The sequence below is a fragment of the Lynx canadensis genome, chromosome A2 (assembly GCF_007474595.2).
Source record: "Lynx canadensis isolate LIC74 chromosome A2, mLynCan4.pri.v2, whole genome shotgun sequence".
Classification (NCBI taxonomy): domain Eukaryota; kingdom Metazoa; phylum Chordata; class Mammalia; order Carnivora; family Felidae; genus Lynx; species Lynx canadensis.
This window is the reverse complement of record NC_044304.2, coordinates 16,033,175-16,153,833: the sequence shown is the minus strand read 5'-3', so window position 1 is coordinate 16,153,833 and position 120,659 is coordinate 16,033,175. Positions and strand designations below refer to the sequence as shown.

The window sequence follows — 120,659 nt, the reverse complement described above, 5'->3', positions numbered from 1 at the left end:
CCGTTTTACGCTAGTCCCAGCAACAAAGGAGAGTTCAGGTTGGTCCACATCTTCATCCGTCCTCGGTGTTTTTATTTGCCCAATTCTAATGGGTATGAAGTGGTATCTCATTGGGGTTTTAATTTGTGTTTCCCTGTAACTAATGATACTGAGCACCTTTTCATGTGCTATTGGTTGTCTGCGTATCTTCTTTTGTGAAGTATGTTTTCAATTCTTTTGCCCATTTTTAATTAGGATGCTTATTATTTTTTTTTATTGCTCATTTATAAGTAGTCTTCTTGTGTTCTGAATAGAATCCTAAGTCTGTCACTTGCTTTTTTCACTTTTTAGCTGGGGGCTGTGAAGATTTTTCTTCTATTTTTTTCTTCCCTAAGCTTTATACTTTTAGCTTTTACATTTATGTTTGTGCTCTACAAATTCATTTGGGGGCATGGTATGGGATAAGGATCCAAGTATATTTTTCCATATCTTTAATGTTTATCCACTTCCAGTACCATTTGTTGAAAATACATTTATTTTCACATTGATTTGCATTGGTACTTCACCAAAAATTAATTGACAGTGTATATGTGCATCTATTTATGGATTCTCTATTCAGTTCCTTATCTATTTGTTTATTCTTTTTTAAATTTATAAAAAAATTTTTATTTCGAGAGAGAGAGAGAGTGTGTGTGTGTGCGTGTGCAGGGGAGGGGCAGAGGAGAAGGGAGAGAGAGAGAGAGTCCCAGTCAGCCTCTGCACTGTCAGCATGGAGCCCTACTCAGGGCTGATCTCCTTGTGATCATGACCTGAGCTGAAATCAAGAGTCGGATGCTTAACCAACTGAAGCATCCAGGTACCCCCTTTTTGTGATTTGTATATTCTTTCCCCAACTTTTCAGTGTTCTAATTACTGTAGCTTTTATAGGTAGTCATGAAATTTGGTAGCATTACACCTCCTAATTTGTTCACGTTTTTCAAGGTGGAGCTTTGTGTAGAAATTGACAAGCTGGTTCTAATCGGCGTATGGAAAAGTAAAGGATGTAGAGTAACCAAAACAAAGAGCTACTGTACTTTAAGACTTACTATAAAAGTGTAATAATCAAGACAGTGTGGCATTGGCATGAGGGGGCAGACATATAAATCAGTGGAGCAGGATAGAGTCTAGAAATAGATCTCTGCATATATGGCCACTCGATTTCAACAAAACTGCCAAGGCAATTCACTGTAGGAAAGATAGTCTTTTTAGTAAGTGATACGGGAAAAATAGGACATTCCTATTGAAGGAAAAAAAAAAGCCTCAATCCTAACTTTGCATTATATGTAAAAATTAACTGAAAATGGATTATAGAACTAAATGTAAAACCTACATCTAGAGAAACTTCTAGAGAAAACTTAGAAGAAAAGTCTTTGTGACCTTTGAGTTGGCAAAGATTCTTTATATAGGACACAAAAAGCATGCACTATACAAGAAAATCAATGATTGGATTTCATCAAAATGATTATATTCTGCTCTTTGAAAGACACTGAAAGACACCATTAAGAAAGTGAAAATAGAAGCCACAGAAAGAAAATAGGAAGAAAATAGAAAATAGGAGGAAAATAGCAGAAAGTCCACTCAAAGACTTACATATGAATGTTCATAGCATCTTTTATTGATAATAGCCAGAATCTGGAAACAATTCAAGTGTCTATCAACAGATGAATGCTAATCAATGAAATACTGCTTGGCAATCAAAAAGAATAAACTGCTGATAGACCCAAGAACATGGATGGAAATTCAAAAACATTATGTTGAGTGAAAGAAGCCAGACCCAACGAATAGAGTTTTGATTCCATTTATATGAAGACCAAACAGGCACAACAGGTGATCGGTGGTTGCTTATGATGGACTTGAAGAGGGCCCAAGTGCACCTTCTGGGGTTTTGAAATCGTATACAGCTTGATTGAGGTGGTAGTTATATGGATCTGTATATTTATTAAAACATTAGTTTGTGCACTTAAGGTCTACGTATTTCACCATATGCAGATTTTTCCTCAGTTAAAAAATAGGTTAATGTGACACATTCTAGTTTGGCTCCGACGTCCATTCTCTTCCTCTTCCATAATACATGTCTTAACGCAATGGCCTGATGTCTTAGGTCATTCTGGTGTTGTGCCTGCAAATATTTAACAAGCAGCTCTGTAGGGGGGAAAACCCTGATGTATAACATTTGCAGATATCCACGGTGTAAATGCTTCCACCATGGCTGATTTCGAGACACCAACATGACATTACTGAATCTGGAGTTGGGAAGAGATGTCCACCGTTATAAAGGAGTTCTACCGTAACAGCTACAGTAGACCTAACCTCAAGAGCACAGGTAATAATAAAACACAGGAAAATAACTAGGAAGTAATGAATTTTGAGTATTTACTACCTCTGTTTTGAGTGTAGTTTCTTTAATGACAGCTTTTATAATTAAAATTTTAATAATGACCGTGTTTGACAGCCAGCTCATAAAGTTCCCGACGATTTGCAATCGGCTTTCGTGAGCCAGCTCCAGCATTCGCTGGGTCGTTTCTCCACGAGCAGATTCCGGGACAGGGATCCATGTTCAAGTAACCTATTAAGAGAGTTATTTTCAGGAAGAACCTGTATGGACGTGAGGGAAGCCAGATAGGAAAGGCAAAGGAGTTTAATAAGAATGTGATTAGAGGTGAAGTCTAGGCTCAGCATGATCCTGGAGTCTGCATACATTACAGAATCCATCCAGACCTAAGGCAAGGGAGACTGGGCTTTTGTGCCCTGCAACACCATGTCATTGGCCACAGGCTGACCGGAGGGATGGGAGGTAGGGAGGTAGGGAGGTAAGAATGCAACTCCTCGTCACCTTTTGTAATGTGGCTCCATGTGCTCAAGGGCAAGCCTCCTAAGAAGCTCCTATGAATTTCTAGCAGCAGTGCCCAGAGTAGCTGGGAGATAGGTACACCAAACAGGTAAAATGGATCCCAGGCAATCTGGGTTGATACCCACTTAAAAAGTGCCTTTCTCGGCTTCCCTTGAAGCTTAGGGTGCCCATGTACTTAAGTTATGTTCCATTAGATGTAAGTAGTAGTGTGCTGTTGGGGATGGCCTTCAAAGGGACACGGGTATGCATTTTGGCCCTGTCCCTTTCTAAAGGGAAGATAGAAAGGTGGAGGTGCCATCTTGGACTCAGAGATATGAGCCCATGTTAAGGGTGGCAGACCTCGATCAGGGCTCGATTTGGACTATTAAGTAAGAAATAAACTTTTTTTTTGAGATAGCTCTGTTAACACACTTTAGCCTGTACCCAAACGAATACAGTGAGTAAAGAAATAAGTAATTGGGGCGCCTGCATGGCTCAGTCGGTGGAGCGTCCGACTTCGGCTCAGGTCATGATCTCGCGGTTTGTGAGGTTGAGCCCCACGTCGGGCTCTGTGCTGACAGCTCAGAGCCTGGAGCCTGCTTCAGATTCTGTGTCTCCTCCTCTCTCTGCCCCTCCCCTGCTCATGCTCCGTCTCTCTGTCTCTCAATAATAAATAAACGTTAAAAAAAAATTTAAATGGAAAATAAATGAAATTGAATTCCTACCTCACACTACGGATTTAAAAAAACGTGGATACAAGATGAAACATGAAAAACAAAACTTTAAAATCTTAGGGGAAAATAAAGGATGATGCCTTTAAGACCTCAGGATAGGGAAGGCTTTTTAAAACCAGACACAAAAAACATACATGATAAAGGAAAAGATTGCTCTTTCTGACTACGTTAAAATTAAGAAGTTTTGCTCTTCAAAAGATGTAATAAAAAAAGATGTGATAAAGTGAAAAGACAAATCATGATGGATGATATTTGGAACACACATTACCCACAAAGGAGAACACGTAAAAAAAAAAAAAAAAAAGCTAAATGAGAAATACTTCAAAAGCAACCCAAATATAAAATTGGGTAGACGTGACAAACATTTTATAGAAAGAAGGCACAAATGGCCAGAAAAGATATGAGAATATACTCCAGGGAAATGCAAATGAAAACCATAACAAGGTATAATTTTATGCCCGCCATGTGGGAAAAGACAACTGTGGCAGTAAGTGTCGTGTAGAGTAACAGGAAGAGCCATAAACTGATGGTAGGAGTGTAGGTTGGTGAAATGAGTTTGAGAACTCGCGTTATGAACCAAGAAATAAAAATGAATACATTTCCACACGAATCATTGACATCCAAGGTCATTACTCATTCTGGTGACACAGCTCATTCAAAAGACACACAATGAAGCAGAGTTACTCGTCATCAAAAGTGAAAATATGCCAATACTATGCATGGAAAACCGGTTGTTCCGCTTTTTTGGAAAAGTAAGAGTTGTTAAGAGTTAGCATTGTAGGACAGCGTAGGACTACGACCCCAGAGAGAAGGGGAACGAGGGTCCTGGCTTCCTAAGCACAGGCGGTTTTCAGAAGGCACGAGGAAGGGAACCCAAACAGAACGCGATGGCACCACTAAGTTAAGAGGACAGACTGGAACTCAGGAAGGCGAGGCATCTGGAGTTTGCAGGTCACAATACCGTAGAGCAGATGTTATACTACGCTTTGTGGGCCGATTCCACAATAGCCAGTTTTTGTACAGGGCTAAGAATGATGTACACATTTTTAAAGAGTTGCTTTTTTAAAAAAAAAGAACCGCTCTGTCGGTTAAGCGTTTGACTCTTGATTTCGGCTCAGGTCATGATCTCACGGTGGTGAGATCAAGCCCTGCGTTGGGCTCTGCCCTGGGGGTGGAGCCTGCTTGGGATTCTCTTTCTCCCTCTGCCCCTCCCCCACTCTCTCTCTCTCTCTCTCTCTCTCTCTCAAGGGGAAAAGAAACAATATGTGGCAGAGTCCACATGTGGCCTGCAAGGCCTCAAATATTTACTGTCTTTTACAGAGAAAGGTTGCTGATCCCTGCTGTATAGGATGGAGATATGCCAAGAAGCAACTTCCAGAAATCTGCAGAACGATCCCTTTCAGTCTTTGGCCGAATACTAATCTACACATACGCAGGTTAAATTTCCAGGAGGCTGGGCAAGGAACAACTGCCAGGGAGCTAGAAGAGGACCAACTCACAGAGTTCACACAGTGCTGGCAGGGTCAAGCTTCATCCACCCGGAGAAAGGACCTCGCTGAATACTCAGGCGATCAGGAGGTACCCCACAAGGCTCACACCTTAGTATTAAGGCTAAGGTAATCCTAGGATAAAGGCTACTCTAGACTCATCCTACAAAGTTTAAAAACCAGCTTCAAACGGACCAAGGTGGGCTGAAAGTAATTTAGCTGCCTGCCAAATTTCAACATTCCTTAAAGAAGGAAAATACAATTCAAATAGTCAGCAACATAACATTAATAGCCTTCAGTGTTCATTAAAAATTACTAGACCCATGCCTGGGAGGCAGAAGGAAATATTAGTGAAATCGAAGGCACAACGGTATAAGCTATTCATGCTGAAGCACAGATAAAAGAAGATTGAAACCAGTTATCAGACCATGATGAGTTGACCTTTGGGATATCAAATGGTCTTATGTGAGGAAATTGGAGTACAGAAGGTGGAGGAAAACTGGGAGCAGAAATACCTGAAGAAATGCTATTCTTCAAGAAAATTTGAAAAAATAGCTGCTGAAAAATTTTCCAAATTGATTAAAAACTAGAAGTCACAGATTCAGGAAGCACGGTGGACCCCAAGCCAACGCAAAGAAAACCACACTGCCAAGCATAATAATTGAATTGCTATTCAAAACCTAGGGATAGAGTTTAAAAGCAGGGGGGGAAAGACATATTACTTACAGAGGGACAGAGATAAGAATGATTGGGGCACGTGGCTGGCCGAGTCAGTGGAGCATGTGACTCTCGATCTCAGGGTTGGGGGTTTGAGCCCCACACTGGGCGTAGAGATTACTTAAAAATAAAGTAAGAATGATTGCAGACTACACTTCAGAAACAATGAGAGTCAGAAGATAGTAGAGAGAGGATCATCTTCAAATTTGAAAGTAAGTCAGTCAGTGTAGAATTCTACATCAAATGAAAATACCTTTCAAAAATAAAATTGCAGTAAAGACTTCTAAAAACCAAAGCTGAGAGAATTCCTTCCTGGACTTCAAGAAATTCTAAGTTCTTCAGGTTGAAGGAAAATGATATCAGATGGAAACTGGTCTGTGCAAAGAAATGAGGTGGGCCCGAAAAAGCTTTATTAGGGAACATTAAAGACTTCTTCCCATTTTTAAATTTATGGCAGCGTAGAACATGCAACTTTTTGAACTTTTTTGTACTCATTATGTTAAAATCAACTAGTCTTGTGGAGCCTGGGTGGCTGAGTCGGTTGAGCGACTGACTTTGGCTCGGGTCGTGATCTCACGGTTAGTTCAAGGCCCGCGTCGGGCTCTGCACTGGCATTGCAGAGCCTGCTTGTAACTCTCTCTCCTTCTCTCTCTGCCCCTCCCCCACCTGTGCTTTTCTCTCTCTCAAAATAAATAAACTTAAAAAAACATAAAATTGGGGCATGTGGGTGGCTAAGTCGGGTAAGTGTCCAACTTCGGCTCAGGTCATGATCTCGCAGTTTATGAGTTCGAGCCCCATGCCGGGCTCTGTGCTGACAGCTCGGAGCCTGGAGCCTGCTTCAGATTCTGTGTCTCTGCCTCTCTCTGTCCCTCTCCCTCTCGCGCTCTGTCTCCCTCTCTCTCTCGAAAAATAAACGTGAAAAAAAATTTTAAGAAAAGATCAAATGGTCTTTCACTTCGAATGGACCTTTCAACCATAATTTTGTAAAATCGTCGGAAAATATTGGTTCGCTGTTGACACATTTCATGACACAATATCAAAAATCACAATTACTTATATTACCACTACTGTTGTGAGAAAAGTATTTAAGTATCGGAAAGCTGGAAAGCGTTGTCTGCCTAGAATGCCTGTTCAGCACACTGTCAGTGACTCATGGAGCGTCTGAGTTATCATCGTGGGATCCCCCCTCACATACTGCCCCACAGAGTCTTGAAAGGGCGAACCGCTAGCCCTCCAGGGTGCAAATACATGGATATGATAATCGTGCTACCGAATAGCTGCTTGGTCTCCTTTAGGGATGTAGCAGATCTCAAGGCTGAAATTGAATTTCAAGGGTTGGCGTTGACCTTTGATGCTGACAGGTTGGACATCCAGCAGCAGTAGGAGCTACATCAGCTTTGGTAAGAGGAACCCCATGTTGTTTTATTGGGTGGACGAATATCCTCCAATCTTGCCAACACAAATACTCTGTTATTGGACACTGCAAGCATGGAGGTTGACAAGGGCAAGTGTTAGCCGATCTCCAGCGGAGGCGTCATCTTATCCACTTGGCCGTTGAGTGGCTCCTTGGCAGTGGATACTCACTGGTGGGCTCAGTGGTTTCCACTGCCACAGGTGCATCCAGGTACGTCTTTCCCAGATTGTGGAGTTTTGGCCTTTCTAAGCCCCTGACCAACCAGACAAGCCATTCGTCGTTGTTCAGGGGCCCATTTATATTCTTACTCGGGCCACTTCTCCTTTTGCAGCAAGCTGATGACCAAGTGCACTATTTGAAGCCCTATGCACAGGATTTCTCCTCATCACTGCCATTCAGGGCCACTCCTGAATGAGGTTCTAGTGCAACAGCGGTCTGTTTTCAGCTGGCACCAAAATTTTGAGCCCATCTGTGAGGGAGGCCCAGGTTTTTACTCTTTCATCAGCTGGTGATAGGACACCCCTTATAAAGCTGTGGATATGAACTGAGAGAGAAGCTTTAATTCAATACAAGTAGGTGATATGAAGGTCTAGGCCATTGCTTTTGTGCAATTTACTTGTTGTCTTCAAGACCTATCATGACCCAACTCCACATATATCATGTCCATTGAATGATGAATTGCTTTGTCTGGCTGAGTTTATGACTTGGTGAGTCTGGCTAAATATCTACATTATGAGAGGAGGCATGGGACTCTCAGTCACTTCATGTCCCATGGTCTGGCCGTTAGTTTCTTTCTAGGGTGCGGTGGCGTGCCGGGAGTTGCTTTTCAAAGAATGTACAATTTCACAATTTCTTTGCTGCAGACAGTATGGTCTCGTTCCAGTACTGTGGGAGTCTATACTGTCTCTCTGTAATTAGGACAGAGCAGAGACTCCTTACCTCCTTACCGAATTTTAATCTTACCAGGAAACTAGCTCGATGGGGCTTGCTGGGTCACACAGCCCAAGTGATAGGCTACTACAGCCTGACTTCGTTTCTTCATAGGAGGAACTACAGAGCATTGCGGCCGCTCTTATGTGTGCACTCTGGGATAATCTCCCCGCTCAAGAGTTTTCATTTAATCACCGTCCTTTTGCCACGTAAGGTAACGTATTCACAGGTTCCGGGGATTAGAACCCCGACATCTTTGGGTTGCCTGTATTCTGTCTATTACAGGGTTGTTTCCAGATGTTGGCTATTAAAAATAAAGCTACTAAAAACATTCCTATAGGTGTGTGTGTGTAATACAGCTTCATTTCTCTGGGGTACGTGCCCAGGAATGCAATTACTGGGCCGTATGGTAATTGCACATTTTGTTTTATAAGAAACTGCCAGTGTCTGTTTTCCAGAGTGGCTGTAATATTTTTACATTCTTACCACAATGTCTGAGTGTACCTCTGCACCCGTGTCAAGATTTGTTGACAAATCGGGGTTGTCAAGGTCTGTTATTTTAGCCAGTCTGCTGGTGTGGTGTGTTGTGATATCTCATCGTGGTTTGCATTTGCCCTGCGCTAACGGCTCTGTTCAGGTGGAGGTTGATTTTTAAATTTTTGTTTTAACGTTTATTTTTTATTGAGAGACAGAGCGAGACAGAGCATGAGCATGGGAGGGGCAGAGAGAGGAGGAGACACAGAATCTGAAGCAGGCTCCAGGCTCTGAGCTGTCAGCACAGAGCCCGACGGGCGGGAGCTCGAACCCACCAACTGTGAGATCATGACCTGAGCCGAAGTCGGACGCCCAGCCGACTGAGCCACCCAGGCGCCCCTAGGTGGAGGTTGATTTTTAAAAGGTGGCACTGCCATCTCTAAGGCGGTGGTGGGTGCCGTTCAGGGCAGCGTGTCCGTGTCCGCTGAGCAGTCCTGATCTTGACCGCGAACCGGCGGGGGAGGAGGAGCGGCGAGGCGCGCTGCACGCCGGGCGCGGGGCTGCAGGTGCGTGGCTGCGGGGTCAGCGGTGGCACCCTGTGCCGGGCCCAAGGCCCGGGCACCAAGTGCCCGGGAGGCTCGCAAAGTCGGGACGAAAAGCCTCCCCGAGTCACGACTCCGCGGCCTGCGCCACCCGTCAGGCCACCCAGCGGGCGCGGCGGGACCCTGATCTCCGCGGAACGCAGTTTCCCGCCAACGCGAGGGCAGGGCCGCCAGCCGCCGCGAGGGGGCGCTGCGAGAGGCGCGGCGCCGGCGGGCCCATGGCGTCCCCGGGTGGTGGCTCCCTCGGCCTCTTGCTCTGGCTCCTGCTCTTCCAGCCGCGGCTCGGTGGGGCGCAGGGCGGGTCGGCGCCGTCCCCACCCTCGCCGTCCCCCTCGGGGGGCGGCCGCGAGGACCGCCGCGAGAGCGTGTCGAGGGTTGCGGGATCTTCTGCGACCCCCGTGCCCCAAGAGGCTGCCGCTTCCCCGCAGATGGCGGCGGTCACCCCAGTTGACCCTGGTTCCTACAGGGCTGCGGCCAGTCCTCAGCCAGCGGCAAGGTCGCTGTTTCCCGCAGGTGACGTTTCGGGCCAGGACCTGTCGCGGAGAACTGGCCTGGGCCCAGGGGGATGGGACTCTGCTCTAGGGGAGGGTCTCACGCGAAGATGGTTTTTCCCAGGGGAGGAGAGGCTCTGAGTGGTCCCAACCCTACCCTTGAGCTCGGAGGGGACATGGCCATTGTCTTGGGGGGATACAGAGCTGCTCGGGGGGGTGGGGGGTTCTGAGGGGACATGATCTTGCTTTGAGGGTTCTGAGACTTCTGAGGATTATCCGGCTCTGCTGGTGGGGCTGTCATGGCTTTACTTTCAGTCCCCTCCCTTCCTTGACCTGCTCCAGGATGTGGCCACAGGTCTATGAGGATAGTTGGTGGAATACCCGCCCCAGAGAGGAAGTGGCCCTGGCAGGTGAGCCTGCAGATCAAGGATAAACACACGTGCGGAGGCTCCCTCATTGCCAGCCGGTGGGTGCTGACCGCTGCCCACTGCATACTTGGGTGAGTGTCTGGGGTTCTGGGCTTAGGCTCCTGTTCAGCAGGCCCCGTGACCTGTAGCCCGTCTTGTCCCCCTCCCTGAGCTTCCTCTTCCTCATCTGAAGAAGGGGGTCATGGTCCCTGCTCCTCAGACTGCAGGCAGAGGTAAGTGATGGCAGGGCCCTTGGTAGCCTGAAAAGGCAAGACCCCAAATCAGGTTCAAAGCTTGTGCCGATTAGTCTTCAAGCCAAGTGGCAAGAAAGGGGCAAGATGCCAGCTGAGAGGCAGTGTCTGGGCAAAGACCGGCAAGGGGGAATACTTAAGAAGAGTGGAGTGTAGGAAACCAATTTGGCCAGATTAGTGGTCTCACGCTTTAATGAGCATGGAAACACCTGCAGAGCTTGTTAAAACACAGATAGCCTGTCCCCACTCCCTCTACCCCCCCAGTGTCTCTGATGCAGTAGATCAGAAATGCGATCTGAGAATCCGCATCTCTAACAAGTTCCCAGGTGATGCTGATGCACCACCAGCGAACCCGCCTTGGATCACCACTGGATGGATTGGCCACTGGTCCGGGGATGGGACCCGGTTTGGAGGGAGGGAAGTGGTTTGATGGAGATAGGGCCAGGCTGGGGAGGCCCAGAAGATGCGGAAGGGGGGTGTCGACCCTCCGGGATCTCTCTGCAGCCACGTGGAGTACACCGTGAAGATGGGAGACATCCACGTGAACCATACCTCCAGGATGGCCATCCAGGTGCCGGTCCGGGACATCGTTATTCACAAATATTACAATCCTGTTGGAAGCGTTGAGAATGACATTGCCCTCATCCTGCTGGAGTTCCCTGTGAATTTTTCCTCGCACATCCAGCCCGTGTGCCTCCCTGAAAAGATGTTCATGGTGGAAGCTGGTATGGAGTGCTGGGTGACTGGATGGGGAAAACGAAAAGAAACAGGTGAGACTGGAGCAAGACTCTAAGCTCAGGCCAGGCAAGAGGCTGCCTGGTGCCCCGTGGTTGGCCTACGAGCTAAAGGGGGAGGCGGGGAGGCCATTTTCTAGCAAGAGGGTAAGGGAGGAGGCCGCAGAATGCTGGTAGGGAGCTATTGATGGTGTTACAGATTTCGATTAGAATCTCAGGACCTGGGGTCTTGGGTGACAAGCAAGGTGGATTCTCTCTGGGGTGGACTTTAGCCCAGGGGGTGTTGATCTGTCTGCTAATGGGAGCTGTCCCAAGCCAGCTTGGGTGATGGTGGATGGGGGGCTTCCTGTGAGTGAAAAGAGACGTGAGAACTAACTCCTGGTGAGGCTGGTAGGGCCTCCTGTCCCTGGGGAGAGTTTGGATTCAGTACCTTTGGGGCACTACCTGTCCAAGAGTTTATGGTCCTGCTCCAAAGGAAAGTCACTTCGCTGATGCACGGGACAACTGCCACTCTTACTAAGCATCCTGAGTGACAGACATTTGGTTTTGATTTCTCATGGCTGGTAAGGCCTCTTTCTCTCCTGATCTGTTCTTCCTCCTCCTATCTCCATTAGAAAAAAAAAAAATTGTTTTTAACGTTTATTTTTGAGAGAGAGACAGAGTGTGAGCAGGGGAGAGGCAGAGAGAGAAGGAGACACAGACTCTGAAGCAGGCTCCAGGCTCTGAGCTGTCAGCATAGGGCCCGACTCGGGGCTCGAACTCACGGACCGTGAGATCATGACCTGAGCCGAAGTCGGCCGCTCAACCGACTGAGCCACCCAGGCGCCCCTCCTGTCTTCGTTTTGATTCTCCCCTCCTCCCCTCCCCATGTCCACTTTGGGCCTCCTTTCCTCCAGTGTCAAATGGGGACAGTATTCACTGCCCCGGGGGGTGTCTGTATGTGAACATACCGTATGGAGACCAAGAATGGACACCCGGGGCTCCGGTTTTGGTCTGCTAGGCAGATCCACCAACTCCTAAATCTTCTCTGTAGATAAACCCGAAGATGCTCCGGAACAACTTCAGGAGGCCAAGCTAAACGTTGTACGTTACGAGGAGTGCAATAGGGCACTCAAGGAACAGATGGAAAGTGGTAGTGACTTAGTGAGAAAAGGGGCTGTCTGTGGTTACAGTTCCCGAGGAAAGGACACCTGCCAGGTCAGTTCACGGGCCCTCGCTATCTTAGCATCTTGTTCCGCCACAGTTTCCTCTTTCACGGGCAGTGGGGCCCGTGTTATCCACCAGCCCCTCCGGTCACCCTTCAGTCAAGTCAAAGGGGTTCCAGGGGACACACTGCCAAGGCCAGGCTGGCCCGACTGGATCCTTCAGTAGGACCTGCGCTGCCTGCAGGGAGCTGGGAGAGGACGGGCGATTCAGGCAGAAAATACCAGTAATGCCAGTCACGTGTTTTGAACCCCTTCTAATGTGACAGGCAATACTTGGGTGAAGACTTCACTCGTTATGATTACCTCAGAGTGTGTCCATTTCCTTGGCTTATATTCCGTTCTTTGTACACGATTTTTTGAGTGTGTATACGCATTTTGTTTGCTCACGTTTTCAACTCTCCGATCTGATATCCCCAGAAACCTAGGGCTGGTGGAAGCCCAGGGAAACCCCATGCGTGCCCGTCTCCCCAGGCCCTGCAGTGTAATCAGCCAGTTCTGATACTGATTTGTTTCATCCCTGTGTTTTTTTTTTTTTTTTCTCCTCTTTCTCCAGGGAGATTCTGGGGGCCCCATGGCCTGTGAATTTAATGAAACATGGGTCCAGGTGGGGATTGTGAGCTGGGGCTTTGGCTGTGGTCGCAGAAATTTTCCCGGAGTTTATACAGAAGTTAGTTTCTACAAGGACTGGGTCATTGATCACTTGAGTCAGGCTTGCTGTTGGGACTCAGCAGACTTCTTCATACTTCTGTGCGTGGTGCTGCCCCTGGGCATCCTGGTGGCCCCGTGATCACCCCTGCCCACTCCCCTCCTGTTTCTGACTCTCACACAAGGCCCCTCCTCCTCATTGCCCTTTCCTCCAATGCTGGTTGGGATCCACTGACCCTGTAGGGAGCTACCCAGTAGAGAGTGGCAGTAAGCCCAGAGCCCTGAAAGTGTCCCAGCCTGATGCCCCAGTCACCTGCCTCGGCCACACCCACACCTTGGCTGTGCTCTGCCTGCCGGGAAGGAGGCAGCCGACCTGCCAGGTAGAGCCCGGCGCTTCCCTGACGCCTTGGAGAGCCTCTACCAAAGAAGAGACCTCATGAGCAGTGAGACAGCGTTCGACGTGGCTGTGGTCTCAGGCTTTCACCTGACAGTGAGCTTGGTGATTGTGCAGAGAGAGCCAGGCGGTGTCACCACGGCCCTGCTGAGGTCTGAGGCCTGGGGGTTCCGCCTCCGACCCAGGCGTCTGGGACTGGGCGAAGTTCCCCCCTACCCAGTGCGGATCCACCTGGATCCTGCTGGGGCAGCCCCGCGATGGGGCCCCCTTTCTTGAGTACCCAGTGGCCACGTCCAGGCTCACCCCAAGTCGTGCGGAGACATTAAGGAGTGTGGAGATCTTAGATGCCAATGAATAAACATTTGCGGTGCATTCTTATTTGTTCTGAAGTTCCGGTCTCCTGAACGTTGTGGGGTTGCCTATGACATGCTCTGTAGAGAACTAGTTTCCAGTGTAGCTTGGAAAGCACTTCATGGGGTCTAGAAGATCCAGAGGTGAGGAATTCGCCTACCTTGATCTAAGTCTCATCAATGCCCTCCTATTAGAGCCATCAGCATCTCTGTGGCCGGAAGTGTTGTCGTTGAGTTCAGCGGCCTCTGGGTCAGAGGCAGGGGGAGCAAGAGAACGGAGACTGGAGCTGGACACACTCACACACCCTCGTACCTCTCCGTGCTGCCCCATACCAGGCATGCCTTGAGGAGACTCCAGGGGCTGGGTGTCAAGACGCTTTGAGCCCAAAGAGCTGAGTTCCCACAAGGGGAGGGTGGGTGGGAGGGCCTGGCTGTGTGTGTGTGTGTGCGTGTGTGTGTGTGTGTGTACAGCTTCTTTACCCAGTCACCAGACCAAGTGTCCCGTAGTCCTCTGGACTGGCTGCTGACCACCGTTCCTTCCGCGGCCAGTGCTAGAGCTCCCAGTTACCATGGACCTCAGCGGGCAGTCTGTGATAGTCCCCCCTGCTGCCGGAGGGAGGCCAGGGTGGGACACTGCTTTGCAAACCCCAGCTGGTTCCAGCTAAACTCCGTTAATGCTACTACTGTCCTTTCACGGACATGCACACGTGGGCAGACCTGGGGCTCCGAGTCCTGCTACATCCCACTCTGACTTACAGCTTTCCTTCAAGCCCACTTGTCCTTTCCTGTGATGTTCCCGGCGGGGCACATCGCTCGGGCTTCGTTTCCTTCTCTCTCCCTCCTCTGTGGTTAAGACCCAGCTCAGGCATTCAGTCCTCCCCAGAACCTCCCCTGTGCACTCCCCCTGGGTTGTGAAATGTGTTTTCTTCTAGGCTCCTGGCGGTCTCGTGTCCGTTCCTTACTCTTGCTTCCACCGGGGGACATTTAGGTCCCCAAGGTCAGGGGACTCTGCCCGCTCATTCTCTACCTTCCACCCTCTAGTTCTAGGCTTGGAACAGAGCAAGACTTCAGGAAATACTTGGTAAGTGAGTGACGGGCAGGAGTCACAGCCCTGGCTGTAGGAAAAGTCCCCAAGCTCTGGGAAGTTTGTGGTCCAGACGGGGTGTCCTGTAGCATGTGACATCAGAATGTGTTTCCTACTGGGGGCAGGGACGGAGACAGGAATTCAGTCAAGCGGCCTGGTTTCCTGAGGATGAAACTCTGGCTGCCAGAAAAGCCAGGCAGAGGCTCCCAGGCAGCAGGACATCAACTCCAAGTGATTTGCCGAATACGTCTTGTGGGGCGGGCACGGGGCTGCGGCTACAGATAAGATGGGGACCGCAGGTGGGAGGGAAGAGCTGGACGGTAGGAAGACCCTTAGGTCAGGGGCGTGGTGGCCGGACCGAACCACCCTTTTTTTTTTTAAAATTTTTTTTTTCAACGTTTATTTATTTTTGGGACAGAGAGAGACAGAGCATGAACGGGGGAGGGGCAGAGAGAGAAGGAGACACAGAATCGGAAACAGGCTCCAGGCTCTGAGCCATCAGCCCAGAGCCTGACGCGGGGCTCGAACTCACAGACCGTGAGATCGTGACCTGGCTGAAGTCGGACGCTTAACCGACTGCGCCACCCAGGCGCCCCAGCGAACCACCCTTTGAAAGAGACCAGCGACACAGGCGAAGGAGGAGGTCGACGTGCAGGCAAGTTCTCCCCAAAATATTAAACTTTAAAGAGGAAAGAAACAAAGCAAAAAACGCTGGGGTTTCCAGTCATAAGAAGCAAGTGATATAGAGCAATGAATGTTGCTAGTGCTCAGATTGCCGTGTTGAAATACAGTTTCCCACTGAGACCAGGTGTGAAAAATCTCCAGGTGTGGAGCAGGAAATGTGTAAGGGGAGATAAAAATGTCCTATCACACCAGATAGGAAGCTATCCAAACAATCAGAATCCTGTCAAAAGGACTCAGGAGCCAACCGGAAGAGGTGACTTGTAGGGACATGTGGGGTTCCCGCTAAATCCCACTTGCAGAGAAAGCACATCATTCCCCGGCTCCTGAAAATACTGACTCACGTCTGCGCCCCTCACTGAAGCTGCACTCAGCTGCAGGAACGGACCCACTCAAGATTACATCCTTTCACGGTGCAGCCCGTGCCGGATGACTGACATGTGGGGACAGAAAGGCCCAGACTTCTTTTTTTTTTTAATTTTTTAATGTTTATTTTTGAGAGAGAGACAGAGCATGAGCAGGGGAGGGGCAGAGAGAGAGGGAGACACAGAATCCGATGCAGGCTCCGGGCTCTGAACTGTCAGCACAGAGCCTGATGAGGCGCTCAAACTCCCGGATCACGAGATCATGACCTGAGCTGAAGTCAGATGCTTAACCAACTGAGCCACCCAGGTGCCCCTGGAAAGGCCCAGACTTTTTGCCTCACTTGGGGACAACTTAGAAGGGCTTCTTGTAGGATCAGCTGAAACCTCAGCTGGGTATCATAGCTCAGCTCCTCCCCTTGCCCAGTTCCGCCTCCCTTGCTCCCTTAGAGCTTTATTTCCCGAGAGTGCCCCTCAACAGACCCTCGCTTTCACTTCTGTCTCAGGGGAGCCCCATCCGACACACGTGGCCTGGCTGAGACGGGACAGTCTGAGTTGCATGAAGTGTTTCGGTCCTCTGTGGCTGTGTGACCAACCACCCCCAAACCCAGTTGCTAAAAATAACCGTTTTGCTTTTGTGTTTTTGTTTTGTGTGTGTGTGTGTGTGTGTGTGTGTGTGTGTGTGTGTGGTTTTTACGTTCTGTGAAGCAGCCATGAATTAGCAAATACCGAACAACTTCTCAGAGACGTACAGGAGCAGATTCCTGGGAACGTCGTTTCACAACATTTTCATCAGGTGGTCAATATATAACTTTATTTTCTGATTGTTTCTGGTTGAAGGCATCTTATTTAATATACTCCATTGATTTGTTATCATCGAACTCATGGCCAACAGAAGTGGAAATCATGCCTCCAAGAAGCTTACCTAACATCTGTTTTCTCTGCCGTGCGCCTCAGCGTGGAGTCCTTAGCAACCCTCGGCAGCCCTAAGCGATATGTCATTTTAAACAGCAAAATCACCAGCGAAATAACATAAAATTGAAAGAAAAAATGTGGCGCTTGACAGATTGGGAACAGGACAGGTATGTGCACTAGGAGCTGAAACTAGAAGGCATACAGCCGTCTCGACCTCATCCTTGTGTTATTTCTGATGAGATGTGTCACCCCTCCCTTTGTTCCTTTTACTTAATATTATCACGGGTTTTGAGCCATTTGATTAAGTCGTACTTCTGTCTAGTTTTGTTCTGGGTTAAAAAAAAATTTTTTTTTTAATTTAGTTCATTTTGAGAGAAAGAATGAGCGGGGGGAGAGGCAGAGAGAGAGGAAGAGTGAATCCCCAAAGCAGGCTCTGTGCTGTCAGTGCAGAGCCTGACTTGGGGCTCGATCTCATGCACCGTGAGATCATGACCTGAGCCGAAATCAAGAGTCAGACGCTTAACTGACTGAGCCACACAGGCGCCCCTGTCCAGTTTCATTCTTGTTTCTTTGGTGTTCATTGAGCTTCTTGGATCTCTAGGGTAATAATTTCTATTAAATGTGGAAAATGTTTGGCCAGTGTTTCTTTAAATATTTTTGTCTCTGCTGTCCAGCACCTTCCTTTTGGGAGTGCAATGACACATGTATTAGGGCACAGCCCACACTGTTCTGTTTATTTTTATTTTTATTTATTTTAAAAATTTTTAATTTTTGAGAGAGAGAGAGAGAGAGAGAGAGAGAGTGAGTGAGCAGGGGAGGGGCAGAGCGAGAGCAAGACTCTCAAGCAGGCTCCACTCTGTCAGCACAGAGGAGCCAGACGAGGAGCTCGATCCTATGAACCATGAGATCATGACCTGAGCCGAAAGCAAGAGTCAGATGCTCAACTGACTGAGCCACCCAGGCGTCCCTCCTAGAGATATTCTTGAGCTTTATTTGGGATTCAGTAAAATTACTTGGAAATTGATATTTTCGGGGCTTGCTTTAAAGATTTGTTAGACAGACAGTGCCTGGGTGGCTCGGTTGGTTAAGCATCTGACTTAAGCTCAGGTCATGATCTCATAGTTCGTGAGTTCGAGTCCCACTTCGGGTGAGCTTGAGCCCTGCATCTCTCTCTCTCTCTCTCTCTCTCTCTCTCTCTCTCTGCCCCTTATGGGATTCTTTCCTTCTGTCTCTGCCCCTTGCTCACTTGTGCCCTCTCTCTCTCTCAAAAAAAAAAAATTTGTTAGATAGGACTGTAACATCAGTCTAGGAACTAGTATTTCCTGTTGTTGAGGCAAGACCTTCCTGAATATGCTATCCAGTGGTCTGTGAGTCCTGGGTTTTTCCCGTCTGGCTGATGGAAACAGGCACTATTTCTGTCCCCATGCGAACACCAGCCATTGTTACTTCTGATCCTTTCAAGTGGTTATTTCTCTGGCCACAGGTAGCCCCCCCCCCCCCCCAACATGCCCTGCTCAGTACACCAGGGAATACTCAAGCGAGGAACTCTGCAGATCTCCAGAGTTCTCTCCCCTCCCCTGCCTCAGTGCGTAGCTGCCTGGGGGTCCCCTGGCCCCCAGCTTCACTTGCTCCCCTGAGGGGGTCTGTAGAGCTCTGCCTAGGTTCCCCTTTCCTGAGCTACAGCCTGGAAACTCTCTCAAGGCTGCAAGCATTGGTCATCATAGGACTCACCCCATTTAGTTTCCATCTATCAGTCCTACCCTTTGTGGCCTGGTGTCCAGTGTCTTGAAAACTGCTGTTCCATACTTTTTGCCCATCTTTGGTTGTTTACATGGGAAGGGCAATCCCTATTAGTCTGTCTCGGCCAGAAGGACAAGTGAGCACATGTGTTTAATAATATTCTTCTATAATTAAAGTAAATATCTGTCATATCTTTTTTAAAGTTTATTTATTTCGAGAGAGAGAGACAGAGCGAGTAGGGCTCGAACTCATGCAGGGCTCGAATTCATGAACCACGAGATCATGACCTGAGCCAAAACCAAGAGTCAGATGCTTAACCGGCTGAGCCACCCAGGTGCCCCTATCTGTCATATCTTTAAGTTACTTTCCTTTATTCTGTATTTTTCATTCTTTTATCTTATTCAGTCTTACTAGAATGTCTCTTCTTAAGCTTTTCAGAGAACAAAATTCTGATTGTGTTCATCTTCATAATTTTGTCTCTATTGACTTCTGCTGTTATTTCCCGTTTTTCCTTTCTTTCTCCCAAATCCTGTCTTTGATTTTTACTCCATCGATCATTTTCACTTTCTGAGTTGCATATTTAGTCCTTTGTTATCAGTCCTCTTTATTTTATAATATGGTCAAAGCTATAAATTACTTTCTAGAACTACAGCTGGATCATACGTGATTTCATATGTACTGCTTTCATCGGTAGTGATCTTTAAATTGTCATTACTTCTGTCATGATTTCCTTTTTTTTAAGTTTCAAGTTTTTATTTAAATTTTAGTTAGTTAACATATATGGTAAAATTGGTTTCAGGAGTAGAATTTAGTGATTCATCACTTACGTATAACACCTAGTGCTGATTACAACTGCCCCCCTTAATGCCCGTCACCCATCTCGCCCATCCCCCACCCATCCCCCTCCATCAACCCTCAGTTTGTTCTCTATAGTTAAGAATCTCTTATGGTTTGCTTCTCTCTCTTTTTTCCCCTTCCCCTATGTTCATCTGCTTTGTTTCTTAAATTCCATATATGAGTGAAATCATATGGTATCTGTCTTTCTCTGACTGACTTATTTTGCTTAGCATAATACACTCTAGCTCCATCTACGTCGTTGCAAATGGCAAGATTTCTTTCTTTTTAATCACTGAGTAATACTCCATTGTGTGTGTATATATACATATGTATGTATATTATATACATATTATATATATATATATATATATATATATATATATATATACACACCATATTTTCTTTATGCATTCACCAGTTGATGGACATTTGGGCTCTTTCCATAGTTTGGCTATTGTTGGTAATGCTGCCATAAACATTGGGTGCATATACCCCTTCAAATCAGCATTTTTGTATCCTTTGAGTGAATACCTAATAGTGCAATTGCTGGGTCGTAGGCTAATTCTGTTTTTAACTTTTTGAGGAACCTCCATACTGTTTCCAGAGGGGCTGCACCAGTTTGCATTCCCACCAACAGTGCAAGAGGGTTCCCTTTTCACCACATCATCACCAACATCATGATTTCCTTTTAAATAGGAGGATCATTTTCTAGGGTTTTGTTTTTGTTTCAGAACTATGGGCTTGTTTGTAAAAGTCGATTTTAGTATTATCGACGTCTGGCTCAAGAACAGAAGCTATGACATTGATTCCTTGAATTTATCAGTCTTCTTTTGTGACCTTTCTGAACATTTTCTGTGTGCTCAGTAAGAATGAATGTTCGGGGCGCCTGGGTGGCTCAGTCAGTTGAGTGTCCCGCCTCAGCTCAGGTCACGATCTCGTGGTTCGTGAGTTCGAGCCCCGAGTCGGGCTCTGTGTCGACAGCTCAGAGCCTGAAGCCTGCTTCAGATTCTGTGTCTCCTCCTCTCTCTGCCCCTCCCCTGCTCATGCTCTGTCTCTCTCTGTCAAAAATAAAATAAACATTAAAAAAAAAAAAGAATGAATGTTCTTCATTGGTAGTTGTAAAAAAAAAATCATCATACCACTATCAGGTCAATGTTATCAGGTGTCACAGCTAAATATCCTATATTTTTGCTTAACTTTGCCTCTATAAGCTATCAGCTTCTTTTTTTTTTTAATTTTTTTTAACGTTTATTTATTTTTGAGACAGAGAAAGACAGAGCATGAACAGGGGAGGGGCAGAGAGAGAGGGAGACACGGAATCTGAAACAGGCTCCAGGCTCCGAGCTGTCAGCACAGAGCCCGACGCGGGGCTCAAACTCACAGACCGTGAGATCATGACCTGAGCCGAAGTCAGACGCTTAACCGACCGAGCCACCCAGGCGCCCCGCTATCAGCTTCTTAAGAGGAACGTTTCGAAAACTGGTTTCCCAGGAAGTCGGTCAGCTGTTATTTTACCTAGTAAGGGCTTACTGCATATTCTTGGTTATTTCTCTGTCCCGTATGTAATCTTTGCCGACAGATCTTTGTCCCGACAAATTCCTCTGTCCCGTATGTAATCTCTGCCTTAGATGTCAGGACCTGAAAAAATTGCTATCCCACCTTTCTTTTGCATCAGATTTGTCTGGTATTTCGTTTTCTATCCCTTTATTTTCAACGTATCTGTATTTCTTTGTTTTAAAGTTATGTCTTCAGATAGTATATTTCTGGACCTCATCCTTTTTTGAGCAATGTGAAAGTTCTTCCTTGTCCGGTTTGTTGAGCCGGTTCACACTGAATTGCAAATGCTATCGAATTAGGACTCAATACTGCTCTTTGGTTTTGTATTTTCTATTTATGATGCGTAAGCCAGCAGATCTCTATTTTAAGGTCGATAAAATAGGTGACATCTAGATTGGTTTTCGGTGAATAACCGGGAGGTGGGAATCTTGGAGGTCTAGCTGGCTGGGAGTCGTGCCCCGGTGGCGGGGGGGTAGAGGGGGGACCCGGGTCCGGCCAACGCGAGGGCAGGGCCGCGGGCCGCCGCGAGGGGGCGCGCGACAGGGCTGCGGGCACCAGCGATCCCATGGCGTCCCGCGGGGGCTTCCTGGGCCTCCAGCTCTGCCTCCTGCTCCTCCAGCCTCTGCTCGGTGGGGCCGATCGATCGATCGGTGGCCGGCAGCGAGCAGGCGGGGAGGGGGCTGGGCTGCTGGCGGGGAGGGGTCGTGGTGAGGGTGCGGGGTTGGGGGGGTGGGGAAGAGTAGACGAAGGGGGCAAGGGTAGGCTAGGGGTGCGCTCAGCCCAGCTCCTGTGACACTGGTCTTCCCCAGGTAAGGATTACCGCCCTAGCCAGGGTCCTGCGTAGACCTCAGGAAGCCCAGAGACGCCTTCGCCTCCAGGGCTCCTGGAATCCTCGATGACAGTATCCACTGCAACCCCTGGGCCTCCAACACTCACAGTGGGAGAGGCCTCAGAGTCCACCCAGACCACTGGATCCCAAACGTTCTCTCCTCAAGGTACTGCTTCTGTACAGGTCGGCACAGGCCTGCCTGGGAGGCCAGAAGGGAATGCTGCTTGGGTGGGTAGACCGCGGGGTCACAGTCTATCTTGGAGGGTTTGAGAGGAAACCTGGCTCTGCCCCCGGGGGCATCCGGAGGGGGTGGTAGGGGACAACGGCTGCACCTCTGGTACTTTCTCTCTCTCTCTCTCTTTTTTTTTTTTTTTTTTTTTTTTTTTTTTTTTTTTTTTCCCAACGTTTATTTATTTTTTGGGGGGACAGAGAGAGACAGAGCATGAATGGGGGAGGGGCAGAGATCTCTCTCTCTCTTTTTAATGTTTGTTTATTTTTGAGAGAGAGAAAGAGAGAGAGAGAGACAGAGCATGAGTGGGGGAGGGGCAGAGAGAGGAGGAGACACAGAATCCCAAGCAGGCTCCAGGCTCTGAGCTGTCAGCACAGAGCCCGATGTGGAGCTCGAACCCACAAACTGTGAGATCATGACCTGAGCCGAAGTTGGACACCTTAACCACCTGAGCCACCCGGGGGCCCCATCCAGTCCCTTCTCTTTAGTGAGCCAACCAGGATGCGGCCACAGGTCTATGAGGATAGTTGGGGGAATGCCGGCCCCCAGGAGGAAGTGGCCCTGGCAGGTGAGCCTGCAGATCAATAACAAACACATATGCGGAGGCTCCCTCATTGCCAGCCGGTGGGTGCTGACCGCTGCCCACTGCGTCACTGGGTGAGTGTCCGGGCCCCGCGCTTGGGGCCCCTGGTCAGGCTCTGTGACCTGGAGCCAGTCTTGTCCCCCTCCCTGAGCTTCCTCTTCCTCGTCTGGAAAGGAAGTCCCAGCCCCCTACTTTTTATTCAGCCTGGAATGAGGCCCTGGGAATTAGCCTTTCCTCCAAGTTCCCACACGCTGCTCTGGTAGTGTTGGGACCTCCTTTGGAGAACCGCTGGAGACAGCGGTTAGGGTCTGGGGCCGGGGTGTGGTTTGCAGGCAGGCCGGTGCCTGACGGCTGGCTTAGCAGACAAGGGCCAGGCTGGGAAGAACCTGGAAGGCGTGGGAGGGGATCGACGCGAAGGGCATCTTCCCACAGCCATGAGGAATATACAGTACGGCTGGGAGACAAATCGTTATATCCTAATTCCAAAACGACACTGGTGGTTCCAGTAGAAGACATCGTTTGCCACCGCTTTTTTGATGATACAACTTTGAGACACGACATTGCCCTCGCTCTGCTGGCCTTTGCTGTGAATTACTCCTCCTACATCCAGCCTGTGTGCCTCCCTGAGAAGTCTTTCCAAGTAGAAACTGGGACGGAGTGCTGGGTGACTGGCTGGGGCCGACTGGAAGAAGGAGGTGAGACTGATGGGGTGGGGGGGGAGCTGAGGGGGCACCCTGGTGCCCCGGGGGTGGCCCACAAGCTAGAGGGAGGGACAGGGAGGCTGGTTCTTTCCCAGGAGGACATACTGCCGGGGTAGTATCCGAACTGCGTTAAGAATGGCTTGGGGCGCCTGGGTGGCGCAGTCGGTTAGGCGTCCGACTTCAGCCAGGTCACGATCTCGCGGTCCGTGAGTTCGAGCCCCGCGTCGGGCTCTAGGCTGATGGCTCAGAGCCTGGAGCCTGTTTCCGATTCTGTGTCTCCCTCTCTCTCTGCCCCTCCCCCGTTCATGCTCTGTCTCTCTCTGTCCCCCCAAAAAATAAATAAACGTTGAAAAAAAAAATTTTAAAAAGAATGGGTTGGAATGTTAGCACCCGGAGGCTCCGGGGCCCGGGTACCAGAGATGATGGGTTCTCTCCAGCACGGATTTCAACTTTAGGGGGACGAGCTGTCTCTCCGGGAAAGTACCTGCTGTGGCCATGGGACAGTACCTACTGCCCCAACGTCCTCTGAGGAGGCACTGAGTGTGAGCGCCCCGAGCCAGAGCCAGAGTGGGTTTGGGGGGCTCTCTCCACTCATGCAGACCCTGACTTGTCTCCTCGTAGTTTTAGCACCGATGCCAGTTCTCCTTCAGGAGACGGAGCAACACATTCTTCACCACAAGAAATGCAACTGGATATTGCAGACACAGTTAGGAACGTTTCGCAGCATGGTGAGAAAAGGGATGATCTGTGCCTATCGAGCAGAGAAGAAGGGTATCTGTAAGGTCAGTTCATGGCTCCACTGTGGCCCCTGCAGTGAGCACGTCCCCTCCCAGTTTCCTCATTCGCAAGCGGCACGGCCTCCTCCTCCCTCGTGGCTCCCCTGAGCTGGCCTGACCTGTTCCATCAAAGGGGAGCAGTCCTTGCTGGCCTGGGGGCGCTGCCACGGTGTGGGGAAGCTGGGGCAGGTAACGCTAATAACAGAAGTCCCTTTGATTGAGTTCCTCCTCTGTGGCACTTACGGTGTGAGCCAGTGTGGGCACTGATCCCCACTAGCTCTGTGAACCCACATCATAACCCCGCGGCATAGACATCATAGCGATTATACAGACGAGGTGAGGTCCAAAGATGTCAACTCCAGGTTCCCCCGTGGGTGCTTGCAGGACTCCTAGAGGATGAGTGTTTGGATTTCTTGGAAAGAGAACAGCATTGTAGGGAGAGGGATCAGCATGTGGAGCAGCTCAGAGGTCCCAGGGAACGTGTCACATTTAAGGGAACGTTTCCCAGGTCTGGACCAAATGAGGTGGCAAATGTGGCCAGAGAAGAGGGTTGGAGTCAGAGTACGCGTGGCCTGGAGTGCTGGTCCAAGTTTCTAGACGCCGTCTGGGCAGGACTGTGGGCTAGACGTTTGTTTCCATCATCTAGGCGATGGTGCTGAGTCCCGAGCGGGACGTGGGAGGATGAGGGGGTGAAGGAGGTGTGTCTGACGTTGAATCATGAGCTCTGGGTGACTGAGTGCCGTTGAGGGAGGGGACGAGGGAGAGGTTAGGAGGGCTGTCTGTTTCTGTCTGAGCTGGTTGGTGCGGGGCCACCAGAGCAGATCTGGGAAGGACATGCGGTGCTCTGGGTGAGGTGGGGGGTATACGGGATGTCTGAGACTGTCTGGACACGGGGAAGTGATGCATGCATGGTGTTCGATATGTGGGTTTAAGGTCGGGGAATTTCAGGTTAGAGGTGAGGATTATGGGATCCCCCCACGCAGGGTCGATACTCAAAATATTTCACATCCTTTGAGGCCCAGGACCGAGCAATCAGAATAGACACCAACCTTAGAGCTGGAGGAGGACTCTGGAGGCTGTGACAGGAGATGCCCCTTTGGTGGCTGGGTCATGGGAGGCTTGGAGAGGATCATGGGGGTGCTCAGGGTCAGTTGAGGAATAAGGGTATTCAAAGAGAATTCAATATATTACCAGCACTGTTGCTGTACTGGGGCCTACTGGCTGTACATCCCTGAGCACCTGGGAAGGAGGAGGATTTCTCAGAGGATGTTAAACGTTTCACTTAGCTTTCGACTCTCAAACGTTCCCAGAAGCCACGGGTTGGTGCAGGCTCAGGGGAGGTCGTGGGGAAGCCCCATGCGTGCCCATCTCCCCGGGCCCCGCAGTGTAATCTTACGCCAGTTCTGATGTTGATTCTCTTCCATCCCTGTGTTTTGTTTTGTTTTGTTTTTTCTCTTTCTCCAGGGAGATTCTGGAGGCCCCCTGGTCTGTGAATTTAATGAAACATGGGTCCAGGTGGGGATTGTGAGCTGGGGCATTGGCTGTGGTCGCAGAAATTTTCCTGCGGTTTATACAGAAGTTAGTTTCTATAGGGACTGGGTCATTGATCACGAGTCAGGCTTGCTCTTGGGACTCAGCAGACTCTTTCATACTTCTGTGCCTGGTGCTGCCCCTGGGCATCCTGGTGGCCCCATGATCACCCCTGCGCACTCCCCTCCTGTTTCCAACTCTTAACACTGGGCCTGTCCTCCAACTTCCCCCTCCTCCTCATTGCCCTTTCCTCCGATGCTGGTTGGGATCCACTGACTCTGTAGAGAGCTACCCAGTAGAGAGTGGCAGTAAGCCCGCAGCCCTGAAAGTGTCCCAGCCTGATGCCCCAGTCACCTGCCTCGGCCACACCCACACCTTGGCTGTGCTCTGCCTGCCGGGAAGGAGGCAGCCGACCTGCCAGCTGGAGCCCGGCGCTTCCCTGACGCCTTGGAGAGCCTCTACCAAAGAAGAGACCTCATGAGCAGTGAGACAGCGTTCGACGTGGCTGTGGTCTCAGGCTTTCACCTGACAGTGAGCTTGGTGATTGTGCAGAGAGAGCCAGGCGGTGTCACCACGGCCCTGCTGAGGTCTGAGGCCTGGGGGTTCCGCCTCCGACCCAGGCGTCTGGGACTGGGCGAAGTTCCCCCCTACCCAGTGCGGATCCACCTGGATCCTGCTGGGGCAGCCCCGCGATGGGGCCCCCTTTCTTGAGTACCCAGTGGCCACGTCCAGGCTCACCCCAAGTCGTGCGGAGACATTAAGGAGTGTGGAGATCTTAGATGCCAATGAATAAACATTTGCGGTGCATTCTTATTTGTTCTGAAGTTCCGGTCTCCTGAACGTTGTGGGGTTGCCTATGACATGCTCTGTAGAGAAACTAGTTTCCCATGTGGCAAAGAAACTATTCGTGGTTTTCATGGAGCCCTTGAGGGAGCCGTAAGTCCCCACCTGCTCGGGTGGGAGTCCTCTGCATGGTTTTAGCTCGCTGGGTCCTGCTCCCCGGACTCAGTATGTTTGCCCGGAGCTTTGTAGCTTAATTTAACAGCCCCTGGAGCTCAGAAGAGAGGATCACAAGAGACCAAAACTGGAAGCAAGAATGAAGTTAGGGCATGAGAAATATTCCTTCTGCTTCTTCCACTTGCTGCTATCGCCGCCCATTTTGTTAACAAGCATTTGTACTCTCAAGAGGGAGGAAGGCAAGGGAGATTCGGTGTGGGAGGCACTGGTTCATTACCCTTATTTTCTGGTCCGGTGTCCCAGCATCTCTGTCTCTGTGTCTGGCTTCTGATCAACTCCTCCCAGTCTCCTGTCCCCTGTCCTTCCAGGGGTCAATGTTTTAGATCCCATATATCCGTGGGCTCAGAGGGCAGTCCGTGTCAATCCTATATGTTGTGGGAGGAAGGCTGGGGTTGGGACCGAGCTTATTAATAAGTATTGAACCATCGGCTTTAAGAAGCCGCTGAATATAAATGGGTTAACCCAATAAATTTAGCTTCTTCCTAAAACATCCTAATCAAGCGTTCTTGGTCGGCAGGTATGTTTTCCCCCATCTTAAGGCTCCACTCAGCCCTGTGGTTCATGCTTTAACTGCATCAGATTTCCCCAGAGAGCTTGTTAAAATGCAGATCGCTGGTTCCACTCCTAGAGTTTGTAGTCCTGTAGGTGTGGGGTGGGGCCTGAGAATGACATCTCTAACAAGTTCCAAGCACTGCCTCTGCTGCTCTGGAGAACGCTGCTGTCATTAACAGGAGGAGAGAAGGCAGCCTCCTCTTGACTGCCTTGACATGTAAGTGACACACATCACTTCTACTCACCTGCTAGTCATGGGAACTCATTATGTAGACCCCCTTAGATACCAGGCAGGGGAATGTGGTCCCCGGAGCTGGACCCCTCCCCTCATCCCCCAACTAGACAAGAGAAGGTGGAATCTTAGTGGTCAGGTCCCAATCTCTGTCACACCCAGCGGATGCAGAGACCATATCCTTCTGGAAAAATGCTCTGTGAAGGCCCAAGGCCTGGTATATGCCATCATCTCTTTCAAGACCATCCCCTTGGTGGTCTGTGGAAGAGGAGGCATGTATTTCCTTCTCACGACTTCCCCAAGAGTCCTTGTTCCAGTCATAGGTCCAGCTCAAATGCCACTTTCCTAAAGACGCCTTCCCGGGTTGCCTAGCCTTAATGTTCCTTTCTTGTGCTTTCTGTATCTTTTCAGACTCTCAAATCAATATAAATTGTCAGCCTTTCGAATGCACCGAGCCCGGGGAGGGGACCAAGGGTGCGGTCAGAGGCTGGGCGACCAGGTGGCCTCACACGTCCTGGGAATTCGGGCGGGCCTTCACTACCCAGACTGGGGGGGACGCTGTCACCAGCTTAAAGCAATTGGGAGTGTTTTCATGGGCTTGGCCACCCGGGGGGCAATCACAGATCAGGGGCTCCGAGGTCATTTTCGAGGAAGAGGCACGAGGTGTGCCAGCGCAGATGCCGGAAACGCGCCCGTGGGCGTCGGGGAAGGCTTGGCGCGTTGTCACGTGCCGGGGGGGCCCCATCACGTGACCGGACCCCCGTCACGTGCTGGGGGCGCCCTCGTGCGTCAGGGGCGCCCTCACGTGTCGGGACTCGCGGCGCCGCGTGCCTGGGCCTGCAGGTGGCACCTCCCGGGCCTGATGGCCGCCTCGCCGCCGCTCAGTTGCGCTGGAGCCTCGGGGCCCTGGGGCCTGAGCCGCCGCCTCCTCCTCCTGCTGCTGCTGCCGCCGCTGCTGAACTCGGGTGAGGCAGTGCCTCCTCCGCGGCCGTGCGTTCCGTGTGTCCGTGTGTCCTTTGCCACCTCCCCCTCCCCAGTCCCCGCTCTGCCCCTCCCAGCACCCCCCCTCCCCCTTGAGGGCGGCCCCTAGGCCTGGCCCACTCTTTGGCTACCTGGGACTCTGTGGACCCCGCCTCCCCACGGTCACCCGCCCTCCACCGCCACCCCTCAGGGTGGCGCCAGACTCCTGCCCCCCTTGCCTCCCTCAGGTGCCACCCGCCCTGCGCCTCCTGGGGACCTGCAGGGCGGAGGACCCCCTGCATTTCCTCTCTCCCGATGCGCAGCCACTTCCTCCCCAGTCCACGCGGGCCTGGTGGCCGAGACCCAGCCGCCCTCCCGGGTGTGGTCTGGCCTCCCCGACCCCAGGCCGCTGCGCAGGCGCTGCAGGCCAGAGGCGCGTGGTCTCCGTGCACTGAAACCGGGATGCCACGTCCCCCTCTTCTGCCCCCGGCCCACTCCTCCCATTGGCGCCCCTCTTGTCCTCCGAAGATGCAGGCCCCCAGGTGCTGTCCTCCTTGAGTGCCTCCAGCCCCCAGGGGCCCCTCCGAACCCCCACTATTCAGCCCCCCCCCCCCCCCACTTTCTTTATCAATCAGAGATACACCTCCTGTTCAAGGTCAGGATGCTGACTCCGCTCTGGACCCGCGCTGCGCTGCTCGGTCATTTTCTTGGAGGTCTCCAACCTCTCCCTCCCTGTCTGCCGAGCTGCCTCTCCCCGCGCCTTCCCCTCACTGCCAGGTTTCTCCAAGTAACAGTTTCCACTTGGTGCTGCCTTCACTGCTTCCTCCCTTCTCCCGTAATCCGTAGCCGTTTGGCCATGCCTCTGTCCTTGTCCCTGACTTTTCTACCACTTCCTCCGTTTTCACTTTTTCCAGTCCCTTGGTTTCTCCAGCCATAACTCCTGATTCTTCTCTGCCTCAGGGTAACTCCCTTGCTTTCAACTCCTTGGGGTCCAAAGCTGAGGCTCTCATCTGACTACAAACTGAGTTCTCTTATTCTCTTCTCCTCAGCTCGGTGGATAGGAGGCATTGTTCCCTAAAATCCGAAAGTGGGGGTTACCCAAGACCTAGCCATCTGCCCGCACCCCACATCCAGCTCTCCTTGCGTGTTCTCACTGCCACTTCCTCATTTAGACCGCCTCTTTTCTTGCCTGTGTCCTGCGGAGCCTCTGGTGGGATCTCACTGCCTGGTCGGTCATCTTCCTACTTCCTCTTCACAATAGAAGCCTGACCATGTCACCCTTCCTCTGGCCTCCCTCCTCCCAGAGGGTCTCTTTGCTTCTCGGCCTGGCTTCTGAGCCTCCCCCCCTCCGTGACTGACCCCGACTTTCCTCCATGGCATCGTTTCTTGTCATCATAGAGCCTTGTCCTTTATCCTCTGGAGGCTCTGGCACACACCGTGGTGTTTCTTTCGCACGGAATGTCATTGTCACTTTTCTGTTTTACCTTCTTTTCATCTTTAAGACCTGGCACAATCACCCTTCTTCTCAGAAGCGTCCTTGTCCACTGCTTCTTCTGGGCTCCCCTGACACCTGTGACCTGGTCCCTGCACTGATCGCACACAGGCGACTGTGTGTGTTTACTCCTGTCTCCCCTGCTGGACAGGGTGTTCCTAGAGGGCACATACAGCCTGTATCTGTTGGATACGCTCTGTCCCCTCCCTGGCCTTGGGCTCCAGGCTGGGAATGGAATGAGAGGGGAGGGGATATTTGGCGAATGAACAAATTAACCGATTCATGACCTCTTCCTTCGTTTCTGTTCCCCCTTTTCTCCTCCAGGTTATAAAGAAAACAATTCCATACCAGGTGGGGAGGGTGAGCCCCTGAGCCAGGAAAACCTCAGCTCCTGGGAGGGTGTGTTCTGAAGAGGGTCACACAGATAGTGTTTCTGGGTGTGTGGGAAGCTGGAATTTAGTCTGACCTGTCTGCTTTCCGAAGGGCCTTTTTCCTTAGACGGCAGGGATGGCGGGGATGGTGGGTTGCTCCTGCTGTTCAAGGCCTTCTGTGGTCACGGGTCCTCCCTGATTTGTTACGAATTGTTCAGTTAAGTTACCTCTTCCTGCTTCTGTCCATGCCCCACTGCCATCCTCCCCTTCCCGTCCTTCCAGCCTTTCCTGTATGTCCAGTGCGTATCTCTGCTTGTGCGTAGTCTCGTCAAAATACACGTTGTGGTTTTGTGTGCATGTATTTTTAACTTACGTTAAATGGTGTTTCTCTAGATCCCTTTCTGTTTCCTCCAACTTCTGGAACACTGTGCGAATACAAATAGGGCAAGGAACACACGCATCATTTTTTCAGAATCAGTTGAGGGTAACATACACCGTGACTCCTTGTCTCTAAATACGTAGGTGTGTATTTTCTAAGAATATTCCTTTACGTAGCCGTAGTATCAACTTACCAACTTATTACTTATCAACCACTTACCAACTTCACACATTTACATGGATACCATACTTTTATCTATCGTCCGTAATCTCATTTGGTCAGCCCTCTACATTCCTATCAGCCATTTGTGAACAGACCTACTAGATGCAGCTTTTATCTGTTTTTGCCCATCTAACAGATGAAAAATGGCTTCTTGATTTAATTGACATTTTTCTCATTATTAAGGAGTTTCAGCATGCTTCAATGTGCTTTTGGCCTCTCGAGTTTCTTCTTCTAATAAATCGCCCTTACCCTTGGCCTATTGTCTGTTGTTCTTTTTTTCTTGTTGATTTCCTAGAGTTCCCTGTATGTTCCTAATGAAAGTCTTGTGCTGATTTTAGATAATTGCAAATATTGCCTCCCAGTCTGTCATTAACTTGATTAACCAAAGTAATCAGTTTGATGCTTTATGGATTTTTAAAAAATGTTGATTTATTTTTGAGAGAGAGAGAGAGAGTGCGAGCCAGGGAGAGGCAGAGAGAGAAGGGAGACAGAGAATCTGAAGCGGGCTCTGCACTGACAGCAGAGAGCCCGACGTGGGGCTCAAACCTATGAACCGTGAGATCGCGACCTGAGCCAAAGTCGGATGCTTGACCGACTGAGCCACCTAGGTGCCCCTGTGGACTGTGTTTTGAAGTTTTGTTTAAGGAGCCCTTTCCCGCCCCATGTCACACAGTTCATCATTAACTTTACATTTTCACTTTCTAGGTCTTCGAGTGCTGGTAGGAAAGAATCCAGTTTTGTTTTTCTTATTTTCTTTATAGTGAGTCAGTTTTCCCAGCACCATCTATTCAACGTGCATCTTCCACCCACCGATGGTGGTGGCTCCTTTATTTACATTAAATTCCTATGTTCCCAGAACAACCTCAGGCTCTCTGTTCTTTTCCATTGCTTCCATCTGTCAGTCCTTGTCAATACCACACTGTTTTTGTTATTATGGTTTTGGTGTGTGTCTAGATATCTGCTAGGACAAGTGTCCCTTTATGTTCTACTCTCTCAGAGACTGAGCTATTCATGGACCTTTGTTTTTCTATGTCAGTTGTAGAGTGTAAAGTTTCCTAAAATTCTAACTTGGAAAATGACTTTATAGATTAACTTTGGGAAGAATGACATCTGAAATGTCTAGTTGTTTATGTAAAAACAAGGGCTGTCTCCCTGTTTATGCTGATCATTTTCAGTGTCCTTTATTAGAGTCTAAAGTGTATCACCACAGAAATCTTACGTAGTGTTGGATAGGTTAATTCCTCAGTGCCTGTGATTTTTTTGTTATTGAAAATGTATCTTGTTTCGAATATGATTTCTAGTGGATTGTGCTGGAGTAGAGAAGTGTCGTTGATTTTGAAAGTCAGTTGTTGAAGTATTACCTGCGTACACAAAAATACACAAATTATAAGTGTCCAGCATAAGAAATTATCCCGTAGAGAATACATCTGTGTAATCACTGCCTTGGTCAGAAAGTAGAACAATGCCAGGAGCCAAAAGCTCCCTTCTACTCTCTCGGTGATTCTCCTGCCCTCTGCCCACAAAGTACCATCATTTCTGGCTTCTGACAGTATAGTGTCATTTTGTGTGTTCCTTAATGTTGTATGGTGTTTGCTATAGGTTTGTGGCATCTAACTTTTGTTAAGGATTTCCTTTCCGTTCCTACTTTGCTAAGTAACAGGTGGTTTTTGGGTTTTTTTTTTTTTAGTCATTAGTACGTGTTGAGTTTTTCAAATGTCTTTTTCTGTGTCTACTGAGAAAAGCATGGGATCTTTCTCTTGAGAGAAAAAGAACTGTTTATGTGGAGAATACACTAAGGGCTCTTCCATTGTGGGACCACCCTTGCACTCCCGAGACAATCACTACATGATTGTGGGGCATTTTTTCAAAATACAGCGTTGAGTAATATTTTATTTATAATTTTTGCGTCTGTGTTCACTCATACAGTCGTACAACTTGATTGTTGGAAGGACGTGTAAACTGAGGCCGTGTAAGCTGTGGGTGGGGGCTCCGTGGGCTCCATGTGGAGGCTCTTTCTTGAATGGCCTGTGTACAGATTTCTGACACAGAAGTCAGGAGCTTTTCTTAGCTCTGAGTAGTGTGGGGGCAGAGGCCTTTTGCATCTGAGAGATACAGCAAGCTTATGGCCTTTTAGGAACATGGCCTCGGGACTTCTCCCAGATCCAAGAGAATGTATTTCTTGTCCTGGGGCATTTTCTATGCTTCTCTCTTGTTTTGAGGTTCCCAGCTAATCTCTCCCTGTTGTCTCAGTATCTCTCTCTCTCCTGTGATGTCTTTATGTCTCTGGCTTGAAGCCTTTTATCTCTGTCATTGTCATTTTTTTGTCTAGCACAGTGCCTTTCTCTCACCCTGTCTCCCCATCTTTGAAATGAGAACAAGACCCTGAATTCACAGCTTTGTGCAAATTGTCCCGGGGTGGGGGGGGGCATCTCGGTCTTGGGTATCCTCATTCTCCAATATGTGGTCACCGTGTCTCCCCGGCACACTTGTTCCTGAAGTTTGTGGCAGACCCTGGTGGTCGGAAGATTTGGACATGACCCGACATTGGCCCTGGGAGGTGAGCCTCCGGCTGGAAAATGAACACATATGTGGAGGGGCCCTCATTGAGCCCAGCTGGGTGGTGACTGCTGCCCACTGCATCCAAGGGTGAGTGTGGCCCCTGTGTCCACGGCCTGGAGACCCAGGGCTGCCATGGGCCCAGCCCATCCTCTTCATTTCCTCTGTGAAACAATGTGGGAGTTGGGAGGTGAAGGGGGAGTAGGAAGGGATATCTGGAATGGGGAAGAGCCCTGCTCAAGGTCTCACAGGGCGCCAGGGGCTGAGTTGAGGCAGGAGCCCAAAGCAGCCATGACTGCATCCTGAGCAAGGTGACAGGAAAACCCAGCATACACTCCCCTGCCCCCCCCAGTCCTGAGACACCTCCCCCCCCCCCATGCACACAAGAACATACACGTATAGCAACACTTGCACGCTTGCATACACCATACATAGATGAGGCCAGCTTGAATCAACTTGAACAGGGAATGAGGAGGCAGCAGCATCCCTGGCCCTGACGGCCTCCAGGCTGGATTAGCAAGATGGAAAGAGCAGAGCACATCGGGCAGGGCTTCTGCTGAGGGAGAGGGTCTTCGGCGGAGGTAGGAGCACTGCGTTGTTTGGAAACCTGACGTCGACTGGCTGAGGCCGTGTGTCTCCCGTAGCACCAAAGAGTACTCCGTGATTCTCGGCACCCCCAAGCTGAAGCCCGTGGACTTCCCGAAGGGCGTCTCGATCCCCGTGAAGGACATCATCATGCACCCCAAGTACTGGGGCCGGACCTTCATCACGGGTGATATTGCCCTTCTCCAGCTTCAGACTCCCGCCATCTTCGGCAAGTACGTGCAGCCCATCTGCCTCCCGGAGGCCAGCTACAACCTGAAGGTTGGGACGCAGTGCTGGGTGACTGGCTGGGGCCAGGTGAAACAGCGCTTCTCAGGTGAGCACGATGGGTTGAGGGTAGGGTGTGGAACCACAGAGGGCGTGCTGCCTTCCTTCTGGGGCCTCGGCTGCTAGACCCTTTACAGTGCCTCTCAGGAAGCTTGTGGCTGCCACCTCTGGGCAGTTGTTTGGATGTGTTAGGACGGTTCTCACGGTTTACATCACTGGGCTTGCTGTGGGCACTAACGCAGGTCTAGCGACGCCTGCGCTGGGCACGATCTTTTGTGTCTTACAGAAGCTCGGAGTCAGGGAATCATAAATGTACTCACTCACTCATTCATTCACCTGACGAGCCTCGAGCGTCTGGCGCACCCCAGCCCCCTTGCGTTGGGAACACGAGCCCTACCTGCGGGGCGTCATAACTGAGTGTGGGGGTGGGGGCGCAGGCTGGCAAGGAAGGAGGCCAAGACTTGGTCAGGTGATCTCGAGATCCAGCCGGGAGGGATCTGGGAGGAGCATCTGAGAAGCCTGAAGGAGGAGCGACTGTTAATCAGGTGACAGAGGGCACAGCCGGTGCCAAGCTCAGAGGCTGGAGAGAAGCAGTATGGGGCTGGGGTCTCCAGCTGTAAGTGGTTGCATTGAAACTTGGATTGTGGCCTGCTCGGTTCAGAAGCAGCTGCTGCCCAGAGAGAGGGATCCTGAAAGCCTCAGAGGGTGAGGGGCTTGCCAGACATGGTCCGCGCTGGAGGGAGACAGACAGGTGAAGGCGGGCACGGGGGTGTGAAGGGATGTGGCTTGGCCGAGTGTCAGAAATGGAGGTGATAGGACACTGGGGAGAGGCCAGGGCTGAGTGGAGTGAGAAGTTCTTTCTCACCCCACTGGGCTCCTCCACAGCCAACTCCACGCTGACCCCAGAGCTGCGGGAAGCTGAGGTGTTTATCATGGACAACAAGAGGTGCAACCGGATTTACCGCAAGAAGTCCCTCATCCCCCACCTTGTCCCCCTTGTCCTGGGGAACATGATCTGTGCCACCAATTATGGAGAAAACTTGTGCTCTGTGAGTTTCTGGGCGGTTCTGGCAGCTCTTCTCTTGGCAGTGACTCCCAGGGTGGGGGCAGGGGAAGTTCCTGGGGAGGGGTTTGCTGGGCTTTTCCCTCTCTGTCAGCATCACCAGGCAATGCTCTGCTCCCATCCCCTGTGACTTTGACTTTGCCTGATAACCCTGGGATCGGTCCACAACTGAGGAGCTGAAGGAGGAGGGCCCCATGTAGTGAGAACCTCAAGGAGCGAAAGAATCTTCCAGACAGAACTCAGGGTGGGCATTCTGGGTCCTCTGGGGTCCTGGGTCCCCACGGGGCCCAGGGCTTCCATTGTTCCTCTCTCTTTGCCTAGGGGGATTCTGGGGGTCCGTTGGCTTGTGAAGTCGAGGGCAAATGGATTCTGGCTGGGGTGTTGTCCTGGGAAAAGGCTTGTGCCAAAGCGCAGAATCCTGGCGTGTACACCCGTGTCACCAAATACAGCAAATGGATCAAGCAGCAAATAAGTAATGGGGCTCTCTCAGGCCCCCAGACCTCTGCCTGGCTTCTACTCCTGTTCTGGCTGCTGCAGCCCCAGATGGGCCCCTGATCTCTCTTCTCTCTTCTCCCTGCTTTGCCTGTGCTTTATGGGTCCAGGTCAAAGTTAGACCCAGTTCCTGTGTCGGTATTCAACAAGAGTCAAGGTGGGGAGAGTGGCCCCCGGGAGGATGGGCCCTGCTTTGGCCTCCCCATGGGGAGGGATGCGGTGGATGACTAGGCCTTGGGTGACCAGGAAAAGGGACGTGTGGCCTAGAAGAGCTCTGGAATTGGGGACCAGGATAGCCGGGATTAAATTTGTGCAAATGTGAGCTGGCTCTGTTCTCTTTTTTCTGGGCGACCCTGGGAGGTTAGGGTGGGTGGGAGGGCAGGGCCTCCTAGAATTCATTCTGCCAGCAGACTCCCCAGAGTGGAGGCTGATGGTTTTTGCTATATTACTAGTTCAGGGCCATAGGGAAAGGGCCTGGGCCTCAGGCCTCAGTTTCCTCATCTGTAAAGTGGGCCGGCTGGAAGGGGGCAGCCGAAGCATGCCCTGTAGGCTGACAGTAGGAAGGACCCACATAAAGTGCTCCAAATATAGCTTGCTTTCTTTTTTTAAAAATGGCACTAAAAACTGATTATAAAAATTTAGGATTAAGGTTAGGGTTAGGGTTACATGTTTTTTTTGCTTTTAAAAATTTCTTTAAAGATTACAAGTAATATCTGAATACATTCTTGGGATTTACTGAAAGTGTTCAGAAATACATATAAAGAATCCCCCCTCTCAGCCACCCATGCCGCTGCCTTTCCCAGGAGTAATTTCTGCTGGCATCCTTCAATAAAATGTCTTTATGATTTTTAAAAAATAAATGAGATCTTATATATGTATTATTAATAGCCTACACTAAAAAATTACACACCTTAAAACACTTTCTATGTCAATACCTAGGGCTATTCATAATTTTACGTTCCTGCCTGGGTTCTGCGCGGGTGTGACATACGTTATTTAACCAGCACCAAATTTTAGGCTGTCCTGACTTGTCAGCATGATGGTGGTGCTGCCATTAACACCCTCCTGCGTGTGCGTGTGCGTGTGCGTGGTGGGGGTGGGGGATGGTACGCTCTGAAACATTTCTGCAGCTGTCTTCCCGAGGGGCTGAGGGGAGGATGGTCATCAAAGGAAACACAATTTTAATAATTTTGGATGAGTACTACCAGATGTATTCCTCCCCAAAGCTGAGCCTGTTTACATTCATACCTACGGTACAGGAGGGTGAATATTTCCCCTCTTGCCAAAAATGGATATTACTAACCTTCTAAAAATGTGCCCATCCAATGATAGAAAGTTGTATCATTGTTGCCTTTTTTATTTAAAAAAATTTTTAAAAAGTTTATTTACTTTTGAGTGACAGAGAGACACATGGCATGAGTGGGGGAGGGGTAGAGAGAGAGAGAGAGGGAGACACAGAATCCGAAGCAGGCTCCAGGCTCTGAGCTGTCAGCACAGAGCCCGACGTGGGGCTTGAACTCACGAGCTGTGAGATCATGAACCGAAGTCGGACGCTCAGCCAACTGAGCCACCCAGGTGCCTGTATCATTGCTGTTTTAATTTGGATTTTCTTGATTGGAAAAATATCTTTGCATGTGTTTGCTCATAAAAAGATATACTTTTTCTCTAGTAAATCCTCTACTCATATACTTGGCCTATTTTTAAGATTGGGTTGCTTTTCTTTTTCTTATGAAAGGGTTTGTCTTTTCTCAATACTGAGCCCTGCTCAGTTATTTTGCAAATATTGTCTTGTCTATTGGAAATATGTGGAGTAGATGGAATTATGGAATTTTTCCATAAAGACCTTTAAAATTATTATGGAGTCAAATCTGTCAGTCTTCTTTATGGATTTTGCACCTAGCTGAAGGTGGCCTTCTCCATCTCTAGATTATAAGAGCTGTCTTCCCATATTTCTCCTATTATTTTGATAAATTTATTTTTTTGTGTGTATAACTCTGTAATCCGTTTGAAATTTCTGTTTATGTGTGGTGTGAGGTGGGGATCTGACTCTGTTTCCAACTGGAGAGCCAGTTCCATTGATACTATTTCTTGTAGAGTCTGTCTTTTCCCTGCTGATTTGAAAATCTGCATTCACAATAAGGAAGTCTTAATCTATTCATGGTATGTTTTTGAAACCTCTGTTATTTTCCCAGTGATCTGTTTGTCCCTAGGGTAGTGCTGTACTGTTTCAAATAGCTTTATGTTATGTTTTGTGAAATGGTAGCAAAAGCTCCCCCTTTTTTAAAAAAAAATACTGCCTAATCTACAGTTTATCTTCCGTGTGAACTTTACGATCAGTTTGTTAATTTCCATTAGAGGTGCTGTTGGTATTTGAATCGAAATGAAACACACAGGCTAATACTGGGAGAACTATCATTTTCACAATGTTGAGTTCCTAACCAGGGATGTGGTATATGTCTCCATTCATTCAGCTCTTCTGCTCCAGGATGTCTGGAAACATACTGAGTTTGGTTTTTACAAATTTTGGTTATGTTTACTGTGGGTGATATCTTTTCCCATTATATATTTTAAAAAAATATTTGAGAGAGAGAGAGAGAGCGAGCACGCGCATGAGCAGGGGAGGGACAGAGAGAAGAAGAGAGAGACTCCCAAGTAGGCTTCTCACTGTCAGTGCAGAGCCTGATGCAAGGCTCGAACTCATGGACTGTGAAATTGTGACCTGAGCCAAAATCAAGAGTTGGAGTCTTAACTGACTGAGCCACCCAGGCGCCCTTATTTTTTTCTAACTTTATATGTTAGGTATTTTAAAGCCATTTATTTATTTATTTACTTATTTAAAGTTTTTTTTTTTTTTTTTTTTTTTTTTTGAGAGAGAGAGAGAAAGTGGGGGAGGGGCAGAGAGAAAGGGAGATAGAATCCCAAGCAGGTTCTGCACCGATAGAATTCCAAGCAGGTTCTGCACTGTCAGCGCAGAGCCCGATGTGGGGCTCAAACTTGTGAACTGCAAAATCATGGCCTGAGCTGAAATCAAGAGTCAGACGCTTAATGGACTGAACCACCCAGGTGCCCCTAAAGCTGTTGATTAAAAAAAAAAAAAAATAGTGATCTTGATTCCTGGTCATCTTGCCAAACTGACTTACTTAATTCAACAGTTTCTCAGTTGATTTCTTTTGCCTTATTTTTGGCTAATCAAATTACCTAAAATGGTGACAGCTGCGTCTTGTCCTTTTTGAAAATTGTACCATTTATTTCATCATCTCTGCCTGTGACCCTCAACACAGTGTGAAATAGCCGCGATGTGGGGGGTGGGGGATATGTGTGTATCTCAGTCTTCGTCTGTTTCACAGATAGTTATTGGGAGACTTCCCTGTGTCCGGCACTGTTTTGGGCCCTGCGGATGCAGTAATGAACTATTAAGATGATTATATGGTTTCTCTAATTTGTTCTCATAATGAAATTCATTACCAGATCTTAGTAGATTTCTTAGGTAAATTCCATAACACATTGTGAATTCAGTTTGCTGGAATCTTGTTTAGAAGTTCGTCCCCAATGTTGGATTGGTCTACACCTTTCCTTTCTGTTGTACTGTTTCTTCAAGTTTGGTGTCATTGCTGTGCTAGCCTCTTAAAACATGTTGAGAAGCTTTCTGGTATTTTCCTATGTCCCAGAGAAGTGTCTGTAACAGCAGCATTATCTATTCCTTAGGTCTGATAAATTGTGCACATAAAACTCACTGGGCCTAATAGCTTTTTAAAGGGACAAACAAATCTTTGACTCTTTAAAAACTATCTTGTATAGTTATTGGCTGAGTTGGGTTTTTCATTTCCTTTTGCATAAATTTTAGTATAGATAATCACTTACTTTAGCTTAGATTCTTTTTTTTTTTTAAACTTAGATTCTTACATTTCAAACTGATGTATAAAATTTGAACCTATGGCTTCTTTCCCATTTCTAACATTTATATATGTACTCTTGACCTTTTCTTAATACTTAAAGATTACAATTGCCAGCTTATTGTGTTTCGTAGGTGTTTTTAAAAATCCATCTGGCATACCTTATTACTTAGCTTCATGGTATCCATCTGACCCTCATATTACCCCACGTCCTGGTCAGCGGCCCACCCCCTCTGCTGTGCTGCTCATGTTCTTTAGGGGAAAGCTGTCACACTCCCAGCTCCCAGAAGGAGTGGCTCATTGGTCTGATCGAGTTAGCATAGTGCAGTGCCCCCGCCACCTGACCCCAGTTGGGTCACCCAGCCAGCGTAAGGCGTGGTTAGAAGAGGGGCATGCACGCTCTTTCTGTGAATGTGGATGAGGAAGCAGAAGGATGTGGGCTGTTGACAACCATTTTTTTTTAAAGTTTTAATTTAAATTGCAGTGAGTTAGCATACAGTGTAATATTAGTTTTAGGTGTGCGATATAGTGATTCAGCACTTCTGTACATCACCTGGCAAACTGTTTTTCAACAAAGGAACCAACTGAGGATGAAGCCACCACCAATGAGGAGAGGAGACAAATTTTAAGCCTCTTATTTGGGGACTCCTGAATGGTACACACTAACTTTGGGTTTTAGTGCTCAAATCTGCTGCCGCTTTTTATTTCATTAGAGCTCTTTTAGCTTTAGTAATTCTGTCTACTCTCGGGGGACTCATTTTACTGTCCTTTTTCTAACTTCTTGAGTAGTGTGCTTAGTCAGTTATTACAGACTTCTTTGATTTCTGATATTTTCACTTAACTGTGTGAAATCTCCTCTGACTCTCACTTTGACCATATTTCACAGGATTTGGTAGGTACTGACCTCATTGATTCATTTCTATATTGTTTCTAATTTCATGCGACATACATTTTTAAGGAAGATTTTATCCAAACTTTATTATGTAATGTTTGTTTCATGCAGTTGTAGTCATATTTCTTCTTTTATGTGAAAGTAATTCTTGGGCGCCTGGGTGGCTCATTCAGTTGAGCATCCGACTCTTGGTTTTGGCTCAGGTCATGGTCTTACGGTTTGTGAGATCGAGCTCCGTGGCAGGCTCCGTGCTGAGCGTGGAACCCGCTTGGGAAACTCGCTCTCCTTCTCTCTCTGCACCTCCCTGCTCAAAATAAATAGATAAATAAACTTTAAAAAGAATGATTATTTTTTGTATAGAATTTATTTCAAAATATTTTGCAACCCAGACTTTCCACCATATCCTATTAATCTGAAAAAGTGATGGTTTGTTATAACTGGGGATTACACAGGGAACAATTAGGCAAAACTTATCAGTAAATATCGTTGCTAAACCTCATGCTATACTTCTTATTTAATGCAAGGTGTACATAGAAGGGTGCTCTTTAATTTCCCGATGGATTGTTTGGGGGAGGATGGGGACTTCCTTTCTTCTCCGCTATTAAAACTTATATCACAATGTGGATTTAATTACTGTTGTGTTTTGGAACTTATTGGGGTTTTATTTGTGCCTAGTATTTGGTCAGCTTTTAGTGAGTGTTTCATGTGTGTTTGAAATGAAAGCATTGTGTCTTTTGAAACAAAGTTCTAGCCATAACTGCTTGAATCAGGTTTGTTGATCATATTATTCAGGTCCTCTCGACACTTCAGATATCTTATGTCTATATAATCAGTTGATTTCTGAGAGGTTTACCACAAGAGTTAAGATTTCTTTAGGGGCGCCTGGGTGGCTCAGTCGGTTGAGCCTCCGACTTTGGCTCAGGTCATGATCTCGCGGTCTGTGAGCTTGAGCCCCGCGTCGGGCTCTGTGCTGACAGCTCCGAGCCCGGAGCCTGCTTCTGATCTGTGTCTCCCTCTCTCTCTGCCCCTCCCCCACTCATGCTCTGTCTCTCTCTTTGTCAAAAATAAATAAACATTAAAAAAAAAGACTTCTTTTTCAGTTCTAGCAATTCTTGCTTTCTCTTTCAAAGCTATGTTGCTAAGAGAACAAAGTACATGTTCACTGTGCCATTGTGGTGGCTTATACTCTATCCATATAAAATTTGCCTTTGATGGTATTTGCTTTTTCAAAGATGTGGATCATAGAATCCATTCCTAACTCTGCTGTTCTAACTGATGAGGGGATATATAATTTTATGTTTTGTATATGTTTCCTAAAGGTTTTCCTTGGATTTATTTTAGACCTTTTGTAGTTTCTTGGTTTGAGCATTTAATTCACTTTCATTCTTTGTTATTCAATAATAAATACCTTTAAGATTGTGGATTTGCCTTGAACACACCTAGTAAGTTTTTAACGCATTGCTCTAATTACTAACATTTTTCTAAAGAGTCTATAGAATGTTATTTCTTCAAAATAAGTTAACGAAGTTTATTTTTAAAAACTTCAGATAAGTTGCTCACTCTTGTTATTAAATCTTTGTTTCATTGATTGCATCATGGTATAAAAGTGTGGCCCAAACTGTTCAGCTTTTAAGGAAGTTATTGTGGTGTTCTTAGTAGTCTAGTGTGTGGTTGATTTTTATAGAAATTCCATCCCCCAAAGACAGAACTGGAGAAGGCTGTCCCCTACAGGTGAGGTTTTTCAGTTTGTCACATATCGCTGATTGACTTTGCTTTCTAGGTTTGATGCAATGTGATCAGTGGACAGAACTCTATGGTGTTATGTAGTCATTGGCATTTTCATCTTTTCCCAACACAAAGTAACTTTCTTTTTCTGTTTGAAGCTTTTGACCTGAATCACATTTGTTTGTTTCTTTCTTTCCTTCTTTCCTTCCTCCTGCCTTTCCTCCTTTCTTAGCTTCACGCCCAGTGTGGAGCCCAATGTGGGGCTTGAACTCACAACCTTGAGATCAAGACCTGAGCTGAGATCGAGAGTCAGACGCTTAACTGACTGAGCCACCCAGGCACCCCCTGAATCACATTTCTAGAGATAAACATTGCCATTTCTATTTTCACTTGTATATACTCACTATATTTTGCCTATCTTTTTGCTTTCAGCTGCTTCGTGTCAGTATGTTTTAGGTGGGTCCCTGATAAGTAGCACATGAGTAGACTTTTTTCCTACCCATTTTAAGAATCTTTTACTTTTAAAAGTAGAGGGTTGTATTCACATTGGTAACGATGATAGATATGATGGTCTTCATTGAACTGTCTTATTTTGTTTCATTGATTGATCCCCCCAGAGTATTATTTTCCACAAAGGCAGAAGAGTAGATAGGGTTTTTCTTCTCTGGATTTTCTTTTCTTCCTTTCTTCTTTTTTCCCCCCCTCTCCCTCCTACTCCCTGTTTCCCCCTAGGGTAAATCTGATTGTAGGGATAATCATTTCCTTGATTTTCTGCCATGTGTCTCTGTTTTTGGTTTCATACAGTATGTACCTTTTTGTGTCCGGCTTCTTTCCCTCAGCAGTACGTTGATGGGATTGGCCGTGTTGCTGCGTGTGATGGTCTGCTTTCGTTTGGGTAATTGTGAGCCTCCATCCCGCCTTTTTTTTTTTTAATTAAAAAAATTGTTTTTGACGTTTATTTATTTTTGAGAGAGCATGAGCAAGCAGGGAGGGGCAGAGAGAGAGGGAGACACAGAATGGGAAGCAGGCTCCAGGCTCTGAGCTGTCAGCACATGGGACCTGACATGGGGCTTGAACCCACGAACTGTCAGGTGCTTAACTGACTGAGCCACCCAGGTGCCCCTTCCATCTCACCTTTGATGGCTGTCGGGTAGCTTCCGGTTGGGGCTCTATCCAGCAGCACTGCCGTGAGCCGTCTCTTGGATCTTTCCTGCTGTATCTGTGCATGCCTGTTTGGAGGGCACACAGGCAGAAGGGGACATGCAGGTTGTGGGGCACATACTTTGCTTTACTAAATGATCCCAGAGTGGGGACAGCAGTGGCCTGGACCATCCCCCTCCCCCAGCAGTGTTGGGAGCAGCTTCGTTACCCTGAGTCCTCGACAGTAGTGGTGATGGGGTGCGGCAGAAGGGAGTGGTCCTAAAGGACAGTGTGAGGAGCATGGGAGCCCTGGGGAGGGACCTCAGTGGGGTGGTGGGAAGGGGACCCAAGTCATTTATTCTGATGACTCATGAAGACCCAGGCTTACAAGCTGCTTCCTCTTAGAAAGCCACGTTCCACGGCCCCAAACACTGGGCCTCCCTCTACCCAGGAGCTGTTTTCTTGAAAATGCAGAACCTGTGGGAAAAAGGAAAACTCCAGTTCTATTCAGTCACCCACAGCAGGAACTAGCCATCTCCTTCTCAGTGCCTCAGTTTCCACACCTCCCGGGTGCCCTGAAGAGGGTTTCATGAAGGAGATTGGACTGGGCACTGGGGTCCACAGGTGCTGTCATGGGCTCAGGATTGGGCATAGAGGGGTGGCATCAAGACCAAGGCTGAGCCTGGGGGGTACTGCTGTGGGCCAGATGGCAGGTGCTGTCATGGGCTCAGGGTACCAGAGGCATCATTCCAGGGAGGTGCCTAGCAGCAGCCTCTGTTGTGGCCCCAGCGGGACCTTGCCATGACCGCACTGTCTCCTTCTCAGGATCCTGCCGCTGCCCTAGCTGAGTGAGCCCCAAACCCTGGGGCAGAGACCCAGTCCCTGCTACCGTGAATAAACAAACCGTGAGTTCTAGAATTCTCACACAGTAGAGATGCTCTGCCCCACCCTGCCCCCATATCCTATTATGAGGGCCAGTGTAGGTCAGGCACCTGCTAGCCATGGCATGTGGGCCAGGAGATCTTCAGAGCCTCACATCTCCATTTTCTTCTGCCAAACTTGGAAATTCCCTCTTTTCAGAAGGTAGGGCTTTTGGGACATGGGAGAGGGGCAGGGGAGGGGGTGTCTTTGCCTGGGTTCTGTCCTCCTTCCTGAATTTGCCCATATCCTGATGGGCACATCCTCACCAGACTGCACAGTGTAACAACTTAGGGGCCCAGATAGTGTCGAAGCACTTCCAGTTGGCAAGGGTGACCATGAACACGAGGGAAGAGTCTTGTTAGAAATCGGGGAACAAGCTAACAGACGGGGATCAGATGAGCTTGTTTGGGAGGTGCAATCTAGGAGAACCAGGACTTAGGATGACAATGTGTGAGGTATGAGTGACTGTTCACCCTCTGTAAGGTCTCAACACCCTGTGAGGTGGCCTTTACCAGTGTCTCCATTTCACAACGGGAAACCAAGGCCCAGGGGACTTAGGTGGCTTGTGGAGCCAGGGTTCAATACTGGTTTTCAGTAGACTCTAGCCACTGAGTGTTCCCTGTGTGTGTGATGGTGATGCCGTGTCTATGGCGAGGTTGATCCGCGACACCTCACACCCCCAAACAATCCATCATGGCTCCCCTCTGACTGAACCGCTGTCCTTGGTGCTGGCATCTCCAGGCTGAATCCTGCAAATCCTTTGTAAGGAGGTGGGAGTCTGTGTTTTGGATGTGAGCTCTGAGGAGTGTTGTTCCCCGAGCCTGGGGAACACACTGAGGGTGCGGAGTGTGGCGGTGAAGCCCAACCCCGCCCCCTAGGACTGTCACTTTTTAGGTGGTGAGGCTCATTCTGCAGGACCCTGGCTCCATGGGGCCCTCAGCTTTGTGAGAAAGGAGAGGGCAAGCCGCTGGAACTCCTCTTCCCTCCCAAAGTGGAACAGCCCCCATCGGGGCAGGCTGTAATCCGAATCACAAGGTAGCCACGGACCTACCACAGCATGTGAGAAGAGCTGGAAATGCGGCTCCCCCTTGGGGGGAAATGGAAAATAGGACAGCAAGCCATTGGATAGGGACATGGGCAAGAGTGGAGCCTTGAGAAAGCAAGGCAGGACAAAACTCAGTGGAGATGTGGGGGCCCGTGGGGAAGACCCTGGTTGAGGGTAAAGGTATTTAGCCGCGGAAGTCTGTGGCAAGGGAGCTGACCATCTACACCTGATGGTACCAGGAGCCCTGGGACATGGCAGAATGAGCCAAAACATCAATGGTGTGTGTGTGTGTGTGGGGGGGGGTTTCTGTGAGGCAGGGCACACCAGATGTTTCCACTAATGTGTTGGGGTCATCATAGGCTATTAACCTGGTCTGTTTATCAGTGGACCCCTCCACCGCCGTCATGGACCCTCCCTAGGCAAGGACAGGCCTTGGTTACTGCTGCTGAGTCCCTGATGCCCTGCTTGGCATTGCACACTGAGCTGCTGAGGGAAACAGACTTTCTGGAATCATGCCAGCTTCTGACGTCGTAAACACATGTCTAGCTTTGCCTCCATGAGGATCTGTGACTGCATGTTAGCAGCTTCTTGGCCAGTCCAACCTTGACAGCAGGCTAGATACAAAAAACCCTTTTTATTTGTCTTTAATCTTGGTCTCCAACCTTTGCTGCAGAAGCTCTCCCTCTCCTGTCCTCGATGGATGTTCAGTTATTAAATACCAGTCCGAGATGGTCCAGTTCAAGATCTCAGTCTTAAACCAGTTCAGCGCAGCTCCCTCTTCTCCCACTCCTACTGTTGGGGGTGGAGCGGGGCAAGGAGGGGGTTGACAAGCATCTCTACTCACTTTCTCATATGGTCACAGAGAGCACACCTCGAGGAGGTGACCTGCGAAGGCAGGCGCTGGAGTTGTACCAGGCGACATCACTGTCCATTGCTTTCTGACCACAGCCGTAAGCCGTCCTGCTCACTTGTGCCCCATCACTTATCCCTTGACTGGCAACTCGCTCCTTGGATGAGTCTCCTCCTTCACTCCCCTAGCCATCTGCTTGTGTAAACGAGCGGGCAGAGAGAAACCCTGGGGGCGGTGGCCGTCCAGTTCCCATTGTGTGGGGGACTGCTTTAACATGTGGGGCATCTGCTGCCTCTAGGCCTTTGTCATTTGCAGGGCTGTATGCGAAGCCCTTCCCCACGTGTGGTGGCCAGAATGGGGCTCTCTCTTCCTCGATAGTCTGCTGCCGTGTGCAGTGGTCTTGAGAGTCTGCACGGGCCTGGCATGGCCCCCTTGCTACCTTTTTCCTTAGAGCCCTGGTTCCAGGCCTGTGGTCACACCAACATCGCCTGCAAGATGGTGAAGGGGAAGCTGGTAGAGGTAGGCAAGTGGCCATGGCAGGTGAGCATCCTGTTTCTGGGCGCGTACATCTGCAGCGGCTCCCTCATCCACCCTCAGTGGGTCCTCACGGCCGCGCACTGCCTAGAGAGGTCAGTTGGGGTGGCCAGCCGTTCCCAGGGGCTTTGCTTTCTGGCGTGGGGGGTGGTGCCCGGTAGATCTGGGGATCTGGGAGTAGGGGCCTGGCTGGGTTACCCTGTGCTCAGTCTGTGTGTCTGCAACCACGTATGGCCTCACTGCTGGCAATCTGCCTCCTACCTATGGCCCTGTAGATCCAAGGACCCCAAAAAGTACTCCGTGAGGGTGGGAGTCCAGCAGGTCTCAGAAAACGGCACTTGGCTCCTGCTCACTCGCATCGTGATCCACGAGGATTTCCACAACCTCCTATCCCAGGACATTGCCCTCCTGAAGCTCAGGGACCCCATCTCCTGGTCCCCCCTCATCCAGCCTGTCTGCCTACCCAACACCAAATTCAAGCTCTCGCTCGGGACCATGTGCTGGGTGATCGGGTGGGGACATAAAAATGAACAAGGTGAGTAAAGGCAGGCAGAGGTCCCAAGACTGCAGCCTCTTCGGAACACAGCTCTGACGTGGCCTCGTTTGTTCATTCCCTTCTTCACTCGTTTAGTCCCTCAGCGAACATTCCCGAGCACTTACGCTTGCTACACACTATCCTGACCTTTGCTGATAGGAAGAGATCCATAGTGCTCTAGTGTAAAGGACACACATGGGCTACGTGGGCCTCAGTTCCCAGAGTTAAATCCAGTGCCAACCCCTCACCTTGCAGCATGGCAGGGAAATTAATCCTGGGCCACTAATGGGATTCCCTGTCTACAAGTGGCACATGGGCCATGATCTCAGGAAGTGTTGAGGCACCAGACAGCCATCATACATACTTGTTACCTCAAGGCACCAATAATCCCTGGTTGGTGCCACCCTAGAGCCCTAGAATCGAGGAGTGTTTGTGGGATCCTGCCCTCCAGGGGCTGGCACATTTTGGGCTCCTGGGTCTTGACACCTTGGCAGGTAGCCGTGGAGCAGGGTTTCACCCTTGTTGAAACCTGAACTATTGCAGTAGTCTCTCCTGGTCCTCATTCAGGGCTTAGATGCTGCTCTGAGCCCCCTGGGCGGCTTTTGCTTGGTCTTTCTAAGGAGTTTGGGTGTTTCAAAAGTCAGGCTGTGGGATGGGGCCTTTATAAATCACCATCCCGGGACAGTAGCCCTGTCTCACAACCCTGGTGAATGTGGACAACTTCAAGATGGAGATGTGTCAAATAGTTGAAGGGATGATGAGGCAGGATCTCTCTGTCTCTCTCTGTCTCTCTCTCTGTCTCTTCAGAAACCTCAAGTAGCCCCTACAGTCTTCAGGAGGTGGCTGTCAGGATCGTTAGCAAAGGTATCTGCCGTCAGCAGTACCAGTTTCTCTTCTTGAAGAAACAGAAGTTCATTGGGAAGGACATGCTGTGTGCCTCCTCAGAATTGGGCATAGACTCTTGTCAGGTGCGGGGTGTGTGGCCCAGGGGAGGCAGGGGACTTTCAGGGATCGCGTCTTCCTTCTCACACGGCACTGGGTGACCTGAGGAAGGTCTCCTTTCCTCGGCCTTCAGTTTCCAAGTCTGTAAAATAGGGTGGAAAACTCCTTGTGCCTGTCCACAATAATGGTAATAATGGCAATGCTCTTCAGGTCTCTTGGACATTTCTGAACATCAGTCACATGCCCAGATGGGGGCCCGGTGCTGGCAGAACTGGTTTTCATAAATGGCATCGTTCCGTAAGCGTGTGTCTGTCTCTTGCATCTTCGGTTCAACATTGTTTTTGAGATTTATCCCTATTGAAAAGTGCAGCTCTCATTCATTAATTGACATCTCGAGCTAGGATATTCTCTTGTGACCATGGCACAATTTATACACTCTATTGTTTATAGCATTGAGGTGGTTTTCAGGGTTTTTTTCATATCACAAACCGCTGCTCTGAATATTCTTACACACATCTCCCTATTTACGTGTTCCAGAATTTCTCGACAGGGTGTGTCCTGCAGGGAACTGGGGGGTCATAGGCTGTGCATGCCTTCATCTTTAATAGTTTTTGCTGGGGCGCTGGAGGGCTCAGTTGGTGGAGCATCTGACTCTTGATTCAGCTCAGATCATGATCTCATGGTTCATGAGTTCGATCCCCACATCAGGCTCTGTGCTGACAACATGGAGCCTGCTTGGGATTCTCTCTCTCTCTCTCTCTCTCTGCCCATTCCCTGCTGTCTCTCTCTCAATAGAAAAAAAATATTAAGGGGCGCCTGAGTGGCTCAGTCGGCTGAGCGTCTGACTTCGGCTCAGGTCATGATCTCACGGCTTGTGGGTTCGAGCCCCGCATCAGGCTCTGTGCTGACAGCTCGGAGCCTAGAGCCTGCTTTGGATTCTGTGTCTCCCTCTCTCTCTGCCCCTAACCTACTTGCATTCTGTCCCTGTCTCTCTCAAAAAAATAAATAAAACATTAAAAAAATTAAAATTGTTATTGCCAATTGTTTTCCAAAGGGATCGTGTTAATCCATATTCTTACATCAGTGTTTGAGAATTCTGTTCCATATTGTTGGCAACATTTTTGGTATTGTCAGACTATAATACGTTTTCCATCCTGTTAGATGAGAAACAGAGCAATAGTATCCCGTTGTGGTTGCAGCGTGTGTCCCCAGTGACCAGTGCAGCTATGCGTCGCTTCCTGTGTGCATTCTCCATTCGTGATTCTTCTTCTATGAATCACTTACTCAGCTGTTCTGCACATTTTATATTGTTTGCCTTTTTCTTTTTATTATATTTTATATTTTGGATCTTGGTTCTGTGTTCCTTGTGTATATGGCCAATATCTTGTCCCGGTTTTTTAATTTATCTTTTCATTATGTTTACACTGTCCTTTGCTGAGCAGCAGTTTAGATTTTATTGAAGTCAAGACCAGATGGACTTAATATACAGAAAAAAATATACATATGGAACATTCCATCAAAAAACAAAAGACAGCAGCATACACTTCCTTTTCATGTGCACATACAACATTCTCCAGGAGAGCTTGATCACATGTTAGGCCACAAAGCAAGTTTCAGTGAATTCAAGAAGACTGAAACCCTATCAAGCATCTTTTCTGACCATAACAGTATGAAACTAGAGATCAGTGACAAGAAAAAAAACAAAAACAAAACCAGAACTGGAGAAAACAGAAACGTGGAGGCTAAACAACACGCTACCAAATAAATAACAGGTCAATGAAGAAATCAAAGAGGAAATTAAAAAATACCTCGAGACAAGTGAAAATGGAAATACAATGGTTCAAAATCTTTGAGATGCAGCAAAAGCAGTTTTTTAAAAAATTTATTATTAAGTGTTTAATTTTAATTCCAGTATAGTTAACATACAGTGTTATATTAGTTTCAGGTGTACAATATAGTGATTCAACCATTTCATACATCATGACTCAGTGCTCATTATGATAAGTGTACTCTTAATCCCCTTTATCTGTTCCACCCACCCCCCACCCACCTCCCCTCTGACATGTTTTATTTTAAATGAATACCCTCAGTTAAAGTTACCGCTTTTTTCCAACAAGAACATTTTTTCTACTTGAAGCATATTTCAGAATATATGGTTCTAAAAGATAAATATAAAACATTCCACCCAACAAAAATAGAATACACATTTTCCTCAAGTACACATAGAAGAATCCTCTGGTTAAATCCCACAAAAAGAGACATAATAAATATTACAAATTTAAGAAGACTGAAATCATACCAAGGATAGTTTCCAACCACAGTGGTATAAAACTAAAGATCAACAACGGTAAAACGAAGCTGGAAAATCTACAATGTGTATATTAAATATTTAATATGTAAATATTAACACACTACTGCACAAGCAATGGGCCAAATAAGAAATAAAATGGCAAATTAAAATATGTCTCAAAAGAAAGGAAAATACAATATTCCAAAACCTGTGGGATGCAGCAAAAGCAGATGTTAGAGTAAAATTTATGCTATAAATGCTCGTATAAAGAGGAAAATTTCAAATAAACAACATTACACCACAAGGAACCAGAAAAAGAAGAAACAGCTGAGATTTAGTAGAGGAAGGAGATAAAAAAATCAGAAATAAATAGAGACCAGAATAAACAATAACATAACACTGAAAGTAATGAGCAGTTTTTCCAAAAAAAATAAACAAAATTGGGAATGCTTTAAAAAGCAGTTCTAAGAGGCAAGTTTATAGTAATGCAGGCCTACATCAAGAAACAAAATCTGAGACGATCTAATTTTACACCTGAAGGAACGAGAATAAGAACAAAGGAAGGAATAAGAACAAAGTAGAAGGAAATAATAAATATTGGAGTGATATAAATAAAATAGAGACTGAAGAAACAATAGAAAAGATCAATGAAACTAAGAGCTGGCTCTTTGAAAATGTAAAATTGATAAACTTTAGCTAGACTTATCAAGGAAATGAGAGAAGACTCAAATAAAATCAGAAATGAAAGAGAAGTTCAACCAACACCACAGAAATACAAAGAAAATGGATAAATTCCTAGAAACATACAATCTTCCAAGAATGAGTCAGGAAGAAAAAAAAAATTGGAACAGGCTGATTACTAGTAGTGAAAGTGAATCAGTAATCAAAAAACTCCCAACAAACAAAAGTCCAGAACCAGATGGCTTCACAGATGAATTCTATCAAACATTTAAAGAAGAGTTAATAGCTATCTTTCTTAAAGTATTCCAAAAAGTTGAGGAGGAAAGAACGGTTCCAAATTTATTCTACAAGGCCAGCACTACCCTGATACTAAAACCAGACAAAGACACTATAAAAAAAGAAAATTACAGACCAATAGCCCTGATGAAAATAGAAGCAAAAATCCTTAACAAAATATTAGCAAACTGAATTCAATAATACAGGAAAAGGATCATTCACCTGATCAAGTGGATTTGTTCCAGGGATGCAAACATGGTTCAGTATCTGCAAATCAATCAACATGATATATCACATTAATGAATGAAGGATAAAAATTATATGATCATCTCAACAGATGTAGAAAAAGCATTTGACAAAATTCAACATCCATTCATGGTAAAAACTCTTAGCAAAGTGTGTATAGAGGGAAGATACCTTAACATAATAGAGACCATATATGACAAACCCACAGCACATCATAGTGGTGAGAAGCAGAAAGCTTTTCCTCTAAGGTCAGGAACAACAAGGATGTTCACTTGCCAGTTTTATTTATTTATTTTTTATTTTTAAAAATTTCACCTGGTTTTTACTTTATCTTGCTGCTTTTATGCAACAGAGTACTGAAGATTAGCCACAGCAATCAGACAAACAAAAGAAATAAAAGGCATCCAAATTAGTAAGGAAAAAGTAAAACTGTCACTATATGTAGATGATATGATACTACATATAGAAACTCCTAAAGACTCCATCAAAAAACTATTAGAGCTAATAAAGAAATTCAGTAAAGTTACAGGATACAAAATTAAAGAAATATGTTGCATTTCTATACACTAAAAATGAAGTAGCAGAAGGAAATTAAGAGAACAGCTCCATTTATCATTGCATCAAAAAGAATAAAATACCTAGGAATAGATTTAACCAAAGGTAAAAGACTTATACTCTGAAAACTATAAGACACTGATGAAAGAAACTGAAAATAACACAAATAAATGGAAAGATATACCATGCTCATGGACTGGGAGAATTAATCATTAAACTGTCCATACTATCCAAAGCAATCTACAGATCTGATGCAATCCCTATCAAAATACCAATAGTAATTTTTGCAGAATTAGAATAAAAAATACTAAAATTTGTATAAAACCACAAAAGATCCAGAATGGACAAAGCAGTCTTGAGAAAGAAGAAAAAACTGGAGGTATCACAATCCCAGATTTCAGGCTATACTACAAAGCTAGAGTAATCAAAAGAATATGGTACTGAAACAAAAATAGATACAAATCAATAGTTAATCAAAGGAGGCAAGAATATACCATGGGGAAGACTGTCCCTTCAATAAATAATGTTGGGAAAACCAAACAGCTACATGCAAAAGAATGAAACTTGACCACTTTCTTACAACATACACAAAAATGAGCCCCAAATGGATTAAAGATCTAAAGGTAAGACCCCAAGCCATAAAACTCCTAAAAGAAAACATAGGCAGTAAACTCTTGCACATCAGTCATAGCAATTTGTTGTTGAATCTGCCCCCTCAGGCAAAGCCAACAAAAGCAAAACAAAATTAAGGCAATTGGGACTACATCAAACTAAAAAAGCTTCTCACAGCAAAGGAAAACATCAACAAAATGATAAGGCAACCTACTGAATGTGAGAAGGTATTTGCAAATGATATTTTTGAGAAAGGGTTGGTATCCAAAATATGTAAAGAACTCATACAACTCAACACCAAAAACCAAAACCAAAAACCCACCCAAAAAAACCCTCCAAAAAACTCAGTCTGATTTAAAAAATGAGCAGAAGACCTGAATAGACATTTTTTCCAAAGAAGACTTACAGATGGCTAACAGACACATGAAAAGATGCTCAACATCACTCATCATCAGGGAAATACAAGTCAAAACCACGATGAGATACCGCCTCACACGTGTCAGAATGGCTAAAATCAACAACATAAGAAACAACAGGTGTTGGCAAGGATGTGGAGAAAGCGGAACCCTCTTGCACCATTGGTGGGAATGCAAACTGGTGCAGCCACTGTGGAAATAAGTATGGAGTTTCCTCAAGAAGTTAAAAATAGAACTACTCTATGATTCATTAATTCTCCTGCTGGGCATTTATCTGAAGATAGTGAAAACACTAATTTGAAAAGACATATGCCTCCCTATGTTTATTGCAGGATTATTTACAATAGCCGAGATACGGAAGCAGCCCAAGTGTCCATCCATAGATGAATAGATAAAGAAGACATCCAATGTAGTTTTGGACTTTTTAATTTTCTTTTAAGCTTATTTTGAGAGAAAGAGAGCACGTGTGAGTGGGGGAGGGGCAGAGAGAGAAGGAGAGAGAGAATCCCAAGCTGACTCTGCACTGTCAGCATGGAGCCCTATGCCGGGCTCGAACTCACAGACCTTGAGACCATGACCTGAGCCAAAATCAAGAGCCTCACACTTAACTGACGGAGCCACGCAGGCGCCCCTTACTTTTTTCTTTTCTAATAAAAGTATTTAAGGCTACAAATTCCCCTCTTAGCAAATGCTTTAACCTAATGCCACATATTTTAATATGTAGCATTTTTACTGTTATCCGGCTCTAAATATTTTCTATAATTCCCATTCTTATTTCATTTTGACCCATGACTTATTTAGAAGTGTGTTTTTTTGATTTTCAAATACATGTGTACTTATTTGTTTTGTTAATGATTTCCAACCCAGTTTCTCTGTGGTCATAAAATAGGCTCTATGGCGATACCAGTTATATGGAATATGTTGTAACTTGCCTGGCAGCCTGGTATGCAGTTAAGTTTTAAACATTTATTTCATTATTATCTATTTCTATTAATTTTTCTTCTGCTTCCCTTGGGCTTGATTTGGTTTTCTTTTTCTGTCTTCTTGAACAAAAGGATTTACCCTTTCTAGTTTTGCATTTGAAGTATTTAAAACCATAAAACCATCTTTTTAAAAAAATTGTATTTATTTTGAGAGAGAGCGAGAGAGAGAAAGGGACAGAGAGGGAGAGAGAGAATCCCAAGTAGGCTCCACACTGCCTGTGCAGAGCCTGGCACGGGACTTGATCTTATGATCATGACCTGAGCTGAAATCGAGAGTTAGACGCTTAACTGAGCCACCCAGGTGCCCAAAACTTATCTTTTAATTAAACGTTAGTTTCATCTCTTAAATTCTGTACTGTGATTCAATTATCACTACCTTACTTAAGAATATATACACATAGTGTGATTTGAAAGGAAATGGATGCACTGCCTTTAAAAAGTAGTACATAAATGCAAAAATTAGAAAATGAGACTCTCCTATAATCAAACTCTCCAGAAATTTCCACCCTAAGTTATTTAGCTTCTATCCTTAACATTTCTTTTCTATACACATATGAAACCCTAAATAAGTTTTAGGGTTGTTTTCTAGTTTTTATTTATTTCTAACTTTTTTAATATTTATTTTTGAGAGAGACAGAGACAGAGAGCAAGCGGGGGAGGGGCAAAGACACACACACACACACACACACACACACACACAGAATCTGAAGTAGGCTCCAGGCTCTGAGCTGTAAGCACAGAGGCCAACACGGGACTCAAACCCACAAACCGTGAGATCATGACCCGAATGAAGCTGGACGCTTAGCCAACTGAGCCACCCAGGCGCCACTCTAGTTTTTATTTTTAATGAAAGATTGTATTATAATTTTATTCAACTTTTTTACTTTCACTTGAAATAGATCTTGGACTGTCTTGGACTATCTATATAAATGCCTTCCATTCTCGTCGAATACTGAATAGTAATTCTTTCATATTGCTGTGTCATGATCTATTTAACCATTCTACTGATAGACATCTGAACTCATTTCAATATTTTTCTGCCATGCTAGAGTAAAAATCTTTGTTCATAGATCTTTGCACATTTGTTCAAGTATTTCTCTAAAATAAATTTTTAGAAGTGTAATTACAAGAGCAGTTGTATGCACATTTAACATTTTAAGAGATACAGACAAATTAGCCTCCTCAAATATTTTGACCCATTTACACTAATACCAACAGTATATGAGTGCCCTTTTCTCTACATCATCATCAGCATTAGGCATTATTTTTATTTTAACTTTTGTTCCTCTGGGAGACTAAAACTTTTATTTTTGCTTTAATTTCCATGAAATCGAGCAATTTTGTAAAATGCCAGTGCAACAGGATATTAAATAGGAAGTTTCAGTGAAGTCGTCAAAATACAGTATGTATCAGGGTTCAAAGATAGTTGTGTGACATTCCACTATGTGTACATACCAAAGGGTCAAGAGAGTAGAGTGGGAGGTGATTTTATGAGGAGGATTTCTCTGGAAAGAGCTGCTCCTGTGTGCTCACCCTTCCCCCTTTAAGGGATGGGGGTGGGGTGTCAGATCTCCTGGGAGGGGTTTCAGCAAGATCATTCAGGGAGTGTGATATGTGCCCACTCAGGGGCAGAGTCAGCTGTCAATCTGCTCAAGACCCAGAGAGCAGGAAGTACCTGGGGGATAAGCTGGTTTTCTTGCTTCCCCACCCTCCAGCTTTAACTTTGGCAGGTTCAGGAAACAGGTTAGCAAGATGGGGTTGGAGCGGTTGCTGAAGGGAAGGAGCAGGAAGGGAGGGGGGGAGAGGGGAGCGGATCTGGCTTCCTCCTTCCCAGGCGTCCAAAAGCCTTAGACAGCAGTGGGGAAAAGTTCTTACTTTAAATCAAGTCTGGCGTTGTAATTATTGTGTGGGAACGCATATTCTGATTTCTGAACTGAGATATGTTTATGTGACAGTGTCCTCATAGCGCCTATGATTACATTAATCACAGGGAGCAAAACCTTCTGGTTCTGCCCAAGTGTTTACCCAGGGTCAGAGAAAGAACTCACCTTCTAAATCAATTGTAAAATGACAAAGGGAGTCTAGATAAAGATGCTTGCTGTGTTCAGTGTACCATTTACACTTTTCCCTGCCATTGGCTCATGATTTTCTATTAAACTACTTTTGTTTTTATTGATTTGTAAACATTCTGGATATTATATGCTATAGTAATTATCAGGAAGGAGCATCATGTCTTTTCAACTTAATTTAAAATGGTGTATATATATATGTGTGTATCTATACACACACACACACATACATACATACATATACACATACACGTATGGGGAAAGATTATAAAACAAATATGGTACAACATGAACAATTAGTAAATCTGGGTAAAAATATTATACTTGCAACTTCTCTGTGGGTCTCAAATTATTTCAAAATAAAAAAGTTATTAAAAACTTTGGGAACTGGAAATTTTAACCATTTATAACATGGTTCACAATATTTTGCCCTATTTGCCCATCATTTGCCTTTTTTCAGTGTGGATTTTTTTTTCCGTAGAGTCATTTAAAATTTTATCATTATTTCCCTTGATGATAGTGATTTTTGTGCTAGGCCTAGAAGTACCTTTCCCACCCTAAGATAAATTATTCACTCATACATGTTCTCAATTCTTTTCTTTAAATATTTTAATTTTGCTTCATCTGGAAGGTCGAGAGAAGGCATCCATTTTATTTTTCTCTAAACATAGCCAGTTATGTAAATTATCTTTTATTGAATGCTTTTAATGTGTTTTGGGGCAATGAATAGAAATGCACCCTTTAGGGGAGCCTGGCAGGCTCAGAAGAGTGTGCGACTATTTTTTTTTATTTTTTAATTTTTAATGCGTATTTATTTTTGAGAGAGAAAGGGAGACAGAGCGTGAATGGGGGACAGAGCGTGAGCAGGGAGGGGCAGAGAGAGAGGGAGACACAGAATCTGTGTCAGCACAGAGCCTAAGAGCCCGATATGGGTCTCGAACTCACAAACCATGAGATCATGACCTGAGCCGAAGTCAGATGCTCAACCGACTGAGCCACCCAGGTGCCCCGAGCATCCAACTCTTGATTTCAGCTCAGGGTCGTGGGATTGAGCCCTGTATCAGGCCCTGCATTGAGCCCTGAGTGTGGAGCCTGCCTGGAATTCTCTTTCTCCCTCTGCCCTTCTCCCTGGCTCGCACTTGCTCTCTCTCTCTCAAATATAAAACAAAGTTCCTTTTTTTAAAAAAAGGCACAGTGTCTCCTGGAAGACAGACTAATTGTTCTGAAATATAGTTCTTACACTGTAGTAGACAAGAAAAATAAGAAGTACACATGTTGAAAAGAAGGAGGTAAATTGATTACTGTTTATAGATGATGGTCTCTGGACCTACAAAATTAAAGAGAATCAACTAGATCCAGAAAGGATGATTGTTACAAGGTAAATACACACACACACACACATACACACACACACACACACACACACACACTATATATATATATATATATATATACACACACACACATTTGTAAATATATATATTTACCTTGTATATATACATATTGTAAATATATATATTTAAATATATATATATTTACCTTGTATATATACATATTGTAAATATATATATATTTAAATATATATATTTACCTTGTATATATACATATTGTAAATATATATATATTTAAATATATATATATTTACCTTGTATATATACATATGTAAATATATATTTAAATATATATATATTTACCTTGTATATATATACATGTATTTGTATATACATATACATATATATTGTGTAATATATATTACCTTATAATATATTTACCTTGTGTATATATATACATATATATATAGTATGTATATACATAAATATATAGAAAAATATATAATGTATATATATAAATATGTATATATAAATGTATATATATTTAAGCAGAAAATATAATGAAAGAAAACATATTGCTCACAGCAGAGATACAAAACACATAAGCATAAACTTAAGCAGCATCAGGCAGTAACTATATGGAGAAAGCTGTAAACCCCTCACTCTAGACAGAAAGAAATAGAACAAAATAGTCTATTTTCCCTAAGTTAATCTATTAATTTCCACCAACATTGCCACATGATTTTCTTTTTGACATTATTCTAAAATTGTTCAGTTGGAGTGAACGTGGGAGAACAGCCAGGCAAATTCTTTAAAAGGAGGATAATGAAGGAGGACTTGCCTTACCACATACAAAAGAAAAACAAGAATTCAAAAGCTACAATAATTTAAGAGTGGTGTTGGCAAAGGAATGAGACTGCAAGAGGCAGAAACAGACCAAAACAAGATGGGAATGTAGGATATAATAAAGGGGGCATTTCTTTTTTCTTTTTTTTTTTTTTAAGGTTTTATTTTTAAGTGGTCTCTATACTCACTGTGGGGCTCCAACTCACAACCCTGAGATCAAGAGTCGCACACTCTTGGGGCGCCTGGGTGGCTCAGTCAGTTAAGCATCCAACTTCGGCTCAGGTCACGATCTCACGGTTTGTGAGTTCAAGCCCCACATCGGGTTCTCGGGCTCTGTGCTGACACAGATTCTGTGTCTCCCTCTCTCTCTGCCCCTCCCCCGTTCATGCTCCATCTCTCTCTCTCTCTCTTCAAAAATAAATCAACATTAAAAAAAATAAAAATAAAATAGAGTTGGATGCTCAACCGACTGAGCCACCCAGGCATCCCATATGCCATTTTGTTTTAAGTTTGTTTCTTGTTCAACAGCATAAACCTGGATGCTGTTTTTGTTGGTACATCTGGAGAATATCCTTTAATCCATTTACCAAAAAGAATGTTGCGTTTTGTTCCCCCACCTTGCCTTTTGGGTTGATTTTGTTTTCCACTCCACCTTTCTGCTGTTGGTTTGCAATTTGTCATGTCTCAATTTCAGTCTGCTACCGGTCACCTTGCATTTTCCATTCTCATATTTAACATTTAATATTAATATATGAACACCCAGAGTTCATTGGCATCTTCAGCTTCCTCCTCAGCAGGATGAGACCTTCCTTTCATTTTCACTTTCTTCACTTCCATCCCCAGACTCATCCTCTTGTTGAAAAGGGTGAGCTGAGCTCTTCTGTTCTACCTAAGAGTTTTTAGTTGACTCTCTGGGGCTTTCCAGGCCTACACTCCTATGAGCTGCCATTAGCAATGATGTTGCCTCTTTTATTTCCACGATATTTACTTTTTTCATTGCCTTGAGCACTTCTCCTCTGAACGACCTGGAATGGAGCTGTGTTTTTTCTTGTTGCCGACCTTCTTGGACGCGCTTCTCACACTTGACCGTGAAGCGTGGTGCTCATCTGGCATATCGTCTTTCAGGGAGAGAGCCACTCCTTCCTGTTCCGCTATGGCATTTTTACTCCAGGAATGAATGCCCTGCTTCCTAAAATGTGTTTTCTGTAGCTGTCAGGATGACTCCATGCTCTGATGGGATGTGCTGAGTCAGCTGCATGAACAGATTCCCTCAGATCTGTGTCCCCTGCGTGCAGGATCGCCCTCCCCGCTCATGGTGTACTTTTTTTTCCTTCATAGGTCGGATTCAGATTTATAATGTCTTGTTTTAGAACGTGTTTCATTTGTTCCTTCATCCAACAGACACCCCGTGCTGGGCCCTGGGCCAGGCACAGGACAGTGTGGGTGCAGGGCCCAGGAAGGGTACTGGCCTGGGAAGGGAGTGTCCCGTGGGGCACCATCCACACAGCACGACCCACACGGCCTTTGTGTTTTGTCTTCTTCCTCCGGTGAGGCTGGGCTCCTTTTAAAGGCGTGTTGAGAAAGGCACCCCCTGTATCAAGGCATAGAATCAAGACTACGCTTCCCTTGAAAAATATTAGTCCATGTTCTGGAACATTTGAAAAACATAAATTACCTGCTCCTTGAATGCCGGGGAGAAGTTACCCAGGAAACCACGTGGGCCTGTTTTCCTTTGAGGGGTAGTTTGTGGACAGTATTTCAAGTTGTTTTGCCCATGGTTATTGGACTTACATGATTTGCATTTTCTTAGAAATTACTCATTTCATCCAGAATTTAAATACGTAAAGAGGAAGTTACATTCTTCAGATTCTGAGGGAGTGTATTTTCCCTGGATGCAGTTCTAGCCTCTTTTCTACTCATGCCACAAAGTATTTGCATCTCCTTCTCTTTCTGTTTTTCTTGGAAAAATTTACAAGGTGCTAATCAATTTTGTTGTTTAAAAAAATTTTTTTTAGTGTTTATTTTTTGAGAGAGAGTCAGAGCGTGAGCAGGGGAGAGGCAGAGAGAGAGGGAGACTCAGAATCTGAAGCAGGCTCCAGGCTCTGAGCTGTCAGCACAGAGCCCAACGCGGGGCTCGAACTCACAGACCGCAAGATCATGACCTGAGCCGAAGTCAGACGCTCAACCGACTGAGCCACCCGCCCTCCCCCTATTTTGTTGTTTTTGAAGAATGACCTCTTGATTTAACTTCTCAAGGCTATGATTTTCTGCTTTCTAATGCATGGATGTTCTCCTTTTTCTCTTTATTAATTCCTTTTCAAGTGTCTTGAGCTGAATGTGCAGGGATACATAATTGATGATAATAATGAATAACTTAGTTTCATTCTCTCTTGTTTGGTAAAAATATTTAGACTGGGACTCTTCCGTGTGCAGTTCAGGCCCCTATCCCCCGGACTTTGCCACATGTGGTATTCTTTTTGCCCTACACAACAATCGTGGATTTTAATTCTGTTTTTACTTGAACATTTTTGAAAATTAACTTTTCCTTTGATGGGGTAGTTCCCATTTTGTTATGGGCTCTGGTTTTATTTCATTGTGGTAAGAGAATGTCCATTTTTGAGATTTCTCTCTCTCTCCACTATTCTGAGTTCTCTTTTTCTCTGAGCTCCCAGAGTCCAGTAAATCTCTCTCGGGGAACGGCCCTCACCTTATCATTAGCTTGATTATCAGTGTCTTGATTTTCCCCTTCATCTTTCATATTCTTGCCCTGCAAAGGCACCTACTCAAATCTCTTTCTTACATCTCTTTAAAGATGTCTGCATCTCTGAAAAATGCATAGTGTTGCTGAATGTGTATTTTAACTTGCATAAATGATATTGTGCTACATATCCCCTCCCGTATTTGTTTGCTGAGGAGTCTCAATTTGTTAGAGAATCCACATGAAATGGTTTTATTTTTTCAAGTCACTCCCCTCCACATGTCCTATGTCAAAGCTTCTTCCCTCCCCCAAACATCATTTGGGGCAGGGTATACAGTTTTCAGTCACTTTTAGTTACTATACGCCCTGTCTGATTACAAGTCTCGATTTAAAAATCAATTTGATTTAAACCTTGCCAAGTTCGCCCACATCTCCCTCCTCCAGTGCTCCTGGGGGATGAGGGGTTTCCTGCTTTGCCAAACTGTCAGGGAGCTGGCAACTGGAGTGGACACTCTTGTGTCTCCCTCAACTCTTTTTCTACCTCAGCTTTTTTTTTTTTTTCAACTCTTTTTTTTTAAGTTTATTTATTTTGAGAGAGAGAGAGAGAGAGAGAGAGAGAGCATGAGAGGGCATGTGCACAAGCCAGGCAGGAGAAAGGGAGTGAGAGAATCCCAAGCAGGCTCCACACCAGTGCCGTGGAGCTTGACGTGGGGCTCAATCTCACAAACCATGAAATCATGACCTGAGCTGAAACCAAGAGTCAGACGCTCAACTGACTGAGCCACCCAGGTGCCCCATTTTCCCCGAATTCTATATGCATGATCACTGCTTCCCCATCCCCTCACTTTCAATCTGCATGCATCTTTCAATCTGAAATGAGTCTCTTGTAGGCAGTATACAGATGGCTCTTGTTTTTTTTGTCTGTTCCGTCACTGAATGTGACAGAGCATTTATCCCATTTACATTCTAAGTAATTAGTGGTAGCTGTGTATGTGTTGCCATTTCGTTAACTTGTTTTATGATTTTTGTAGTTCTCTGATTTTTTTCTTCTCTTACTCTCTTCTCTCACAGTTTGCTGGCTTTTAGATATGCTTGGCTTCCTTTCTTTTTGTTTTTTGCATATCTATGACCAGTTTTTGATGTGTGTTTGCCATTAGAGTTGTATATAACATCTTCTGCATATAGCAGTCTATATGAAGTTGATGGTTACCTAAGTTTGAACCCATTCTTTCTTCTTCTCCCCGCTACCACCCCACATTTTAGGTAGATGGTGTCATACTTTACATCCTTTTATTTTGTGAGTCCCTTGACTGATTTTTATAGATATAGTTTTTACTGCTTTTGTGGTTCCTACTTTTCTTACTCCCGCTTATGGTCTTTCCTTTCCACTTAAAACATCCCCTTTAACATTTCGTATAGGGCTGGCTTGGTGGTCCACCCCCATCAACCTTCAGTTTGTTCTCTGTATTTAAGAGTCTCTGATGGTTTGCCTCCCTCTCTGTTGGTAACTAGTTTTTTCTTTCCCTTCCCTCATGGTCTTCTGTTAAGTTTCTCAACTTCCACATGTGAGTGAAATCATATGATATTTGTCTTTCTCTGACTGACTTATTTCACTTAGCATAACACCCTCCAGTTCCATTCATGATGTTGCAAACGGCAAGATTTAATTCTTTTTCATTGCCTAGTGGTAGTCCATTGTATGTATATACCACATCTTCTTCTTTTTTCTTAATGTTTACTTATTTTTGAGAGGTATAGAGACAGTGCACGAGCAGGGAACGGGTAGAGAGAGAGGGAGACACAGAATCCGAAGCAGGCTCCAGGCTTCGAGCTGTCAGCACAGAGCCTGACATGGGGCTTGAACTCATGATCCACGTGATCATGACCTGAGCCGAAGTTGGTTGCTCAACCGACTGAGCCACCCAGGGGCCCTGATACCACATCATTCATTAGTTGATGGACATTTGGGCTCTTTCCATAATTTGGCTATTGTTGATAGCGCTGCTATAAACATTGGGGTGCATGTTCCCCTGTGAATCAGCATTCCTGTATCCTTTGGATAGATTCCTAGTGGTGCTATCGTTGGGTTGTAGGGTAATTCTATTTTTAATTTTTTGAGGAACCTCCACACTGTTTTCCAGAGTGACTGCACCAGTTTGCATGCCCACCAACAATGCAAGAGGGTTCCATTTTCTCCACATCCTCATCACCATCTGTTGTTTCCTGAGTCGTTAACTTTAGCCACTCTGACTGGTGTGAGGTGGTATCTCAATGTGGTTTTGATTTGTATTTCCCTGATGATGAGTGATGTTGAGCATCTTTTCATGTGTCTGTTGGCCACTTATATTTTTCTCTCTCCTGTTCAGCTTGATTGCTTTCCATAATTCTGTACTCCAGGTCACTGATCCATTCTTCTGCTTCCTCTAGTCTACTATTAATTCCCTCTAATGTATTTTTAATTCCATTTATTTGAGCTTTTTTTTTATCTCTGATGGATTCTTTTTTGTTTTCTGTCTCTTTGTTGAGGGGGTCACTGGGGTCCTCCAATCTTTTGTCAAGTCCAATGAGTATCTTTATGACCATTACTTTGAATTCTCTATCAGACATATTATCTCTATTTTGTGTAGCTCCCTTGCTGTGATTTTGTCCTCCTGTTCTTTCACTTGGGACATATTCCTCTGTTTCCTCATTTTGTCTAACTCTCTGTGTCTGTTTCTTTGTGTTAGGAAAGTCAGCTGTGTCTCCTGTTCTTGAAAGTAGCAAACTTATGAAGAAGAGGTCCTGTTGTGCCCTGCACTGCAATATCCCCTGTTCACCAGAACCTGGCACTTCAGGGGTGTCCCCTATGTGTGTTGTGTGCACCCGACTGTTGTGGCTGAGCCATGTTTGCCTTCAGTCCAGTCACCTGCAATGGCCCTCTTTGCCTGTTGTGGGTAGGGTTTGGTCTCTGTGTTGTTAGTGGGTCAGTCTGGGGCTGCCTTCAGCTTAAGTTGAGTCAGTCCAGGCGTTCGCAAGAACTGTGGTAGCACTGAATCGCTGGGTATTTTCCCTGTGTCATCCCCTGAAAACTTTCATCAGTGGGTGGGGCCTGCTGTCAGATCAGATGTCTGCCCTCAGTCCACTGCTGGGACCGCTGATGGACTGGTATGTGTGGTTATCTTCCCCTCTCCCTGGGGCAGGAGTCACCTTGGAGTGGTACTGGCACCCTGCTAGGCTGTGGCACTGCTTTGGATTGTCTCCTGCCAAGGGCGTGTTGGAGGGAGTGTGTCTGTAGGAGAATGTGATGTGGGGTGCCCAATGCCGGCAAGGCCTGTGCTCGTCACTGCAGGAGGATGAGCTGTGGCTGCCTGGGAAAACTGCTGAGGCCAGCTGGGATAGAGGGGGCGTGTCCATAGGAGAATGCAGGGGTGAATGCAGGGGTTTGCAAACTAGGTGGAGAGTGTTCTCAATGAGCTGGTTCCTGCAGGTGTCTGTATATCTAGGCTGGGGGGTAGGAGAGGCAGGCGGCACCTGCCAGCCCTTTTGTTCCTGGAGAAGTCTCCCAAAGATCCCTGCCCCTCCAGCACACACTGTGAGATTAGTAAGTACGTCTCCTTTTCATATACCCTAGGTGTTTTTTAAGCTGCTCCTTCTGTGCTGCATCTCCCTGGCTGTTTGTTATGCCATCTCTTTAAGAGCAAAGACTCAGTTTCCTATTACCCTCTGGCTCTCCCAGAGCTGAGCCACTGATTTTTAAAGTTCTTTTTTTTTTTTTTTTAATTTTTTTTTTCAACGTTTATTTATTTTTGGGACAGAGAGAGACAGAGCATGAACGGGGGAGGGGCAGAGAGAGAGGGAGACACAGAATCGGAAGCAGGCTCCAGGCTCTGAGCCATCAGCCCAGAGCCCGATGCGGGGCTCGAACTCACGGACCGTGAGATCGTGACCTGGCTGAAGTCGGACGCTTAACCGACTGCGCCACCCAGGCGCCCCTGATTTTTAAAGTTCTATTAAGCTCTACTGCTTGCAAGAACCAACAAAGTTAGGCCCCTCTAGTTTTCAAAGCCAAATGTATGAGGATGATTCATTTTCCCAGTGGGGATCCCCTATGCCTGGGGTGCCTGGTGTGGGGTCTGCTCCTCTCCCTGCCCTGCACCTGTGGCATCCCTTCCTCCCATAGACAGTATTGCAGGTCAGTTTGGCTCCTGATTGGCTGTCCACCCTTCCTACCCTCTTCAAGGTGACCTTTTCTCTGCATTTAGCTGTGGTGAGTCTGTTCTGCCAGGCTTTGGGTCATTTTCTGGTTTATTTACTCTGATGTGGGTGTTCTCTAGGTGTATCCATGGGACGACGTGAGCCCAGGATCCTCCTACTCCCATCACCTTCCCCAGAAGTCTCCCAAGTCTCTTTCTCTGTTTGTTACTGTTCAGGGTGTCCTTACATATACTAAATATTGACCTCTAGTTGGTTTTAGACCGAATAAATGCCCTATCTTAATTCATCATCTATCTTCAATGAGATATGGTGTCCTTCACTGAACAGTCATAAATTTGATGTACTTAAGCCCAACACATCTCCCTTCTTCAAGTTTGTGGGTTTTGAGTCTTATGTAATTTTTAAAAAATGTTTATTTTTGAGAGAGAGAGAGAGAGAGAGAGAGAGAGAGAGAGAGAGAGAATGAGTGGGGGAGGGGCAGAGAGAGAGGGAGACACGGAATCCGAAGCAGGCTCCAGGCTCTGAGCTGTCGGCACAGAGCCCGACGCAGGGCTCAAACTCACGGACCGTGAGATCATGACTTGAGCCGAAGTCAGATGCTTAACCGACTGAGCCACCCAGGCACCCCGAGTTTTGTTTTAAAACATATGCTTCGGGGTGCCGGGTGGCTCAGTTGGTTAAGCGTCCGACCTTGGCTCAGGTCATGATCTCACGGTCCGTGAGTTCGAGCCCCGCGTCGGGCTCTGTGCCGACAGCTCAGAGCCTGGAGCCTGCTTCGGATTCCGTGTCTCCCTCTCTCTCTGCCCCTCCCCCACTCATGCTCTGTCTCTTTCACTCTCAAAAATGAATAAATGTTAAAAAAAATTAAAAAAAACCATATGCTTCATCTTAAGTCAAAGTCATGATCCTACATGTTTTTAATGAGCTTTACCTTTTTAACTTTTCACATTGAGGGTTTTGATTCCTCTGAGGTTTTGTATTATGGCAGGCAAGACCCAAGTTCATTTTTCTTCATCAGTTTTCCCACCATTACAAGAGACCACCTTTCCCAGAACTTTCTGGAACATGTGCCACATCTCCTCACATGCAGACATCAGGTTGGCTCTCCATTGCATGATTGGTCAATTTTCCTATTTTTATGCCAGTGCCACAGTTTCTGTAATCACAGCTTTGAAATATATCTAACTCTCTGCTAGGTCAAATCTACCACCAGCCAGACTCTCCAGTTTGCTCTTTTTTCTCAGACCTGTCATGGAATTCATGGCCCAGTGTCCTTCCATATCAACTTTAGAATGCTTTGCACAACAAGGAGGGGGCTGGTTTGCATTTCAAACCGCTCACTCTGCAAGCAGGAGTATAGGAAAGAAGGTGGTCAAGGGCAACACCTTGGAGGCCTCCCACGAGTTAAGGAAGGACAGAGGTAGAGGACCCGGGGGTTCTGGTCAGAGAGGTCGCAGGAGAAGGGAGAGAGAGGCCAGTGTGGAACTGAGCCGGGGCCCCGGTGCCGAGCTTCCGTGCCACAGAGCAGGCTCATAGCCATGTGACCAGGGACAGCACTTGCCTAACGCAGCTCATGCTAAGCCTATGGCCCAGGAAGGTGTGAATTTCGGCAGGGCCTGCAGCGAGGCTCTCCCCTCCTGCCGCCTCCCTCACGTCTCCCCCCTCCCCTCCACAGGCTAACTCTGGCAGCCCCCTCGTGTGTCAGGTGAACAACTCCTGGATCCAGGTGGGGGTGGTGAGCTGGAGCTTTCGCTGCAACCGGCGACGCTTCCCAAGCATCTATACCAGCACCCCCCACTTCACCTACTGGATCCAGAAGCAGATCGGTGACATGAGGTTCATCAGCAGGGCCAGCGCTGCCTTCCTGAGCCCGGTCACTGGCCACATCCTGCTGGTGTCCTTGGGCTCCATGTGGCTCCTGTGAGCGGTGTTTCCAGGGCAGGCCCGCCCGGAGGCCGCTTCTTCCTCCCTCCGTCTGCCCTCAGGAGAAGTGGAGACCAAGGGGACGCATGACATCAGGGCAGAGCGCCCTTGGGGGAGGGTCCAAGAGCTGCTGTGTTCAGAGTTGTTCAATGAAGATGCTCTTGAGTTTTGCGCCACAGAAATCGTCATCTTTCTTCTTGACTGTGGCCAGAACCCTCCGGAGCCTCCGCAGCCCCGGGGGGCCTGTCCTTTCAAGGGGAGCCTTTCCTGAGGGGCTTACTTGTGCTTTGTGCTGGCCATGTTTCCCCCCTCGGGGCTGCGCTCTCCCCTTCTGCCAACTTTGGGGTGGGACTCTGTGACCCCTAAGCCCTGCTTAATCCTGTCACCACCTCAGCAACTCCCCGGGTCCCCATGGCCCTCCCTGGGGCCTCTGACGAGAGTTTCCCTCGGGCCTTCCTAAGAGAATTTGGCTTCTTCCCAAGAAACACAACGACCAGATCTGCATTTATGGACTTTGTTCCAGAACCTGTGAGCCTCTCCCAACCCTTCAGATCCCCCTAAGGGTCTACAGAAGCTGACCGGTTCCTCCTCCCTCCCTGGCAGAGGTGGATGGTGACGGGGGGAGGGGGGTTGGGTGGGGGGCAAGGCAGAGTACTTGCTGGGATGAATCGTGTGAGGTGACTGCGCCCTGAGCTCCCAAGCCGCCTCAGTGACCTCCATCAACGCCCCAGGGAGCCAGAGCCCTGCCTCCGTGCGGAGGTAGGCGTGGGGTCGGCTCAGACCCGGTGGGCCTCAGGTTCAGAGCCCTTGCCCTTTGGGCGCCAAAAGCGTAGCGGGTGTGATTTGCTGTCTTCGCAGAGATTGGGGCACTGAACGGGCAGCCTGAGTGTCACCCAAGACAGCGGGTCCTGGCAAAAGTTAGAATGTCCTGACTTGCTTTCACTGTCACCTAGAATTTCCCAACAGTTTTAAGCCCCCCATAGGATTTCATCACGACACTTTTTAATTGTGTTATCTGTCTGTGTCACGGAGCCATCAAAATGTTCCCCAAATTCCAACCCACCTTCAAGTGGCCTTCTGCTCCCAGAGGCTCTGCTGGTTACCATCACTCTTTCTCTGAGGAGAAACCTCACCTACCTCCTGTGCCGTCTTTCCGAAGCGGATCTTATAGAGAAGAGCATTTGCTGAATGGTCCGGGGTGGGGGGGGGGGGGGGGGGGGCTGCTTAAAATTTTAATCTTCAAAAAATCATTCCTGAAAACCTTTCCATCTGATCAATTGCAGTGCCCCGGGAGCAAAGCCCTACGGTAGTCAGCAGGCTAAGGGGCAGGCGGGCCACTTGAAGACCCTGGAGGCCAGCCCCAGGGGCCGGGTCTCATGTCACCAGGGGAAGGGTGGAAGCAGGCCCCAGCAGGGCAAGTGGGCTGCAGGAGGGAGGAGGTGCAGGACCTGGCTGCGGGTAGCCCGAGGGACTCCAGAAAGCGCGTGGCCCCGCCGCGCCAGCGGCAGCTCGCGCCCTGGGGCCCTGACACAGTGCGGGTGGAAGGGAGGCCAATCAGTAGGGGGCGCCCGCGGGCCGGGCGGACACGGGGAGCGCCACCGAGGGTGGCCACTGGGGGGCGCCCGCATTCCCCACGCAGCAGACGCCTGCGCGGGAGGCCGACTGGGGGCGCCGTCGCGAGAGGAGCACCGCGGCGCAGAAGCGGCTACTCCCGATGGAGCGTCAGTGCAGGACGCGGGCCCGCAGGCAGGGCCCCCAGGGCCGCAGGGCCTCTGCCGTTGTGCTGCTGCTGCTGCTGGTGCTGCTGCTGCTGAGGCCCGCTGGTAAGCCCCGTCCCGCTCCCCGTCCCCCTCCCCCGGGCCCTCACCGGGCCTCGTCTGACCCCTCTGCGTCCTTCCGCAGGCCGCCTGGCGGACCAGACTCCCGGGACACCCTCCAAGCCTGCTCCGGCCGACCCTGGCGTCCCCTGTGCACCCACTGCCACCTGCCCCTCAGGCGGGCCCCGCCTTCCTCGCCAGGCCCCCACCGTCCTGTCGCCGCCCTTGACCCTCCAGACCAGCCCTGTTTCTAAAGAAGGCATCAGCTTATTTCCCAGTGAGTACCATGGACTCCCCGGGGGAGGAGGATGCGGGGCAGTCTTGAGGACCTCTGACCCCTAGGGACGGAGGGCGCGGAGGAGGAAGGGCAGGGAGAAGTGGGAAGAGACTTTCCTTTTCCAAGGGTTCATTGAGCATCTACCGTGGGCCAGGCCCCCATCCTGGTGAGGTAGTAGGCCAGGAGAGTTGGTGGAGCCTGCGGCGGGCTGCATGTCCCTGCGTCCCTGAACTGACCCAGGCTTCCAGCCAAGGACTTAGGGGATCTCCAGGATAGGTTTCAGGGAGCCTTGGGGTGGGAGCCTTGCAGCAGTGGCTCTCCAGCATGTTGAACAGAGACCCGCGGAATCACTCCTTATCCTGGAACTCCATGCGCACAGTTTAGCTGCCACAGAAAGGCTCTCACACAGGACCCAGTGCGTGCAGACCTCCCCTCTCCTATGTTAGCCTTGGCAAACGCTGGTCCTGGCCCATGCACCCTCATCTCACAATCCACGAATCTCCCTGGAAGAACCCTGGAGGGGGGCTGCTGTGAGGTCGGAGATGTGCATCTCCAGTTTGAAAACTTTTTCCAAAGTGGCTGCACGCGCTGACACTCACTCCAGCGGTCAGTGAGCGGTCGGGGGCGGTAATCCTCACCAATACATGGTGTCAGGGACCCTGGAGTTGGCCTGGCAGGTGGGGTGGAGCGGAACCTCACTGTGATGCAAGTCTGCGTTTCCCTGAGGACTCACAGGGCTGAACAGCTTCTGTGTTGGCTGGCTGCTGGGGTTCCCTCCTCGGGATGGGTCTGTTCATGCACGTGGCTCCTTTTTCTCTTGGGTTGTCTGGTTTGTTTTCCTCACTGAATCACAGGAGGGGTTCCCAGAGGAGGGAGAGGGGTCTGCCTTGGCCAAAGTAGGGGGAGCCAGATGGAAACATGGATGAGTTTCTGGAGGTTCTGGCCAGAGCTCAGGGGCTTCTCGGCCGGGACAAAGGGGCCAGTGCTGCACCAGGCTGGTGGCTGGGAATGCCCTGGGGCCTGGGACCAGAGAGAGGGATTACTTGGGGAGCACTGAGGCCCTTTGGAGACTGCAGACCTCAGTCCTCACGTGGACAGCATCATAACAGGGTGACCAGTGGGGAAAGAGAATCACCACATGAGCGTGGGCCAGCAGCCCGAGAGGCGGGAAATCGGGCTGAGGGGAGGGGTGGGAAGGCGACTTGCGATGGGGCTGGAAGGTCCGATCCTGCATCAAACTCTCACCTTCCTCCTCAGCCTGCGGCTCCTCCTTCGAGGAAGACCCCACCCTCAGGGACCCAGAGGCCATGGCTCGACGGTGGCCGTGGATGGTCAGTGTGCGGGCCAATGGCACACATATCTGTGCAGGCACCCTCATTGCCTCCCAGTGGGTGCTGACCGTGGCCCACTGCCTGATCCGGTGAGTCGGGACCTAGGTTGGTGGGTAGAAAGGCGTCTGGAGCCACTGGGGCCCAGTCATTCCTGACAGCTGGTCCCTCGGCAGCAACTGTGGCCTCTGCAGAACCCCACGGGCCCAGCCTCAGTCCCACTTCAGCTCTTAGCAGGTGGAGGCTGAGTCCTGCAGATTCCTTCTGGATTCAAGCCGGGTGCTTGCTCCCCTCACCTGGCTCCCCTGTCCTGAGCTGTCATGCCACAGATAGGACGGGGGGGGGGGGGGCTTGGAAGCCACAGGGCAGGCCTCCTTCCTCCTGTCCACAGAAAAGAGCTCCCAATTCTTTTGTTTCACACCCTTTGCTTTACTTACTCATTCCTTCCTCTGTTCGACTCAAAGCCTTTGACGTTCCTCTGGAGCCAGGCCCCGGCCTGGGTGCTGGGGGCAGGGAGGGGACACGTCACTCCTCTTGGGGTGCCAGGAAACACAGATGAGAAGACAGGGGAGTCTGGGCAGTGTGGGGACAAGAGAGGGGGCTGCACATGTTCCAGGGGGCCAGGGCAGCAGCCCAGATGCAACATCCGTGCTGGCTTCGAGGGCTGACCACGGAAAAGCATGCTTCATGCCTGAAGGCCGAGGTGGAGACTTCAGGGGCATGCCGGGAAAGGAGGCTGGAGGGCGAGGCCACGGATGCTTGCCTTGATTGAGTGTGTTGGGCCCCTGTCACTTCCAGGGCCCAGCACGGGCTGCCAGACAGAGAGTCCAGAGTTTGGAACCAGAGAAAAATGGCCCACATCCCAGCTCTGCCACTTCCTAGCTGTGTAGCCTTGAGCTGTTTGCTGGGCTCCTCTGAGCCTCAGTTTTCCTCTCCACAAAGTCAAGGGTTGTTGTGAAAGCTGGACCACACGGTCTGTGCGCAGGGCCCTGTCCACATCTGTCGTGAGAGAAAGGCCCGGGGGGCTTGAAGCAGATGGGTGGCCTGCCTGGGTTTGCTCAGAGTACAACAGTGGGGTGGGGGCGGGGGTGGGGTGCCTGGAGCTGATGATAGACCCCCCTCGTGGTTCTCCCAGGAATGATTTTATCTATTCAGTGCGGGCGGGGAGCCCAAGGATTGACCAGATATCTCAGACTACCGCCGACGTCCCGGCACTCCAGGTCATCGTGAACGAGAGGTACCAGTCTCATCGGTACTGGTCCTGGGTGGGCCAGGCCAACAACATTGCCCTTGTCAAGCTTGCATGGGCACTCAAGTACAACACGTACGTCTGGCCCATCTGCCTGCCTAACTTGGACTTCCAGGTGAAGGATCACTCTGTCTGCACTGTGACAGGCTGGGGACTCCCCAGGGTTGATGGTGAGTCAGAGCCTCCCCAGACTGGGTGGGTGGGGAGCGTGTGGGAGAGGACCCAGGTGCAGGCCCGGGTCTGAGACATCTTCTTGTCCGGCTCTCATCTCCTTCCCCTTGGGGGTCTCGGCAGTGAGTGCGCCGTGGCCGTTCAGGCCTTAGAGGCCCCAGAGTGCCCATGAACCCCCCGCCCCAGGCCGGGGCATGTAAACAGGACTTCCTTGAAGGCAGAGGGAGTGGAGAGTAATATCTTGCTGACTGCACGCAGTCGTGGGACATCAGGACTTGAAGCAGGACATCTTGAAGTGCCATGAACGAGGTTCTGTAAAAAGATCCCCCGACGCCTCACATGGTTGGTTAAGGGCAGTCCGCACCCAAAGGCTGGGAGTCACTCAGAATCCACGTGTGGCTGCCTCCTGCCCCCAGTGGGCCTCAATCCCTTTGTGCCCCCAAGGGATGGAGCAAGGCCCGAAGAGCAGCCTGTCATCCCAGGCCCCCCCAGGGGGCATTTCTTTAGGAGTCTGACGAGTGCCCAGTCCATTCAGGGAGCTCCTCTTTTTCACAAGAGAGGTGCTCTTGCCTGTGGCTTCACCGAGCCAACTTGCCTAAAAATAGCAGCTCCACCCTGGGGGTGGGGGTGGCTGTTTGTCTTTCCTGCCGTGGCCTGTCTGGGGAACGGCTGGGGATGGTTGGAAGTCTGTCCCCCAGGGGCTCCTGGCTAGAGACACACTGGTGAGAGGGAGGAGGGGGAGGAGGAGGAGGAGAGAGAGAAGCACACAGTGCCTGGGGCCCACAGAGGGGGGTCTGGGCTAGTGAGGGCAGAAGAGGCCTTTGGGGAGGGCTTGAGCAAAGCGGAGAGTTGGACCGGCGTGGGGCCGGGCAGGCCTTCGGAGCAGAAGGGTCAGAAGCCAAGCCGCTGAGGCAGGAACGGACCCCGCGGACTGGACTCTGCAGGGGTGAGAGCAGACCCAGCAAGGCCAGACTGAGGGCAGCCTGTTCCAAGCTGTCCATGGGGGGCCGTTTGAGAGGTTGGAGGAGCGGCCAGGAGCAGGGAGGAGGGCCGCCAGGCTTGCAGCCGTGAGAGCACCAAGCCTGAGCTGGGGGGGGGCCTGCCCCACAGGCATGTGGCCCCAGTTCCGGACCATTCAGGAGAAGGAGGTCACCATCCTGAGCAACAAAAAATGCAACCAGTTCTACCACAAGTTTTCCAAAGTCCCCTCTGTGGTCCAGATCGTGGACTCCCAGATGGTTTGTGCCGAGGACTCCGACAGGGAACACTTCTGCTATGTGAGTGCTCCTCTTCGTGCTCCCTCACCTCCAAGGGTGCATGGCCAGGAGGGGTGCTGGGGTGCAGGGCAGTGGGGCTGGAAGGGGAAGGGACAGGAGCACGGAGGGAGGGGTGAGAGAGAAGGGGGGGCAGTGGGAAGACGGGGGGTCGGGACCTGGCATGAGAGAGGGGAGATGAACCCCTCTGAGGGAGGGTCTCCTGAGTCTAGATCTCGAGGGCACCCCCCGGGCAGGGTGGTGGGGGGCTGTGGGAGGGATGTGCTGCGAGGTCCCTGCTTGTCCTTGAGCTGGGGCAGGTCTCCCTCCCCACACCTGGCCCCCCTGACCCTTTTTGTTCCGCCACCCCTCCCCACAGGAGATAAGCGGTGAGCCCCTGGTCTGTCCTGTGGACACCACGTGGTACCTGGTGGGACTGGTGAGCTGGGGCCCAGGTTGCGAAAAGAGCAAGGCCCCGCCCATCTACCTACAGGTCAGCTCCTACCGTCACTGGATCTGGGAACGCGTCAATGGGCAGGCCCTGCCAGCCCCGTCCAGGGCCCTGCTCCTGGTGCTAGCGCTGCCCCTCAGCCTCCTCGTTGCCCTCTGACACCCTCGTGCCGTCCCCGGGGGGGTGCCGTCCTCCCCCTCTGAGCCCAGAATGCTGCAGGTGTAGCTCTCCCAGCCCCGCAAAGTGGGGCAGAGATGAGGTGCTCAATTAAACACTTTTCTTCCACAAGCCTCCTCCTTCCTGGGTGCGCTCGAGTGGCAGGTGAGCAAGCCAGACGGGGGTTTGATGGGGGGACTCCAGACCATCTCTATTGAAAAGCAGAGAGCCCCCCCCCCCGGGTCTGCTTCCCTCTCTAGGTTTGGGGTGGCTCTCGCAGAAGGTGGGAGTGTATAGGGACGATGCTGGGGTGATGGATGGCCTAGAATGTTCTGTCCGGGCTCAAGCTGGGCTGCCAGGACGCAGAGTGAGGCTGGGGTAAAGGTGCAGCTCTGTCTGGGCCCCGCAGGCGAGTGTGTTCTTTTCTGTGATACTTTGCTTGACTTTGGTGGCTGGAACACACCCTGTCATTGCCCTGAAGCACCGTAGTGAACTCTGATCGTCCGGCCCCGTCCCCTGCCTAGAGACTGGGGCAGGTGCCCACTGGGACCAGACATTATCTGCCAGCAGCCATGCCTGTCCATAAAAGAGCAGCGGAGGCCCCGGGGCAGAGGCCAGGGAGCAGCTGGCAGGGCAGATGGAGCTCAGGCCTGGACCCCCGAGGCTTTACCAGCTGGTTCTCTGTTTGACTTCAAGTGGCCCCTGCTCCTCTGGGCCTCTGTTGCCTGGGCCACACAGGAGGGCCCTGGCCTGTATGGGTCTAGTGACCTTTGCCACAACCTGAACCTGCTGTATGAGAAGCCCGTAAGGCTGGACCCTGAGGGCAGAGTCAGGGTTCCTGCCTGGCGGACTGAGCTCTCAGCGCCCACAGCGGGTCCTCTGCAATTTCTCTGCCCCTCGCTGCTCCGTGACTCGTGTCTGCCTGTAGACTCGCGTCTTCTTGTAGAACAGTGATCCAGCTGTAGGTCAGAATCCAGATTTGACTCCTCCGTGTCCCCAGCACAAGGCTCAGGCCACGGAAGGCCTACTGAAAGCCACAAAGTGGAGGGGAGGGGAGCGGAGAGCGGGCGGCTTCCTCCCCCGTTTTAATGCCCAGCTGGCTGCGGCTGTCCCTCTGCCTCTCTCGGCCGCCACCTCTTCCTCCAGCTCATCCTAACTCAGGCTGGGAGAATAGTCAGGGGAGGGAGCTTCAGCTTGGCCGGTGCCACCCGTCACTGCCACATCACCCTCCACATAAGTGCTTCAGGGATAGGGCGTCCTGAGGGGTCATCTCAGGTCACTCGGGTACGAGAAGGCACTCAGCTTTATTTACAAGTGTCTGCAGGCTGCCGAGGCAGCGAGAGATTTTCCAGCAGCTTCCCCAGCTCAGGAGCCTCTGGTTTCCAGGCTCAGACCTGAGCGCCTCAGCAGAGGTTCGCTGCCATCTGGAAACCCCTCTGAGTGTCCCGTCCCCAAAGATCCAGTCTCTAGATGGTGTCTGGGCCTTCCCCTTCGGGACAGCAGTGATGTTTTGAGGCATGAGAGCTGAGATGGTAGAGGAGGAAGCTGTGTGCTGTTCTGTTTCACAAGTCGGGGGGTGGCCGGCCCCTAACTGCCCTCTGCGATGATCCCCTAGGGCCCTGACACCCCCTCCCCACCACCACCACAGAGAAGGGACCGCCAGCACGGCCCAAGCCTCCCTTGGGCGTCTTGATTCCCTGGATCCCCAAGATGGGGCCCAAGTACCAGCTTTCTTCCCCTTTCCCTTTGGCCTGCTGGTCTCAGCCTTCTGCACCCCTGACCCAGCCCTGCAGCTCCCAGCCCTGAGCCCCCAGGCCTTCCACTCAGGCCCCCAGCAGCCTCCACTCCATTGCAGTTGCTCGGCACAGGGTATCTGCTGGGCTGGAGCCCCTGCCTCTGGGTCTCTCTGTTCACCATCCTGGCCGGCACCCCCACTGGGCCTAGAACAGTTTTCTGGCCACCAGGGCTGCTGTCTAGCCAGGTCTGAGAGCTGAAGCTTCCCCCAGACACCCTCTGCCTCCTTGTGGCTGTTCTGGGCATGGCCTCACACTGCAGCCCATCCAGTTTGGCCATCCCCTTCGGAGAGAGGAAACTGCTTCCCGTCAACCCTGTAGAGCCACTGCTGTTCCTGACGGAAGGGACAGAGGCACGTCCGGGTGGGTGTGATCTGGATCTGCAGGGCAACAGTGGCCAGAGACCATGTTGGCTGAACAGCCACATGGGTGAGGCGACAGGAGCTGAGTCCATGCCGGGAGGCAGGACACCTGAGGCAGTCCTGTCTCTGCCCCTGACGGGCCATAACGATGGGGCCTCAGCCACCCTGTCGGAGTTGAGAAGAGGGTGTTCTGCAACCTCTGTGGTCCATGTGTGAGCTTGGAGTCCGAGATGCCTGGACCCTGGCCTGGACTTGAGCCCCAGGGCTATCCAGCCCCAGCTGCCACCTCCAGGAAGCCCTTCTCATTTTTCTCCTTTCTTCTTCTTGGCCTCATTCTTTTCATCCTCCTCTACCTTGATGGCCACTGTGTCCACACTATCCTTCTTCTTCTTCTTCTTCTTATCCTCTGTGGGGTAGAGGAAAGGCAGGTAGCGGGAGTGAGGCAGGGTCCTAGGGCCCCCACCAGAGCCTCCCACATCCAGCCCTTCACTTCTTCCTTCCTACCGAACTTCTCCTGCCTGCAGAAGAGCTCCGGGTGTTACTTGCCTCTGGGTCTCTCTCACTCGGGCCCATTTCTGTGCTCTGGTCTCCAGGGACAGGTTTGGGGCAGAGGCGGGGAGCAGGGCCACTCTTGGTGGCAGGACTGAGGGTCTGGCTGGCTCGGCAGGGACAGGCGGTGGTGCAGCTGGGGGCCCCTCCCCGGTCTGCTCACCTCCGGGGATTTCTGTGAGCTCGTTGAGGGGCGGCACAGTCTCCAGTTTGTCCGTGTACATCTTGGCTGCCTTTCGCTGCAGGTACCGGGCTTCGATCTCCTTCCGGGTCCGTGGCACGCGGCAGTTGAAGACACAGCACAGAGTGATAACTGTAGGGACGACAGAGCAGGCCTGGCCGAGGCTGGAGCTCAGACACCCCAGGAATGGTGCCCACATTGCAGACCTGCCTTCATCTACCTAAATGTGTCTCACCCAAGAGACTCTGGCAGAAGGCTCTGTGTTTGGACAGAACCCCTGTGGGCTCTGGGATTTCCGAGGTCAGCTCAGCAATTTCCAGAGCAGGACTGGCTTCACACGGGGGCCCGCTCTTGGAAGGGCCTCGCGCTTGGCTTAATGCTCTGCCGTCAATGTTCTTAGCAATTTGTGAACAAGGGGTCTCATACTTTCGTTTTGCCCTGGATCCTAAATCGTGTCACTGGTCTCAGTTTCTGACTCGATTGAGGCCCCTGGAGGGCAGGGCAGAGGACTGCACGGTGACTCACGCTACAGCTACCTGGAGGCTGTCCTGTGTTCCCACCCAGGTCTCTCGGCTCCTGGTAATTCCTAGGTTTTCCTCCCCAGGCTCCTGAGAGGACCTCAGACACTGGAGGACGTAGCTGTGTCCTCCTCAACCCCCCTGAGGACAAGCCTGAGCTCCTCTTGGCCGTGAGAGCCCACGAGAGCCCACGAGAAGGCACAGACCCTGCCCTGGGGCGTTCACCTCCCACAGTTATTCCAGGAGTGGTTTTCCGGCTCAGGGCAGCTGTGCCCACGCGAGCTGGGCCAGGGAACGAAGCTGGACTGTCTAGTGATGGGCAGGGCAGTGCTGGGCTGCCAGGGCCCGGCTGGACTGAGTTTATTTTTCTAAGGCCCCACAGTCTGACCACCTTGGCCCCAGCCTCAGGGGAGGGGACGGGGCTGCTTCCTATTATAAATCAGATGACAAGACATAACTTCCTGGCAGACTCCTGGGGGCAGGACGGCCAAGCGGGACAAGCCAGGCCTATTTTAGGGAAGATGCATCAGACCAATGTAGCCAGGGCTGGAGCACCCTTTGGAGTCAACTGGTGTGACTCTTTCAGCCAAATATCGTGGCCCCGCTAAGTCTCCCCCAGGTTCACAGAATGAAAAACAAGGAAGGAAGGAAGCAATGCACGCATGCATGAGATGGCCTCAAAGCCTTTGCTGCTGAGGACAGAACTGGACTCCCGAGTGGGTGGGTAGGGGGAGCTAACAGCATCCGGGCACTCTGGGGGGCTGCACCAGGCCCCAGCAGTAGGTCTGTACCTTGCTGTCCAGGGGTAAACGGCAAACCTTTCTTATCCGGAGAGCTGGGTTCTGGTCTTCTCCAGACCCTTGTGTGTAGGCCTATGGCCCTAGTCCTACCGGCTTGGGCCGTCTCTTCCAGCCACCCCACCAGGCACGTCCTCTGACCGTGCTTACTCAGGTTCTCCACAGAGGCTGGTCCCAGGCTCTATGAGGCCTCAGCTTTGCAGGGAGCTCAGCCATTGGCAGCTGGAGCAGGGCCCACACACCGCCCCTTGCCTGCCCCACCCAGCCTGGCCCAGTCACTTCTCTTCAACGAAGGGAAAAAAACAATGTGTTTTGGATCGAGTCCCAGGGCCCAGGCAGGGGCTTGGAATGTGAGTCCCCAGGCTGGAAGGACCTCCAGAGGCACCCCCCACCCAACCCCAGCCCCTCTGCACGAGGTTCTGGGCCCAAGCAGCCGGGAAAGCAGGAAAGAGGTTTCCTCTCCGGGAGATGCCATCCTACTCCCCAGGGCCCTGCATGGAGCCCTGCAGGGAAGGTAACAAGTGGTGCCCTGCTGCTCAGAAGACTTTGGGACTCTCCCTTCCTCTCCCTTCCTCTCCCTTCCTCTTTCCTAGGAAGCAGGGTGAGGAGTAGGGGCTGGTCTGCGTGCTTCGTGTCCAAGCCCCTCTTCAGGTCTGTCATTGCAACTTTCTTGTGTGGCCCTGGGCACCTCCACTGTCCGGGGCCCAGCAGAGTCTGGAGAGGCCGTTCTGTGTTTAGAGGCCCCTCAGTGCCTTCACCCCTGCTCCGTGGAGTGCCCCGGAGCTGCTCCCTGGACACGCACCCTGAACTGCTCCTTATGGGCAGATGCTCTTGGTGCTGCGGGCTGGGGGGCACGGTTTCCTCTCTGAGCACCTGGGCTGGGGCTGTAGCCACAACGGTGTGTCAGTAGGGCCTCCAGAGAGACGCCTGACTGATTCTCACCTTGGCTAGGAATGAAATGCAGCCCCTTGCTCAGATCCTGCTCCCACCCCAGCCATGAAGAAATGGTGGTGGGGGTGTGCGTGGAGACTTTCCCACAAGGAGGGCCTTTCTGGTGCCGGGAGAAACAGATGCAAATCAGATGTCCCTGTCTCCCTCGGAGTCCTCACATCTGGGTGGGCCCTCTGCTGTGGCGCTGCCCTCCAGGGGACCTCATCCTGAGCCAGCTCCAGCTCGAACTTATCTGACCTGGGGGGCACGCAGTAAAAGTCCTCTAGGGGTCACCTGAGACCTTGTGTGGAGGCCATTCCGTCCCTGCTCTGCCCGCACCATGCCCTCTGCCTGGAATTCTTGGGGGGCAGCCTACCCAGCCAAACTGCATGCGTGCCCGCACGCATCCGCAGTGGAGAGGACCCTCCTCCGTGAAGCTTGTGCAGGGCGAGGGGGTTTTCTGTCCCTTCGTTGCCTGCGTCTCCCCCAAACCTCTGACGTGTAGGAACCTTCGTCAGACTCTGCTTTGCACCCTGGTGGTCTCCCTATCCACCGACATTTCTCTGCCCTCTTTCTCCAACTCCGGACCCCTGCTCTGGAAGGGCCGAAGGGGGCACGCCAAGCCCATCTCTGTTGCGAGCTGGAGTCAAGCAACTCAGTCCCAGGAGAGGAAGGGGTCCCTTGCTCTTAACGGAGGTGGGTGTGAGTCGTTCTAGGGGGACGGGATCTGACAAGGCAGGGTTTGCAGCCTGGGAGCCACATCTGCTGGGTGTCTGGGGAGCCTCCAGGCTGGGCTGCGGCCAAGGATGGCCTTGCTGGGGCTTCTGGGTGTGGGCCCTTTAAGCCTGGCCAAACAGCAGGAGAAGCATCAGGAGGCCAGCGATAGGGAAAAATGACACGTCCTCATCCTGGTTCAGTGGAGTCCCCTGTAATTACCGTAATTGCCATGTGGCTGTGTCCCAGTTGGGCAGAATACTTCAGGTCACCACCAGCCTGTCAGCCCTCCACAGGGACTTTGTGTAGATCAGGAGGTGCCAGAAACCACAGTGGGCCTCCTGCGGGCGACTGGCCTGCTTGTACTGCCCGGAATTGCTGCTCTGAGCCCCTGGGGGTGGTGCCGGGGGCGGGGTGCAGGGGGTGGCGTGGGGTGGGAGAGGGCGGGGAGCAGCTACTCACTGATGGACAACACGAAGAGCGAGAAGATGCCCACCACGTGCCAGAGGCGCATGTCCCAGAACACCACGGTCTCCTTGGTCAATGGGGGCGGCTTGGGCTTGGGTGGGGCCGTGCTGGGCTGCAGGTCAGGAGAGAGAAGAATGAGCCAGGCAGAGGCCGGGGGCTGAGGCTGGGCCGAGAGAGGCCCAGGTTTCAGCAAGGACTCAGCACAAGTGTTTCGGAATCTCCTAGAATCTAGAGTCTTCGACATTCACAGTCAACGTCCTAGACCTTGGGAAGTTCCGGATTTAGAGCAAGGGAAGAAAGCAGCTCCAGAACCATGGAGCCAGGGACCTGGGGTACAAGGGTACTTGGGATGCTTGAGGACACCAAGGCCTGAAGGGGCAAAGGTGGATGGCTTGTCCCAATGAGGTTCAAGGCCCCTTCCGGCAGCCTGCTGGTCTCCTCCTGCTCCAGTCCTGGGCCCCACAGGCAGATGGGGTCTCAGGACCAAGGCCAGAGACAAGGCAAGGCCTGTGCTGCCCTGGGGGACTTTGCTCTCAAGCACCCTCGGTGTGGGGTGGGTTGTGGAGCTGGACTCAGGGCCCGTGGCTCGGCTGTCTGGCCAGGACCCCCACCAGGTGACCTCAACAGTCACCTATCCTGCCAGAGTCACCTCTTCTGACCAGAAGGATAGGCCAGAGTCTCCTGGGACAGGACCAGATAAATTGTCTGCAATGAGGCAGCGACACCTAGAGGCCGAAAGCTATAAGCATGACTGGAACAAGCCTGTGCAGAGCTTAGCAGGCCACCTCCCACCTTCTCAGTGGGACACAGCCCTGCCCTGGATGTCTAGGGACACGGCCCTGCCCTGGGGGTCTAGGGGACACGGCCCTGCCCTGGGGTGCTAAGGGGACACAGCCCTGCCCTGGGGGTCTAGGGGAACAAGGCCCTGCCCTGGGGGACATAGCCCTGTCCTGGTGGGTCTAGGCAGGACCTCTCCCTGACCTAAGGGGCCGAGAGGGATATGACCCTATCTCTGTCACCAAGTTTGGCTGAGGGATGGAGGGGGAGGCGGTTAGCGTTTAGAGGGAGAGAGGACCCTGGGGCATCTGTGGAATTCATTGTCTCCTGATTAACTGAATATGGACCGACCTGAGGAGTCCTTTCTGGCTCTCTGGGAAGGAAAGGCAACTCACAACTCAACCATCCGTCCAGCCTTTCCCCTGGTACATGAGCATGGATTGGCACCTACCACAAGTTCCTCATCTAATGAACACCACCCTTCGGCATGTTTGGGGACACTCAGAGAGGATCAGCAACCTGTCCCAGGTAACACAGGGCATCTCTGTGCTTGGGACTGATACATGATTCCTCAGCTTTTTTCTCTTAACCAGGATAAACTGGGGTGGGAGTTTCCTTTCCTCTAGGCCTCAGTTTCTCCATCTGTAACTTAAACGTGGGGTGGTTCCAAGGTTCTCTGGGAAGCTCTCTCTACCCAAGTAGAGTGGGAAAATTGACAAGAAGATAACCCTCCTCAGCATCCTCCCAGGGGCCTGGATCCGTTTGCAGGGTCAGACACATGTGTGTGGGGTCAGGCACATCTGGGGGTTCAGGGCACATGTGTGTGGGTTGGAGCACATAGGGTTTGGGCACATAGTTGTGGGTACAGGGCACACGTGTGGTTGGAGTACGAGCGTGTGGTCAGACATATGTCTGTAGAGTCAGGGCCGGGGTCCTAAGGCTCAGTGTGTCTGGCCTGGCTGGGCTGTGTGGCTGGAAGACTCCGAGGTCCAGAGAAGAGATCTTGGATTCTGAGCCCGCGGAAGCTGAGAGCCCACTTCTGACACCTTGTTCCAGCCTTGTTCTGGGTGGAATTGAGCTTACGATCTCTCCCTGATAGGGATCTCAGGGAGAGGGTAACACGTGAGAGTGGGGCACCTCCTCGTGGTGGGCACTGCTGGGGGGTCTGAACTCTAAAGCTTGGGAGCTCCGGCCTCCATCAGATGGAGGATGATGGCTGTAGGGATCGTGGTGGGTGGTACCGTGGACTCAGCCCTCCCCATCTCTCTGGTGCTTCCCTGGGTCCCCTGGGCTCAGCCAGGCCCTTGCTCAGGCTGTAGGCAGATGGCAGGCAGATGGACTCCAAATGCAATTTTCCTTGACGAGCCGGGAGAAGATGTGCTCCTGGGGGCTGAAGGGAAGAGTCCTTGGCTCAGAAGTGATGCAACACCCACCCTCAGCCTTCTGCCACACCCAGGCCAGCTCAGCTCTGCACCGGAGGCCTCAGGGCAGCCACTAAGGGGCCCAGGTACACTCTGCGGGGCTCAAGCCAGCCTGGCTCCCCTTACAGGGACACTGGAGCTGACATCCGACTCCAGCCCAGCATTTGGATCACACCCCCTGGTCTGCAGCAGGGACAGGCTAGTATCGGGGTATAGGGCTCTGTCTTCATGTCCCTCGGACCCTCAGGTTCAGGGCTGTGTCTTCTTAGACCCTCAGGATAAGGCTCTGTCCTCCCTCTCCATCCTGTCTCCTGGCACCTGCCCCCGAGGGCTCTCCTGGGCACCTTGCTGACTCCTGCCTTTCTGTCTCTCTGGCCTCTCCTCTCTGCTTCTGCCTGCACAGGCTCTAACCCCCACTCCTCCCTGGCCCTGCCTCTTGGGCCTTCTCCCTCCGGCCTCGTGTTTCAGAATTCTGGGTCTGGTCTGCCTCTTTGGCTCCCCTGCTCAGCTCAGCAAGAATGGGGTACGGAGGGGCCAGGGAGGCTGCAGGTGGCCCCGACTCTTGCCTTCCCCGCCCTGCCTGGCCCCAGCTGAGCTCCGGAACCCCCCGGCTGTCCTCCTTCCCTCTTGCTGGGCGGCACGGCAGCTCCCCGCAGTTCTCTCAGCCGTGCACCCTCTCCCAACTTACCCTCCTCCTTCCACACCAGGACCCATCACAACTCTCCCCTGCTCAGAGACCTTTGCCAACTCTCCATTATCACCAGGACCAAGTAAGACCCCTGAGTGAGTCCCTGGGTCCTGGCCTGCCTGCCTCTCCCCTCCAGGGCCAAGTGCTCCACATGGAGTTGAACTCAACACACGGCTGCTCTGTAAAGGGTCTCCTCCTCTTCCTGCCCCTACCCTCCAGCTTGGAAAGCCCTCGCCTGCTTCCTAAGGCTATGTCTCCCCCATTAGTCAGGGGACCCTTAAGGATCTCTGGAGGCAGAAGCTCTTTCCTCTGGCAGACCCTAGGATCAGGGACTAGATCTCCCCTATCAGACTAGATAGAGGTCACTGAAACCAAAGATCATGCCTCTCCCTACACCCCCCCACACCCCGCCCTCATTAGGGCAAAGGCAAGAGGATAAGGGCTGTGTCCCCCAGCGACTGAGCAAGGCTGTATCCCCAGTCAGACCTGGAATCCTTATGATCAGGGTGAGTCTCCCCCACCGGACTAATGTTCCTGAAGTCAGGGGCTGTGCCCTCCCATTAGACCAGGGACCCTAAGATTGGGGGCTGAGTCTCCCCCCCGGAGCCTGGAAGCCCTCGGGGCAGGGCTGTGTCACCCCATTAATCCAGGTCCCCGAGGGCAGGAGGAAGGGAAAAAGGCAGCTCCCAAGGCAGAAGGGCGTCCCCAGCCCTCTGCCACGCGGCCACAGCCTCCCCGAGCCCCTCGCGCCGCCCCGCCTCACCTCCACCAGCTGCCCGGCGACCCCCGCGAGGCAGACCCCCAGCGCGACGCCGCCCAGCGCCCACAGGGGCCCCGCGCCTCGCCGCTGCCCGGCCATCTTCGCGCCCCGCGGCTCCGGGCGGGCGAGGCCGCAGGTGGGGGGAGCCAGCGACGCGGGGGGCCGGGCGCGGTTGGCCCGGTGACTGCCCCGCCAGGCAGCCGGCGCTCGCGGTGACGATCTGGTCGCAGGCCGCGAGTGGGCATCATTTATTCATCGTCGGTGTCTGGTTCCCTGCCGCCCGCCCCCACATCACCGCGGATGGAGGGCCCGCCCCCCTCCCGGTGGATCCGAGTCCAGGTCTCCCTCCCCTAACCCGATCCAGCCGGGCAGAGAGGAGTGAGAGTGACAGGCTGGGGTCAGGTCCTTGAACAACAGGCCCCGGCTCCCCTGCCCCACTTGGGCCTCAGTTTCTCCATCTGGGGCAAGGGGAGGAGTTAGAATCTGCTGATCTGGGAGGCCCTTCCCAGTCTGACGTTCTGAATTTGAAAAACCCTGCTGGACCCAGGCTGGCGGAGGGGGTGGGGGTGGGGGTGGGGGGACGGTATGGCAGGCAGGTTGCCATAGTGACAGGCGCTCAGGGATGTCCTGGGCTTTCTGGGCTGGCTTCCTGCCCAGAAATGGCTCTGGTCACTCTGGACACCAGAGCTAGAGTGGGGGTTGGGGACCAGGGGATGGTATGGTCCAGACGTGCTCGTTCCGGTGTGCTATGGAAGGTTCTGAACGAGGCCAGCACCTGCTGCCCCACGGGACTGGACGACTCCCCTGGAACGGGCTGGAGGACCATTTTCTGACTCTGGCCGACCCTTGAGCCTCTGCCCCAGTCTGATCCCCAATCTTACTCCAGTCTGAGCCATGATCCTGACCTCGCACTGAACCTGGCCTACATGTACTCTGGTCCTGACCCCAGGATGAGCCTTGACAACCCAGGGATGGAGCAATGGAGGGTCTGAGAAGCTGTGGAGACCCAGAGGGCTTTGGAGGAGGAGGAGGAGGAGGAGGAGGGGGAGGAGGAGGAGGAGGAGGAGGAGGAGGGTGGTCTGGGGTGGGGAGACTCCTCTGCGTCCCCCATCCTGTTTCTCCAATTCTACCTTCCACCCCTCCCTCCAGTCAAGGCTATGGAGGGAAGGTTAATGCTGCCTTCCTCCCTCTCTCCTTCCTCCCTCCCTTCCTCCCTCCCTTCCTCCCTCCCTCCTCCCTCCCTCCCTTCCTTCTTCCCTCCCTCCCTCCCTCCCTTTCTTCCTTCTTCCTTCCTTCCTTCCTTCCTTCCTTCCTTCCTTCCTTCCTTCCTCCCCTTCCTTCCTTCTTTCCTCTCCTTCCTTCCTTCCTTCCTTCCTTCCTTCCTTCCTCCTTTCCTTCCTTCCTTCCTTCCTTCCTTCCTCCCCTTCCTTCTTTCCTCCCCTTCCTTCCTCCCCTTCCTTCCTTCCTTCCTTCCTTCCTTCCTTCCTTCCTCCCTTCCTTCCTTCCTTCCTTCCTTCCTTCCTTCCTTCCTTCCCCTGTAGATTCAGAGCCTCGTAGGGCTCCTGCCTGGAGGTGCAGCAGATGGGCAAGGGCCAAGGTGAGAGCTACAGCAGAGAGCAGAGGGCCAGCCATGGACACCCACAGGTGACAGGGGTGGGAAATCACAGGCGGGCAGGGAAACAAGAGAGCCACTGGCAAAGGACAGCTGGCCTGAGGGATCCTCAACAGTAAGTGGCAAAGTCTGGGGTCTCAGTGGGCTGGGCCACCCCATCCTCCCCAGGCTTGCCCCAGCCAGGCAAATAGGGATTCTATTAAAGCCCAAATGACTTGCTGAAGCGTCTGCTTCCTCATGCCTCTGTCATGGGCCAGGCTAGGGAAAGCCGCACTGACCACCCAGGGAGGTCACCCTTGGGACACAGGGTCAGAGAGGCCTTGGCTGGACTAGGCTGAGGTTAGTGGGCCTGACAGTGGCCGTGGGCAAGCCGTTACCCCTCTCTGCTTTGAACTTCTCGTCTACGGAATGGAGAGGGCAAGACTTTCATCAAAGGGCTGTTAGGAGGATTATATTGAACTAAGGATTATGGAGTGCTGAGTTGCTAGCTTTCCCTGCTAGGAAAAATGATTTAAATTTCCTTTTTCGCTCTCTGAAGGCGGCGAAAGTTGACTGAACAAAACTGAGGTTATTATCCCCAATTCACAAAACTAAATGAGCACGAAGACATTTTAAGAAATGAAACTTTCAAATTAGGTTTCCTATAGATTTGTAGCTTTAAACTTTATAACTTCTAAAGGTACTGAAGCTTAAAACTAAGACTCCTGGGGCATGATCACATCGACAGCTTTCAGACCTCAGATTGAATCTCTCTGAGCTTCAATCCCTCATCTGTAAAATGGGTATAACTATGGTATCACAGCACCTGTGCATCACAAGCCTTCAGGAAATGCTAGTCGTTATGACTGTTGTGGGTATTGTCTCAATTCCCTGTTGTCAAACATTGGTGTTTTTTCCAATTCTCCAAAAGGTAAAATACCACGGTGAGCGAAACGTCCTTGAAGCTAAAGCCTTTTCCATCTTCGAAGGCTTTTCTTCCTCTCCTCTGTGGACTTATGAGGAATTGAGGGCCAGAGAGGGGTTGTGCCCTGCATAAGGTCACACAGGAACTGAGGCCTCAAACTCAGTCTGTGGCCCCTAACCCAGGCCTCTGTCCCCTGTCCAGTACTTTCTCTGTTTCTTTTTTTTTTTTAATTTTTTCATGTTTATTTATTTTTGAGAGAGAGAAGAGCGTGAGCAGGGGAGGGGCAGAGAGAGAGGGAGACACAGCATCCGAAGCAGGCTCCAGGCTCTGAGCTGTCAGCACAGAGCCCAATGCGGGGCTCAAACTCACCAACTGTGAGATCGTGACCCGAGCCGAAGTCGGATGCTCAACAGACGGAGCCACCCAGGTGCCCCACTTTTTCTATTTCTTATGAGTTCCCTGATTTCTCCTGCACCCTACTACCAGTAAGGCCCATCAGGTCTGGGGTGGCAGAGCTCTAGGTGCCCAGATTCCCCAGCCTCGTTCCCCTGGAAGACAGTGTCCCCTCCATGCATGGTGGCATGAATGCTTGGCCTGCGGAACCCTGTTTGTCCCTCGGGTGCTATTTTTAGCTCCTGTGGGTTTCCTGTAGGGGCCCAGTCCAGTCTCTGGGACCGCTGGATTGGAAGCCATGGGCAGTGCAGTCGACAGTGGCCGGGGGAACCTGTGAACACTTCTCTCCTGGAGCCAGAAATGCCAGGGCTCAAGGCTCAGCTCTGGGGAAGCAGAGGGTCGGGAGTAGGTATCTTCCCAGCCACGGAGCCAGGCTGGGATCCAGGACATCTTGGACTTGGCCTGGGCTGAGAGTGGGGGCTGCGCTGTCTAGGCCTGAGACGCGGTGGCTGGGGCCTGCTGGGAGCTGGCAATCTCTGACCTTGTTGGCCCCAGGCCTGGCCCAGAATAGCTCTGGGGCTGGGCCGGGCCTGGTGAGACCTGTGTATACAGAAGCATGCGCTCGTGTCCCAGGCTCTCGTGTGCACAGGAGTGCATGCACACTCTGCACTTGCCTCTCTGTGTGTCTGTGAGTCTTAGTGTGTGTTCCATGGAGCAGTATGTAAGTCCGTGTCCATGTGGATGTGCACAGCGTCTGCCCGTGCCCACGTACAGGGCTGCCTCCTGGGCTGTGCAACTTGGAAGTCCTGCCAGTGTGTTCATAGTAGATGGGTCTGTGTGGCACAAGTAAACGTACACGCCGCACATTCCTGTGACTGTGGAATCACATACGTGTGCGGGGCATGCGAGAGTGGGGTGGGTGTGTGTGTGCACATCTGCGGTGGGATTGGGCAAGGGCCCTTGGCTGTGTGGGCGGGTGGACCCCGTGGAGGCTGTCCTTTGGGCACTACTAGGGGACTACAGATTACTTGGCCCTGGCCGAGAGAGAGAGGGAGCGAGGCCTGGCAGGTCTTGCCCCACTTGGCAGATAGTAAAACCGGGCTTGGCAATGCTGGTGAGGTCACCCACTCTGGGGGCCGGTGGGGGGGCGGGTAAGGGAAGATGTCCCCCAGCTTTCCGATTCCCCTAGATGTGGCCGAACAGGAAGGCTGGGCTGTGGGGAGGAAGCTGAGGGGGCCCTTCCCTTCCTGCTTGAGCCCAGCCAGCGCTGCCTTCCCTCAGCTGTAGGTACAGATGAGGACACTGAGGCCCGGAGAGGGGACGGGCTGCTGCAGAGACACCACTCACGGAATCTGCTTCCTCCTGCTCAGGGCTCTGTCCTGCCTGCCTTGCTCGCCACACCCTCCTGGACAACCTTGCTCTCTCTATGTGGCCATGTCTCCATGGCCCTTGGCCCTTCCCCCCAAGCCCCAGAAACCCCTTGCTTGACCACACCCACGTGCCAGAGGACCCACAGACCCACCAAGACCCTGCTCATCTGAGAAGGATCCCCTTGAACTGCCACGTGCCCCCTCCACTGGGGATCTTTCTTCAGCCTGGCAGGGTGGGGCATGACTTCCACCCCCTCAGATTTGAGTATGGGGTTGGTGGGATACCCTTTCTGCCCTTCCACTGTCCGTATGGGGCCTGTTGGCCTCAGTGTTGTCAACCCTGAAAGGGGAAATGACTCCAGTCATCCTCTGGAACCCGTGTACCGCGGGAAGTGATGGGGGGGGGGGGGCATAGGCATGGTGGCTGGAGGGGGACCAGGCAGCAGACAGCGGGATCCTTTGTTACAGGCTGAACCATTGTCCTCCCCGGCCCCCACCCCCCCCCCCCCCCCCCGCTCCTGGGACTAGGCTTCAGCCACCCTTTCCAAGGTCACAGGCCCTGGAGCAGACAAGCGCAGGCTGCATGCTCTACTGGGCCATGATGAGAACCAGGAGTGGGGGCAGGGGGACTTCCTCAAGGTCACACAGAAAGAAGTGGTCGCTGGCCATACACATCTGGCCCAAGGGGGTGCGGGGCAGCCTCGGTTTACCCCACTTTCGGTACGTTTCTCGAGCCCACCCAGCGCTGCGCTTGTGCTGGCCTCTGGGATTCGGTGCGGGTGGAGGAGGTCATGGGGTTGCACCCAGGCCCAGAGCGGTCAGAATAGGGGCGGATGCCCGGGAAGGCCCCGCCAGGACGAAGAAGCGAGGCCGCTTCCCGGACACTGCAGGGCGGTCCTGGGCGCCCTTCCTGGGAAGCTAGGCGAGCCTGGGCCTGAGTGAGTGAGTGTGTGTGTGTTTAAGGCGGCGGAGGGGGTCAGGCCCCTACCTCCCACTCCCACTGGGTCCCAGGAGCCTTCGGACCCGGAGGTCTCCAGGGAAGGCCTCAGGACTAGACCTCGGGCGGGGGTGCGGGGGTCGCGTAGATCGCTAGGCGGGTCGGTCGGCTCACGCCCCAGCTTCCTCGAGCAACAACCCGGGGTGGGCGGGGCCGGCGGTGGGGGCGTGGCGAGGGGCGGGGCAGTGGGCGTGGCAGGCTCCGGGGCAGCGGGGAGGGGGCGGCGTGCGGGCGGCGGGGAGCCAGCGGCCGCGGCGACGCTCCCCGCTCTGGGCACGGGCACCGCGCAGGTAAGGGCGGGGCGGAGGTCGCGCGTCTGTGGGCGGGCTCCTGTGCTCCCGCTTGCCCCTCACTCCAGGTGGGACTTTCGCCTAGCGCCCCCTCGGGCCGCCGCGTCGCCGTCCCTCCACGGCTCCTCGGTCCCAGGCGGCGCTCACATGGGGGCCGTCTGAGTTTGTCCCAAGGCACCGGCCCCGTTCCCCATTCCCCGCCCCGTGCCAGGGCCCTTCGGCCTTTCAGCCTCGTTCTCCCTGCCCCGCGGTTACCCGGCTCGGATTTACGGGCAGCGCAGAGATAGCGCCCGGGGTTCCTGCACCGCGCAGGGGATCGGTCCCGGGCTGGGGTGCGAGGGCCGCCCCCGGACCCCATCCAGCCCGAGAGACTGCCAGGAGGAGGTGACGCCTGCAGTGAGACCGGCATGGGCAATGCCTGGTGGCTGGGACAGGATCCCATGTTTGGGAAACTCCAGTGACTGTGCGTGCGCCAGGCAGGGAGGGGCAGGGAAGCTGTCAGAGACTGAGAAGGGTTGGGGGTGGGGGCGTATAGGACAAGAAGCTTAGAGGCATGGAGAGCCCAAGAAGGAGTGCTGGGGGGAGAAGCCAAAGTGGAGACTGAGGGGTCAGCTGTGACAGTTGAGCACCCCCACCCTGGGGCTGTTCCTCTGTCCTGTGTCTACCACTGGGCTGTTTTAGGGGTCTCTGGGGCAGCCCAGGAAAAAAACGTCCAGAGCAAGCAAAACTTCCTTGCTTGTCCACACCAGGAAATACCAGAGTGGGTGCCATGACAGGGTGTGGCCCAGGGGCCTGAGGGGCCCGGGGGGGCCAGGTCTTGGAGAGGGCAAGGGAGGCTTCGGTGACCCTGCCTGAGAGCGACCAGGCGTGGAGAGAGGCCAGGAATGCAGGGGAGACAGCAGGTCTGGCGGCTGGTTAGATCGACAGGGGAAGGGCAGCTGACTCACCTGGGCACGCCAAGACTAGCCAGTTCTGTCCTCACCCTGCCCCACAGTGAGCACCAAGGCTGCCTGAGGAGGTAGGAGGCTGGGTCCTGCTGGGAACTTGCTGTGTGCCCTGAGGCAAGTCGCCCAGCCTTTCTGAACCACCTCACTCAGGTGACCTGGCAGGACCGGGAGCCAGAGGCCTGGGTCTGAGCCGTGCACATGCTCTACAGACATGCTCTACAGATAGTGTCTCAGCCCTCTCTTGCCTTCCTCGGCCTCAGTTTCTCCATAGGTGCTTCATGTGCAGCCTAACACTAAGGAACCTTAGAACTGGGTGGAGGGAGAGGGTATGGAGGCCATACTCGTGACCAGAGCCCGGTGGGTTAGGGGTGTGACGGGTTTGAGCAGGGGTTACTCCTGCTGGGTCCCTCTCGCGTTATGGCTCAGCACCTCCCCCTACCCCCAAACACACACACTCCTGCATACTCGTGCGTGGTCTGCTCCCTGCTCTCACTCTCTTGGTTGCCTCCGGGATGAAGGCCCAAGCTCTCTAGCTGGGGAGCGGGGACCCTGGGCACCACCAGACCAGATCCCCAACCTCAGCCGCAGCCTTCCCCACCACTGCCTCGCCAGCCATGCGTAACTTCTGGCCTTTTCTCTGAGCAGTGTACCTCAGTTCCTTAGAGGTAGACGTCCCCTTGGGGCCACAGATCTGGAAGGGTCCTGGAGTAAATGCCAGTCTGGATCTGTAAGACTCATCCGGAGGGTCCCTAGGCTGCTTTGAGCGGTGAAGGAGGCTGAGGACCAGGTCTCTGCACCCAGAGCAACTCCCCACACCAGTTTATCATTTCTAAGGAGGACTCACATAGTTTGAAAGCTCTGATCTAAACGCACCCCTATTTCACAGAGGAGATGACTGAAGCCCAGAGGGGAGCAGGGCTCTGGACAAGCATGGCCAGGACTGAGCAGTGGGTAGGGGTTTGGCAGGGGGTCCTGTGAGAGCAGCTGAGGTATGGGCCATGGGTCCAGGGTAAGGGTAGCTGCCAGCCCCCCAGCGAAGGGCGGGGGACGCCTGAGGTGGAGAGGGGCAGAGAGCTCTATCTGGGGTGCAACGTGGCTGGGGTGGACCCCAGGTCAGTGTGAGTGTGGGGGATGCCTGGTGTTCAGGGCCTCTCGGCCTCGAGCTACTGACTGCAGGTCCCCACTCGCCCTGATCTGGTTCCTAGTTCACACCTCCTGTCCTGGCTGCACCTTCTTCCTCCACCTTTATTTAGCCAGTGTCCTCGCCTCTCAGTTCACACCCCCTACTGACTGGCTGCCAACTGAGGATGGAAAGGTCACCCCCACCCCTCAAAGGGCCTTTCCCTTCTGTCAGTTTCTGGAGCTATGGGGGAGGGTCGGGGGGGGGACGGGCCCCACTTGCTGTACCCCTGACCCCTCAGCTGAGCTCTGCGGATCTGCCTGAGTTGACCTGGAGCCACCTGCCCCTCTGCCCCAGGTGGGGTGGGGGGAGGTACTGGGGCTGCCACAGGGGCCCACAGAGCAGGCCACAGCTGGGCAGCTGGCCGCTTCCCCTTCCTGTCGGTCCCTCCCAAGGCCTCGCCCTCCTGAAGCAGCAGCAGCAGGAAAGGTGGGGCAGGAATGCCGGGGCCTGGGCCCTTGGCCAGAGTTCTGAGACACCCGCCCTGCTGCCCCAGAGCCTGTTCCCTGGGAGTTGTAGGTTCTGTCAGGGGCCTGGAAAGGGTGCTGGGGCTCCACCTGTGTCACCTGCCCATTCCGGCGACCCCGATGATATCTCCCACCCCACCTAGGTCAGCTAACGGCAGAGCCTCTGAGTGTCAGAGCCAGGGACAGGCAGTCTGAGGGTCTCAGGCTAAGAGACCCTGAGATGTGTGGTCTGGTCCTTCGGGCAGATGAAGTTTGCTCGGTGAGGGCACCCGGCTCTGGTGGGAGAGCGCTGTGTCTGTTTGGAGGCTGCGGCCTGGCTGTGGGGGTGGGTTGGAGCCCAGGCCCCTTGCTGACCCTCCCTCTCGTCAGAAAGCCACATTCTCAGGGGATCCCTGCCTGCTTGGTGCGTTCCTCACTCCATGGTGGGGAGTCCAAAGACTCAAGCCCACCTGCCTGCCCCCACAACCCCTACCTCTTTCCTCTGGGCACAGCAGGGTCAGCCAGGTTGAGGGGCACGGAGGGTCTGGTTCTCACCCCTGCTGACCTCACTCTGCCACTGCTGGGCCCCGTTCCCTCTCCAGCTGTCACCACATCCATCTCCCCAAGTCTGATGTTGGGTCCTACCACGCTCCCTTGCCCTGAGATCCTCCATAACTCCTCCACTGGCCACGTAGGCCACTCTTGGTGGGCCACGCATGGAGCCTGGGCCCTCATGCCCGTGATCCTTTGCTCTCACTGTGCCCATGATCCTTTGCTCTCACTGTGCCCATCTGCATGGCCTGAGCCATGGCCTTGAGAAAAAAGCTGGGTTCCTCTGACAGTGTGTCCTTGTTTCCAGAGACTCTGTGGAGGGGGAGCTAGGTCAGAGCACCACTAGATATGACTCTGAACCTCGGGAGCCATGGTGGATGTTTGAGCAGGGGAATGAGCAGGCCAGAACTGGGCTTGAGGAGCACCTGCCTTTTGGGCTAAAAAGAGGTGTTTCCCTAGGCAGTTCTGAGCCCTCGCTGCCTCTCCATCAGGTCCCCTCTGCTGGGCCCAGGTGCAGAGCAAGGCAGGGGTCAGTGGTTGGTCCGGGCGTTCCCCTCTGAGGCGGCCCCGGGCTCACCACTCCGTTCTGTTGTGGGCGGTCCCGGGCACGGGGGCTGAGAGCGTGGCACTGACCATGCTCTCCCTGGTGCCCTCTCTCTGGTCTGTGCCCCATTCGCAGGCCCCGAGTCCAGCATTCTGGCCATGTGCAGCCCTGAGGAGGAGGCCCTGCTGCGGCTGGAGGAGGTCTTCTCCTCCACCCTCGCCCGCATCAACAGCCTCATCCTCCAGCCCCTGCTCACGGCTGGTGAGTCTCAGCTCTGCAGTGGGAGGGCGGGGGACGCAGGAACCATCCTGGGACCCCGGGACCTAGCTCGTTAGACTGTTCGAGGCGCGCACAGCCTGCTCAGCCTCAGACGGGAGCGGGGACACTCGGGACTGGGGCTCCGCCTCTGGTCGCTGGCTGCTCCCTTCTCAAAGGGACCCCAAGGGGCCAGGCCACGGACCCCTAGCCCAGACTCAGCTGTACATAGAGTCAAAGTCCCACCTCTTCCAGGGCACAGGCCTGATGCTGTGCCTGGATTCTCAGCCTGCTCTCACCCAGGGCACGGCCGGAAAGCAGGATGCTGAGTTTTTACTTCCAGTTTGGGTCTCACTTGTGAAGTGACCTTGGTCAGGTGCCTTCCACTGAGGGGCTCTGTCCACTCATCTGTGAGAGGGAGGGGACCATAGGACCTTACAGACCCCGCATCCCAGAACCCAGGAAGTCCAGAGACTCGGGGGAGTTAGTGTACGTGGTGTCCCTGCTTAGTGGGGGGGTGGACATGTGCCCCACTTACTCCTCAAGGGTGCTGCCCGGCTCTCCGGCTGCCTGTCCCTGCTGAGCTCCAGGGGCCCACATCAGCTTCCTATCCAGAGCCAAAGACCCCGAGGAGGATGCAGAACCCTGGCCGAGGCTCCTGGGCTGTGGGGGCCCCTCCCCTCGAGGCGGAGAGGCCCCGCCCCCTCACAGCGTGGTTGCCCCGCCCCCCTCCTCCAGAGCCCTCGGACCCCCAGGGCAGAGGGTGCCTGCGGCTCTTGCAGCAGCTACACAGGAGCTCCCAGCAGCTCTGGGAGGTGACGGAGGAGAGCCTGCACTCGCTGAGGAGGAGGCTGTGCCACCAGGACTCCGTCGGGCTGGAATCCCTGCTGTTGTTGTGCGGCGCCGACCGCGTTCTACGGGTCCACGTAGAGTAAGGCGGCGAGGAAGGCGGGGGATCGTCCTGGGCCTAGGGCTCCCCGGGTCAGGTTTAGGTTTGGGTTCCGTCTGGGGTGGGTCAGCCTCAGGGCCTGGGGCCTTAGCCTGGCACAATCACAGACACCCCAGACCTGAGCCTTGGGGCCTCCCAGGGAGGAAAGACCGAGTTAGAATTATCTGGTTGGGCCAGGGCTGCGGGCACTCGGTGAGTGGGGTCCGAGGACCCCGGAAGGGCAGGGGCTTGGGTCTGAGGCCGTGGGCTGGGCCTGCAGGGTGTCTCCTGTGCTGTCTGTAGGTACATCGAAGCCTACACTAGCTGCGTGGTGGTTCAGGCCTTTCAGAAGGCAGCAAAGAAGAGGAGGTGAGCACAGGGTGCTGCGGGGATGGGGGATGGGGGCTCTGAGTCGGTGGGGGTGTCCGGGAGGGAAGGCTGGGGAAGTCCCATGGCCACAGCAGCCCGTGTCACAGCCCATGACTCATCCTGAACACTCCTGGTTCTAACAATTCCACGCTGATCCACACCGGAAGGCGGGGGGGATGTCTATGGAGGCTGTGAGCCAAATCCAGATATCCACTAGCCAAGGCCGACCCTGGGAAGCGGAAGGAGGGGCCGTCCTGTTCAGGGTGGATGGTTGTCCTCGATGATCCCTTCACCCCGAGATATTGTCGTTGAATCTCCTCCAATCAGGCGACCGTGTTCGTGTGATATGAGAGCGGTTTGGGGTCTGGGACTGCTCCTGAGATCTGGGGGCATTAGCTGGGTTTGGGTGGGGGATGGTGGCAGGGACAGAACGTAGGAGGGGGATGAAGGCGGCGTGTGGCCCTTCCTCCACTCAGCGAGTACTGGCGGGGCCAGCGGAAGGCGCTGCGGCAGCTCCTGTCGGGCGTGAGCTCAGAGGCCTCCGTGGGCACAACGCTGGTCCAGGCGCTCCGCCAGCCGCTCGCCCATCACGTGCAGCAGTACGTGCTCCTCCTGCTGAGCCTCGGGGACACCGTTGGGGAGGTAGGTAGCAGGGAGGTCGGGCGACCACGTGCTGCTCAATAGGCCTGTCACTTGTAGGGATGCCTGGGGAGGAGAGGAACGGTCCTGGCTCAGGGGACCCATCTGACTCAGGAACCCTGGCTTGAGAAAGACACAGCCATGCTTTTGGGGACGTGGCCCTGTTCTGGGGGGGGGTTCACAGGGACATGGCCTTGCCCTGGCATGTCTGAGGTACATGGCCCTGCTGTAGTGGAGCCAGCAGAGACCCGGGAAGCAGATGGAGAATCATGTACTGGGTGTGAGGACACCTGGCCCAGGTCCAGCTTTGGGGGGGGGGGGTGTCACCCAGTGGTCCTCTGGAAGCACCTTCATGCTGGCCTCTCCCTCAAGGAAGGGCTGGCAGGGAGAAAAGGACAAACTTTGGCTTAGATCCAGACCTTCTGACCAGCTGGGGCCAGGCCAGGGCCGGGGCAACCATCACAGGGTGGCGGAAGGTTCTGACAGGCCCCCCCAACCCCACCCCCGTCCCCCACTCACCAGCTGCTCTGTGTCCCTGCAGCGTCACCCCACTCGGGAGCTGGTGGTGCACGCGGCCACCCTCTTTGGGAACCTAGAGTCCTTCATGAGGCAGGCGCTGGACCAGGCCACCGCCACGCAGGCCCTCTGGCACACCCTGAGCAGCCGGCTGAGAGTGAGTTTGAGGCCTCAGGGCGGGTCAGGAAAGGGGACTCTTATCAGGCAGGGGCCAGGTGGCTGTGAAGTCCGTCTGTCTAGCCGTCCTCAGGCACTTGCTGAGTGCCTCCTGGGCCAGGCCGTGAGCCGGCTCTGGGGAAAAGCAGTCAGAACTGACTCTGTCCTGAGACGCCACCCGGCGATCACGTCCTCATGTCACCACCCACTGTGGCACGCACTGCCCCTACCGGGGTCGGCGGGGGAGCCCCCTGTGCCCTGAGAGGGTGTGGCAGGCCTGGGACCCAGTGTAGAGAATTAGGGGAACAGAGAAAGGGGACAAGAATCGCCAGCGAGAGGCAGGGACCGCAGAGCCCCGGTGAGTGTTGTGGGGGGCTCGGCGGGGGCAGTGGCTCGAGGTGGGACGGGCCTCAAAGCGAAGCTCTGAGACAAGTTTGCTGCCCCCACCCCCTCCAGACCTTGGAGCCCCACTGTCGTCACAGAGCTGGGGGCCTCCGGGAGATGGTTAGAGTGGGGGACAGGGGCGCCTGAGCCCTGTGCCTCCCCGCCCTCCTCCCCAGGATGTGCTCTGCACCCCTGCTCGCAGACTCCTGCAAGACAGCCAGGACATACCTGTGACGGTCACCCCGCTACGGGCGGAGCGCGTGCTGCTCTTCGATGATGCCCTGGTCTTGCTGCAGGTTGGGGTGGGGCTGACCAGGGGTCCTGGGGCCGCAGCGGGGGTCGGGGGCCTGGATGAGAAAGGAGTGGGGAGCGAGAACTTGGGGAGGTGATGGGGGCCGAGAGGCAGTCATTGCTGGGGGTGGGGGGCGGCAGGCCCCGCCATCCCTGGAGCAGGGTGAGCTATCGGGCAAGGCCGCGCGAAGTGCGTCCCAGTCCCGGCTGCCATCGCTGCTAACTATCTGTACCTCGGTTTCTTCATCTGGAAAACGGGACACTTGTGAGTGAGTTGGTCTTCAGCAGGTGCCAGACAACTCTTGGTTCTTTCTCTTCCTTACTTAGGAGGGGAGCCCCAGATGGGAGGTCAGGGGTGGCCCTTGGTGACTGAGGAGGGCTGGATGGATCCAGGCACACATGAGGCTTCTAGAAAAAAGTACTGTGTAGAACCAGGGCCTGGGCTCTGGACGTTGCAGAAGTCTGGGGGGAGCCAGGGCTGGGGTTTGGGATTGTTTCCTGGCCTGTAGTATCCCCCACCCTTGAAGTCATATGGCCCTTGTGATAGCCATAGCACTGTCTTCTCTGTCCCCTCAGAATGCCAGGCTGGGGCTCCCCTGCAGACTGGGAGGCCGAGGCCTGGGGGGATGGGGGGGCTGCTACTTGCCCTGTCTAAACCTGTATCTCCTGAAATCTGGTTCACTTTGAGCTCCTCTCCACTCTGTGCCCCAGGTACACCGATGAGATACTTCAATGCTCTGTGCCCTCTCCTACCTCTGGACCTTTGCATGTCCTGTACCAGGCCCACTCTTGTCCCTGCCTGTGTCTGGCACACTCCTCCTGCCCTTCGGGCCTGGGCCTGGTGCCTCCTCCCCCTGCGGCGGTGAGGCAGTGACCTAGGTCAGGCAGGAGGTCGCTGCATGCAATCTTGTAGAGGAAGGGGCGTTGGTCAACTCTCCGAGCAGGGATGGCGTTCCAGATAGAAGGAGCAGCACAGGGTCATGGATGGAGCCGGAGGCGGGGGAGGGGCTGCTCCAGGGTTCCCAGCCAGGCCCTTGGATGGGAAGGGAGATGGGGAGCAGGCTGGGCGAGCCGGACTGAGTAGCCTGGGGACGCCCGGCCGCGTGGCAGCAGGTTGGTGCCTGGAGCACGACTGGCCCAGAGCAGGAGGGGAGCGTCTGGTCTGGGCCCTGGGTGACACCAGTGCCCCATCTCCTTCCAGGGCCACAGCGTCCACACCTTTGATCTGAAGCTGGTGTGGGTGGATCCTGGGCAGGACGGGTGAGCGGCCCCCTCCAATCACACCCCAGGCCTTCTCTCCCTCCACCCACCTGACACCGCCCGCACCCCAGGGCTTGGGCCTCCCGGAACACCCTCCGGAACGGAGCTGGGGCCTACTCGTCACCTCCATCTGTCTAGGTGCACGTTTGATCTCCTCACACCTGAGGAAGAGCTCTCCTTTTGCTCCAAGGACCCCCAGGGCCGGGTGAGTGTGGGTGGGTTGTGAATCGGGGCGGGGCGGGGCCAGAGGAGTGAGGGAAGGCAGCAGGAGGGCAGGGGGAGGGCACAGGTGTACCCCCCCCCCCCCCGGAGGCTCTGGGACCATGGCCACAGAGAGTCGGCAGTCAGTCCGGGTCGGGCCTCAGAGTGCCGTGGAGAACAGGGTACTTGGCCCTGTGAAGCCGGGATTGGGGCCTTTGCGGGTGCCTGCCCCGCGGCTCTGTCTGGCTCCCCCGGCAGGCACCGAAACTGCACACGAGGTCTGATGCAGGGCCTAGGGAGCAGCATGGAGCCGTTAGTTGGCTTTTCCCCCAGACGACAGAACAGAGGGGGAGGGGCGTGGCGGGGGTACTCTCTGGAGCTTCCTAGAGGGGCTGCCTCCACAGCGGTGACCTATCCTGTGTTTCCCCTGTCCCCACCAGATGGTCTGGCAGTGGAAGGTGACTCAGGCTGTGTGCCAGGCCCTGCGTGGGAAGAAGGACTTCCCCATGCTGGGGGCGGGCCTGGAGCCCCCCGAGCCCCCCACCTGCCGCTGCGTGGCATACACCTTCCGCGCCGAGGGTCGGCTCTGCCAGGCCACCTACGAGGGCGAGTGGTGCCGGGGCAGGCCCCATGGCAAGTGAGTGACCGGAGCTCCGGGCCGAGCGAGGCAGGGGTCGTTGTGGGAGTCTGAGGACAGATGGGACCCACATGGACCTAATCACCCGAGGGCACGAACCAAAGGCTATTACTCCGAATCAGTTGGTCAAGCCTGTTTGTCCCCCGGTCTCTCTTAAGCTCTATTGGACAGGACCTGGCCCATAGTAGGTCTGTGCCATGTAGAGTCTTGGTGAGGGTGATGACACCAGAAGGCATGGGACAGGCTTCAGGCGGCCGGCCTGCAGGGCTGCAGTGACTGTTCTCGCGAAGCGGGGGGAGAATAATGCTCATATTCACGTAGCACCGTCTGGTGGGGGAAATGGTTTGCAGATACCCGGCCTCCCCCAGCCCTTACAAGACCCCCCTGGGTGAGTGTCATCACCCGTTCTGGAGGCCCAGAGGCTGGCATGACCTGCCCAAGGCCTCAGGGCAGGTTATAGGGTGAGTCTGGCTTCAGTCACAGGGAGGTGGGCTTTTCAAGACCCTGTGGCCCCACCGTATGCTCCAGCTGGAAAAGCCAGGGCCCCGAAAGCAGAAGGGACTTGCCAAGGTTATGCTCATAAGCACGTTAGTTTCTGATACCTTGCCTGCTTCCAGAAAGGACTTGAGGAAGCAAATGAACAAAAAAAAAAAACACAGAAAAAACAATGCCGTGTCAGAAGAGGGGAGGAGGATGCTAGAAGCCACTGGCTAGCGCTTGACTTAAGCTTGAAGTTTAGCTCTGAGCTTCCTGTTGGTCAAGGGAACCTGGATGTTTCCAGAGCTTTCCCTGTGGGGTGTGGTGAGCGTGCCTGAGGCTGCTGGGCTAGTTGTGCCAGGAGTCGAGAAGGACTGAGAGCCCCCTGCGGGTCATGGAGCTCAGAGAGAAGGGCTGGGTGGGGGCAGGGAATCCAGTCTGGGGGGAGCTAGGGCTCTGAGAGTGTCTGTGGTGGAGGTCAGCTGGGGGCTGTGTGCGTGTTAAAGGACGGGTCGGGTGGGCCTGATGTGTGTGCCCTTCAACTGTCTTCCAGGGGCACCCTGAAGTGGCCAGATGGCCGGAATCACGTGGGGAATTTTTGCCAGGGCCTGGAGCACGGGTAAGGCTGGGGCTGATGCGGGAGAATGTGGCGGGCGGGGGAGTGGTTTTCACCCCCGCCACCGTCACCAGCCTGGCCCCATCCTAAATCCCCGAACCTCAAGCAGGAACTTAAGGCCATTTGGTCCAGTTCCCCTTATTGCACTTCGGGAAACCAAAGCCCCGAGGAGGGGTGGGTCATGGAAGGAGTGGTCAGGACCGGAAGGTGCTCCCAGGATGCACAGGGGGGCGGGACAGGGGGAGGCGTCCTCAGAGTGGCCCTTGGGAAGAAAAGACGGCTGAGCACCTGGGCGATTCTCCTCATTGTCTGAGAAGGCCCCGTGGAGGCAGGGACGCTTCTGGTGGCAGGGAGGGGTGTCACGGGGTGTCCTGGTCAAGGTGGTAGCCTGGTGCTGACCGCCCCCTCCACGCACCCACACTGACAGCTTCGGCATCCGCCTGGTGCCCCAGGCCTCCGAGGACAAGTTTGACTGTTACAAGTGCCACTGGTGGGAAGGCAGCATGTGTGGCTACGGCATCTGTGAGTAAGTGACCCTAGGCGCCATGGCAAGGGGGGCTCTTGGGGCGGGCACGTCCCCTGGGCCGAGCTCCGGGAGGCAGGGCCAGCTGTTGGTGACCCTCTGCAGGTACAGCACTGACGAGGTGTACAAAGGCTACTTCCAGGCGGGCCTGCGGCACGGATTCGGGGTCCTTGAGAGCCCCCCACAGGCCCCGCAGCCCTGCAAGTACACGGGCCACTGGGAGAGGGGCCAGAAGAGCGGCTACGGCATCGAGGAGGATGGTGACAGGTGAGCGTTCCACGGCCGCCCCCCGCAGGGTCAGGGGGCTCAGGAGACCCCCACACACCAGACTGAGCAGGGCGTGGGTCCTGTGGTCAGTGCGTCCCGTCCGTTTGCCCCCTCAGAGTCTCTCTGAAGTCACTCACTTCCTTTCCGTGGCCTTGGTTGTTGCTGAGGCTCAGGATGAGGGAGCCCTGACCTCCTTGATTAAGGAGCCTCCCAGACTGGCCCCTCCTCGCGCTGTCCAAGAGGACTTTCTGACCCCCCAGTCTAGTCCCGTGTAGGGATCACAGCCCGTCCAGGCTCTCTGGGCTGTGAGAGGAAGCCCGGGGTCCTTGGCCTTGTATTTGAGGCTTGCCTGTCTCTCTGACCTCACCCCTGCCGTGCTGCCTGCGTGCCCCTCCTAGACCAGCCTTCTAGACCACTGAATGTCCCCTTGTACCTGTCGTACCTGTTGTAGGCTCCTACCTCCATGGCTCTGCATTCCATTATCCTTCCTGCCACCTTGCCCCAGGAAGCCTGCCAGGATACCCCCCCCCGCCCCGCCCCGCAGGCAGGCTCCCTCCCTCCCCCATTTTCTGTTTCTCTTGGAGGTCCTGACCTCACTTGCCCCATGTCTGAGTTGAGTAGATTCAGGCGATATCACTGCTCCTTATCCGCGCACCACCCTCACCCCCTGACCCCAGCCCTGCCAGCTTAAAAGTGCCCAGGAACGACTCTGATCCAACTCTGGCTCCTCCCCCAGGGGTGAGCGCTATATTGGCATGTGGCAGGCTGACCAGCGCCATGGCCCAGGGGTCATGGTCACCCAGGCAGGTGTCTGCTACCAGGGCACCTTCCAGGCGGACAAGATGGTGGTGAGTGGGGTGACCCGCGTGTATCCTGAGCCACCCTTTCCCTGCACTGGGGCTGAACCCCCGGCTCCGAGGGTCCGGATGCTAAGCAGAGGCTGGGCGGCGCTGGATGGGGCGGAAGCTGGGTTCCTAGGTGCTAGAGGGAGACAGAACCTCAGCAGGATTCTACCTGCCACTTACCCTGGCCTTGGCCGAGTCCCTGCCCCTCCCGTCTCGGTTTCCCCATCGGCACCTCAGGTTAACTACTTACTGTAAGCACAGTGAAATCAGCAAGAATGAGGTGCATGGTGAGGATGATGCCAGCAGTCACTGCAACTGACATTGATAGACTCCTCACTGGATACCCAGCTCTGGGTTCAGCCTCCCAGCACGATCTCGTGGGATCCTCCCCGTGGTCCCGCGGATCACGTCATCGTCCCCAGTGTATGACTGACAGATGTGAGGCTCAGAGAAGTCAGAGAACCTGCCTAGTGTCACCAGGTCTCCTGAGCCCGGGCACACCAGCCCTTGCCTCCCGCCTCACTCACACCCTGCCAGGTGCCCTGCTCCATGTCTGGCCTGGTGACTGTTACTGTTATTATGGCTTGTGCATTTGTTTATGGGGGAAGGATTGACAATGTGGGAAGGGGACAATAAGATAAGAATGGACACAAAATAGATTCAGATAGGACACAAATTGGATCCTGTTTGGCTCTGAGCTTCCTGGCGGCCAATGCCACAAGGAAGCCTGGTTGGTTCCGCTGTGCCCCCTGGGTCAGTGATAGGGAAGTGGGGATGGGTGAGGAGAAGCCCAGGGCTTCTTGAGCTGTGGGTGGGGAAGGGAGGTCACCCAGGAGGCCTCCTGAGAGAAGCCACTGGAAAGGAGGAGCCAGGTTCCAGGGAGTCATTCAGGATAACCCAGGGATGAGGTCCATGGAACGGGTGCTCAGGGCTTAGCAGGCCAAGGGCTGGCATCCCACCTAGGCACGGTCCTGGGAGGTGTGACAGGGCTCAGGACCCGGGTTGATGCCTGCCTCCTCTCCTCCTGCTGGCCCCTCCCCGGGCCCCATCTCCTGGCCCTTCCTAACTGACTGCTTTGACTCTCTCTGGCTTCCTTCCCTAGGGCCCAGGGATCCTCCTCTCTGAAGACGACTCCTTGTATGAGGGCACCTTCACCAGGGACCTGACCCTTGTGGGGAAGGTGAGGGCCACTGAGACCTATCCCCTCCTGGTCAAGCCTTGGCTAGAGCCTGTAATCTCCCCACTTGGACCCAGGGCTGAGGGTGTGGGCGGTGGGTGAAGGTAGGGAGGTGCCCCTCCCATGTCCACTGCGTCCAGAGGGTGGGCACTGCCATGGAAGTGGACTTTGAACCCTGGTCAGAGTCAAGAGGGGACAGGTGGGTTTGCCTTGGTGCACAGGGTGCTGGCGGCCTGGCCGTGTCTCCCTACAGGCCCCTCGTTGGGAATCCACCCCCTCCACCAGCACTGGCGCCTTGGAGTTAGTGTCCTTCAGAATGTTCCTGCCTGGGCTGACCCAGCAGAAGGCAGTTGGGTCCCTGCTTGGGCCTTTGGGAATGTGGGGCTGTTTCAGTCTCCTGGTGACTGGAGGGCACTAAGGCATCTAATGGGTGGGCCCCGAGTGCTATGAATGGGACACTCATGAGGCAGGGACTGTCCCTTCCAGGGCCAGCAGGCCCTCAGGCCTTGCCTAGGCCTCTTCCTACTTCTGGACTTACCTCCTCCCCCCGTCCCCCGCCACCAAGTCCCACAGTAGTGGCTCTCCTGCTGTGACCTGAGAGTCCCTTTCTCTCTCCCTGCCAGTCTCCCACCTGAGGTGACCCTTTGGGCCGTTGGCACGGCTCTAGGTCAGGGGCTTCTAAGGTGAGGGGATTAGGAGCCCCTCAGGGTGGGGCAGAGTGAACGGATGGTGGGAAGGCCACCCACCAGACGCTAGCCTCTGTGACCCACAAGCAGGAGGCCTGTCATGATTGGATGGGAAGACAGCTGGACGGACAGACCTTGTCTCCTTCCCTGGCTGCAGGGCAAGGTCACCTTCCCCAATGGCTTCACCCTGGAGGGCTCTTTTGGCAGCGGGCCAGGAGGAGGGCTGCATACCCAGGGCCTGCTGGACACGGCCGCCCTCCCGCCAGAACCAAGTGGCACCCGTAAGAGGTAAGAGCCTGGCCGCCCGGCCCGTGCACTCTGGAGCCTGACTGGGGTGTGTCTGTGTGTGTCTGTTTCCACCCCAAGGGCTCAGGTCTCGTCAGAGGGCCTTTTCTGTACGTTCTCTTCGTTCTTTATTCAGTTCCGAGGGCCCAGGTCACACGGCCCTCAAGTCAGAGACTCTTGGAATCAAGGGCTATGGCCTAACTTCGTACACCACAAAACCAGAGAAAAATATTAGGCACAGGCTTTGCTTCCGCCCTGCTTTTTTTCTGGGAAGCGTACAAGACAGTTTGTAAAATAACACACGTAGACAAGAATAAAATGGAAAATAAAAGTGCGAGTTGGACTTCAAGGAAAGAAACACACAGATAGGCCTCACAGTGGTTATGGCTGAGCACGAACCTGGCTCTGAGTTCCCTGGTAGCCAAGGTGAAGAAGGAAACTTGCTAAGTGGACTTACTGTCAGTCTCATGGGGTATTTGAGAAGAGGATAGACTTCTTTCCATGGAGACAGAGTTCTTCCTTGGGGAACCGTAGTTCAAGTGGCGACTCTTGCTGTGTCTGTCAAGGTACGGATCACAGACAGCATTTCAGATGTGGGGGTGGGGGGGGGAGGGGGGGAGAAGAGTTGATTACTAGACCCTTCCTCTTTGCTTGCTTCTTCTCCCTGACAGCAGGACCTGGGAGTAGACAGCAAACCCCAGAGGCCTGACCAAGCCTGGGTGGGGTGCAGGTGTAGGAAAATCTGTGAGCGTGATGTGGGAGTGCAGCGCTCCACTGGGCACATGCAGCCAGACCCCCGGGCCCGTTGGCCGAGATAAGACCAAGCTCAGGAAGGAACCAGGTGGGGTGGGAGGGAGAGCGGGGTCTCAAGGCAGGGGGATCCTGGACTTTGGGCCCGTTAGCTCTTAGGGCCAGACCTTGCTGTCTGGACTTGGCCTCCAGCTCTTCAGATCTTTCTGTCTCCTTTCCAGGACCCTGTGTGTCCCTTTCTCTCTTCTCCACCGGGGAGCAGATTCTTTCTGTCCCTCTCTCTGCCTCTCCTTTCTTTTCCTGGAGCCTTGGAGGTCAGCCCTCCCAGTCCGCCCCCCTGTTCCTGGGCTCCGACTCTAGGCCAGGTGGGACATCCCCCTCTCCCCGAGGGCCCGGACGGGGTCCTGCCCACCGCAGCTCCAATCCCTGCCTCCCACCCTCCGCCACCTCCATCACAGGCAGCTAGGTGTGGGCGCCTTCCCCGCGGAGAGCCGCTGGCAGGGCGTCTACGGCCCCTTCCGGGACTTCGTTAGCGCCGGCTGCCCTGGGGACTTGCAGGAGGCCCTGCTGGGCTTCCACGTGCAGAACTCGAGGGAGCTTCGCAAGTCCCAGGAGTACCTGTGCTGCGAGAGGTGAGGCGCGGGCGTGTGCGTGAGTGTAGGCACGCGTGCGCCCAGCGGGGCATCCGGAGGGCCGGGGTTGGGGGTCTGTGGGACTCCCGCGTGGGCTGGGGAGGAAGGCTTCCTGGAGGGGGCAGGCCAGGACCCAGGTGTGGGTGAGAGATGTGTGTGCGCGGTGCCCCAGGACCCAGCCCGAGGACCACGCGGGCAGAATGGAAGACGTCCTGGATGAGCTGCTGCAGCACCGGGAGCCCAGAGCCCTGCGGCAGTGCCTCAGGAAGGTGAGGGCCCTCGGGCAGGGGGGCCTGCGGGGACGGGGTCTCCTCACTGCCCCTGGTGCTGGCCTGAGGGGCCAGCCCGGGGACCCTTTCTGCTCAGAGGGCCTCAGTGTTCTCATCTGTGAAACGGGAGCAGTCTTGGGAGTCTTGTCGGGGCTCCAGCCCCTGGCCCCGGTCACCTCTTTGTTGCCTTTGCACCTGCCAGGCTCTGAGGAACTCGCTGCACCCCCTGGGAAAGCTGCTCCGGACGCTGATGCTGACCTTCCAGGCCACGTATGCCGGCATCGGGGCCAATAAGCACCTGCAGGCGCTGGCCCAGGAGGAGGTGAAGCAGCATGCCCGGGAACTCTGGGCCGCCTACAGGTGAGCTCGGTGGCCTGTTGGGGACAGCCACAGCCCTATAGAGGTAGAGCTCTGCTCTTCCCGGATGTCAGGTGGTCTGCCTAGCCCCCTGGGCAGGAACGGTGCCTCTGGATTGAGAAAGAACCGGAGGCCGAGCAAAGGGGTTAGAAGGCAGGGAGACTATAGCACGGACTTCCTGGAGCCAGAGTCGGAGCCTCGACGCGCCCTGAGCTGACCCCTGACCCCAGGGGATCTCCAGCCCCCTGCAGGCTGAGCCTGACTCTGGACTCAGACCCCATCTAACGTCACAGATGGGGGCCCTAGATGCTGTAGTTCCTTCTCTTTTGGGGTTCCAGCGCTGTCAGGCTGACGCCCTGTATTCCCAGCTTCCTAACTGCAGAGGCTTGGGAGCCGGGGCTCTGGGCCTCACGCTCCATGGCTCTGGTGGTGGGGGCGGATGCAGAGCCCGCTGCCCTGTCCTTTGGGGACTCGGGTTCTGTGGGAGGTGGCAGCCCAGCTTTCCCTCTCGTTGGTTTGCAGGGGTCTGCTGCAGGTGGCCTTACAGCGCAAGGGCCAGGCTCCAGAGGAAGACGAAGATACAGAGACAAGGTGATTGCTCCCCTGGGGCTAGGTCCAGGGAAGCCTCTGGAGCCTCCTTCGGAGGATAGGGCGAGGGGGGGCTTCTGGGGGAAATCTCGGGGCTCATGCTATCGACCACGCATTGTTCATTGACCACGAAGATCAGAATGACCCACGACCTCTGCTCCTTGAGCGACCTGGGAGGAGGCCCCGCCACAATGCCTCAAATGCATCTTTGTTCGGGACGTGCCATCCCAGCCTCATCTCTCGGGTGTGCAGGGGGTGAGCAGCTGCCCCGGGCACCCTCCTCCCTGCACACAGATGGGGAGACAGGCCTGGCAGGGGCTGAGCCCGAGGTCGTGCAGAGTGGGAGTTGCGTCATTAAGCCTGTCTCCCTAGTCCCCCAAGACCACACCTTCCCGTTCTGCCTTTAGGTTTCAGACCGAGAGGTCCTGATCAGGGAGGCCTGTGACTGCACTGCAGGACGCGTGGGAAATGGGGCTAGACGTTGGGTAGAACTTCCCCTCTGGAGTCCTAGGAAGCCTAGAAAACCAGGCGGCAGAACTGGACTAGCCTGGAATGACGGCTGAGTGCCCTGGCCTTGTCTGTCCAGGGCCCGGGTTTTGCTTTCCGTCAAATGGGGATCAAATCCCACCCCACTTGCCATTTTGGTTGTGAGTCAAATGAGAGAATCAGGAGGCCCCAGATTTCAACCGAATGAGGGAATGACCAAGAACAGACTTAGGAAGGGCTTTCTAGAGAATGGAGGGGGCGGGGACACTTTGTTGGGGGACAAGGGGCTCTGTGGGCTTTTTGAGGGGCAGCCCAAGTAGCGGTCCCTACCCCCTAGGCTCCCACCCTGCCGGCCCCAACCTGTCCTGGCCACTTTCACTCAGGGACGTGCAGGTGCACGGATTGGTGCTGCCCCTTATACTGCCCAGCTTCTACTCGGAGCTCTTCACGCTCTACCTGCTTCTCCATGAGACGGAGGACGGTCTCTACAGCCAGGGCATTGCCCACCTGAGCCTCTTCCCCGACACCAAGCTGCTTGAGTTCCTGGACGTGCAGAAGTAAGCCTTCCCTCCTTGCCATGTTTGCCAGGGCCCCCATGAACACAGGATACGAAATGCAGTTCAAATTGTCTTTAGCAAAAAAGGGGGTGGTGCTAATTGGCTCGGGTGCCCATGAAGTTCTAGGATTATGCTGGTGTGGCAGGTTTCAGGTGTGGCTGGATCTAGCTATTTCACCTCACGGTGAAGGGAAACACCGTCTCTTTTGATGTATCTCTGGCTCCCATTGATGGTGAAACACAGGGTACCAGCCATTCAAGGTTTATACTCTACCAGCTCAGTCCCTGCACTGTGCCCCAGGGAGCTGGTGTCCCCTTCCCAGCTCCAGCCGGGAGCTGTCCCTCACTGGCTTGGCTGGGGTCTGGAGCCTGCCCCTAAATGCTGGCTGTGGCCCACAGCGGCCAGCCTGCCTCAGTATCTGCCACTGGGGCTGGGGCAGGCGTCCTGCTCCCAGCAGCTGGACTGAGAGTGGGGGAAGGGAGATCCTCAAGGGGAAACTGAGGACTGTTCTGGGAGCAGGTCCCTTCTACCCTCAGTGCCCCTTCTCATCCGTCGATACTATGAGTGACCGCCTGCCCAGTGGGGGGCATGGGACCTCTCCTTCCACACCTGGTCTCCCTTGTCACACCGCGATGGTGTTTCCCACCCACCCCCTCCAAAACCCTGTTTCCCCTTTCATCGTGAATGTCTCCTGCATCTGACTGGTCACCAGCCCAGACACCTGGTTGCCAACCGCTTCCCAAGCTTCCTTCCTCCCCAACTCTTGCTGCTGCCTCTGTGCTGCTTCCTCCATGCTGGCCTCCCTGCTCCATTGTTTCCCCAAGTCCTTGCCCTGTGCTGCACTGCATGGCACCCACATCCCTCCCTGTTCACCAGCCTGCACTGGCTCACCGAGCCTCCAGAACAGTCTCTTCTGCTGTCATTCTCTGTCTGGCCCAACCCCTGGGACTTCGCTCATAGGGTCCCTTGGCCCACAGCGCTGCCCCTCACCCCTATCCAAGTTTCGGGGGGGCCGTCTTCTCCAGGGATCTGTCCCAGCCTCCCTTGCCTTGGGCTCCATGAGGGCGCTCCAGGGTGCCATTGCGGACCCCTTTCCTGCGCTCAGTCCTGCTATGGGACACGGTATATGGGGGGGTTGCCCTCTGACCTCAGACCCTGCCCCCTCCTCCTGGCAGAGGCTCCGTGTCATACTTGTTTAATTTCAGGCACCTGTGGCCCCTCAAGGACCTCACGCTGACAACCAATCAGGTGAGAAGGTGGGTCCGTTAGCTGCCCCAGGTAAGGGGGAGGCCTGAACCCTGAGCTGGGCCCCCCACGGTTTGCTCAGGCCTCTTTGTGTTTCAACAAGCCCTTGGGTCCGGGGGCCACCGAAATAGGTACCCATAGGGACCCAGTGACTATCGGCTATTGGAATCATTATCTTCTCTATCCATTTTGGTCCCCCCAACCTCCTGGAGACCATTTATCCCACTTCACAGTTGAGTAGACTGAGGCTCACGGTGGAGCTGTGACTTACCCTGGGTCACTCGAGCTTCTGGGTGGGGCTGTGCTGGAGCCAATGATGGGGAGAGGTGGGCGGCAAGAGCTCCAGCCCCGGGAGGGCCAGAGGGACGGAGCTGGGGGGCGGACCGTGGCCTCATCCAACCTGCGCTCCCCGCCCCCCACCGTGCAGAGACTCTCCCTGGTCAGGGACAAGTGCTTCCTGTCAGCCACTGAGTGTCTGCAGAAGATCATGTGAGTCTGCGCCCTGGGGAGGGTGGGGGACCAGAGGCGGGAGTGTTGGGCCCCTGGTGGGGACTGAACCCGGGGGCCTCGATCTGGAGCCCGCTACCCTGCCGCAGCACCACGGTGGACCCCCGCGAGAAGCTGGAGGTGCTGGAGAGGACATACGGGGAAATTGAGGCCACCGTGTCGCGGGTGCTGGGCCAGGAGCACAAGCTGCCCATGGACGACCTGCTGCCGCTGCTCATCTACGTGGTGTCACGTGCCCGGTGAGCCCCGGCCAGGCCGGGAGCTGGGGTGGGGGGGCTGCAGGACGATCCCTTCCCACCCTGCCCGGCCCCCAGCCAGGACACAGGCTGAAGCCTTCAACATCAGGGTTTCTGAGCACAGCTTTTCTTGGTACAGAGCGGGAGGCGGAGGCCCAGAGAGGCCCGCCTCGGGTCCCGGGTGGGGAGCAGAGCGGGGACCACCTCCCAGGTGTTCAGCCACCCAGGCCGGGGCTCCTTCCCCAGCCGTGTGGTGCCTGCCCGTGATGGGCCCCTTCTCCCTCTCACTGCGGGGGTGGATGTCCTCCAGAATCCAGCACCTGGGAGCCGAGATCCACCTGATCCGTGACATGATGGACCCCATCCACACGGGAGGCCTGTATGACTTCTTACTCACGGCCCTGGAGGTGAGGGACAGAGGTGGTGGACTGGGGCCAAAATACCCTGGTCGGTGGGACAGACCCAGGCGCATGGTGGGGATGAACCCAAATTCACTGCTCGTGTGTGCTTCTGCGGGGCGGGGCTCACCGAGCCTCCGGGCCTGCCCTTGTTGAGGGCGGGGAGGCCCCGCAGTTCACCCCACCCCTGGGGCCCCGGGACCCTGGGCATGTTCCAGGCTGCATCCCTGAGCGGACCGGGAGAGGGAGGCCCCACTTCCTTGCAGACTGTGGCGGGGGGCTGAGCTGGAGACGTGATGCTCCCGGCCCGGGAGGCGGCTGTGCTCCCTGGTGTTGGGCCGTGTTTGTGTGGGGCTGGGGGCCGGCAGGCCAGCTCCCCCCTCAGCCTCGCCTCTTTCCCGCCAGTCCTGTTACGAGCACATCCAGAAGGAAGATATGAGGCTGCACCGCTTTCCCGGCCGCGGGGACTCCAGACGGCCCTGGTAGCCGGGCTGCTCCGGGCCGACCGCAGAGCTGAGAGGGGCCGCCATGGTCCGGCCTGGCCCTCGTCGCCCACAGAGCGGAGGACAGGAGGGGCCCCTGGAGGTGGTTCTTGGAGGGGAGGGGCAGTTAGTTTCTTCCAGGGAGACGCTGCTGCTGCCTGCAGTGGGCCGAGGGCGAGGGTGACACGCGTGGGCCCGGAGCTGGGGGCTCCCCTCCCCCTCGCCCTGCCCCTAGGTCGGTGTCGGATGACCTCCCTGACCTGCAGCTGCGCACCGGCCTTTTTGCTGCCCGAGACTGGCTCCCACACGGACCTCGCAGGGCCTCGGCATCGCCGTCTGTTTACCAGCGGACTAGATGGTCTGTGACGGGCCTTCAGCCCATCTTGCTGGATCCTGGAGTCCTTCTGGAAGTTTGACTTCTTAGGCTGCCGGGCTGAGATTCTCACATCATCGCTGGTGGTGTTCCCTGTTTCCTGGTCAGAGGTTCCACGTTGCTAGTGAGGCCGCTTTTCATGAGGCCTTTTGTCCACGGGTGGCCTCCTAGGGTCCTGCCTCGTTCCCGACTCTGCCCCGGGACTGAGCTGGTCTCTCTGGGCTGCGGGGCTGGACAAACCCCAGTCCACCCTGACCTGCTGGGTGGCCTCCGGCAAGGTCCTAAGAGCCACACGCCTGGAGCCCACGGGCCCGTGTGCAAGGGGACAGCAGTGGCATGGGTCCGTCTGTGCTCTGTCCAGGCTCAAGACCCTGCAGGTGCAGGGGGAGGACAGGGGGTCTCAGGGGCCTTGGGGAGGGGAGGACTTTGTTCCCACAATGGTTTCCTTGTGGGACTGAGAGACACGGGAGCTCCGTCTTGGGGCAGCCTCACCCCTGCCTGGCCTCAGTTTCTTCTCCCCACACCGAGGGGCTTCCACCTGGTGACCTGCGGGGGCTCCCCCTGCCCTGTCACAGGAGACGTGTGACAATAGGCGGGGTGACTGATCTGAAGAAGTCCAGGGGCGAAGCATGGGGAGAGGGTGGATTTATGCAGGGATGTAGCCCTGGAGGGAGAGCTGGGCCCGGCCGCCACAGCCGCCCTGCCACCGTGCCCTGGATCGTGAGCAACTCAGGTCACCGTCCTTGGCTCCAGGTGTGCTCTCCGTAAATGAGCACTGACCTCGAGGCCCGTGAGGGAGGCTCTCAGAAAGCCCAGCCACTCCTGAGCCCCAGGCGGAAGCCCCCCAGGAGTCTCAGGGTGGGGGGCTGGTGGTGGCTGGGGGCACCCACAGACCCTGAGAGGATGGAGGGCAGGAAGAGTGAGGATATCCGGATGCCGTGGGCCTTCGAGCTTACCCAGGACGCTGCCACTGCTACTTTAATCCTCTCAACGGTGACCAGCTCCTTCTTGTCCCTTGACGAGTAGAACACGCTTGCCTCAAGGCGGCCCTGAGTGGTAGGACGCCTGCAGCCTCACCCCAGAGGCTGCCCCCCAAGCTCCCCCCAGCCCCCCACACCACCCGGCCTCCGTCAGGATCCGAGAACTCTCACTGTAGCTCCGATTCACCAGGATCCCTCCACCCGCCCTGTGGCTGGGCCTTGCCCAGTACCAGCGGAGCTGGAGCCTCTGGACAGGGACGGGAGAGGCCGAGGGCGGCCGTGCTGTGGCAGCCAAAACCCGAGACAGTGAGGACATTGCCAGCCGAGGTCAGTGCTGCATTCGCAGAAGAGACGCTTGGAACCGGGCAGCCCGCCTGCCCTGTGGGCACCTCGGGAGGCTGATGGAGACGGGTCACCTGCGGGGACCCCAGCGAGGACTTCTCCCAGCTGCTGCGGGAGCCCCTTTGGCTGCAGGGTCCTACGTCTCGGGAGGTCAGGCTGGCCACCAGGACCTCATGATCCCCTGTGCCGGAGAGCTGCGAGCCCAAGGGGGCCCCGTTCCTTGACACCTGCAGGCGGCTTTCTGACAGGCTGCACGGGGCCGCGCCAGCCCTGTCCCCGGGGGCCTGGGTTTGGGGCTGAGAGAGAGACACGCGAGAGATTAAATGACCTCTCAGGGAGCAGACGCGTTGGAGTCACAGCCTGACTTCCCCCTCCCTTCCACGGCAGCCCTGGGCCTACACGCGGCCTCCTGTGGCGCCCCTCAACTCCTGCTTCCTGCGCCCGCATTTCCCTTCCGCCTGCTCTCCAGCTCCCGCCCCTCGTCGCTCTGTGCCCCACACACGCCCTCCTCCGGTCCCCTGGGTCCCAGGCTGCTCCGTCCTCACAGGCCCAGCTCACGTGAGGCCCTCATATCCCGAGGAATGAGCCCCCCGGCCCCGCTCCAGGGCCCGCTCCCTGGCCCAGTCGTGTTACTGGTGCCTGACGGTGGGTGCCTGCTCCCCCGCCCTCCATCTCCAGGCGCAGCAATGCCCTCCGCCTCTCCCTGGGCCAGCAGAGATGGCAGTGAGCGTGAGGGTGGAAACAGGTGGCCTTGGGAAAGGTTGGACTGTGAAGGACCCCAGCCCCGGGCCGGGTCCGCATTCAAGACTGGCCGGGGTGGCATCTGTGAAAACAGAAGCCCCTCGGGTGTGACCAGCACAGGCAGGGACCCACATGGAACGGAGGGCTGGCCAGGAGCAGCCGGGAAGTTGTTGCCAAACCCTCAGAGAAAGGGGGGGAAAGACAACGCCCTCTCTGTCCGGGGCTCAGGTTCCTGTCCCCGGGGCACCACAGCTAGCAGCAATGTGGCCAGTCCAGCAGGTTGTCTCCGGGCGCTAATCTGTTGCGGGTGTTGCGCTCCCACAGCAGGAAATGTCACGAGGCGGCCAGGTTACACCTGTTGACCAGTTGTGGCTGGTGATCGGTCAGGGCACAGAGGGGCCCCACGAAGCCCCCCGCCTCCCTCCCTCAGTCAGCGAGCCTCACCAGGGGCCTCTTGGATGCCAGCCCCGTTCCCTGCACAGGCTACAATCTGGGACGTGGCCAACAAGGCCCCAGCCCTCTTCAGGTGAGAAGGGCCAGCTGTCCTCCCAGAAAGGGACCAATGACAGGGAGTAGAGGAAGCGGGAGAAGCCGAGTCCACAGCTACTGAGAATGGGAGCTGCCAGGCATCTAGAGGGATGCCAGTTCTGACTAGGCCTCTATTCTGATCGCTCCCAAGGGTGCTGGGAGCCAGGGCACGGCCCAGACAAACCCCTTGCCCACTGCAGCCTTGGACAAGGCTGGAGGGAGAGTGTGGGGGGCAGCCAGAGGGGCACGGGGCTGCTGGAGAAGCCTTAGCAATGCTGAAGGGAGGCCAGCCCTCCCTGAGCGGGGACCTGAGTGAGCCTCGTGGCCTCAGCTGTCGTCTCTCCCAGAGGGATGGCCGCCCACCGTGGGACCAGTGAGGGGCAGGGACTGCCCTCCTGTGGCCACTGGGGAAGGGGTAAGTTCAGGGTTAGAGTCAAGGTCAGTGTTAGGGGTTAGGGTTAAGGTCAGAAGCAAGGTCAGTGTCAGATTAGAATAAGGGTCAAGGTTGGAGTTCAAGTTAACGTTAGAGTGAGAGGAAATGTCAGGTTCAGGTCAGTTCAGGGTCCTGGTCCAGGTCAGGACTTTACTGGTTGGCCTCGCCCAGGGTTGTGTGGACGTGAGCTCTGGCTTTGACTCTTGCTGTGGGCCGGAACCAGGGGTGGGGGCCAGGCTGCCAAGGCCTTGGTGTCCCTGTGACCGTGGCCCAGTCCCTCCCCAGACTGGGTCTTGTTTGCTGTCTCTAAGAACCCTCACTGTGCAAGACCACCGTTCTGCCATCCGGGGAAGGAAGGGAAGAGTGGGCAAGAGGTGAGGCTGGGGGTCTGGCGCCGTGAAGGTGCCCGGGCAGCGACCCCTTCCAGATGTGGTGCTGGTGCCGCTAGAGAGAAGGGCTCAGTTTGCAGAACGGGGCTGGAGTCACTAAGTACAGTATTCATGACCCACCCGAGGCTGGGGGCTACGGCCCGGCCCCTGCAGCGTCCTGTTGCGGTTTTAAACAAACATTCATTGAGCGTGGCCAGGACTCCAAACCGGTGGAAGTAAGTAAGACCCGCTGGTCCCCTGTGTTGGGGAGCGGCCGGTGTCTGGGCTCTCTCCCCCGGCGCCAGGGGCGGGGGGTGGTAAGGAGGGTTCTGAAATTCGCATCTGAGGTTTGCCAAACAGGAGATCTCTCAGCCCTGACTCATCAGCAAATCAGAACCCCGGGGGCAGAGAACAGGGAGAGGCTGTGAAGGGGAAGGGGGGTCTAAGGGAGTATTCAGCTGCCCCCCTCACCCCCGGGCCAAGCAGTCCTGTGACTTGCTGGGCAGTGCAGGGGTGGGGGGGACACAGAGTTAGCCAGAGCGCTTGGAGTACCCTTGGGTGAAGGCTGCTGGTGGCTGGGGACAGATGAGTCCTGCCCTGGATTTTCCCTGGGGACAGTGACCCCTTCCCTTGCTCTGCTGGCTGGAAAGGACCTGCAGAGGCTGGTCTGCCCAGGGCAGCATCGAAGCTCTTCCTCTGTGTGTCCTGAGCTGGGGCGGCTATGCCCAGGACGGGGAGGGGCCTGGGTCTGTGTGTGGGGAAGGGCTAGCAGTCCTGCTCGTCTTACCCAGTCTTCCAACTGTCACTTCCAGGCCTGCCTTCGGAGGCAAGCGCTCCCCTGCCACCCCCCACATCTGCAGTCCTCAGGAGACGAGTGGTGGAAGAAGAGAGCAGGGGACCAGCAATGCACATGGGACCTCCCTGAGACCCAGGTCTCGGGGCCACTGCTTCATCCAAAGGGACCTTCTACACCCTGCTGGTCATACGGCCGCACCAGGCTCAGTTTCAGGAACCAAAAGAACATAAGAGGAACCAGGTGCAAACTGTCAGTTAGTGGGGGCGCCTGGGTGGCTCAGTCGCTTGAGCATCTGACTCTTGATACGAGCTCGGGTCGTGACCCCAGGGTCATAGGACTTGAGCCCTGCGTCGGGTCCGCACTGGGTGTGGAGCCTGCTTAAGATTCTGTCTCCCTCCCTCTGCCCCTCTCCCCCACTCACACATGCTCTCTCTCTCAAAACCCAAAAAAGCCCATCAGTTGGTGCCCGCTCTGTAAATGGTGCAGACAGGCTGTTTACCGGCAGCCTCTGGTCTGTCTCTGACACCAGTGTAGGACCCTCTTAATCACGAGTTCGTGCATTTCATTCGGGTGTGGCCAAGGGTCAGTCCCAGGCCCCAGGCATCCTCAGGGATAAACGCAGGTGCCAGCCTCTGAGCTGAGACCAACCCTGTGCTTGCACACTGAACCTTGCCGTTGCCTCCGAGGAAGGGGGGCATCGTGATTGGGTGGCTCTTGGTGTCCCGTCCTGCGTGGGGTCCTGCTCGCTGCAGAAGGAGCCCAGGAGGCACTCAGTCTTCGTGGTCAGGGCAGGAAGGGAGGGCTGCGTCCTGGCAGATGGCACCGTGGAACTGGAACTCGAGGGATGAATTTGCCAGGCGGGGGGTTGGCACGCCCGGCAGAAGGAAAGGCAGGGACAGAGGCCGGGAAGTGGGGAAGGGCCCGGCTTTCCCAGAATGTGGAGAACTGGGAACCGAATCAAGGAGAAGTCAGGCAAACCCAAGGTGAGAAAGCCTTGCAAAACCCGTGGGGCCTTTTCCCACATTTCCCGATTTTCACCCTACTACGATGTTGTCCTCTGTCCCCATGATGGTTGTCAAACACCCACCAATTCTTTCTCCCTCTTCCCATCGAGATGCGGAGGCAAAAACCCCTGCCCTTAAACCTTGGCCTTTGACAATGCAGTGGGACAGAGGCCACCAGCCTTGTGAGGCTGGGATCCAGAAGCTCACGTGGCCTCTGCCGGTTCCCCGGACATCCGTGCTGGGAGCATTTCACCACAGAGAGACAAGTCTGCCACCCTGAGCGGCCATGTGGGGAGACCGTGTGGGGACAGCAGACAGAGAGAGAGGTGGACGCCCAGTGGAGCCAGCTCATCGGGGATCTGGTTGTTTGGGTCTCCCAGCCCAGACCCTGAGCACGTGAATGAGAACACTTCTGGGGTGACTGCAGCCTTGGCCGCCCTCTGACTGGAACCTTAGGAGACCCCCCTACAAACAACAGCCGCTGGCCTAGCCAGTGGGCCCCAGATTCATGAGCAAACCAAACAGCGCTGGTGTTTCAAGCCACGGTTTGGGGTGTCTTTTTAATGTGACAACAGATGAACGGAACAGTCCTTTGGCCGTTATCCACTATTCATCATTTAATTAAAAACACTTTTATATGCTTCATTTAAAAAAAAAAGTTTTTTCTCATTGCATGAGTAGCATCTGACTTTTAAAATTTTTTTTTTATTTTAGAGAGAGAATGTGAGCAAGGGAGAGGGGCAGAAGCAGAGAGAGAGAGAGAGAGAGAGAGAGAGAGAGAGAGAATCTTAAGCAGGCTCCAAGCTGGGCTTGGAGCCTGATGCAGGGCTCGATCCTATCACCCTGGGATCATGATCTGAGCCGAAATCAAGGGTCGAGCGCTCAACTGACGGAGCCCCCCGGGAGCCTCCCTTTATGCTTCTTTTTAAACACTGGGATTTATTAAGAAGGGAAGCTTCATATCCCTACGTACATGGAAGTAGATCATCAATGAGGATAAGAGGGAGGCAATCGTATAGAGCAACGCAGGAAGCAGAACTGGGTGTTCAGCATCTAGGTTGGTACCGTTGCCTTTGCCCGGGGAGGGGGGCGGTGTGTGCAGCTGGGGGTCTCCCAGCACTTACAGAACCAGTTTGCCGAGCCCCCTTACGAACTCCGCCGCCAGCTGAGATGCACCCCTTTGTCAGAGTTCTGGGTTCCTGCCCCTCTCCCAGGCTTCCAAGTTTTAATATTTTTAGCCTCTTTCCTTTCCTCCTCCAGCCCTAGGGAGAGGGGCGGCTTTCTGTAATTGTTGGAGAACTCTTGTTTTGCCTTTTCAGTGCTTCAGTTGCTGGGTGTGGTGGGCAGAATAATTGTCCCCCAAAGATATCCATGACCTAATCCCCAGGGCCTTGAATAAGTCGCCTTACATGGCACAAGGGACTCTGTAGACTTGATTACGTTAAGGACTTGCGATGGGGAGACTATCCTGGGTTATCTGGGTGGGCCCCATCTTCATCACAAGGGTCCTTAAAAACGGCAGTCGGAAACAGAAGAAAATCAGAGGGAGATGTGACGAGAGGGAGTGGCCTGAGAGAGAGGGGGCGGGAACGAAAACCTGTAGAGGCTGCAAGAGGCAAAGAAATGGGTTCAGCCCTATAGAGCTTCCAGAAAGGAGCACAGCCCAATGACCTCTGTGTCAGATTTCTAACCTTCGGAACTGAAAGATGATGAATGTGTGCTGTTTTTAGCCACTAAACTTGCGATAGCTTGCTATAGCAGCAATAGAAAACACACACCCTGGTTAACACTTCTATGTGAAATTCTCTGTTCGTGTAACAGGTGATCGTCCTCCTTGGGACCTCTTGCAGGGTGTTCTTACCAGAGCTGGGAAGAAAATAATAAGGAAGCCCTCGGGGGCAAAGAGGCAGCCTAGTAGCTCTGCGCTGGAGGCCAAGACAGAAAGGATCTCCATGGCCCCGTTGACCTTCCCCTTGGTGCTGTGATGGACGAGGAGGGAGGTGACCCACACATTGCGGGGCACCGGCATGCTTGAACTTGGCTTCATTGACGGGGTCAGGCAGACTCCTGGCCAGGAGAGCCCCAGCGGCGCTCCCCGGGGCCACGGAGCCTAGAGATCCCTGGACACCGTAGAAGGCAGTGACAGACCCCTTACTGCATCCAGTGCTGATGAAGTGTGCAGGTGCTTTTGTTGGGAGGGCAGTGAAGAATAAAGAACAGGGGAAACACAGGAAAAGGGAGGTGAGCAGGATGTAGCTGAGAGTTGGTCGTTGGCCTTGACCAAGGGAAAGTCTTGGTCCTTCACAGAGACCACAAGGACCGCAGCCAGGGGGACAGAGAAGCATAGATCTGTGGGGGCCAGAGCCGTCCCCGTGGGGTCTTGATAAACCGGGAAAGCCGCTTTCTTTGGGAGATGGTGGTCTTGATCTGGGTTTGAGTCCTGATGGGATGATATGACATTTGTCCCTGATGTTAGTTGATCAGGGACAAGCTGATCAACTAGTGATCAGTGATACTTCCTGGGCTCTCGAAGACGTTCAGGGCAGCCTCAGCTCACTGGCCGGGTTGGTCTGGATGGTGGAATCTCCCTGGCCTTCTTCCTTGCAGGCTAAGACGGTGTCTGAGGTTGCTACGGGATTCTGCCAAGCCCGGATTAATACCCTCGGGCCAAGAACAGTCAATACAGAAACTTCAGGAGAGAGCCGCCTGCTTTCTTAGGTAGAAATCCCTGAAGGTTGATGGGATTCGTTCCGCTGGTTGCGTCCGGGACCCTGGACGACATGGCTTCATCCTGAGGCTTGAAGTCCTGTTCACAACTGGCGTAGTTGCATGTTGTACTAATCAAACTAAATGAATCTGGCTAGCCTCTGTCAGTCAGATGAATCGGGTCAAGAATGGATTCTTCTAACTCCTGTGTGAGAGTCTTTCCAGAAAACGAAGCCAGCTTTCTCCTCTGTGGGTTTTATCTTCCTCAGTTTCGTTCTCTCCTCTGCCTTCTTCACTACCTTTCCTTCTTCTTGTCTCGAGTTCTGTACAGACTCTGGGGATGGTAGGATGTGAATGAGGTCACTGTCATGAAGATGGGGCATGGACGACCCGTCACTGAAGCCTCTCAAGGTACAAACGTCCCATCACGTTTGTTTGTTAACTACAGGCAGAGGAGCTGCTGAACACCTGGAGGTGGGAAGGTTGTGGGAAGCTTCCAGAAACATCACACCCTTGTAACGCCCTTTACTTTAGAGGCGTTTTCAAATGGAAACATTTGGACAATTATGAAACACTGAAAGCTTCCTGGTCAGGAAGTGGTCTCGTAAAAGGGGGAAGCCTCTGAGGCTTAGCAACTAACGTTAGCCCGTTTGATGCTGACTACCTCAGACAAACTGAGCTAGCAATGTGCTCAGAGCAGGAGGAAGTAAGCCTCGAGTGACATCAGCGCTGCTTTGAATGGGGTATTATATTTAGGAGTTTCTCCTAAAGCAGGGTGCTTGTGCTATAGGCAAACGCTCCATTCATTCATCCACCGGATACGTTTTGTGTCTCATAACATATTGTGAGTGTTGTTCCAGACCCTAGGGCTGTACCGGATGCCAAGGCAGCCGAAGTTTCTGCCTTCCCATTTCAGGCTCTGAGCCCCGCTGAGGTGGGTCCCGGCCCCTCCCGGCCCCACGCTAACTTTATCTGCCCTTCCCCATAGCCAGACCATGTAGCTGGACCCTCCCTTCAAGGTCTTCTCCCACTGCATTTCTCAAGTTCTCCCAGAGCTGGCCTCCAGCCCAGCAGGTGCTTTATCCTGGTGGCCCTTTCCTACATCAGAGAGAGGAGACCGTGTCTCCTCACCTCCAGGGAGTCAAGTTTCCCAAAGAGCAACAATTAGGACTGTTCAGACCTCGGAGAAGACACCACGCCAATGGGACAGAACGAAGCCGATGGGCTTCAAGGGGTGAGACATCTTCTAAGGCTCTTTTTTGACCTTGAACAAAGGAATCCTGTGTTATACATCAGTTATTTTCCAGGAACTAAACCAGGTTCCAAAGAAGCATTTTTTTTAGGGGCGCCTGGGTGGCTCAGTCAGTTAAGCGTCTGACTCTTGATTTCAGCTCAGGTCATGACCTCACAGTTCATAGGTTCAAGCCCCGAGTTAGGCTCTGTGTTCACAGTGTGGGCCCTGCTTGGGATTCTTTCTTTCTCTTTCTCTCTGCCCCTTCCTTGCTCATGCTTGCTCTCTCTCTCTCTAAAGTAAATAAATAAACATAAAAAAAAATGTGTTTTTTTTTCTGGAAGAGAATTCCAGCAGAGCCTTAAGAATGATGGGTTACATCCGTACAAGTGGACGTGAACATTTTACTTTATGTATCAGTCCTATGAGAGCAATTTCATGCTGCTTGGATTTATGCGCCTTACAAAAAAAGCATCTAAAACATTTGTAAGCAAAACATACCAATCAATAAAAATCTCTTCAGTACAGATTCAGCCTGAGAAGAGGAGACAGCCCCCAAGGTCAGCAATTCTTGGGTATTTCAAAAGATAGATATCTCCTTTTTTAAAAATATTTTTTAATGTTTATTTATTTTTGAGAGAGAGAGAGAGACAGACAGACAGAACACGAGCAGGGGAGAGGCAGAGAGAGAGGAAGACACAGAAACTGAAGCAGGCTCCAGGCTCTGAGCTGTCAGCACAGAGCCCGATGCGGAGCTCGAACTCATGAACTGTCAGATCATGACCCGAGCCGAAGTCGAACGTTTAACTGACTGAGCCACCCAGGCGCCTCTAGGCATCTCTTTTTGATACTCAGAAACAGGACTTTTATAAACAGGTTCACTTGTCAGCGCACCTCAAATAAAACCCTCCCCATGGGAATGGGGTCTCCAAA

At 52.8% G+C, this 120,659-nt stretch overlaps 7 protein-coding genes across 8 annotated transcripts; 6 read left to right on the top strand and 1 right to left on the bottom strand.

Moving 5' to 3' along the window:
* The first annotated feature begins 9,424 nt into the window (after positions 1 to 9,424).
* LOC115499955 (serine protease 44-like) lies at positions 9,425 to 13,081 on the top strand. The gene is made up of 5 exons (XM_030294241.1): positions 9,425 to 9,719; positions 10,040 to 10,196; positions 10,860 to 11,125; positions 12,123 to 12,286; positions 12,848 to 13,081. Exons 1-5 carry the CDS (start codon positions 9,425 to 9,427, stop codon positions 13,079 to 13,081), a joined length of 1,116 nt encoding a protein of 371 aa, XP_030150101.1.
* An 8,343-nt stretch (positions 13,082 to 21,424) lies between these two features.
* On the top strand, positions 21,425 to 25,714 carry LOC116737954 (serine protease 44-like). The gene is given in 6 exon segments (XM_032592486.1): positions 21,425 to 21,566; positions 22,406 to 22,574; positions 22,933 to 23,195; positions 23,829 to 23,983; positions 25,442 to 25,587; positions 25,589 to 25,714. Coding segments are annotated over 6 exon segments (960 nt in total). The 3' UTR covers positions 25,674 to 25,714.
* Positions 25,715 to 28,170: 2,456 nt separating this feature from the next.
* On the top strand, positions 28,171 to 36,006 carry LOC115501115 (putative serine protease 45). The gene is made up of 6 exons (XM_032592485.1): positions 28,171 to 28,273; positions 28,517 to 28,708; positions 33,231 to 33,378; positions 33,933 to 34,207; positions 35,044 to 35,207; positions 35,543 to 36,006. The coding sequence occupies exons 1-6, from the start codon at positions 28,171 to 28,173 to the stop codon at positions 35,774 to 35,776; spliced, it is 1,116 nt and encodes a 371-aa protein (XP_032448376.1). The 3' UTR covers positions 35,777 to 36,006.
* An 8,358-nt stretch (positions 36,007 to 44,364) lies between these two features.
* Positions 44,365 to 67,311, top strand: LOC115499945 (putative serine protease 46). The gene is made up of 5 exons (XM_030294234.1): positions 44,365 to 44,446; positions 46,631 to 46,808; positions 46,989 to 47,248; positions 48,056 to 48,216; positions 67,063 to 67,311. Exons 1-5 carry the CDS (start codon positions 44,365 to 44,367, stop codon positions 67,309 to 67,311), a joined length of 930 nt encoding a protein of 309 aa, XP_030150094.1.
* Positions 67,312 to 68,686: 1,375 nt separating this feature from the next.
* Positions 68,687 to 74,015, top strand: PRSS50 (serine protease 50). The gene is made up of 7 exons (XM_030295999.1): positions 68,687 to 68,842; positions 68,950 to 69,133; positions 69,213 to 69,404; positions 70,662 to 70,824; positions 71,868 to 72,151; positions 73,263 to 73,429; positions 73,785 to 74,015. The coding sequence occupies exons 1-7, from the start codon at positions 68,687 to 68,689 to the stop codon at positions 74,013 to 74,015; spliced, it is 1,377 nt and encodes a 458-aa protein (XP_030151859.1).
* Positions 74,016 to 75,311: 1,296 nt separating this feature from the next.
* Positions 75,312 to 80,435, bottom strand: TMIE (transmembrane inner ear). Of its 2 annotated transcripts, XM_032592515.1 has the most exons (3): positions 80,319 to 80,435; positions 76,880 to 77,029; positions 75,312 to 76,573 (listed from the first exon to the last, which is right to left on the bottom strand). In XM_032592515.1, exons 1-3 carry the CDS (start codon positions 80,368 to 80,370, stop codon positions 76,470 to 76,472), a joined length of 306 nt encoding a protein of 101 aa, XP_032448406.1. In that variant the 5' UTR covers positions 80,371 to 80,435; the 3' UTR covers positions 75,312 to 76,469. The 2 variants fall into 2 exon arrangements, with proteins under 2 accessions (XP_032448406.1, XP_032448405.1); XM_032592514.1 differs by lacking the exon at positions 80,319 to 80,435 and having other exon boundaries at positions 76,880 to 77,638.
* Positions 80,436 to 93,341: 12,906 nt separating this feature from the next.
* Positions 93,342 to 112,867, top strand: ALS2CL (ALS2 C-terminal like). Its single transcript, XM_032591820.1, has 25 exons — positions 93,342 to 93,466; positions 94,199 to 94,391; positions 94,692 to 94,757; positions 95,234 to 95,399; positions 95,938 to 96,069; positions 96,629 to 96,748; positions 97,945 to 98,003; positions 98,142 to 98,208; positions 98,645 to 98,841; positions 99,872 to 99,937; positions 100,362 to 100,460; positions 100,563 to 100,724; positions 101,461 to 101,572; positions 102,672 to 102,749; positions 103,590 to 103,720; positions 104,926 to 105,099; positions 105,272 to 105,368; positions 105,571 to 105,728; positions 106,248 to 106,316; positions 107,183 to 107,356; positions 108,562 to 108,604; positions 109,029 to 109,090; positions 109,198 to 109,347; positions 109,655 to 109,751; positions 110,148 to 112,867. Exons 1-25 carry the CDS (start codon positions 93,364 to 93,366, stop codon positions 110,226 to 110,228), a joined length of 2,856 nt encoding a protein of 951 aa, XP_032447711.1. The 5' UTR covers positions 93,342 to 93,363; the 3' UTR covers positions 110,229 to 112,867.
* The last annotated feature ends 7,792 nt before the right edge of the window (positions 112,868 to 120,659 follow it).

Bases quoted from the DNA above. Each gene is read 5' to 3' on its own strand.
- LOC115499955 (XM_030294241.1), top strand. From the start codon at position 9,425: ATGGCGTCCCCGGGTGGTGGCTCCCTCGGCCTCTTGCTCTGGCTCCTG. The intron at 10,197-10,859 runs GTGAGTGTCTGG...ATCTCTCTGCAG, and splicing joins GCTGCCCACTGCATACTTGG to CCACGTGGAGTACACCGTGA. The intron at 11,126-12,122 runs GTGAGACTGGAG...TCTTCTCTGTAG, and splicing joins GGGAAAACGAAAAGAAACAG to ATAAACCCGAAGATGCTCCG.
- LOC115501115 (XM_032592485.1), top strand. From the start codon at position 28,171: ATGGCCGCCTCGCCGCCGCTCAGTTGCGCTGGAGCCTCGGGGCCCTGG. The intron at 33,379-33,932 runs GTGAGTGTGGCC...TGTCTCCCGTAG, and splicing joins GCTGCCCACTGCATCCAAGG to CACCAAAGAGTACTCCGTGA. The intron at 34,208-35,043 runs GTGAGCACGATG...GCTCCTCCACAG, and splicing joins GGTGAAACAGCGCTTCTCAG to CCAACTCCACGCTGACCCCA.
- LOC115499945 (XM_030294234.1), top strand. From the start codon at position 44,365: ATGGCATGTGGGCCAGGAGATCTTCAGAGCCTCACATCTCCATTTTCT. The intron at 44,447-46,630 runs GTAGGGCTTTTG...CTTTTTCCTTAG, and splicing joins AAATTCCCTCTTTTCAGAAG to AGCCCTGGTTCCAGGCCTGT. The intron at 47,249-48,055 runs GTGAGTAAAGGC...CTGTCTCTTCAG, and splicing joins GGGACATAAAAATGAACAAG to AAACCTCAAGTAGCCCCTAC.
- PRSS50 (XM_030295999.1), top strand. From the start codon at position 68,687: ATGTCACCAGGGGAAGGGTGGAAGCAGGCCCCAGCAGGGCAAGTGGGC. The intron at 69,134-69,212 runs GTAAGCCCCGTC...GTCCTTCCGCAG, and splicing joins GCTGCTGCTGAGGCCCGCTG to GCCGCCTGGCGGACCAGACT. The intron at 70,825-71,867 runs GTGAGTCGGGAC...TGGTTCTCCCAG, and splicing joins GTGGCCCACTGCCTGATCCG to GAATGATTTTATCTATTCAG.
- TMIE (XM_032592514.1), bottom strand. From the start codon at position 77,096: ATGTGGGCACCATTCCTGGGGTGTCTGAGCTCCAGCCTCGGCCAGGCC. The intron at 76,574-76,879 runs GTGAGCAGACCG...TCTACCCCACAG, and splicing joins GCTCACAGAAATCCCCGGAG to AGGATAAGAAGAAGAAGAAG.
- ALS2CL (XM_032591820.1), top strand. From the start codon at position 93,364: ATGTGCAGCCCTGAGGAGGAGGCCCTGCTGCGGCTGGAGGAGGTCTTC. The intron at 93,467-94,198 runs GTGAGTCTCAGC...CCCCTCCTCCAG, and splicing joins CCAGCCCCTGCTCACGGCTG to AGCCCTCGGACCCCCAGGGC. The intron at 109,752-110,147 runs GTGAGGGACAGA...CTTTCCCGCCAG, and splicing joins TCTTACTCACGGCCCTGGAG to TCCTGTTACGAGCACATCCA.